Here is a 131,016-nt window from a genome sequence, read left to right on the forward strand (position 1 = left end):
GTGACTTATCTATAGAACTTCCAGTGTACACAGAGTTGTGCCAAGAGATTGACATGGACCATAGGCTACGTCATACTTGCAGCATCCGCCTACTCAATTCGTTGATGAATCACTTATAAGGGTACTCTAGAATATTCATTTTAAGTAAAATCATTTTTTTCAGAGTTATATTACCATGCTTTACCTGAATCTTTATATTGATTATGCTAACATCATTTTCTGTATGTGCAGGTTACCTTCGATGATATTTGAAGAGTAGGATGAGTTGAGAGATGAGCGATGAGGAGTTGTAGGAGATATTCACGCGTATGTCTCCCGATTAGATGGCCCGATTTAGAGATATGGCGGACCAGGAGCTGTCTTGGACACCATCGGGCCATTTCGTTAGATCTACTTCAACATGCTCTGATGCTTCGATTTCTAATAGACGAGGTCGATGCTCCAGACTGGGCCCAGATGGAGGGAGTAGTTCTGGGGGGTGCTGCAAAGATGTGGACGCTATGAGAGTTATGGCAGATGGAGAGCAAGAGCCAAGAGAGTAAGAGACTCAAAAGTGGAAACTCCAACAACCACAATGTGTGGCCGGGCCTTCCTTTATTCAAACTGTCACTAAAAGAATAAATAATAAGTGACTGTGACAGGCGTCCGCCACCTGCAATGTGCAGTGGTGGATACTATCAGTGTAGTAATACACAGGCAGCTAGGCAAAGACGCCTTTATCTCCAACAACCTCCCACTTAAAGGAAAACTTGCCCCAGTGAGAGAGAAAAAAGAAAAGACAGTACAACATGTATACATGTACAATAGGATGAGGAAAAAGACGTAATCTCATCCAATGCCCATCAATCTCCTGAGGAAGGCAAAGCACTCGATAGTGAGGCTCTTCGTGAGCAAGTCTGTAGGATTTTGCTCAATTGAAATCTTGGCAAGGTCAACAGACCTATCCTCAACGACCTCGTGAATGAAGTAATACCTCACCTCAATATGTTTTGTCATTGCATGGAAGACCGGATTCTTGGCTAATTGAATGGCACTCATAGAATTCGAATGCAGTGTAGGCATAGCATCTGTCATACCAAGGTCAGTAATCAAACGCCTAACCACGCCTAACCAGATAGCCTCCTTGCAAGCCTCTGTGGCTGCAATATACTCGGCCTTTGTAGTAGAAAGGGCCATACACTTCTGCGCCCTAGACATCCAGGAGATAGCCCCTCCAGCATAAGTGAACACATAGCCAGAAGTGGACTTCCTACTATTTGCATGTCCTGCATAATCAGAGTCAGTGTACCCCACGACTCCTGTATCGTAGCTGCCATGACAAAGACACATATCTACTGTGCCCTTCAGGTACCTCATGATACCCTTCACGGCATCCCAATGTTTCTTGCTAGGTGTAGCCATATAACGTGCCACAACCCCAACTACAAAAGCAATATCTGGATGGGTGGCTATTATGGCATACATAAGACTGCCCACGACTGATGCATAGGGAATCTTGGCCATCTCGGCCCTCTGCTCATCTGTGTGCGAACAATCGGCCTGTGAAACCTTCACATGAGAAGGTAATGGACAGCCAATAGGCTTAACATCTTGCATGCGGAAGCACTCAAGGACTTTATGAATGTACTTCCTCTATGACAGATAGAGTAGTCCATGAGATCTATCATGCGTAATGTGCATACCAAGTATATGAGAGGCCTATCCTAGATCTTTCATCTCAAAGCTCTTCTTGAGCTGAGCCTTAAGAGCATCTAGCTCCTCATGATCTATCCTTGCTAAAAGCATGTCATCCACATAGAGTACCAAAATCAATAAAGAACCGTCACGGGCTTTCTTCGTGTACAAGCATGGATCCATAGCACTGCAACTATAACCCTGTGACTGCATGAATGCATCAAAATTATGGTACCATTCCCTAGGTGCCTGCTTCAAGCCATAGAGACTCTTCTTTAGCTTGCACACTAGGTGTTCCCTGCCAGGGTCTGCAAAGCCCTTAGGCTACTCCATGTAAATCTCATCATGCAAGTCTCCATGTAGAAAAGTTGTCTTGACATCCATCTGGTACAAGTCAAGGTCAAGCTATGCAACCAAGGCCAAGACTAAGCGTAGGGTGGCCATCTTGACCACAGGAGAAAAGACTTCATCAAAATCAACACCATACTCCTGCTTAAAACCCTTAGCAACCAATCGAGCCTTGTATGCCGGCTTGGGGTTTCCACCCAGGGGTGCTTTTCAACTTGTACACCCACTTGCATGGCAAAGCCTTCTTACCCCAAGGCAAGGAAACCAAATCCCAAGTTTGATTCTTATGCAATGAGTCAAGTTCAAGCTACGTAGCTCTCTCCCAAGAGTGACAATCACCCCTGCACATAGCCTCATCATAAGTGAGAGGCTCTCCTGTATTTGCAACCAGTACATAATCCATAGAGGGCACAAAATAGTCAGGAGGTCATCTATCTCTAGTAGAATGCCTCAACCCAAGCTCTACTGCCTGATTGACATCCTGTCTAACATCAACATATCTAGCTTCTGGGCCATGAGCATCAGGTGATGTTGCATGCTGTCTAGCTAGCTGTGTAGCAAGTTGAACAGGAGTAGGTGGCTCCTCTTGAAAGATGACTCTGCGTACCTCAACTACTTTCTCAAGCTGCATATGCATTTTGTCCTCATGAAAGATGACATCATGGCTGCGGATCACTTTCTGCACCTGCGGATCCCATAGACGGTAACCCATCTCTCCTCCATCTCCATAGCCAATAAAAATGCATTTGACACTTTTAAGATCCAGATTGCATTTGTCCTTGGGCACATGGCAAAATGCCTCACATCCAAAGACACGCAAATGATCATAAGAGGGGGGCTTGCTTGCCCATACCTCCTCTGCAACCTGAAAGTCAATGCCACTGCTAGGCGACCTATTAATGAGATGCACTGCAGTAGTAACTGCCTTAGCCCAAAAGTGTTGTGGTAAGCCAGCCTGGCTAAGCATGCTATGTACCCTTTCCTGAATGATTCTATTCATGCGTTCAGCCATACCATTCTGGGGTGGGGTGTAAGGGGTGGTCAACTGATGCTTAATACCTCGCTCATCACAAAACTGCTCAAAAGCATGTGATACATAATCACCCCCATTATCTGACCTTAGGCATTTGAGCCTTTTCCCAGACTGGTTCTCTACCAATGCAAGCCAATGTTGAAATGTGTCTAAGACATCGAATTTTCTCTTTATGAGATTAGCCCAAACCTTACGCGAGTAATCATCTATGAGAGTAACAAAGTAGTTTGCCCCACTAATAAGTGACTGACAGAGCATGGGCCCACATACATCTAAGTGCACAAGAGCTAAGGGCTCACCCATGCGTTTCTTACCAGGCTTTTTATGCGTATTTCTAGTCTGCCTGCCATACAAACAATGATCATAAGAATCAAAATGTGAAGAGTCAAAAGGCAGAAGATACTACAAAGCATGGAGCATTTTTATTCCTTTAAGAGACATATGCCCCAAACGAGCATGCCAAAGGGATACATGGAGAATAGAACCCACAGACAAATCCCATGCACTCTGATTCTCGTCTTCAACAACATTATGACGGACCTCTTCTGAGAGTGATAAAATAATGGTAGACTTGCATAGCTCATCAACTTCCATCCAAACATCATCATCCATATCCTCAGATTTAACACCTTTGAAATGTAAGGGTTTAATCTGCAACTTCTACACCAAAACCTACCATATTTGGGACTTTCAATACCCATAGTTGGTACCATCCAACTTGGCAATGTTAAAGAGAGCTGTATCTTTCAGATGACCAGCCATACTGTCCCAAATCAAAGCAAAAAATACAAAATTATAGGTTGCTGTAATTAGCAGAAAATACACTAAAACCACTACTAAAACTAACTAAAAGGGTGGATTTCACTAAGAGAAGCACATGTCCATCAAATATGACCAAGATAACATCAAATAGTAAGCATTATCCTCATAGAAGTGCTCAAAATCTGCAGATTTCAGCTTGCTGTAATAAATGACAGCAGCATGTAAAACTATCCCAAAATGAAGCAATCACTGATACATGTCACTGCAACTGCTAAGTAGCAAGATACATCCAACTGTGAGTTTCCAGGGGCAAGAAGGTACAAAGATTTTTCAAACCAATCACTTGTCAGGCAAGAGACATATCATAGGTCTAGAAGTCATGCATGTAATGGGTCTTGGGGTAAGAGAAGAGACCAAGCACAAGCACAACTGATAGAGCAAGAAGCTCGATACATAACCATCCAAGATGCATAGAAAACTGACAAACCTATGTCAAAGATAGGTGCATGTCCCAATAGGCATATCAAATCAGGCCACTATAGACAAACTACAGACATAAAGCTCTCAAGAGAGCAAATGCATATAATTGTCCCACAACCTCAAGCTCATCTGTAAATAAGACTATGTGTACATTCAAATATACCAAGAGGCTCCCACTGGAAGTGAAGTTAGATGCAAAGAGAGCAAGCAACACTCTAATACATCAAATACATATCATCAAACATGCCAAATCCCAGTAGGGTACAACCAGAGCATAAATCCCAAGCGATCTCAGACCCGTAAAGCATAAGCTTGAAAGCATTCAAAGAGCATGTAACTGACAACCAAATGTAATGCCCAATAGATCTAAAATGCTCAAATATATCTAAAGATGAAGCTCCAAGTCACTGTCAAGCATGGGTAAACCAAGTGGCATCCATATCTGACCAAAGCATAAATGCAAGAGGCCTAAATGTCAAGCAGTGACAATAGGCATAAACCGGTCCAAAGCATGCCAATTGAAGCCAAATGCTAGTGACAATGACCAAGGCGGAGCCCATTCCAAACTCAAAAGCATTTCGAAACCAAGAAGAAGCATTTGACAACCTCCAAAAACATCAATATGATCATTCAAACCTTTAGTAAGCACCTCGTATCCATGAACCAATGCATACACCAAGTAAATGAGCTTCAGCCGACTGTATTATAGAAAGCAATTTACTATTAAATGAAGCTCAAACGGTACTCAAATATGCTCCAAATCAGTCCCAAAGCTTAGACATAGCATCCCATAATATCCGAGTATCACCGGGCATCAATAGGCATCAAACGGACAATGCCAGGAAGCATCAAACAGTAAATCTCAAGTGCTGCCCTGTTTTGACAATCCTGGGACTGTGTATATATCAAAGGGCTGAAGGGGAAAGCACTTAAATCGTTCACCGGGAGTTGAGCAATGCTCGGGAAGGTTGCCAAGAGTGTCGGGAAGCCGAGGAGAAGCAGGAAAATGCCAGGAGCAAGTCAGCCCAGCCCTCTAAAAATGCACCGAAAATCGCACTGGTTGTTCTTGGGGGCTGGGGGGTCTTCAATAGGCCTTGGGGGCACTTGGCAATGTCGAGGGGGCTCCAATGTAGCCCAGGAAGAAGCTGATGAAGGTTCGGAAGCTTGGGGAGGAGGCGGGAGATCAAAACATACCTGCAAATGAAGGTGCCATGGCTGCCATTGAAGCTCTTCAAATCCGGGCTGAAGAGAATGCCAAGCAAGCTCCAATGCCTTTGCTCTGACACCAGCTGAAAGGGAAGTAGACCAGGAGGAAGAAGCTTGACGGTGAGAGCTATGTCGGATGGAGAGCAAGAGCCAAGAGAGTGAGAGACTCAAAAGTGGGAACTCGAACAACCACAATATGTGGTTGGGCCTTCCTTTATTCAAAGTGTCACTAAAAGAATAAAGAATAAGTGATTATGACAGGCGCCCGCCACCTGCAGTGTGCAGTGGCGGGTATTGTCACTGTAGTAATACACGGGCGGCTAGGCAAAGGCATCTTTACCCCCAACAATGAGCCCACAGTCGACTCGGGATAGGGATGCTACTCCTTGCTCTCATATAGATTCTAGAGAGGGTAGCTCAGATAGGTGTTATGGAGGCACTAAAGTAGTGTCTCCATCTCATCATTCTAGTGGAGGCGTGTCACATGTAGGATTGGTCGTACCTATAGGGACATCTACTCCAATGACTCTAGCTTTTACTCAGTCGTTCGTAGATGGCACCCTTATGGGTGCTACTCTGAGAGATACTACCCCCTGGATACACGAGTTGTACAGGGGTCTCTTGGTCATGCCCAGGAGTGTGGTCATAAGTGGGAGAGGACATACCTTAGATATACCCTAGAGGAGTATGGATACCTCGTAGATGACAGGATATGTGTTGTGATCATGAATGATGAGGGGAGGAGGGTGATGTCTCGCATGAGAGAGTTGTGTCAACAAGTTTTTCAGCACAATGTCTTGGACCATTGGAAGAACATACCCGAGGGGAGCAAGGACTATATAGTAGCATCCTTGCACGAGGAGTTTCCGGTACCTATACTGCGACATAGAGGTTTTCCACTGGGTGCATGATGGAGTGTGTGTGCGTACATATCACATAGATGATCGAATGCACGCAAGGCACTCAAGAGTGGCGCCTCAAAGCCCGAGTGGCTAGACATAGATGACTGGTAGACTTAGGGAGAAGGCTACATATTCTCTAGGATGTTGGCAACACTAACGAGAGGCAGCGAGTGCACAATTGGAAGTAAGGTTCGTGCATAATCTGGGGAGTGGTGGCCACAGGACTTATCTGGAGGACTTTGTAAATTTTTTCTTTGTTCTTCTCGCTTTCTTATTTGCAATATCACTTGTACTGACAATCGTATTTCTAACAGTTGTATTCTATTTTATTTGCAACACTCCATTACAAACAGCGATCCCACCGGCCTAGAGACTCGATATATAGAGAGACACAGTCTCACTGTATTGATCGATAGACTGTATGCACGTGGCAACCCAGTAAGTCAATCATCTTTCTTGTCCGTAGTTACCATTTTTTAAAAAATGCATTCTATATGGTGGATTGATGTGTAGTTGTTCATTTTGCAGAGTCTGTTTGATGCTCCTTTGCGTCTGGGATGAGCTTTCAGATGGTGAGGATCTATAGCTCACACTTGGGTTCATAGAGTGCACATCCTCTTCTTTTTTTGTCCTGTGATTTATGTAGGCATCTTCTATGTACTATGCACTTATCATCCTTTGTATCTTGCCATAATTCCATGAGTCTTCATCATCGATCTTGTACTTATTCTATGTATCAGTCTTGTGGATTCAAGTACATTTTGTGCTCATCTTGATGACCATTGTATACCTAACATGTAATTCATTTGTAGAATATAAACAAAGCACATGGTGTGTTGACCTGCCACAAATTTTTTTTCTTTGTAACCGTCGCTATTTGTATTGCAAATCAACAAAATTGTAATGCAAATAGCGATGGTTTTACAGAGACGCTGATACCGACGCAGTTAGCGATGACAAGGGCAATTTTTTTTTAATGAACATTTGCATCGCTTTAAACGTCGATATAAGGCCTGTATCTTGTAGTGTCATTTTACTTGAATAATTAGTTAAGAAAATGATGGCTAAGAGTAGTGTAATTAACTGCAAAATGTTGTGTCATATGTCAAAGTTTCCTTACCTAGACCATGGTCATATGCTATCATAATAAGCTAGATAGAACAAACACACTACTATGCTTCATAGACTAAGGTTATTTAAAGTTTGCTTGATTTGAAGCCTCTTGGGATCCAATTAGGTGTACCTAGAGTTAAGTTGGCCACCCCAATGAAGCAATTCAATGTCTACATCAATTGGTTTATGCCCCTATCATGATGCCTTCACTAAGTGATCATTATGCTAGATATACTTTCAAGAATGGCCAAATGAAAATCTTAAATTGATGGACTTGCTTTTGATTTCCATGCCATCTAATTCAACTACATTTCTTCACTTTCACCATTGAAAATTGTATCGGTCTTCTTAAGAACAACAATTTCACTAACATAAAAAGATGAAGAGTAGACAATACAACATGAAACATCAAGTTGTGCAATGATAGATATCAATACATTCTACATTGGGAAATAATAATTATTGGTGTGTAGTTTCGAAGTTAATACTATGCATGAAGAGTTTGACTCTTATGGTCCGTAATAGGATTTCATAATATAATTTCCTAAAAACCTTGAAGTGAATTGCACAAGTGACAGTGGAGACAAGTTTAATATTTGCTACATTGGTATTTGTGATTTGTGTTCTTTGCAAGTGTATAAAACTATCCAATTAAACTCATACAACATGAAATTTTGTCACTATTAGTGGTACCATGTGCTCATAACGAATTGTTGCAATTGGAAGCAAGTACTCTTCCAAATTTATTAGGATTTTCTAGTCGCTTGATGCCACTCTAAGTCGAGTCCCTTTTGCCTACTCTAAGTTGTCTACCAAAAAATGAATGTGATTATATGTGTCATCATCCCTAGAAGAAAAGTCTTCAAAAAATAATTGTGGTTTAATGAGAGTAGACTTAACATTTTTTCAATATATACAAGGAAGATTCTTACTCCAGGAGACCACTCATATATCCTTGAAAGTGTTAGATCTCATAGCAAGCCATCAAAGACTCATTGAACACCATCCTAGATGTGCATGACCAAAAACTTATCACATCTACTAAAAGTCTAGAAAAGTATCAGCATTTCATTGTATCCATAATCAATAATTACTATTAAAACTAAATGTAAGCCTTGATACAATTTATGGTGTTCACCAACAATGCATAGCCTTATCAACCTCTATAAGAGATCATTTTTAAAAACTATCTAACCTAATATGTGGCCATTATGTATGGGTGTATAAAGAAATAGCTTGTTTAAGAAGTATATGACTCTAGACTACTTCTTCTTAAGTGTCATAGAGCTTGATTGCAACTTTTGCAAAATATTCCATTTTTCTTCTTATCAACCATCCTAATTTTCTCAAACATCATTCAAATCTAATCTTGATCCTTTAAATTTCAAATCTAGTCTTGATCCTTTTAAATTTTACTTCTAGAGCCTAAAGCTTATATTTTTCATTAACATCCACTACTTCTTAAATCATTACCACATGGAAAGACAATATGAAATCTTACATGTATGCTATTATTTTATTAATTCATTAGTAGATCAAACAAACATGATATCAAATGTTAGGCAAATCACAACCTTAAACTAATGCACACATTTATAAGATATATTGTTAGTCCATATACATTGTAAGAAAAACTTAAAGAAACAAAATTGTATTTATTGAAGGAGTCAAATGCTTCCACAACTTAAACATAGCAAGATTATTCTCCTTCCAATCATTGCATTTCCCACATCATCTCTACAAGTTTGGTTATTAAAGTATTGCATCATCCATTACTAATTAACAATGCATTATATTAAGGAATAAGAAACAATAATGGCACATAGTTTTACTTATGCTACTTGCGTTCTTGCCATGTTATTTATGAAGATATTTACATCTTGCTAGAGCCATTTGCCATTTATATAAGATTGTAGCAACTAATAATACATATAGATGATAAGTAGCCTTTTGCTACAGTGAAAATAATGACTTAGAAGGGCATTGCTAGCTCTATCACTTCACGTGTTTCTCAAGTTCAAAATAAAGAAATTGAACACGTTCTCAATCTCTTTATGATCATCATAGAAATCATGATCATAGCCAGCAAGAGGGAAGCAACAACAACAAATATGCACGCGTGCACATCATTCTACTTGTCATGCATTGAAATTACAAGATCTCACTTTGCAACACTTGAACTTTAGGCATGAGTCCTAGAAGCCATTGATGTTGTGTGATATCCCTTCCTTACTGATAGTACATCCCAATTGACAACAACAAACAAAAATTAATTATAGCTCTATTAGATAAGTCAAGCATTCCATTGCTCACCTTAGTAGCACATGTGCTGTTGGAACTTGAAAATAGGAAATGTGAAATGAATTTTTCCACTTCATCATTATCATCCCAATGCTCTTGATCATATATTCTCAAATTAACTTTGATAATCACCAGCAGCACATGTGCTGTTGGAACTTGAAAATAGGAAATGTGAAATGAATTTTTCCACTTCATCATTATCATCACAATGCTCTTGATCATATATTCTCAAATGAACTTTGATAATGACCAACATAAATTCACTCTACCTTCATACTACATTAGGGCATTCTACCATTTGAAAGAGTTTCTTACATACACATCACAATACAAGCTATCTAAAGAGGACTTAGAAATGGTTAGCTAGGGAGGAGGATTGAACAAGTAGGATTAGAGCACATTTATCGGCCACTCCTTGTTGGCACATACATGTTTCAAACCACTTTTTTGTCAAAATTTTAGAGGACCTTATATGCCAACTTTAGGTCTAGGAGGATTTTTCTCATCTCATGCTTAGTAGCTCATAGGAGTTTAATAGTTGGGCAAGGCCCTTGTGGCATTTGCAAGATGTGGTATCTTAGGGGAGACATTGAGACATTGTTTATGGGACTATCCTAGAGCTTAAGATGTGTGGAGGAGAGCTTGTAAGGTGGTCTTTCATGGCATAATAGAGACCTTGGCTGTGACTTGGGGGGAAACAACCCAAGTAATAGATATAGGCCCATTATGTGGATATGAGTATTCTCATGGGAGCCACTCATTTCTCATCATTGGCCATCATTTGTGTAGGATCCCCACTCCAAATTCTTGCGAGTACAATAGACTCAAGGACACTATTATACATGGGAGTTGATTGCTAGTATCATTGTCAGTACATTTGGACTGTGAGGTTTAGCCATAATCGATGTTTTCACTACACAAACTCTTTTGACAATTTGGATAGAGATCATCCATAGTCTTCGTTATAGGATATGTGAGAGTTTGTAGGGTAGATTTGAGAGGATGAGGAGAAGGAAAGATGCTTTCATGTAGTCATGGGATTTCAACACTTTCTTTTAGTGAGCTACTTATAAGGTTTGGAACTATAGCCCACTTGATTGGTGATTCGCACAATCATGGTATTTATGATGTATTCAATTGCTCTTTACAAGGCCGCCTTTTTGTAATCATTGTCAAGAAACGAGAGAGAGAGACACACACACACACACAGAGAGAGAGAGAGAGAGAGAGAGAGAGAGAGAGATCCTTATTGGAGGCAAAGACACATCGTATGTATGGAAAAGACAGCGAGGTAGAGCAAGCCAAAGAGATATTCAATTGATAACACACTATGTAATAGCCATTTGATGAAAGATAAATAGACACTATACTTTACATGTGAAAAGACTAGTGAGGTAGAGCAAGTTAGAGATGCATGCTAGTGAGAACACACCTTGCAATAACCATTTAATGACAGTTTTGGTTCAATTGTGGTACTAGTGGAGCTTAGAAGCATTATCCTAAGACCTCTTCCTAAACAATTAAAGCTAGTGGTGCTACTTGCAACCAAGGATGGTGCTCGATGATGCATGGTAGTGAGAACCTTGCATTCAAAAAACAAAAACAAAACTGAATTTTAAAATTTGAAGACCTTGGCTTCAAAAAATGGAAGTGTTTTTGTTTTTAAATTTCACAGGAAACCTGAGTTCGTGTAAACACTGCATGGTATGGCCCTAAGACCTAGCTAGCCTGCCACCCAGAGAGAGAGAGTGTGTGTGTGTGTGACTTGTTTGCCAACTTTGGTGGGTGGTGTGGATAACAAAACTCTCGATAAGGACACACGAGAGAGAGAGAGAGAGAGAGAGAGAGAGAGCGAGAGCGAGAGCGAGCAAGCGAGCTCCCATGGCTCTCCTCACACACAATGGAGTAAGCGTAAGCTCTGTTTCGTTCCTTTCCTCGCTCGCTGGTGCTGGCCAGGACTCTGCCGCCGCTGCTTCTCCTTGCGCCTCCTCTTCCTCACCTACATGCAGCCACCGTCCCCTCCCGGTACTCTCTCTCTCTCCCTCGCGATTGCCATAACGCTTTGCATCACAACTAATTCCACTAAATCTTGTTTCCTGAGTGGCTATGCAGGTCCTTGAGGCGCGTTGCCAGGATGGAGTCGATCGCAGAGAGCTTCTCTTTGGAGCAAGTGCGTTAGCAGCCACCGTAAAAATCTATCCCTAATAACTCACCCTCTCAACAGCCTAGAAGTTAATCAAATGCTAATTTCCTCCATTCTACTCAAATGTTAATTCCTTCATTCTAATCAAATGTTAATCCCTTCATTCTAGTCAATTGTCAATCCTTCAATGCAGGCGTCTGTCTGGAGCCCCTTGCTGGCTCCTAAACCCGCACATGCTGCAGATTTGACCCAACGAATTCAGCGAGGCAAATTTTTGGGTATACACTCTTCATTTCCAGCTTCTATCACTAATGGCTCTTTTGCTACATGTGGTTTTTGCACTAGCATAATGGATGGAGATAATAACATATTGGCGGCAATTATAATGCTCAAGACAAACAAAAGAATCGTATGGGCATAATCGATGATGCTTTTAGTTATGTAGAAACCTTGATAATGAGGGTTCCAAATGAAATCCTCTCGTGTTTGAGGACACGAAGGTGATTTCTTACCTGAGGTCACATCAGTTGCCTCTTGGCAAGATAATGGACGGGCAAAACTTTTGACTGCATGTCACTTCTACATTGCAGTTTCAAGGGAGGTCAGGTGAAGGATATCAGTTCTCCACTTTATACTTGTAAAGGGCTCAGCCTGTTAATTTGTTGTTACTCCAGCTTGGAGCAGAGTAAACATTAACTGCCCTGTCTACGGTCAAAACAGCCTTCCCTGTCCATTGTTGTAACAGCCACTGGGATCCAGCCAAACCTGCTTTTTCAGGCCTATGTGCTAGGATACAGCACGAGAGTATCAGCTTGTTGCTTATTAGAGGATAACATGGACCTTGTCAGAAGAAAGCATGGCTCAGAAGTCCATCATCTGGGCCTAAAAAAGATCTGGATCCATGCTTGCATACGTGTCAATTTGAGCTCAACAATTACAAACCTTGGACGAGCCCAAATTGAGATCTATGCATCATCCAAGATTAGGGCTTTTAGTTGGCAGTTGCAAAAATCACTAATCTTGCCCAAGCTAGAAAGTTCAGGCATTGTTGTTATTTGAAAAATAACACACACTGAATAGTATTCAGCATGTATTGTATGAATGCATCTGCATGAATGCACAATGTAGCGGAGAGTTTCTTCTTCAGCGTCTTAATGGTCCCATGGTGCAAGGAGACTCTCTATTGTACAACTCTCTGCAGTATTTATGGCTTTTATTAAGGACCAATCTATGGATACCACATGCTCAAGTCCTTGTGTGTGAAAATGTTTGGTACTCATCTGATACATCCCTCATAGAAAGGTGTCCTAATTAAACCCTTAGTGACAAGATTACATTGTTCATAATCTTAACCTTCAAAAGATAATTCATGGATTAATTTCTCAACATTTTGTGCATGGGTAGGGGATGAAGTCAATCATATTGAAACAACTAGGTAAATGATCACATAGCTCTAAATGAGTCTCTCACTATCCATTTGCAGTGTGATTGTAAACCTAATCTATGGAAAGAAAGAATACGCCCTTGGTTGAGACATGCAAGATATTCCATAACAAACTTGAAATGATATAGTGTCTCATAGATTGAAGGAAAAAGAGTGCAACTGACATGTCACTTGAATCAAATTTGAAGGCATATGTTGAGGACCAAGACTTTAGCAAGTGGCCAGCGAGGATCAAATGGAGATGCCCTAGTGTCATGCACCAAACATTGCTTCACATTCAGCAGGCCATCGAGAAGACAGGTGCAGCTGACCAAGAAGGAAGTGGTTCGTGAAAAAACCCAGCTCAAAGAGACAGAAAAAGAGAGCTAGTTTGTGAAGCTTTTCAAGAGAAATTATAGCCCCTTCACAATTCTGGACAGATTACTGAGGTATGTGCCAGGCTAGAATTACATGAGTTACATGAACAATGGAGGATTTATAATGCCTTCATGAGAGCTGGTTAAATCCCTTCCATGAACTCTGTGAAGCACTCTAGTGTGGAATCTCGTGCCTTTGTAGGGCATTGTTGTCTTTCTTCAGCCTGAGCAGATCTTTTCCCATGGAAGAAAAGTCACAGGAAGTCATGTGAATCATGATATGAAATGTTTGCTGAAGCTCAAGAGGTCTAGGGTTGTGCAAGACTTGCCCATAGAATATAGAATTTTGACTTGTACATATAATATTGGAATTAAAAAAGAAATGGAAGTATACCAATGGTTGTATTAAGCTCCCTACTGCAAAGGGAAGTCTTTGTGCATTATGAAAAGCCTTGCAAGAATTTCTCTTGCAATGAGAAGATTGAACAGCCAGTAGTGCTTTTGTAGAGACAAGAAATTGACGAGACAGTAACATTGCCTAGCTGGCACCTTCCTTGTGTGTCTGCTGCATAGTAACAAAGACAAGAACAAGAAAATTCCATGAACCAGCAATCTTCTTAATTTTCCAAAACTGCAAATCAGATGTATTTGCCTAGTACGAAGTAAATTGCAGTGGTGAGAAATGAGTTTGGCTGTACAGTTAAGATACTAAAGGGTGTACTTTTCTCTGTTTTGTGTGTCAAGGGCTATTCATTTGTCTCTTTGTTAGTTTCAAGTTCAATGTGCCCCGTAGTATTGGTATGTAGCGTGGCTTAATGGTTTGTCTTGGACCAAAAAAGCAGTTTGCGTTTAGGGTTTGCAGCCCCAAAAAGGGGCGCCACCCTAGACTGACTGTGCCTATTTATAGGCCACTCTCTCATTCATTCCTTACGGTTGATCCTTCAGTCCGTTACTCCCACTCTCTCTCCATCAGTCTTCTGACACTCTCTCCTTCCATCACCTTCACCTCCTACCATTAGGCGCCAGCCTCCACCATCTTTGGAGTTGCGTTTTGGTGGCTGCCCTTTTCCTCTTCCAGCTAGCGCTCCTCCTCCAGTGTTGGCGATAGCTCCTTTGAGCCCTTGCTCCCTATGTTTGGTGCTCTCTCCACTTGGCGTCAGTTATCACACTCCTGGCGTCATCTCCTCTCTTCTTGATCTCACTTCCACAGTTTGGCGTCAGCTTCTCCTCATCTCGGCGGCTCCACTTGTCATGAGGACATGTATTTTTGAAACCTCACTTAACATGTGGATTAATTTCTAATCATATGATTAAGTAAAGGTTGTATAGTGAGACGTAGCTGGGGTTAGAGTAAATTTACAAGCTCGGGACCCGAAGAAATCACGGGATGTCAAAGGCTAAAGTTGTTATAAGTTATACCGCATAGGTACTTGGTGGTATCTGGTGCCAGTTGTTTGCCTAGGTCATCCATTTGGCCATAAGTGTTAGTTGGTGACACTAGAGAAGTGGCGTTTAATGGTACCTAACGCCAATCTAATGGTCAAAGATGGCGCAGAGACACTCGTGAATGGAAGTTGCCTAGCCAATTTAATTACTGGCCAGTTAAATTATTTTTCAGGGCACCGAAATAATTATTAGATTAATTTTCAGTATTTAAAGACTAAAAATTAATATTTTATTATAAAAAATGTTGAAAAAACCATTTGGAAAGGCTGCCACTTGTCAAAAATGCCCATGCAAGATTGAAAAACGTCTTTAGAGGCTGGAGAGAAGCATATTTATAAATTCAACCTGAAAGAGAGAGAGAGAGAGAGGAGAGGCTGCTAGTCTCATTTGCAGCCATTGGATGACCTTCTGAGGTTGCCAAGGGCAGGGAAAGACCAATCAACAGCAGGAGGCAGCATCTATAGGCTGTTGAGATAGGGCAGCAGCTATAAGTGATTGATTCTCTTCAGTTTTTTACATCTACAAGTTGGTGTGGCAGAACAGTAGCTGCATTTGACTGATTTTCGGTCATTCTTCGCGACAAAACTTTGAATTTTCTCTCTCTACAGCTTTCCCTCTCATCTCCCAGCCATTTCATAGCCTTGCTCTGAAGATCTCAGCATTTGGTCCCTTGGAGACTGAGAAATTTCAGATTTCTCTGTTGTAAATCCTGAAATGCAGCAGAGATTAGGGTTTAGCAGCAGCCTTGGGAAGCGTGCCAAAAATTGGAAGCTCCAAGACTTGGATTCAACAAGGTTGAATGTGAATTTCAGCTGAATTCAGGTAGGGACTAGCCAGCCATTGAATTTGGGGTATTTCCATTGTCTATGAGTGGGTGAAGGCCAATTGAGTGCCCGAATCAAGGGGCAAAATAGATTGAAGACTTGGGGGTCACTTTGGATAACAAGGGGAGTTGAAATACCGAAAGGGATTGGGAGAATCCCATTGTAAATCAACTTTTTCTTCAATAAAGCTAAAGAAATACCGGAAGGGGTGTCAATTTTTGGGCCAATCGGGTGCGCATTGTCCAAGATCAATAGGTAAATTTGTATTTTCAGATTTGCATTTATTGTTTGCTGCTGTAATGAAGTTGTAATCAGGGATTTACCACCCTATCTGAGGAGGAAGGTTGGTTACACCACCACCTTGCGTTTTGGTTCTTGGTTGCTCTACCACCTGGTGTCACTCCCAACAGTCTGCGTTTGCTCTTCAGGCTTGCGTTTGCAGATGGAGGCTTCATTGGCTGTCTCCATGCTCATAGATACCACTCTTCATCCCTGTGTTTGCAAATTCAGAGGCTCCTCACCCTTCGACGGCAGTCTCCCTGCTCCAGGCGACACCTCCTCATCCTGTGTTTGCATACTTTGAGGCTTCTTCGGTAGTCTTGCACTCCAGGGCTTCCTTTGTGCTACAGCACCCTTGTATCAGATTCACTTCATCAACACGATTCATCTTTCATTCTTTTTGAGTTTCTTCTCTCTTAGTGTTTACTGTACACACTGTGTTTTCCCCCGCAAACCCTACTGTCTCTCTGGTCACTCTGTCATTTTGACACGAAGCTGTGCATGCACACCTATTTCTGTTTTTAAAACAGGTCATTTCAGAAGCTTTAGCTGTTGGTTGTGGCTATGCAAAGGACCCTTGTCTCAATTGCGTGAACTTTAGCTTTGTTGGCAGAGATAAGCTTATGAATCACCTGGGAAACTGCTAATTGGCACATCTGTGCAGCAGGGCCCTGCAAATAGTTGATTGTAGGCTACTCCTATGCAAAGAACAATTATCTCCATCCATCAACTTTAGCTGTGTTGACTGAGATATGCTTGTGAATCACCCATAAGACCACTCTGGCTGATACTTGGCACTTCTGTGCAGCATGTTCCTTGAAATAATTGATTGTTGGTGGATCAGTGTTGCATGCCTGAACATTTCTGGCTGTCTAACTACATCTCTTACAATTTCCAATGATATTAAGTTGGACACATTTCAAATGTTATTTGATATGATGGTGTTGCATGGTAGATGCTTAACATTGTGGCAAGGTCCACTGTACTGATTGTGTCAGCTGGGTTCACTTTTCAGATGTTATAAAGGAAAAGTTGAGGGTTGCTGTAAAGGTATGGATTCTTTCTCCAGGTGACATTCTTTGTAATTTAAATTCTCCTTCTCAAGGAAACCTATCCTGTTATCATTTTTGTTTTTGGGCCTGGCTGTTCCATGCTTTTCAAAAGTAAGAAGCTGTTATGTGTTCTGCAACACAGGACAATCCCGACCTGGTTCCAGCATTACTGCGGCTGGCTTTGAATGATGCTGCTACTTATGACAAGGTGTGCAACTGTTAGATTTCAGAAATATTCTCGTGCATCCATTTTGTCTCAGAGCCTCAGCCCATTGGGTTTCTTTTCAGCCTTCAAAATCAGGTGGACCCAATGGGTCAATCCATTTCAGGTAGCGTAAGCTATATTCCTCCATGCTTTGCATATGACATTCTCATTTGGTGCTCACAAGCTTTAACATTTTTCTTTCTTCAATCTGTAGCTCAGAATTGAATCGACCAGAAAACAAGGATTTGGCAGCAGCAGTACAGCTGTTGGAGACAGTGAAGAAAGATGTTGATGCTATATCACAGGGAGGTCCAATCTCCTGGGCAGATCTTATCCAACTATCGGGTATGGGTTCCAACATATTTGAGCTTTTTGAAATCAGAACTAGTGCCAAAACACATTAGAAATTCAGATAACTTCTTTTATACAGGACAATCTGCACTGAAGAGGACTTTTATAAGTGCTGCTATAAGAAAATGTGGAGGCAATGTAGAGAAAGGTGAAAATCTGTACACTGCGTATGGATCCAATGGTCAGGTTTGTTTCTGACTAATGGATTAAAACTGGTTGAGTGATTGTTGATTGTCGATAAAAACTGGCTAAGTAATTGTTGATTGTGAACCACTCAATCCTGAAGCTGCTTTTTGGACCTGGCAGTGGGGACAGTTTGATAAGCAACTTGGCCGTTCAGATGCATCAGAGCCTGATCCAGAAGGCAGGGTGCTGGTATGGGATTTGGCATCTGTTACTGATATAAAAGCTAGGTTTGATCAGTTGGGTCTTAAAGCCCGACAGGTAGGCTTTGTTTTAAAACATTCATATATTTATTTTTGTTTATGGAAGTCTCTGCAGCAGCAGCTTGTGCAACTGATTTCTGTCTAACTTGAGGCTTCATTTGATGCTCTCCTGATGCCAATGTGAAGATATGGTAGGGTTTGCATTGAGGAAACATAGAATGTACAACCACGACTGAAACACAAGGACTTAAACAATGATGCGCAAAACTCAAACCCTAAACGCAGAACACACACACACACACACACAATCCGTAGTGCTGTAATTATAGTTGGAGATGTCAAAGTGCAAGACATTGCAAAATGCTGATCACCAAGGTAGTAGGAGATCCAGGCGATAGTAGAGGAAGTGGAGGATGATGCAGGTGGTCACACAAGCTGCAATAACACAGATAGATGCAGTTACTAGGTGGATATTAGCCTGTTCCCAAGTTTGGAGCTGAAAAACAAGCTGATTTGGGTGTCAATGATGGGAAATTGCAAGTGACAAGTGGCATCTGAAAATGCAGAAGTATGAGACCTTCATGTAGCAAGGCGACAATAGGGATGGAGATGCAAGGTGCTGGAGAGGATGGTGATGATGTGGCAGCAATCACGTGGACAGGCACGACAACCACTAAGTTAAAGGCTGATGGTTGAGTCTGGTTGTCTATTTATAGATGCAGAAGGATCCTCCCAAATTATAGATGGCTGATGGTTGAGTCTGGTTGTCTATTTATAGATGCAGAAGGATCCTCCCAAATTATAGATGCATGTATAAATAGACAAGCTACCCACCAAATTATCAATGATGGGGCTAGATGGTGGGTAGCTTGTCTATTTATAGATGCAGAAGGATCCTCTCCCAAATTAGGGTTTTGCATGTGGGATATGAAAACTCTCTAGAACTGCTCCTTGTTTAATGAAACTTTTTGTAATTTACAAAACTAGAACCAGAAAGGCATTATAAAAGAAGCTCAATGCCAGTTTTACCCCAAGGTGTCCCACCCCAAAGCAGCCAAGGCATTAGACAAAGGGTGCACATCGGTTGTCTAGTGGCCTACCAAGACTATAAAGGTGATGGTTATCTTACCAAGGGAGTCTAAATGATCACCCCAGAGAGGCCAAGGCATCGGACAAATAGTGCTCGTAGGTTACCTTATGGCCTACCATGACTTGCAAAAGGCGGATGGAACCACATTGAACTTTGAAAAACAAGTTTGTTTTTAAAAAAAAGAAAATAGAGATGGTTCGCGGCCTTTTAAGTAAGTGTGCCATGTGGGGAGAATGGAAAGGGATGGTTAGATCTAACATATCACAAAACTAACAAGCTAACTCAACCTCTCGAGGGTGTCGATGACAAGGAAAAGGGTAATGAAGGATAGTGAGGTGGTGAAGAACCGTTGGTGGGGATAACTCAAGATCCGTTGAGGGATGCTTTGCACAATGAGATGCATTGTAGTGTGCTACATGATGAGAATGTGCATGGTACAAGTGCTACTTGAACGGTTTTCCTTATGGAAAAATTATTCACTTGCCCAAGCACACTTGTACAAAGATAATGATGATCATGTAATGCAAAGGGAAGGTACAATAGGAAATAAAGGCCATGCCAAAACGTGTGGAATATTATGAAAGGGTGGGAGCCTCCTCTCAACCCTAGGTATTGATGTCGAAGGAGGAAGAGGAGTCTCATATGAGTTTTCATGTGGTGCCGAGAACCATAATGATAAAGATGAAGATGAGGATGAAGCCTTGACTGGAAGAGCAAGGTAGAAGTCACCGCCATGATTGTATTAAGAGAGATGTTGCACGATCTACCTTGAGAGAGGAAGCCTCCATGTTGGTAAAAGATCAAATCTCCTAGGAAGATGAAACCACGAAAGGAACGGTGTGCATCCCATGTCTCCAACCCACGAAGAATCAATGTAAACATGTATGTTAGCTCCACATTGAAATGCAAAACCTTGCAAGAGAGATTAGAATTTGCAAAATAGAGGTTAGTATTGAGATGCTTCAAAGCAAAACAGACTTGAAAAGTAAAGCTAAATGAGAAACAATGCAATGAGTGTGTATGTATGAGTGTATGCAATGGAAGACCAATAAAGGAAAGACTAAGGATGTAGCCACTGTCGCGGATATCCATCAACGAGTCACTGCTAGTGAAACACCTGATGAGATGGAGAGATGGTTGTAGATGGAGGTGTAGAAGATAACCTATAAATGGATGCGCAGAGTGCGACAGGTGAGGAGCTAGTAGACCAATTAGCTAATCCTTCAGGATTACTAAAAGATATAGGTTGTTAAGGTTATCTACGTGTCACTTGTCCAGCAGTGATTGGGACAAGAGCAGATGGGGCAGTAGCGGTTATCATTAATTAAGAGTATTTTGGGGCTGTTTAAAAATGCTAATCAATTACAATGCATGTTTTAGCTCAACACCTCCTCTCAAGCCCAAAACTGAGCCTAAAAGGAAAGGTCTGCAATGTTTACCCAAAGGTATCCTACCCCAAAGGAGTCAAGGCATTGGATAAAGGGTGCATATCAGATGCTTAGTAGCCTACCAAGGCTACAAAGGCGATGGTTATCTTACCAAGGGAGTCCAAGTAGTCACCCTAGAGAGGATAGAGCATCGGACAAAGGGTGCTCGTAAGTTGCCTAGTAGGAATTTGATGACTAGTTTAAGAATCGGATGAAGACAGGAGCAAATCTCTTTGTTGAATTAGCAAAGGATTCTTAATTCACCTGATTTTTGAATACTCCGAAAAAGGATATCAAGGGTAAGAAGAAGAAGTCATCTTCTACACCTTTGGGACAGCAAGGTGCATTGAAGAAAATGCCAAAGCTTTCACTTGAAGCTCCCAAAGTTGTTAATGAAGCAAAGCAATTGATACTTACGGGGCAAGGAATGCAAATGCAAGGCTATCATGGAAGTGCCAATCTAATGGATTTTGGACAGTTGGGCATACATGCTATGATGGGGCAACCAAGATACTTTGGTGGAAGCACGACTTTTGATGCTATGGTTCAACAAGGACTATATGTGGAAAATGTGTAAAACCCTATGTATGGCAGCATTGGCTTGATGCTTGGGACACAAAGTAGCATGTTTGGTAATGCATTTGCACCCCCGAATGCTTATGGGGCTCAAGGAATGGATGTTGGTCATGCAAATGTTTCGTTTGTGTTGGTTTTAATGTAAATTCAGTGAATGCACCCTTTTTGCAGCAGTCAGTGTATGACAACTTGACACCCAAAGGGGCAGTAAAAGACTATGATGAGGACGGAAAAGCAGTGAAGTTTGAGTCCTTCAGTGATGACTTTCATTTAGCAGTTTGATGTAGTTTATTTAGGGGAAAACTTCATTGAGTCTTTGAAGATTTGAAAGGCAACCACTTTCTTAAAGTGGAGTGCATTGCAATGGTGGTTCACTCTTTTGATGCAAGATAAAGCACCGTCAACATGGGTACAATTCAAGCAAATGTTTTGCATTGAATTGGTTGGCAAGTACCTTTGAGGTGGACATCATGATAGCTTGTTATAACTTGTTCTTGGAATGTAAGAATTTGGAGCAATACAATAAGAAGTTTTGGGATGCATTGTTGCCCGTCACTTCTTATTGCTCCATACCCCTTCATGAGCAAGTGGAAAAATATGTGGAATCAGGGATTTTTGTATTAAGTCCATTGTCTCTAGCATGTTTCAGCTCTTAGAGACTGCTGCTACATTAGATGCTTTGTTGCGTGGGAAGGATTCGGGCTTCCTAGAGAGTGGGGAGAGGCCGAATAAAAAGTTGTTAAGGCTGAGAAAATGGGAAAATCTGAACATCAGTTTGAAAAGAGACCAAAGTATCAAAGAAAGGGCTCAAAAACATTGGCATAACATAGGGAATTGATGGCTGCAAATAAATGTTTTATTTGTGAACAAGAAGGTTACATTGCAAGGGATTGTCCCAATAGGTAGTAAGCTGAAAAACTTGAAAATCAAGGAGATTCTAAAGGAAAGCAACCCAAAACATTAGTGGGGTTGGTGCCCGATGTTGTTAATGGTCAGCCCAATGATGATGCTATTGAGTTGTGACTGAAATGCTTCCTGATTGTTATTACAGCAAGGGGCTTTTGCAAGAAGAGCAAAGGAGATTGTGGAATTTCAGCTTGTACTCATTCCATTAGCAATCAAAGTTAAAGAAATACTGAAAAGGGCACCAATTTTGGGTCTAACAGGGTGTTTAATATCCAAGAATTGTTAAGGTAAATTGTGCATTTCAGATAATAATCCATTTTTGCCATAGCAGGATTCAGACCCCTATCCTATCAATACTCTTATTCTAGGGTCAATTACACATTTAACACATTAAAATAACCAGGTTTGTCAGTTTGATACATTTCCTTTACTCAGGTTTGTGTCAGTCAGTTCTCAACTTCACCAGCGTGGGGTCTTAGAATTCAATCTGTTTTTCCTCCATTAACATCATGTTCATCTTCTAGTTGGTGTCCACTCCACTGGAAACACCTTGCACCATGGTAAAAATATTGATGAAGTACCTCCAAATGTGCCAAAGATAGGAAGGATCTGCTGAGGAGTTGTACCAAAGTAACTACCAAGTGTCTTTGATTTGTTTTCAGCAGAGAAAAGTCATAATGGTTTGTGTTTGGTTGATAATCCGAAATATCTAGAGAGAGCTGAAAGACCATGACTGCATGTTAGAATATGAGACACTCACAATATCACAAAAGCTTTTGCTATGCACAAGCACCAAACAATGGGCCAAATCATCATTTCACCAAGCAATAAACCCTTTGAGGGCTTGAGTGCTCGAGGTTCATGTGGCAGTGCCTTTTCTTGCATGTAGATCATTACGTGAGCTACCTGTCATCTCAACTGTGTTGCCTGTATTCTGTTGATGATACTGATAAACGTTAGAAGTTTCTGTTCAAAAGAGAGTGAGTACACGACAGGTCGAAGTGCTCAGATTTTGTGAGGAATTCCTAGCTGAATGAGTTACTTGATGCTGATATTTATTGCATGGTTTTTCTGCTTTTTAAAAAAATTTTGGGCACATATTCCAGTTGGCTGTAATGTCAGCCTTTTTGGGTCCAGACCAATTGGCCATTGAAGCTAAGCTAGCCACCGACCCAGAGATAGCTCCTTGGGTGCAGAAATACCAACGTAGTAGGGAGACGGTCTCAGAAACGGACTATGAGGTGAGTTTGTGCTTTTTGTAGTCATATGATTTGATATGTGAAGCAAAATCAGTCGGTTCATGTCTAAGGATGCTTCGTGTGTATGCGTTTGTTCAGGTTGATCTAATCACGGCCTTCACCAGATTGAGTACTTTGGGGCAGACCATCAACTATGAGGCTTACACATACGCTCCTCCTCCCATCAAGTTCAAACTCTGAACTCTCTCTCTCTCTCTCTCTCTCTCTCAGCCATTCGAATTTGAGGTTAAAGTTCTGTGATTGACTGTAGTTACCTGGTGGACCAGTCATGGCCATCAAGCTACTTGCCTAAGTTTCACTCGATCTCTCGCATATCCCGCACCTGAACATTGTCAGTGTCCTCCATGCGTCCCCTTATTCAAGTAAACATGTAACATGACAACTACCAAGAAACTGTCAACAAATTTTGTTCAACCCACCTCAGTACTTTCAACCATGGTGCAACGTCTGACTGTACCCATTCAAGATAATGGCAGGTGTATGGAGATTCCCCTCTCTCTCTCTCTCTCTCTCTCTCTCTCTCTCTCTCTCTCTCAGTCTGCCTACTGTCAATGTCTGGACTCTGGATCATCTGTAGCTCGGATGTGACAGAGAGTTTGTACAAGAAGGGTGTGCCAGCACAAGGGCAATCACCGATGACAATGGATGATTACGACGACTTAGTACAGCACGATAAAAGATGACATACACTAGCTTGTCTAATGAAACCGTTCCCACTTCATCAAATGGGATATACTTTGATTGGTCAATGAATGGTCCCTTTTTTGTAACTATACGTAGCTGATTCGAAAGGCGCATTTTGGGCCCAAAAATGGGATAGACACGTCTGAGATGGGCTAGCAAATTTTGGCAAGTAACGAGCATGTGAACACCACTTTTTGCCTTATTATATCATGAGGTCTTGATAGGGTTTGCATTAACAAAATAGGTCCTTGGCTTGCTCTCATATTTCTCTATTGTGCTTGATCCCATTCTAGCTTGCTTGAATGTTGATTGTAGATGCATCCCATGCTACAGGTTGAAACTTTCAATGCCTAGATAATCTTGTTGCTAGTGGTTTTGAAGCAACAAATGCCATCTTGTGTTCAAGGATATATTATGTCCGGTGCTTCAATTTCGAGGAATTGAAAGACCCTCTTATAATTGTTGTCACGTCCAGTTGGGTCCTCCATCTATTATAAATCACATCTACTATATTCGTTTTATATTTGAGTTACTTCTAATAAGAAGTTATTTCAAAATTTATGAAGAATTTTTATATTTGTCAACCATTAATTAGCGTTGCATGGTTATCCTCAATGGTATTGCTTGTTTAGCTATGCACTCATTGGGTCTATAGATAAAGGATAGAGTGGGTGGGATTTGGGGCTTTATTCTAATATAGGAATGATTCTAGAGGAGTTAGGTTGACACGTAATGATGCCGATCATGGTTTTACCTCTCCAAATTAGTCCAAACTAAACAATCAAATTCAAACATACTAAATAATTGCAAGCAATTTTTGGTCATGTATATTGATATGTATTGTGTTATGATACTTAATTTTCTCAACCATTACATTGTTGCAATGTCAACCATTCTTGCTCAAATATGTTGCAATTGGTGTTGCCACAAATAAAATATTATGAGTTATTAGATCCTTGTGAAAGAATATGGAATGAAAAAGTTGGATGTGCAATGCACATAGCTATGCGAGTGCCATATAACATGTATAGTAGAAAGGTGGCACAATTTTCTTTACACACACACACACAAAGCTAGGGGCCATGCCCTTTTCTATTCATCAAAGTATTATTTTTCCTAACATGTGTGTAGTAAGTCTAATTAGTAAATTGCAAACTCACTCTTTTTGCTTGTTGGATGCTTCCTCCTCTTGCTTGGATTTAACCAGGGTCCTAGTGGTTGATATTTCTAGTTGGAAGGAGAATGTTTGTATGAATAAACACTTAAGACAACGTTCTTTCAAAGTGAAGTTGATCATAGATGTATAATGAATCTAGATTTTGGACACCAAATAATCAAAGGCCTTGACTTTGAGATAGGTTCTTCCTATCATGACTAGGATATAATCACATGACACTTTTAGCTTGCATGCTTTTGGGAAATTGTACTAGACTAAGGAATTGCATGTATGTAAGTTTATTGAGAGATTCTCCCTTGTGTACACATTCTCTTGAAATGCAAAAGATATTGAAGCCTAAGTAGACTATACATAACGTCCTGGTGGATGCATTCATGAGAGTAGTGAGAGATTCTCCCTTGTATACCCATTCTCTTGAAATGCAAAAGATATTGAAGCTTAAGTAGACTATACATAACGTCCTGGTGGATGCATTCATGAGAGGTCAAAGAAATAGGTGGTTTGTTGACTTCAAGGAAATGTTTATAAGCCAATTTAGAATTGGAGTATTTCTTGTGATTGAAGAGTCTTCAAAATCTCTTCTTTGAATTTACTAGCATTACCAACCAATGAAGGATTTAGTAGAACAATTCATTTGAAGTGCACCATCAAGAATACTCTGGTAACATATATTAAGACTACATTAAGAGTGCTTTGGTAACATGCTAAGATATTTAGGTTTCTTCATCAAACATACCAACATTACCAAAAAGTATCATATTCAATTTATGTTTGGTAGCAAATGCCTTGGAGCACTTTCTCAATATGTTATATAGAGGTTTGGCCTCCTTATATCCCTTGAAAAGATGAAGCACTCACTTCGTTAATATTATGCAAAGCAAAGAGGAGATATTGACATGATTTTTAAAACTCTTTCTCTTGTAGGCAATTTGGTCATGAAAGAAGACTTTACGTTTGCCACAAAGCCTTATTTTTCATAGATATCAAATTACCAAGTTGATCCTTGTATATGATAATGTTGTGGGCCATTTGTTCGTTTTATTTGTCATGATAGCATCATACTATTCTTGCTCATTTGCATCCAAGCCTTGATGTCTCTTAAGTCTATCCTCATCTAAGAAAAACAACATAGTATGATGCCATATAACAACCCACCTTCTAATTAAATGATTAATAGTGGTTTTAGATAACCTTGGCTTGATTTTTAAACAAGCAAGAATCTTCAAAGAATGCAATAAAGAAAGTTTGAATGACACTAGCTAAAGAGAAATTACATGTCCTATTAGTTGAATACATGAGAAAGTCCAAATAATATGAGCTACAAAAGAGTCACCTCTACTATCAACGACATTCTTGCATTTAGATTGAGAAAGCAAGGTTCCCAAGCATTTATCATAGTTCAAGTTCCTTTAGAGTCACCAAATTTTAATGAAAAAATTGTAAATTGACTTGAAATTGCGAAGACCATGAATTGGCAACCTTGGTGGGCCTTCATGGAACAAATAAATACTAGCTCAAATCATGCATCTAAATCCTTCCCTTGCAATTGACCTTAGCACTGCCTTTCACTAACCCCAAAATTTGGCTACTCTACTTGTAATTTAAAGTTGTATATTTGCCAAAAAAATTCAAATAATATGAGCTATAGAGAAATCACCTCTCCTATCTATGACATCCTTCCATTTTTTTTGACAAAGCAAGGATTTTCAAGTGTTTACTATAGTTTAACGTTAGACTGACTAATTTCAACCGAAAAATCTTTGCACAAGGTGTAATAAAGTAATTTTACCCCTAGCCTTTGTATTAGATCTAGGATTTAGAGTTTAATATAAAAGATAAGAGTGTGCCATTATACATATCTTTTGTCATTCATTTGTAAATCTCCATTGTAAAGTTCTTGAGGATTCTCCTCCCACCATTCATGAGGGTGTATACTCATGGCCACCATTCATAGGTGACTTTCATGCAACCCTTTTTTTAAAACACATCTTCTTGATCTTGGCTATGGCTATGTTGTGCCATGAGTAGCATGTTAATATGAAATATGGCTATGACTTTTGGAGCATTTTTTGTATTTTTTTGGTTTAAGCATTAAGTTTCTTTTAGTTAGGGCTTCCTCTAGTGCTACTTTCAATAAAATTCCATACATCAAAGGAGGTACCTAGCCCAATGACTTTGACGTATGGAATTTTATTGAAAGTAGCACTAGTTAGGGCTTCCTCTATTTCATTTGGTATCATAGCTTTGTCTTTGATTCATACCTAGTGCTACTTTCAATAAAATTCCATACATCAAAGGAGGTACATGTGGTCTAGACCTATGGATGGAACTGTTCTATCTTTGGTAGAGCTTCTACACTTAGCTGTAACTAAGTTTGGCACCATTTAAGTCAGATTAGGGAAAGAATGGCAAAGGATTGTTGTATTTGGTAGATCGTCACCATTTTCAAGCAGTTTGAAGGACATTTTAGACAAAGTGAGGGCTATAGCTCTTCTATCTTTTGGAGACAAGCTCTTTCCCTTCTTCCAAGCTTTCATTGAAGCTACAAGCTCTTTAAGCCTATTTGCACCTTCATTCAGCATAAAAAAGCATCAAGGAATCACTTAGCCTTCTCTTATATATCATTTTAAAAAGATCGATAACCAATATGCATCCATAAGTGTGAAAGTACTAACATTTAAATCACTCAACACAATTTTTCCAACATTAACAGGATAAATGGAGTTATTGACACATGTCACAGTAGTGTCCTTAGGGGCAAGCTCAAGAGAAGTGAATAGATTGTATAAAGAAATAATATGCTTCATGGCACCATTGTCAAAGTGCCATACATCGGAATCCACAACAGACATGTAGGAATCATGTAAATAAGGGTCATAACTACATCGTGCACTAAATGCCTACCGTATATCTTACACAACATTTACAAATTCTAACTTAGAAGGAGAAGCATAAGCAATAGCCATACTAGCCTCTTTTGTAAGCCAATTTAGGATAATTCTTAATGACATGATCTTTTGCCTTATAAACTACAGTACTTGCAAAACACGTGACTTTCTTTTTTCTTCTTATCCTTGTCAACCTTCTCTTTTTGAACAACATTTCATATTTCTACCTACTAGCAAAAAACAAAGCTTTTCCTTTACCTTTTTGACTAGCCATAAAAGCTTGATCTACAACACGCATAATGGAGTTGTTTTTCATTGATTGTTCTTCTTACAACAAAACAAAAATCAACTCATCAAATAACAAAGCATTTGGATTGTCTGTCATCATTAAATGAAGAGTAGATGCAAAACTCTAATAAGAATTACGAAGACCATCAATAATAGTTTGCAAGTGAATTATCTGGGGAAAATCTCATTTGCAACAATGAACTACTCCTTAAGGTCATTGTCAAAAAACTATCCATGAATTATCTTCATCCATATGTTCACTCTCTAGCTTTTTACTTAGGTATGCAACATGCGCCTCATTTCTTCCTTGATACAAACGTGTAAGTATATCCCAAGCATCCTTGCTTGTCTTAACATGAGTGAATATGTGGGATCATGGTATGTTTAACAAACAATGCAATCAAAGAATGAGACTTTGCATCTCTCCATCCCCACAAATCTACTTAGGAGTAGGTGTGGTGGTGCTCTAGCATTAACTGGAGTAAAATCACATCCTCAACAACATCTATTTTTGTTGTTTCTTCTGCACTTGCAACTTCTGAAATAGTAACATGATGTTTTACAATTCCATATACAATGTTTCAAAGCCCCTTTGTAACCAATACATGATGGAGCATATAAGCCCACTACTTTACGAATAGTCAGTTCCATCCACCTTGTTCTCAATAGCCAATATACGAAATATGTCACTGTTGCTAGTGATGGCCATTGACTTTACTTGATATGAAAGTTGTTTGTACTTCATGTAAAAGTTGTTCGTATAAAGAAAATTGTGCACAAAACCAATATACAATACATAACACAATATGAAGGAGATTGTGAGGGCTCTTATTTGCAAAATTGGCTGATATCTAAAATTTTGCACAAAATATGAAATAGCTCACATATTAGTGGTAGTAGTATAAATAGAGACAAAAGCAAACTTGAATAAAAAATCTAACAATATCAAGCCCTAAAGGCTCTCCCACAGTATATGTAGATTTGAGAATGCTCATCAAATCTCATTGCAATTTGAAAAAATTAAGTAGAGAGTGTTGATGAATCTACCCAAGAGGTTGAGGCTCGCTCTAACACTAATTGTTGGATTGGGCATTGCATTCATAAGCTACCATAATGTTAAAGTGCACACTTTTAATGGGTGGGTTTTCCCATGCCTCAAGCATTGATTGATTAACAATACTAATTCCCATACTCATGTCTATAATGCCTCTCCTAGGTGAGTCATCCAAGGTCTCCACCGAAAGGATGATGTGTTTCTTGGATCCTTCCTAGAATGTGTTGACTTTGAGTGCCTTGGAGATGGAATCGGTGCCCCAATATTAGTTATATCCTTGTACACTATGCTATGTGGGAACTTGTGTGGTTCCATTCCTTCCTCTATCCATAGTTTCAACACCTTCTTAAGGTCATGTCTATTTATAGTAATATCCCTAATCTAATCAACACAATGCTTGAAGTCAAGGTGGCGATGAGGCTAGCTTCTAGATCATAGAATTGGAATCTATCAATTTTTGGACTAATTTCTTATCACATGATTATAGGAATGCAAGTATACGTAACTATGAGAAGAGGAAGCTTGAGAGAGCACTCAAGAGTCTTTTCACACACATCAGTACCAAAATATGGTAAGAAAAATGAATTCAAATGGATTGATTTTGGAGCCAAATCTTTATCTAATAATGCATAAAACAAGTATTTATCCAATGCCAAATTGAGGAATATGAATTCAAAGGAATCGTGTTTAAATTGTGGAGAAAATCGGTCTCCCAATAACAAGGATAAGTGTAAGGCAATGAATGCTAAAGTGACAATGGTCAATGTGCATAAACCGAATGAAAACTCACATGAGAGGAGCCTACTTCAAGTTGAAACCATTCGTACTTGTGATGAGCCACATCAATATGAAGAGGACTCCCATGATGAGTTTTATGACCTTGTCGATGCATCTCCTTTTAACTCGGATGGGTTCCATATAGATGATTCTTTGGAAGATATTTGTTCTTCTATTATATGCTCCATCTGTCATGATGTGTGGATAGGTTGCAAAGGAGAAAATACGCCAAGGCTCAAAGAGACTATTAATGGAAGAGTTGCTCATATTCTCATTTGATACGTGCAATACACATAGCTTTGTAAATACAAAGTCTCTTGATGGGCTGAAGCTAAACTCCTCAAGAAATGGAATTTCATTGAGAGTACAAGTGGTTAACAAGGCACATGAGATTAGCAAGGAAGTATGTCCACATATTCCTATTGTCTTATTGCTAATATCCACCATTACAATGGATCTTATCACTCTAGAGATGGATTTCATTGACATAGTACTTGGTTGGCTAAAATAAAGTTTTCCCTCGACTTAGAGAACATGCAAATGGGGCTGACTTGGAAAGGATAATATGTAATTCTTCATGGCATTGAGAGGAAACAAATGGAACTAATTAGCTTAAAGAAGCTCAAGAAGAAAGTCAATGCTATGTCTTGTATATTTACTCTTTTTCTTGTCAAGGTGGATGAAAATCAACAATTTTCTCCTTCTAAAGACATGAATTGATACTTATACAAGCTATTGGAAGAGTACAAATATTTATTTCAACCTCTTACTTATTTACCATCGATGAGAAGTGGATCATTTGATAGATTTGGTGCCCAAGGCCAAGCCTATTAACAAGACACCTTATAGATTGCCAAAATATGAGAGAGAAGAGGTGGAGAAACAAGTCAAAGGGTTGCTAGAAATGGGTTTTTTTCAACCAAGTCAATCACCTTTCACTTCTATCATGCTTTTGGTCAAGAAGAAGGATATATCATTTTTGGATACAAATCAACTATATAGACCTCAACAAGAGCACTATAAAAATAGGTATCCAATCACGTATTGATGACCTTTTGGATGAGAGAAAGGATGCCAAGTTATTCACAAACTCCGATCAAATAGGGATGAAAGAATATGATGAGTATAAAGTAGTGTTCTAGATTGAAAGGGGTCTCTATTATTTCTTGGTGATTCCGTTTGGGCTATTAGCCTTCCAAGTTGTGGTGAAAAACATAGACTAGAGGATAAGTAGATGAGAAGACATTGTGCACAATGAGAGAGAGAGAGAGAGAGAGAGAGAGAGAGAGAGAGAGAGAGAGAGAGAGAGAGAGAGAGAGAGAGAGAGAGAGAGAGAGAGAGAGAGAGAGAGAGAGAGAGAGAGAGAGAGAGAGAGAGAGAGAGAGAGATTTGTAGTTGCTAATTTCATTACTAGCAACTATATATATACATGGTACATTCAATGAGGTAGGTGAGCTTCTATTCTCAATATCTAGGATATTTACAATAAGGATCACTATGGGATCCTTTTGTCCACATGTTGCATATCCTTATCTTATCTAGACTTTATCCTAACATCCCCTCTCAAAAGATTTCCATGGAAAATATAATTGAATACATCTGAATACAATTGGAAAAAAAGGAATATCAATGAAGATCTGATTTACATCTGTGAAGTCATGATTTAGATCCATCTATGAAGTCATATAATGCCGCCCCCCCCCCCCCCCCCCCAAAGATATGCAAAGGATTTGCATTGCAATTTTGCACTTTAAGTGTAAAATTGATTTGGTGAGGACGTCAAGAGCATTGTCACAACAAGAGGAACAAGAGGATGCATAATCAAGGGTGATACAAGAGTTCTCCATTAACTCTCTTACAAAACGATATCTCATGTCAATGTGGCAGAGTTTAAGACTTAATTTGGGGCCTTGAACCATAGAGATACATGCTTTATTGTCGGCAAACATGGGGATTTTCTGAGGGTGGTACATAAATATTATGATATGTATTCAATTGTCTAAATTGATGGTATACTAAGTGAGTATGAATGCGAGTGTACCATTGCTTTGGTGCTTGTTTCAAGCCATATAGAACTTTATATAAAAGACAAACATGGTTAGGAAATTTGGCATCTACAAAATTAGAAGGTTGGGACAGATAAATTTCTTCATCTAAGTGACCATGCAAGAAAGCAGTTTTGACATTGATATGATGCAAAAGTAATTTGAAATGAGCATCCATGGAAACTAATACCCATGAGGAAGTCATGGAAAGCACTAGAGAGAATGTACTTCCATAGTGGAGGCCTTCTATCTCTTCGAAACCGTGAGCTACCAAGTGAGCTTTATACTTGTCAATATGGTACCATCTGGTTTGAGCTCTTTTTGAATCACCCATTTGTAGTTGATTGCTGATTGCCCAAGAGGAAAAGGGACCAAAGTCCAAGTGTGGTTTTGAAGAAGAGCCTTGTACTCTTCATCATGGTAGCTTGCCAGTACATAACTTCGGAGTGATTGAGTGACAAATGGACAATTTGGTGGCTCTGGAATGCTATCGTGAAGTGGATTTCTTGCTTGGCCAACTACAATATTTGTTTGGACATAGATGTTATCCCCAAGCTCTTGTAGAATGGAATGGGTAAGGACATGACTTCATCTTCCTCATAGTTAGAGGAGATGAAGAGAGTAATGGGCTTGGAGGAGATTGGAGATAGAGGATGAAGACCGGTAACAATGAGAGGGCAAGAGGGGGTGAAATGCTATTGGTGGAAAACATTATAGCTATCCTTGCTAACCTACAAAGACCTTTGACAGAGTTAGAGGTGTCATTTCTTTTTTGAATCCCTATTGTTGTTTGACTGAGTTGCGTAGGAGTGGAAGAAGACAGATGAGTATGCTTGGGAGCTAAAGATAGTGAGGATGGGTGAGTAGATTAGGTTTCGATTACTATTTGTTGTCTATGGGATGTTAATACATTTGCATTTTGATGATCAATGTTGAGTTGGAAGGGAGGTAAGTTTGAGTGTTCAGCTAATGAGTTGGTGTTGTAGTGATTATGGGAGGCACCATATTTGTGGATGACTGGAGTTGGTTTGGATTCCCTATAACTTGTGATTGGCTTGGTTTAGGTTGGAAATGATGGAAAGGTAGCATGTTGCATTGAGATAGTGATGATGAGGATTAGGTGTGGATTGGAGAGGAGAAGAAGGCTCTGAAATAAGGCCGCAAGCAGCAAGTGTGGAAGTTGGAGTGAAGATTTATGTTATTTCAGACTTTGCTAAACCTTGGAGATACTAAATTTCCTTGCACATGTGGAAGGGGTTTGTCCCATGTATGTGTATTGGAGGTCTTACGGGAAGAGAGTTGGGAAGATAATATGTGGAACTTGATGTTTGATGTGTGATGAGCAAGGGATGAACTAGAGGATGTTGATTCAAAGGATGCAGTTGGATAGAGAGTAAGAGATTGAGAATTTATGTGGTTGAGAAGGCTAGGAAGATATTAAGTTCATTAAAGATAGCACTCCTACCATAGATAAAGACTTTATTCTCTCTGCGTCATATAATCATAGGCTTTGTGGCCATAAGGCTCACCATATCTAGTGAAGACAAGCTGTGTGGTGGCCCTTGGTGAGAATTTTGATTTGTGGTTTATGTTGATTAGAAAGGCAATGCATCCAAAGATCTTCCAATGTGATAAGTCAGGAGGATGGCCAAACCATAATTCATAAGGAGTGTGATTGTGAAGGAGGCATAATACAACCTATTTTGGAGAGAAGTTACTATAGCAATTGCTTCTTTCCAATATTCTTTGTCAAGATAGGCCACTGATAGCATAGCTCTTGCAGCATTTAGCAAAGCGCAGTTCTTTTGTTCAACAACTCCATTTTTTTGTGGATGATAAAGTATGGTAAACTCGTGATGAATTCCAAAGGCTTTGTAGTAGTCTTTGAACTCATTGAATGTGTACTATCCTCCATTATCCGTTCGTAGAATGTTGATTCTTATCTCATTTTTATTTTCCACCGCTTCTTTGTACTCTTGAAACTTTGAAAATACTTGTGACTTCCTTATGAGAAAATATACAATAGTATGTCTAGAGTAATCATTGATTAGTAAAGTGATACAGGATTGATAGGACCACAAATGTTGGAATGTACTAGTTGAAGGGGTTGAGTTGTAATCAAATAAGATTTAGAGTAGGGAAGGTGTGTGGCTTTGCTTAGACCACAATCTTGACAAAATGGAAGTTGAGAGAGAGAGAGGGGGGGGGGGTGGGATGCCAAGGACAAGTTTCTTGTGGGTAAGTTGTTGGAGAACATGTAAAGAGGCATGACCAAGTCAAAAGTGCCATAGGAGAGAGTCTTGAGGTGAGCTAGAGAGTCAGGTGGAATTAGCAAAAGCATTGGTAGGAGGTTTAAGAAATGAGTAACCAAGTGTGGAAAGCATACCTAATTTTAGACAAGTGAGTTTGAGAGAAGGTGAAAGTAGCTACAAGGTACAGTCGTCCTTGAAGAAGTGAGCAGTGAGAGAGGCTTGAGAAGTGATCTCATTGATGCTTAGAAGATTTGTCTTGAGATTTGGAACATAATATACTTTGTGTACCTTGATGATGTGGTTGGATAGAAGCTCCACTTGAATGGTACCATAGCCTTTCAATTGCTAGATGTTGTTATCCCCCATGGCTAACATCTCTTTAGAATTTGCCAACCATTCTTTGTGGAAGGTCATATGATGAGTGACTCTAGAGTCCAGGAACCAGGTTTTGGAGTCTTTATGAGGTATGCAAGCACTTGTAGCTAAATTGATGATGGTGTTCGATTGATCTTATGTGTAATAGTTTCCAATGTTAACAAAATGAGCTTGCCCTCTTGAGTGATTTTTTAAAAATCTATATTTTTGCCAACAATGCTTTTCTATATGACCTTGTCTTTTACAAACATTGCATATGACATGGTAGTGAGGATTTCAAGAAATGGATAAGGATTGAAATGACTGATGAAATTTGGGTTTGTGATGAGGATTGCCAAGGATTCCTTTGAAGTTGGATGGAGGAGAAAACTTAGGCTTTGGGTAAGCTCTTTTGTGAAGATGTTTTGGGTTGTAGGCAGTTATTTATAACTAGGGTTTTCGTCTCTTGAGTAGAAGAAGTGAAAAGAGTATACCTCATAACTTGTTCTTGGTTGATTCTATTGATGAGAGGTTAAAGCTTGAGTTTATCAATGGAGTATTGAGTGGTGATAAAGGCTCTCCAAGATAGAGGCAAAGAGGAGAGAAGAAACATAGCTTGTAGTTCTCCAAAGATGGCTAATCCAGATATTATGGTTTCATCTAGTAGGGACTGCCACAGCTTTAAGAACTTAGTGATAGATTGATCTTCATGCATAGTGGCAGTGGCTAACTTTCTAAACATGGTCATTTGATATACAATATCTATGTGCTCATAGGTATTGTTGAAGAAATGCCAAATACCTTTTGCAGTGGGTATTGTACTTACTAGTTGCACTTGTCAATTTGGACAATGGATAAGAATCTCCATCCTTGCAGCTGCATCTCTTTGCATCCAATCTTCCTTGTTTGCTCTTTCTTGTTCAAGGCATTCTTCCTTGCCATTGATGATGTTCCAGAGGTTAGCTTGGGTATCCTCAGCTTTCAAACTTGATAGTTTGCTGCCATTGAGTTTGTCGATCTTGATGTGGGGGTTGTAAGAGACAATGGCATTGACGAGAGCTATTAGAGTAGTGAGAGTAAGGGAAAATAAGTGATTTGTGATTTTGAAGATCGTAGAGAATATACGATAGGCTAGAGAACTAGAACCTAGGGCTCTGATAGCATGTGGTGAAAAACATATACTAGGTGATAAGTAGATGAGAAGACACTGTGCGCACAATGAGAGAGAGAGAGAGAGAGAGAGAGAGAGAGAGAGAGAGAGAGAGGGTATGGAAAGTAGAGTGAACTATAGTTGCTTATTTCATTGCTAGCAGTTGTATATATACATGGTACAAAGATGTGTGTGTGTGTGTGTGTGTGTGTGTGTGTGTGTGTGTGTGTGTGTGTGTGTGTGTGTGTGTGTGTGTGTGTGTGTGTGTGTGTGTGTGTGTGTAAAGACAGTATAGAAAGTAGAGTGAGCTGTAGTTGCTTATTTCTTTGCTAGCAGTTGTATACATACATGGTACATTAAATGAGGTAGGTGAGCTCCTATTCTCAATATCTAGGATATTTACAATGAGGATCACTATGGGATCCTTTTGTCCACATGTTGCATATCCTTATCTTGTCCAGACTTTATCCTAACACAAGCTTTAATGAATAGAATACTACGGTCTTTCTCTTGTTCAAAACAATCCTAGTCTTGTTTAAGAATATACTTATCTATAGCAAGAATACTGAAGACCATTTTCATGTTAAAGAAGTTTTTGACACATTGTGAGAATACAAGTTCTTTGCCAAAGAAAGTAAGTGTACTTTTATAACAAATAAAGTGGAGTCCTTGGGTCACATAATGGGAAAAAAGGAGATCACTTTAGATCCAATGAAGGTCCAATGTGTTAAAGATTGAGCTATTCCAACCAACTCAACTTCTTTGAGAGGGTCTCTTAGTCTTTTCTCATTCTACCAGTGCTTGATAAAGAATTATGCACATAAAGTGCTCCTCTCACTGATTAATTGAAGGGAAAAGCCTTCTTTTGGGATGCTATAATTGCAAAAAGCTTTAATGAGCTGAAATCTCTACTTATCTCAACACCTATTCTTATGTGTTTAGAATTTTCCAAGGAGTTTGCCATTTGTGCAAATGTTAGTGGATGTGGTATTGGGACTATTTTGTACCAAGATCATGGTATGATTGCTTATGAGAGTAGGAAGCGTGATGCTAAGGAAAGAGGACTTCATGCCTACGAACAAAAGATGCTTGCTATACTTCACACCATTAAGAAGTGGCATCTTTAGCTTCATGCTAGTTGTTTCAAGGTCAAGAGTGATAATAAAACCTTGAAGTAATATCTTTTATAGCCCAACATGACTTTGAAGCAAAGATGATGGTTTGCCACTCTTCAAAGTTATGAATGTGGGCATGCTCTATATCTATCATATTTACCTTTAATAAAGATTCGACACATGACATCCAAGAGTACTTGATGGATGAACATGCAACCATGATTATGCAAAAATTATAGTGAGGTGACAAATAGGATTTTTTCAACTTCAAGTGTGGCATAATGGTCTTCTTTGGTTAAGGGTAGAGTTTCTTTGACACATGACATCCAAGAGTACTTGATGGATGAACATGCAACCATGATTATGCAAAAATTACAATGAGGTGACAAATAGGATTTTTTCAACTTCAAGTGTGGCATAATGGTCTTCTTTGGTTCAAGGGTAGAGTTTACTTGACACCTCAAATCATTTTCAAGTAGAAAATTCTTCAAGAATTCCTAATTGTAAATGGACCAACATTAATATCGATTCTATTAGTTGGTTTTCTACCACCAAGCAAGGATGGAATAGTATCTTTGTTGTTTTTTATTAGATAACCAAATAAGCCCAACCAAAGTCCAATATTTTGTCCAATGAAACATAGCAAGGATAATATTTGCAAGGCAAAGAGATTATGAAAATGAAATCATATGGTGATGGAGTAAAGAAAGAACTTAGAATTTAATAAGGGAGATTGGGTCTTCTCGAAGGTTTCCAAATCTTAATATGCTTCTCTCAAGGGTGGATACAACAAACTAGCCCACAAATTTTATGGTCCATACCAAATCATAAGGAGAGTTTGTGATCTTGCCTATTGACTCAAATTTCCTCCTTCCACTTGCATTTGTGATGCATTTTATGTTCCTCAACTCAAGAAGTATGTGGGTCTTGAAATCCAAGGTCTTTAAGATTTACCTCCCATTGATGAAGATAGTTTAACTGTGTAGGAAGTTGAGACAATCATTGCTAAGTGTGAAAAGGTCTTAAGGAACTATTCTATGATGGGATACCTCATCAAATGGCAGGGTTTACCTATACGGGAGTCTACTTGGTAGCTAGCTTCATATTTAGACTACTTTTCCTTGGCTTGTGCAAGAATATTCTTGGGTTGTAGAGCACGGATAGCTAGGTTCTATTAAATTCTTATTGTAAAATTAAATGTGCTAACTTCATCAAAGTTTGACTTTTATGTGTTGCATAGATACCTTATGGATCTGCTAGATTTTTAGATCTCATTTGCTTCAATTACATGTCTCTTTCAAAAGTTATGGGCTTTTGACTACAACAACGCTATTTATGATTAGACTCATAGTATTGAGTTTATGATGGTGCTTACTTCCCTTGGAAGATTCTTTCTTGTTTTCTAGAGCATATTAAAAAATGGTTCTTCATGCTATTGGTTCTTCTAACACTAATTGTCATTATATTCTTGTAATCTTAAGTTTTGATAGCAAAACTTCTTAGGGCAAGGATGGTCTCTGTAATAAAGTAATTTTACCACTAGCCTTTGTATTAGACCTAAGAATCAAGGTTTGATATAAAGGCAATAATGTGCCATTGTACACATCTTTTGTCATTCATTTGTAAAGGAGTTCTTGAGGATTTTACTCCCACCATTCATGAGGTGAGTTTCATGTAACCTTTCTTTTATGAGGATTCTTCTTGATATTGGCTATGGCCATGTTGTGCCATGAGTAGCATGTTAGTTGAGATATGACTATGGTATGGCTATGCCATTTGGAACATTTCTTGTATTTTCTTGGTTTGAGCATTAAGTTTCTTTTAGTTAGAGTTTCCTCCATTTCTCTTATGCGACATTTTCGTTTGCTTTACAAAGAGATGATGCCCATAAAAACTATGACACAAGGCTTTCATTCTAGTAAATTGACATATGCCCCACTTGTGCCATAAAGAAACAAATGGTTGTTCAATGATAGCTATGACATCATCTTTAACACCACAAACATGCAAAGGAACAATGCACTAGATTTCAGCCCTGTGGCCATAACAAGAGATTCCTTGCAAATGTTCCACACATGATTACCAAAGATCACGCTATAATCACAATCTTCAAGCTATCCTATGCCAACAATGCTACATGCATCACTATTTCCAAGACAAATGCATCCTCTCTTTCTAGCATCATACGCAGAGAGAAACACTCCCTATGTGGAGTAACATGAAATGATGCTCCAAAATTCATTATCCAGTTTTGAGGCATGCCATTATTTATGGCAACAAAAAATGCATTACCAAAAGAGAATACAAACACAATATCACCATCATTATAGTCACATGCATTAACTTTCTCAATCTTTGTCTTGCTTTTCTCTTTGCCATCATCCTCATTTGCCTTGTTTCCTTTTTGTTTGTTCTTCTATTTATAGAAAGCAATCCTTTTTTTAGTATCCCTTCTTGTTATAGAAATAGCATTCTACATCATTTTTGCTATGTGACTTGCTACATCAACTTGACGTAGTTCTCTCATGAGAGTTCCCCTTGGCATTCGACCTTCCTCTCCCATAAGTGCATTGGAGTTCTTTGACCCTGCATTCTTCTTTTTGTTCAATTCCTCATTGAGAAAATTGGTCTCAACATTAGCACTCATAAGACTGCCTTATGAGTGCAGAGTTACTAATGGCAGTCTTAAAAGTATCCCACCTCTCAGACTTGCTACTTGATGTAGCTCTCTCATGAGAGTTACCCTTGGCATACAACCTTCCTCTCACATAAGTGCACTGGAGTTCTTTGACCTTACATTCTTCTTTTTGTTCAACTCCTCATTGAGAAAATTGCTCTCAACATTAGCACTCATAAGACTACCTTATGAGTGCAGAGTTACTAATGGCAGTCTTAAAAGTATCCCAACTCTCAGGCGCAAGGTGAATAACAAGAGATGTTAGTTGGTTGAAAATAGTCTTGAACTCATTAAGGTGATTAGATATCAAATCCCCCTCCTCCATGCATATATCAATAAGTTTTTTAATCCAATAAACCTATAAGGTTATACTCTCTTTTTCATATAGGTCACCAAACTTTTTCCATATACCATATACACCTATCATGCCTTTCGCATTAAAATACATGGACTATGAGAGTGTCAAGATAATAGCAAAGTGTACCAACTCATCCAATTCCTTCCATACATCTACATCTATGTCCTCAAGCTTAATTACACTACATTTGATTGACTTTACCTACTTTTTCTAGATCAACACATTGTATATTTGCTCTTTCTAATATAAAAAGTTCATTGTAATGAATGAAGCCAAGAGGAGAGAGGAGAATGAGCTGAAGAGAGATAAAGAGAGAAGGAAGAAGAGAAAGAAGACTAGAAGAGGAGAGAGAAATACAAAAAAGAAAGGAGAAAGGAGGGGGAAGCCATTGGAGCTGAAGATGAAGGTGGAGGGTGTGTTCTTGATAATGACTAGATGCCCTAAACTAGGTCTCTTACACCTTATATACCCTAGTCATAGTGTGATTGGGTATCTAACCCCTAGTTCCCGTGTATCCTGGTCATTACAATCCATTCCCACTCTGAAAGTTTTTGCCTTTTTTATAAAAAAAAGAAAAATGGAGGGGATTGGTAGATGGGATTAAGAAGTGGGATGCAGAGTACCACTCTACATCCACATTACAATGAAAATGGGTGGGTGAAGACTAGGGACAACATGTTGTTTATTATAGGCATGTTGAGGTAAAATTTCCATAACCTTTGATAGGTTGCTCCAAGTGGGGCATGCCACATGTTGAAACTAAGCTTATGATGTGTACTTTTAGCTATGTAGGAAGCATATTGCTGAGATTTGGGCAAGTACACAACTATTCCAAAATAGTGTATAGTCTATAAGCAAGGTGCGGTCAAAAGGGAACATAACTTGCTAGTCTTCAGCCCATTGGGCATCTTGGAGAGGTGAGGAAATTCATTGACAATAAGCGGTGTGCTGGGAGGCTTCTTCCAAGGGTAGGCCTTGCCATTTGACACGAAGTGCTCCTTGATGGATCGAGATCTTAAGTGTTTATCTCATTGCCCAATGATTGCCTCAGGGATATACTGAATGATACCTTCTTCATCTATGGAAGGAAGTTCTTTCACATAATCCATTGAGGTGCCATGAAGGGCTTCAACGGGGTGACATAAAACACATTGTGAATCTTAATGGTAGGGGAAAGCTCTAATCTGTAGGCCAAAACACCAACTCTCTTAGGGATCCGATATGGGCCATAGAAATAGTGGGCTAGCTTGTTACTATTTCCCCCTTTGAGAGTGGAGTAATGGGACTTAGGCACTTTCAAGAGGACCAGCTCCCCCTTTTGGAATCCCAAATGCCTTCTTTTCTCATCAACATAGAGTTTCATATGAGTTTGTGCCTAAGGGTTGATCTTATCATTGAATAAGACCGTAGGAAGGGGAACCTTATACTCGTATAATGCCTCAAAAGGGGAAACTCTAATGCTAGAGTGGGTGAAGTTGTTATATGAAAATTTAGTCAAGTGAAGCCATATATCCTTTCTCTATTGTACATCATGGAAAAGGGCCATAAGTACGTCGTCTCAAGCCATTTATTTACTCTTTCAGTCTGGCCATCTATCGGGGGATGGTATGTAGTGAGTTGAGAGAGTCCATAGCAAATTTTCCTAATTGTTTCAGCCAATCACAACCCAAGAAAACATCAATGGGACCCATGTCTAACGCAATTAGGTCAACCAATGCGAGATAATTCTTAGCCAAGCATAGGGGGACTGCAGGACATACATGTGTGCTGATTTCTTCCTTACCATTTGCTATTTGAACTTTCAAGGGGTGCTATAATTCATAGGGGTGCATTTCAACAGGCCAATAGCTGATTTATTGACAAAACTGTCAATACTACCACTATCCATAAGGATGGATACATGCTTTCCATGAATAGTGTCTTGAATGTGCAGGGTGTTGGGGCTCCTAGAACCCCTACAAGCATCCAAGGAGATGGAGCAAAGGGAGGTGGTAGTCAGATGGGATGTCAAATCAAGTGCATGGGATAGGCAACCGCTTGGGTCAAAGGAGAACCCATCCTCTGGGTCATAGAACCACTCGTGGTACACATCCTCAGCATGCTTCTCATTGTCAAGAGGCAAATCATCCTCATCATTGTGCCAGTTTTCCATTACATATATGCTATGAACTTTGGCCTTGGTTGTCTTGTAAGAGCACTTGGAGGCATGGTTGAAAGTGTACTTATCCCCACATTTAAAACATAGGCATTTTTCCTTCCATTCCTTCACAACATCTGGGGAAATGAACCTTTGGCCACTTGAGCCATTAGAGAGTGATGCAGTGGAGTTTCTATTTTCAACATCTTTACTCTCAGCATTAGAGCCAAGTGCTATAACAAAAGTGTCCTATTTTCTTTCAGCATGAGAAGGGGGGGCAAGTGGGTATTTTGGTGTGAGGTGCCTCCTCCAACAGACCCAGAGGAGTCCTCTTAGTAGTCGACCGAGATTCATATACATGCACATCACCATCCTGTCTTCCCATGGGAAACCTCAGACTTAGTTAAACATGGGAATCTCAATTCTATTTCGCAGGGGAAGCGTGGACAAGTCACCCCTAACAGCAATCTAACGCCCACCTAAGAAAGACCACTTTGTAATCAATCAAAGGTAGGAGTGAGGTTAATACCGCACTTGGTTCAAAGAGAGTGAGAGATGGGGGAGAGTGTAACTCGATCCCCCTACCCATAAGGTAAAATCTCAGCTCCGATCCCCTAAAATGTTAAATCTAGTAACTAATCCTACCGATATTAGGAGGGTCATGATTTAATCAACTCTATCTGGTGTTGGAAAGTTACCCAACTTATCGGGTCCACCCAGCCATAGGCGTTCGATCATCAGGATGGAAGCCTCTTACTTTCATCGATTGGGTTTGCTTTAGTTTTCTAATTAGCAAAGCATACTACCATGCTATTTGGACATATAAAAATAGCTTCCTTTTATTACTCCATTAAAATGGGTTCATTAAACTCAATCTTTAGCACATAACAAACAATTCGAAAATCAGATACTTTATTTCATAATAACAAGTAGAACCACCACTCCGTAGAGTGGTACAAAACCGTCTTTCTGCAGAAAGACACCGTCCAGCCTAGGATAGGACCTTCCAATCCCTCGGGATTGGGTTGTATGTTCCTTCTCCTTTACCACCTTCAACTTGCTCCAACATGCCTTCTCAACCTCCTCCCTTCTAACCCATCTCCCCACCCTCGTCCTCCCCTTCAACCTGCCTCCTCAACCTCATCCTCTCCTTCTCCCGCCTCTTTCACCTCACTCCTCCCCGCTTGCACACAAAGCCATATAGAGGTGGCTATGGAGTTCAAAGAGGAGAGAGTAACTTCTATGAGCTATAGAAGTGGAGCACACCATAGGTAATATTGTTGGAAGAGGAGATGGTAGCTTCAAAAATAGAGGGAATCAATTTAGACAAGGGGTGTAGATCAAAGAACTTTGGAAAGGAGAAGGTTGTACATGGCTGACCTTATGTTTCGCATCCCCATGGGAGAAGCTGCTGGTGGACAAGGCATTGTGGATGAATTGCCCGACATGCATCTATTCCGCTTATCCAACGAAAAAGATTTGTTTAGAGCCGATAGGATGCCGTATTGGGCAAATGACATAGTCCAAGTACTTGAGCACAGACTACCTGAACGACCAATAGAAAAGGCGTAAGCTCTAGCATGCCTCTTACCTCGATAAGTTAGCCTACTTCGAGTGGGGGTGTCATCCCACTGATACAGACCCCTGTAGAATATGGCCATCATTATGGCACAATCCATTGCAACACCTATAGAAACACTAGATTTACTAGCCTTAGTTTTCCTCTACCCATTTTTAATGGGTTAATAGAGGAAGATGCAGAGCTCCACATCAGTGAGCTCCAAAAATTAAATTTCAATTGCTGAATCCAGGATGAACTACATCTCATGATGTTTTTCAACATGACTCTGAAAGGAAGATATATAATATGGTATCATGGCTTGGAAGCTAGAACCATAACCACGATAGACCTATTTTATGTGGCCTTCTGAAGAGAGTTTGCTCCTAAGAGAGGTGGTCAATATTGGCTACATGTTTTGAATGTAATATATCAACAGCCTCATGAGAATGCTCGAGATTATGCCAAGAAATTGAAGGAGGTGTTTCATAAATCACAAACCTCTATTCCTATTCCACCTAATACCCAACTACAATACTTTTTACATGGATTAGACTTCAATATCCAAGTGGAGTTGGGTAGTGTTGCTCTTGTTGATATAAACACTGCTATAACAATCCAATTGTCAAGTTGATACATCCATTGGTGGTCTGATTTTGGCAAATCTGCCAAACATGTAATAGTGGATGCTTATCCTGAATCTCCTCAAAGTGATATTCAACAAAATTAGATGCATTGGAGGATACTTTTGGCAGTGAGACTTCATCAAGCGATGAATCAAGAGAGGGATCCACTACAAAAGATGTCTACCAGGTGGCTCTAAATGAGTCGATAGAAGCTCAAGATAGAATCAAATATGCGCATGTGATTGAGCTAGATATCCTATGTTGGATGAGCCACGACTGATTAAATTAGGATCTATGCTTTGTCTGGAAGAGAGGAAGAACTACATGTCCTTGATCCAAGAATTTCATGATATTTTTGCCTAGAGCTATGATGAGTTGAGAGATATTCCTCCTAGTCTGGATGTGCATACTATTCCCCTTAAGGAGGGTAGCCATCCTATTCGACAAAAAGTGAGGTGTATGCCTTTTGAGTTAAGAGACAAACTATTTGAGTTACAAATATTGCATAAGGTTGGCATGATATTTTCTGTACAACACACAAAGTGGTGTTCACTAATAGTTATCAAGAAAAAGAAAAACAATCCAAAACAACTTTGCATAGATTTTAAGGAGCTCAATAAACGGTCAAAGATTACTATTTGCTGCCATTATTGATCAGATTATTCTAGATCAATTAGTGAGTAGGGATATCTATTCATTTATGGACTACTTTGTTGGTTATGAGCAAATGGCAATCACAAAGGAAGATAAGCTTTAAATGATATTTATCATTGTATTTGACATCTTTGCATATCATGTTATGGCTTTTCGCCTATGCAATGCACTAGGTTCTTGGCAACATACGATTGATCAAACTTTTGGTGATATTTCCCCAGAGAAGCTAAAAGTCTTTATTGATGACCTGGGGGTAGCCACCACAAGGAAGAGACATGTTATTATTTATTATTTAGAGAAAATGTTTCGAGCATTGCATGCAGCTCTGAATTGCTCTCAATCCAAGGAAATGCATCTTTGGAGTGCCCTATGGATTGATGTTGGGCCATGTGGTTAGCTTAGCTAGTATTGTGACTGATCTTGAAAAGATAAATGTTATCATTGCTATGACTCTTGCATGCACTCCTAAAGAAGTGCATAGCTTTCTATCATCATTCGGGTATTGTTGATGATTTATTGATACATTGGCTGAGAGGACGTTGCCATTGACGCATCTATTATCCTTTAATTGTTCATTTATGTGGAGTGACCCATGTCGAGTATCTTTTGAGGATGTGAAGCAAGAATTGGCAAAAGTGTCAGTCCCAAAAACACCTAAAAGGGGTGAGATATTTTACATATTTTCAGTAGCTACGATGTATACTATCGGTTGTTGTTTATCCCAGATTTGGGAGGAGAAGTGGTACCATCCTATTTTATTTGCCAGCTTGCAAATTGGGGATGTTCAAGATTAATTATATCTACATGGAGAAATTGTGCCTTGGGATGGTCTTTGCAATGAAGAAATTTAGGCACTACATCATGTATGAAAAGGTAGTATTTTAGACAAAGGCAAACGGGCTCATGCTATTGTTGAATAAGTTGTAGCTATCTGATCACCTAGCGAAGTGGTTGATCACATTGCAAGAGTTTGACTATGAAATTAGAAGTAAGCCATCGAAGTTGCAGGGCATCGTTGAATGTCTTGTGGATTTCGGAGAGCCGAAGGAAGTCTTAGCTAAAGGTAGTGACCTCGAGGAACTATTCAAAATCGATATGGTCTCTATTCCATCCTGGTATACTATCATAACACACTATCTATCCATAACGCAGACTATTGCCGCTTTGTTGAAGGCTAAAAAGAGAAAAATTAGGCAGTAAGCCTTGAAAATTGCCTTGATTGCATGAACACTATATCGGCAAACGGGTTAATGATATTTATCGCAGATGTGTCATGCTTAATGAGATTTTGTTTATCTTAGAAGAGTGTCATGACTTGGCTTGTGGGGGGCACTTTGTTGGACTATCTGCAACACAGAAAGCCTTGAGAGCCAGATATTGTTGGCCATCCATTTTCCAGGATGCATTTGCCTATGTCAAGAGATGTGATACATGTCAGAGACATGACGATAGGGAGAATAGGAAGTGCCCACTAACTCCTATCATGGCTATACTATCATTTGAGACCATGGTGCAAGACCCTTATCCTTTCGGTTGATTTGGTATTGCTTTTATGAGGCTGACATTAGCTTCCTTATGAAACTCCCCCCTCCTAAATAGTGATTGATGAAGTTGGTGAAGTCCCTACCCCAATCCTCCCAAAATATATTGAACACATGAGTTGGAATACCATCTAGGACTAGAGCCTTTCCATCCTCCATCTTCGAAGAGCATAATGCAAGTCATCTTTGGAGAAGGGCCTACCCAAAATGTCATCCTCCTCCTTTACAATAACTCCATAATTGCCCTAAAATATTTAGTGCACCTTTTGTTGATCAAATAGTAATTCTCCTAAAGCAAGGAGCAATTGGGCCATGCTCTTTAAACTTAGTTAGAGCTCTAAGGAACTTGAGCCATCTTTCATTAGGGGGAAACTTTCATTTTCTAGACTTCTTCCACACGTGTCCAACCTTCATGACAAAGATCTCACCTTTACTCTAAAGGAAGGTAAGCACCCTAGGAAATCATCCTTGCCAAAATAGCTTGCATTCTTCAAAGTTTGTCCACATAATCCAGTTGGAATTGAACTAAATTTGAGTTATCATTCGTGAAGAACTGGGTCGTGAATTTCTTACCCCTTGGTAGCTCCAAGCTCTTTTATGTGCATTTTTGAACTAGCTTGTCAAGCCTATTGAATAGTGGGAAAGTGGCAATGGCAAAAGGCAATGGAGCCATTGAACAATCTTGCCTAGCAAAACATCTAACAACAAAGGATTAGGATAAAGAGCCATTAAAATAAATTTGTCCTTCAATATTAGTAAAAAGCATCTTCACCATTTAGATAGATTTAGGTCCAAAAACTAATGCTTCTATAATAGTAACGATGAATTCCCATGACACTTTCCACTTCTCAATGTCCATCCACAGGAGAATTGATTTTTGACCACTAGCCATTGCAGGGTCAATAGCCATAATTAGATTTAGGATTACATCCTATATTCTTCTCTTGAAAACAAAACCATATTGATGTGGATGGGATTTCTTTAGATAGCAAAACCTTGATCCTAAGAGCCAATGCCTTAGTTGCTAACTTATAAGACCCTTATAAGTGGCCTTTAGTGGTGCGAGACCCTTATCCTTTCGATTGATTTTGGTATTGCTTTGATGAGGCCAAACTTAGCTTCCTTAGGAAACTCCCCCCTCTAAAATAGTGATTGACAAAGTTGGTGAAGTCCCTACCCCAATCCTCCCGAAATTAAAAACCTTGATTGGAATACCATCTAGCCCTAGAGCCTTTCCATCCTTCATCTTCAAAGGGCATAGTGCATCTCATCTTTGGAGAAGGGCCTACCCAAAATGTCATATTGCTTCTTTCCAATAATTGTGGTACAACCCCAAAAAAAAATCGTATATCTTTTGTTTTCGATAATTCTCTTTTTGATACTCAATGTCCGCAATAGCTGGCATGTGGTCATACAACACCCTTGTAAACTTTTTTATTGTTTGTATGTAGTAAATATTATCCATTCTCTCTGGAGCTTTTTACTCTCCCTACCTTCTCTTCTTTCAATGCATTAATCTAAAAGGTGGATGGGCGTCTCCTTCAACATCCCATCTAGCCTTGCTTGTACTTTAGCAAACTCTTCTCTCTCCAAGTAATTTGCACACTGTTGTAAAAGATGAATGAGAGTAGAATCATTATTAGAAGCACGAGTAACAAGAAGCAGATTATTTCTAATTCTGGTAGCACTACAAATGATAGTTCTCCTCAAGTAACTAGTAGTTTGGCCATGCTCTTTAATGAACTTAGTTAGAGCTCTAAGGCACTTGAGCCATCTTTCATTCGAGGGAGAATTTCTAGCCTTCTTCCACACATGTCTAGCCTTCATGACAAATATATGTTCTTTACCTATTACCTTTAATCCAAAGGAAGATAACGACCCTAGGGAATCATCTTGACCAAAATAGTTGATGTTCTTCGAAGAGTTTGTCCACTTGATTGATTGGGCCTAAACTAAATTTGAGTTATCATTCGTGAAGAATTGACCTATGCATTTCTTAACCCCAGGCAATTATAAGCTCTTCAATTTTCCTTTTTGAACTAACTAGTCGTGCCTTTTGAATAGCAAATCAGTGACAATGGCAAAAAGCAATGGAGCCATTGGACAACCTTGCCTAACAAAAGACCTAACAGCAAAGGATTTGGGTAAATTAACATAGATTTGCACTTTAATATTAGTAAAAAGCATCTTCACCGTTTTGATAGATTGAGGTCCAAAATCTAATGCTTCCATAATAGTAATGATGAATTTCCATGACACTTTGTCATGCCCCTTCTCACAAAGTCCATCCTCATGAGAATTGACTTTTGACCACTAGCCATCATTGAGTCAATAGTCATTGTTAAATTCAAGATTACATCTTGTATTATTCTCCTGAAAATAAAGCCATATTAATGTGGGGGGAATTGCTTTAGATAGCAAAACCTTGACCCTTAGAGCTTGTGCCTTAGTTGCTAATGTATAAGACATGTTTGACATAGTAAGTGGCCTTTAGTATGAGACCCTTGTCCTTTTAGTTGATTTTGATATTGCTTTAATGAGGCCGGAACTCCTACTTTTGAAGATACTCTTTCTTGTGAGCCATATTTATAGCAATCTCTATTGGACCCTAGTATAGCTCTCAAAGATAAAGATTATTAAGTTTGTGTCCTTTGGAGTAAGCCAAGATACCACAAAGTTGGCTCTTACTACGAAGATGGAGCATGCACTAGAGAATGTTGAGGAGGACGATTGTACTTTGGAAGAGGAAATAATGAATGCATTGAGGAAGCAATACCAAAGATAGGAAGAGCACTCTTCGACTTTAGATGCAACTTCTTATGTTAAAAGAATGCATGTTGTTATGGAAGGTGTCCCTAAGCATATTGCATGTACTCAGGGACAGTTATAACCCTAAACAATATGAGAAGGAGCCTCTATTTGATCATGTTTCCTTTACTTTCGATTTTGATGCTGATTATCCATGTGAGCTATGGAAGAAACATGGAATATGGGATGTAGACACTTATTTTGTGGAGTATGATGCACTTATTGTGAAGCTTGCACTAAACTTTCTTAAGACCCTGGTTGGAATACTATCTAGCCCCAAAGCCTTTCCATCCTTCATCTCCAAAGGGCACAATGAAACTTATCTTTGGAGAAAGGCCTACCCAAAATGCCATCCTTTACCTTTCCAATTTTTGCATTATAGCCTTTTTAAAAATTGTCTATCTTTTGTTGATAATTCTATTCTTTTAATACTCCACGCCCACAATAGTTGGCATGTGGTCATACGACACACTTGTGATTTTTTTATTGTGTGTACATACTAAACCTTGTCCGTCCTTTATGGAGATTACTACTTCTCTTACCTTCTTTTCTTTCAATGCATTAAAGTAGAAGGAGGATGGGTGCCTCCTTTAGCATCCCATCTAGCTTTGCTCGTACTTTAGCAAGCCCTTGTCTCTCCAAATGATATTCACACTTTTGCAAAAGATGAATGAGAGTAGGATCATTGTTAGAAACACTGGTAGTAAGAAGTAGATTATTTCTAACTTTAGTAGTGTTGCAAAGAACAAGAGTTCTCCTCGAGCAAGCAACACTTGGGGCGATGCTCTTTGGTGAACTTAGTTAGAGCTCTAAGGCACTCAAGCCATCTTTCATTAGGGGGAAAATCTCATTTTCTAGCCTTCTTCCACACGTCTAGTGTTCATGACAAAGAGTGGATAGTCTAAAAAGGAAGTATTGAATTATGGGAGGCTGGTCATTAGATATTGCACATGTGACAATTTTGAAGGTACATTGAAATGGGTAATGATATGACACGGTGATCTCTCCAGCAAAACTAATTTTGCAATCCAAGGCTATCCATGATTGAATAGATTCTACACTACATGTAAGACTTTACCATTGGATGCTCTTACAAGTAAAGGTCTCGTCTTCTTATTAATATTTTATGTTTTACTTCACATTTTAAAAGGTTCATATTGCTTATCTATGTACACATTTAGCTACTCATCATTTTTTACTTATCTTTTTTCTCATTTTTTCTAGTTTTTGGGACATTTTCAATCTTAACTATGGCATTTGATGAACGTTACACTTATAGCATTTAGCTTTTATCTTATGTTTAAAATAAAAGCCTTCAAGTTACCTTTTATGTTTTTAAAGTGTTCGTCCTTCATAAGCCTTCACCTACTTTCGTAACCCTCGCCTTCATAGCCTTCGCCATGGTGAGTGGTGAGTGGTGAGTGGCACCTTCGTGAGGCCTTCACCTTCTTTACACCATTTGGGTTGCATGTGGCCTTTGCCTTCCTTGCATCGTTTGCTCATTGGCTTCGTGTGACATTCAATCCAAGCCGTTTGATCCATTCCTATTGGCTTGTTGGCTTCGTGTGATATTCAATCCAAGCTGTTTGATGTGTCCTAAGGCATCAGTTCGATCCATCAGTTTAGCATTAGTCTCTTATAGTCATTGAGGTTAGTCAATCGTTAATTGTGGTTAATTTTAATTCTTAATTATTAGTTAGCTAGAAACGATTGAAAACATATTAATTAGTTTAATTGTTAGTTAGTTAGGAACAAAACATATTAATTAGTTAGTAGTTAGGATTTGATTAGATTCGTAGCTAGTTAGAAACAATTAAAAACGTACTAATCAATTAGTAGTTAGGATTATTAATTATTAGAATGACTTTAAATGTTAGTTACTTAGAAACATTTGTATTTTACTTATCTTTTTTCTCGTTTTTAAAATAAAATTTTGGGACATTTTCAATCTTAACTGTGGAGTTTAATGTTTCGTTGCTACATTTTTAGCTTTCAGCTTTTAGCCTTTTTACAAAATGCTAAAAAGATAATAACATAAATAAAAGAGAGAGAGAGAGAGAGAGAGAGAGAGAGAGAGAGAGAGAGAGAGAGAGAGAGAGAGAGAGAGAGAGAGAGAGAGAGAGAGAGAGAGAGAGAGAGAGAGAGAGAGAGAGAGAGAGAGAGAGCCCATGATCAACACATCGCTTTGCAACAAGAGATGTGCGAGAGAGACCCAACAATCAAGACATTGACGTGCAAACAAGAGACATATGTACGTTGTGACTTTCCCTTCTCATGCTTACGCTCAATACATCGTTCTTCTCACACTTTCAATTAATACATCCTGATTAATGATTAATTAATCATGGCATAGATTAGTTGTGTTGTCGTGGTACATTTATTGGTTGTGATTAATATCATTGCATCGACTAGTTTATATTTATTAATTTATTACGTTTCAGGCAATTAGTTAAAAAGTAAAACATTTATTAAATTCATTAATTTATTAGTTTATATTTAAGTAGTGGTAGTTAATTAATTAGACTTATTAGTAGTATTAGTTAGTTAGAATTATTAGTAATATTAGTAGTTGTAGTATTATTAGTTTATTAGTTAGACTTATGTAGTATTTGTAGCGGTTAATAGTCAATTATTAGTTACAGTATTAGTATTTAGACTTATGTTAGTTAGACTTATGTAGTATTAGTAGTAGTTAATAGTTAATCATTAGTTGTAGTATTAGCAATTAGACTTATGTTAGTTAGACTTATTAGTAGTATTAGTAATTGTAGTATTATTAGTTAATTAGTAGTGAAATGAAAGGAAAAGAAAACAATATTTTGAATGTATGAAAAAAATGAAAGTGTAACGATCTTTCAAACACACTAAAAAAACGAAACCGCATTTCTTTTGAACAAACAGCATAGTTTGAATGGACGAGGGAATGACACCTTTCCCCATAATTATTTAAATACGAAGAGACCTGTGCTAACTCTTCAATAGCCTCTATAGCACATTTTTTATTTTATTTATTTTTAAAAGTATTATTAATATTTATTTAATTTATTATTTATTGATTTTATTTATTTATTTAAATTACTATTAAGCAAAAAATGTTTAAAATCATCATTCTCGCACATAAAAGAGATAAACTAGCTTATATATATATATAAAATTGCGAAGTATAGCATGTTATTTTCATGAACAAGTGTAGTGTGGTTGAATGATAAAAATGTATTTTTCTCATCAGCATCAATGGATTACGCAAAAACAAAGTCGTAGGGCATCTTTCATGACTTCTAAAAAAAGAAAAAATATAGCTTGTAGAAAAACATCATTAAAACTCTTTGTTGTAACTTGGTATGACATAGACAAAATCGAATCATCTTGGGAAATAAAATGTGAAAGCATCATTGGAACAATACCAATATGTGCATCCTGTAGTATAGTCACAATGCAACATCATGTTGTTATCTTGCAAAAAAACGATGCATCTACAAAAGAACTACAATTAACAATGGCTTTGTCAAGCACTTTTCTCATCCTTACATGCTAACAACACGAAGTCAACATGGTGATAACGAAAAGCCGACTACGTCTTGCAAACAAAGACATGAACAAATATGTAGTCTCACTGTTACCAAACTACACAAAATGAATTCTCAATACAAAGTTGTTACAACTTCAACTCTTGAGCATCATTGATACATCCATCTTGATCTCCAAAACTGCAATAATGATTACAAATGGAACCTTGGACCGTTGATCAATTCTCAACAATCCTCTAGTCTCTTAGAATGAAGCATCGCTTTCGCAACCATCTACTAGATTTGACTTGACTACATCTGATATTGCACATGTGTTCACTTTTAATATGCTACATAATCCACTGATCGAGAAGTACATGGCTATAGCAAAACATCCACATTCAAAAATAGGGCTTTGTATCCTCAGCAACAAGCAATCCATCGAAAGGATTCTAGAGCTCCATTGAGAAAGCTCTCCATTTGGCCCAATGCTCCAAGTTGAACACGAGAATGAAAGAGGTTATAGGTTGCTCGACAATATAGTCGAGCCAAGTCGACGCAACTGGCATTCCAAAGAGCCGATCAACACGATTTGCATGCATCATATTACGAAATAATAACCATCTCATAGAAAGAACATCAGTGTTTAGGACGGATAGATTGCCTGCAAGAAGCTTGCTCTGCCTAGATATCACCTTGGAAAATGCAATGTTTCCATTCCTATTCCCACTTAGCCATGGTGCCTACGATGGCAACATCTATCTTAGTGAATACATTAAGATGCAGGAATCAACCGTGTTCTCTACGTACACCTTATACAAGCCTTGCATCCTAATTCTATACCAGCTAAAATAGGTTGTCTTGATCGTGAATAGCACAAGCATAACTTACCTACAAAGGGACAACGACAACTATAAGCATGCAAACAAGAACATTCCAATGAGAAGGTCGCTAGGCACATCCTTTGCTACAATGTTCCTGGTTCAATACCTAGGATCCCCATCTTGGCACCAAGTGTAACTTGAAGGACCTTATCACAATGGTTGATGTATGGGGCAAAGGAGTTTAATCCTAAATTCTCATGGAAAGATTGTCCCATCAAGTGCACCATCCTCTTCCATTCCAAGTTCCACCTTTTCTTCAACTAGTACATTTTTGGCAGAGCTACTTGCGTTGGGTGCATCCTAGCACCACGTCATTAGGTATGAGATCCAACATAAGGGCTCCTTACATGTAGTTACATGAGGCAAACATTCTAAAGATGACAATCGAGATATGCACATACATTCCATCCAACGATGATCAGTGCAGTTCCACAATAAAATAAGAGCCCTCGTCATGGAAAAGCAAATTCATAGGTATCGTCGTGCCTGCTACATAAGCAAAAGTAACTGCCACGGTAAATGCAAGTATGGATTTTCGTATGTCTCACATGACGATCCCGAATCAACAATAGACCTTGAAACTCAACAATACATCTACTTCCGTCCTAGAGATGAGCACCAAAATGTTGTGCCATATCACCCAAGGTTACTGCTCCTCTGGGGAGCACACATGAATATTTAATGAGTAATAAACTCTTCTATCTCTTACTACCTGCTCAAGTACGCAATGAAGGCGGAATCGATCGAAAAGTTAAACATCCAGACAGAAGATGCCAAGAGACTAGGATTGCAAGACTCGAACTCAAACACAATGTTCATCACGGACTATATGCAAACTAACTTGCTTGCTTTGGACCAAACCCACTAACTAATGAACATGATCGTTCAAAATATCCCTTTCATCAAAGACAACACAATGACATTCACATTACCTCTAGAAGCTTATGAATTCAAAAGTAGCATTGCATCAACATTGATAAAGATGTTACAACTCATGAAAGAGTTTCGAACAATTCCTAATAGTACTCTAACAATAGAACAACAAGCAATCTACAACCACCTCATCGATGTGACATACGGCCTACACATCGTTAGCGGCACACTAGGCAGTGGAAAGAGCTTCATCATACATCACTACAGTTACAACCTCATTGCCAAGAATAAGAGCGTACTCCTGATAGCAAGCACATGAGCAACTACAACTAGACTATGTAGCCTATCCACCATGGTCCACTACTAGTTTTAGATACTAGTACGTGCACATCAATATCTAGTACAACTGCAAGAGACCGACGAACACTACATTGTAATAAGAGAAGTTGACGCAATCATCATTGATGAGATGTCCATATTAATAAGGACAATGTTCAATATAAAAGTGCACCAGATAGTGAGTGTCTGCCAAGGCGTGTTGCTCAGTCCATTCAACAAGAAGCTTGTGATACTACTTGGCAATCTGACACAGTTATTGCCTATCTGCAACCATCAAATCGAGTTTTGTGAACAATGTCACATCACCTTCTCATCATATTGGGCACATGGAAAGTAACACACTCTCTAAACCTCAATTCAACATGCACGTGACTTGCCATTCCTATAGTTTCTACAAGTGATCAAGCATCATTGTCCAACAAAGCGAGAGATATTTGAATGTTTACATCAATGCATGATCGATGAGAAGGATGTCCTAGATTTTGTTGACCAAAAAACAACGATCATATGCACACGTAGGGAAGATGTTCACAACTACAACAAGATGATTCTACATAGCTGAACAGATCCACACCATCAAAGTTCAGACGAATGCAAACAACGAGCCAACATTGCAGACCTGGCTACATGACAAGCACTTCCACGAGATAAAGGAGATAGCAGTTTGGGGTGACTGCAATGATAACTGAGAATATTGACCTCACCATAGGTGCAGCAAATGGTGCAATGTGTAAGATTAATCGTATTGACACATCAAACAACAAAATGATATCAAGAATCTAGGTCATGATCTAATCAACGAACCAACATCTCACCCTGTGGCACAACAACAAGCACCAACGAAATGCATTGAATAGCAAGTGGTACCATAAATCCATATTCTCATTAACACTCACATACGTGATTACCAACTACAAATCGCAAGGAGCCACAGTTAACCAAAAAGCACTTCTACACATAAGAAGCATGTTTCTGCTCGGACTAGTCTACGTAATGCTCTCCTGCATAACCGAAAGAAGAAATTTGGGTATCGTCGGTGGCCTTCCAAATCCATTTGTCTTTGCTCCCCGACACCTTTCTTGACACCATGACTCAAGTAGAGAAACAACATAGCTCAACAAAAAACAAACAAAGATTAAACATAACACATTCCATTACACAACAATCTCGTACGCTTCTTGTAGCAAGTAATAAAGCAATATTCTAAACCTTCTTTTAAACATTGTTTGTTAATATACTAACGTGTTTTCCTAATTTTCTTCTCCTACTAATAATTTTATTAATATACTAATGTGCTTTTCTCATTTTTTCCTTTATAGATATACATTACCCGTTAAGGCAAAGATGGCTTCGGATGAGGTATACATAGTCCAAACAACACCTAGTATGTATAAAAATACAAATATATTACCTTACCTAATCACGTTGACCTATGCATGCAGATGTTCCAGCTATACATTCAAAGCTACATGAATACCCTCAAAGGCATAGTCGACAAACTCAAACTTGAGTACGAAGACTCAATTGACAATCCACTACGAATAAGCATGGCCTAAGCACTTTTTGATCTCAAACATTAAAAAAGGCAAAAATAAAACTGACAATATCAACTTTTATTGCAAAAATGCAGACATAAGCAAACCAAGAAGAAACCAAACTTTTGCCAATGCCAAACTTGTAGCCTCAACCTGCAAGTCCTGCCACCAGCTCAAGTACCACCAAAAGCCACGAGCCAATCCAGAAGCGCCAACACAAAGACAAAAGCAAGTACTTCATTTATAGCATAAGATGTTGGAAAAATGGCAAGGAGTACATAGGACAGATGCCCAACATCGAGAAAAGAATCCAACAACATTGAAGAAATCCCGTCAAGAAAATGAGGAAAGACATAGAAACATTCCAACTGTTCGAGGATAACTTTGAGGTTAACATAGAAGCAACAATCGATAGCATAGACAAGGCTAGGAATTTTGAGCAAGGCACCATCCGTAAGAAAAATGCAATTGGACAGGTTACAACTTATATCGACATCCATCAAGATGTAAAAAGTATTATTTTTTGAAGAGAAGAAACCTCATTTAATATAACGAAAAAAAAGTGAATATTCAAACTCACAATCATTGACTCGAACTAAAGAAGTATACATATTCTCCTTTTGAGATTCCCCATGTATTTAAACAACGCTAAATCTTATCTACAAACATACTTCACTTTAAAACACGTCACATGTCTAAACATTGTTAGTAAAACTACTACATAACAGACATGCAAGAATTGCATATGGAACTTCATACTCCTTTATTTAGTTGAATGTGTCAACCTAGTTGATATTCTCTATTCTTTATTTCTCTCTATATATGTGACAAGACCATAGCCAAGTAGAACTCGTGAAAAATATTTTCAATGCAAATATAAAAGCCATTGATCTTGACTATTTGTAAAGCTTTTCTTAAAATTTGCAAAATTTTTGATTTGATTGTATTAAAATAATCATAAATTCTATAATAATAATAATAATAATAATATTAACATTATTATTCTTCAAATTTAACTATGCACTTGGCACGAAACCCCGTTTTACGTAAACACTCCGACCCCAAACCAATTCTCGGCTCTTGTATCAGGTCGAATTTGACGTAGGCTCGGGCTTGGATTTGTGGGAGAGGAACGACGACGTTGTAATGGCGGAGGCTATTCCTCGCGCCTGACACCAGACAGAGAGAGAGAGAGAGAGAGAGAGAGAGAGAGAGAGAGAGAGAGAGAATGCGTGCAGCTGGAGACGATCAAGTGGGTTACTTTGATGTCTACGGTCCAGAGGTACGTGAGAGCAAGCAAGGACTTACTCCTCAGTGTTTCCTCTTCGAGAAACTCTTTTCGATGTTTTTTGTGCGGCATTGCAGGCCCGGGCAGAAGTTTCCTTCCCAGCCGATGCAGACCTCGGGACAGCCTTAAGTTTAGAGGTAAGTCTTGTCGTACACAGATCAGGCCCTCCCTGGCAATCCTTAATGACCAAAGGCTGTATATTCTCCTCTGTTATTTCGACCAATGTTCATGAAAAACTGAGTTTTACTGTCAAGAGAATCGCAAAAACTGGAAAATAATCCTTAAAACTTTTGGAAAGGAGGTTGTGAAAGTGATAGAGATGCGTGCATTTTAGTTATATCTTTACCAACTACCATTCAAGACTTGGAAAAACATATGAAAATTTTAGTTGAAGATTTTTGTATCAGTTCTCAGAAACGTCTATTGCAAACACTGATTAGGACGTCCAAGGGCTGGTCAGATGGGTCCTCGCAGATGGGACCATGCCAAGCTGGGTGTTTATCAAGGTAAACCTATTACTGTTATTATCATCAAGCAATGACCATGTTGCCAAACGAGCATTCACCTTCTGAGTTTCGTATGGCACCATACATGCAGAACAAGCCTCTTGTCTCGAAGCTCGTTGTGCTGTATCTCCCGTGCCTTGATGCAGCAGTTTACATGTCTCAGTCCAAGCTGTTGAGCAGTTTGTCACAGTTGTGCGGGAAGCCAAGGGCACTAGTTGCCTTGAGGTTGGATTTCTCCTTAATGTGTTAAAAGTAGGTTGACTTGAGTTAGTTAGATGTTCAGCTTGGCGGATAATCTGATGAAAGCCTTGGTGTTGGATTCTGAACATTTTAGCCAACTAAAGGCTTGAACTAGTTAGATATTAAGCTTGGCAACGAAAGTTTAGAGCTTTGCTGTCCTTGAGGTTGCAGTTTAAACTATATGTTTTGTCTCACTACATGTGTTTAAGTCAAATGATAATCTGCACACTTGTATGTTCATTGCAATCTGCAACATTTTCAATTTGCAGTCCAACATCTGATTCAACACAAACTGTCAATGCCTTTTTCACTATAAAGTGCAAGAGATCGGCTGATAAGGTGATTGATTTTTTGCAGATATCCAGCTTCAAATATTTACTTTTGTTCTTCTCCATTTTACAAAGTTAACTTTGGCAAACTTTATCTGGTGCAGAAGCTCCTCTCATCTCAAAAGACAATGGAGATTAAGGAAACAGCCAACTTTGCTGCTTGCAGAAAATCAGCAAAACTGGGGAAAAATGATACCCCAAGGAGAGAGTTGAATGAAGATGATGCATCACTTGACCACACCACTGTTAATGCGGAGGTTGGTGAATCAAAAGGAGGTGGTATGGTTTTTTCACTATGGGAATGTTCTTACATAAGTTGATGCTGTGCCCTTTTTACTTTAAAGAAGGTTTTTTATTAAGGGATTCACCTCTGCATGGTTTATCCATTATTTTTTTCAGTTTTGATTGTTTACTCACTACTGCTGCTATATTCAATTTTCATGAAGCATGACTCATTTTTGGTTGTAGACATGATGTCCTAGGACGTCGTTTTCACTTAGATAAGGTATTGTACTAAGGGATTCACTTATTCATGGTTTATCCATTGTTTTCTTTCGCTCAATTGTTGACTGACTTCTACTGCTGTATGCTATATTTTTATGAAACATCAGTAATTCTTGGCTCTAGGAATGATACCCTAGAAAAAGATTCAAAAGATAGTAGAAATACGCATAAGAGGGTTGCATTGTATCCTTAATGCAAGTGCAATCTATACGTTTTATCATCATCTAGTGAAATCCCTCAAGGCTTGCAAAATTTGGGGGGGGGGATTGTTGAGCCACTAAAATTAGGGTTAGTGGAATAATCCCTATTTTATTCTCCTTAAAACAGCATAAACATCGATTACTAAATATAAATGGCTTTATTTTTGAGCAGTATGACATATGCATAAAAATCCTCTACAAATAGAGTCAATTGCGGGCATCTAGTTATCCCCACATTGATCATTCATCCTTATTTTCAGCCTATAGCTACCCGTCCTCATCCTGTTGCACATACCCCATATTGTAGTTGTTGCCACACAACTGGAAGATATTGTTAAGTTGGAGGAACTTTTAGTTGTCGTGCAGCCTGCCATGTCATCAGCTTTTGGAGAGCTTTCTGCTGTGTTTTAAGGCTGCTACTGCTGCATTTTGTGCCAGACACCCTATGACCTGCTGTGTGATCTTTTGCATGCGTGGATTGCTGTGTTTTTAGTCCTACTACTTGTGTTTTGCTGATCCATTGCTTGTTTGATATCTATCACATTGAAATTCTCATCATCCTTCCATTCGTAGACACATGGTCAGTCTAAGGAAGCAAATTTCATAGTATCAGATCTTTTGAGGTGCTATGTTTTAGACAACATGACAAAATGGAAGCAATATTTGCCCTCGGTTGAGTTTGCTTACAATAACACAGTGCATATTTCCACGGGCAAAGCTCCATTTGAGGTGGTTGAGGGTGGCAAGAAGGTACCACCTATTTTGTAAACTAAGGGTAAGATCTTTGAGGCTGACAGTTATGTGAAAAACTTGGATGCAGTCTATGCAAAGATAAAGTATGCACTCAGAGATCACAGGAGAAGCAAAAGAGAGCAATTGATCATCACAGACGTACTTTGCAGTTGGGTCATACTAGGGACTAGCATTAGTTAATTAATTAATGTCAGTCTAAGGGTCAATAGAGGTTGGGAACCACTCTAGGTTGCAAATGGCCTAGCCAATTTAATTATGGATGGGCACATTTAATTTTGGGCAAGGTCAGAAGGATTGAAATTAATTTTCAGGATTATTTAATTTTGAAAATTAATTAAATGGCTAGATAATGTTGAAAAATGGGTTTAGAAGGCTGCCACTTGGCAAAAATGCCCATGCAAATTAGGAAAACGTTTTTGGTGGTTGGGTCTTAGCCATTCAATTAGTTTACAACTTGGGAGAGGGAGAGGGAGAGAGAGAGAGAGCTGCTTATCCATTTTTTGATCAGAGAACAAGGATTTGTTGTAGAAGATAGCCATTTGGGGGCTTCAACAGGCAGGGGATAGTAGGGAGTCACCTTCCAGGGGCCGGCAACAACATTGCTGATTAGGTGACATCATTGGAGGTGCTTGGTAGTAGGTGATTGCATTAAATGCAGGTTGGAGCAGGCAATAGGTAGAAATTAGGATTTTCTCATGAAGAAAATCAGATTTCTCTCTCATCTTGGCTTTCTCTCCTTCTCCAACCCATTCTTAGGAGATCTTAGCATTTCTCGACCATTTTGTGTACATCTCAGCCAAATTTGGTGGGCAATAGAGAGATCTTTGCTGTAAACCTTAAATTTTTGCAGAAATTAGGGTTTGACAGCCACCTCGGGACCCATGTCAATTGGTGAAGGCATCGTACACTGAATATAGCACCTAAAATTTGTGTAATTGCTAGGGAATTTAGATGCTAGTGCATTCATTGTAATTTCGGGTAATATTTGGCCAGTTGGTGGTTCCATTTGTGTAAGTCTTGGGTGAAAAGTCAAGGGGCAATTGGCCCGAATCGGTTGCTAGCTGTTGCTACAGCAAAAAGGGCTTTTGGATCAGTAAGAGAGATTGTGAATCTGAGCTTGTACTCATTCCATTAGCAATCAAGTTAAAGAAATACCGAAAAGGGCGCCAGTTTTGGGACCAATAGGGTGCCCAATGTCTGCTATTATCAAGGTAATTTGTGCATTTTAAGTTATATTCATTTGTTGATTGCTGTAATTTAGTGCTTAATTAAGGAATTACCACCCTTTCCAAGGAGGGCTGGTTTCATGGTTCCATTGCTAGGACACCACTCAATCCCTTGATTTGGTGGGCCTGAAGCACTTGATTGCAAGCCAAAGCTTTGTGCTAGTGCTGATTTTTTCTCTCAGCTGAGTGAGTTTCATGACCCTATATCTATTTTGCTTTATGAGAGTCTATGCTCGAGGGAGAAGGAAGATAGCTAACATATGGGCTGATAGTATCAAGAAGGGGTCGGTGGTATCTTCCAACAAGAAGGTAGGTTATTGCTACACTCATGGAAAGTGGGGTAACATTTACAAAGAATGTCTAAAGATGGCCAGCCAATCCAAAGAGAAGGGCAATGAGAACAACTTGCCATCTCACTTTGCCTTTGATTCACAAAGAACCAATTGTCAGAAGTGGAGCAGCGGTGGAAGCATAAACATGTGCTGAAATAAACTGCTGAAACACAAGACAAAAAGAGAAAGTAAGAACACGATACAGATGAGAACTCAGATGTATGCACGGGAAATGGAATCCATATATCTGAACACGAGACAGTCGCATACAACAGTGAGTCACTGGCTGCGTGGGCACTGGCACTGGCTCTGGCTTTGGCTCCTCTCTCCACAGAGTCTGCAAATGGTGAAGATGATGATACTGACTGAGGAGGAGCACTGAGTATAAATAGGTTGAAAAAGTGGGGAGCAATAATGCTGGTCGGACAGCATTAATGCTGGCCGACTGGTGCATAAAAATGCTCCACTGGCATAAAATGCCACACCAGAAAAAAGCCTAAAATACCTAAAAAAAATGCCCAGCCCAGATCAAGCTCAGACTTACACATGAGCTGACAAATACTCTGCTAACACCCTCTCTCAGATCATGGGTGATCTGATACAATACAATAGTACAATGAAAAGGGATCAGAAACTATACAACATAGAACCACCAAGTAGAACCATGGATACCCAAGCAGTGGGTGATCAAGCCACCACCAAGGTGCATCGGAGAGAACCTGATGTCGATGTCGATCGTACCAAACACCTAAAAATAGAGAAGATCGTAGCATGTCTCTGTGTCCATCACCAATGTCTCGCAGTAGCATACAAGACCAGCCTGTCAAAAATGCCCCTGAACATAGGTGACCATGGATTCCCCGCCTTTGGCCAGACCGCCAAAATGTCCCCTCATGTGAGCTCCATACGAAAGCCTCCCGCTCTCTGTCAGATAACCAGCTCAGCACGAACCTGGATGTCAATCCCAGCTCCAGGATTTGATTCCGCCAGACTGAAGTCGATGCGTCAGGGACGTCCCTCTCTGGAACCTGTGCACCTGTATAAAAGTATAGATGAGGCGCGGCTGCCCCATCTTAACACTCGCTCACACTCCCTCTCTGGCACAAGAGAGTCGTGAGGGATGACCTCATCACCACCACTAGAAAGCAGCCGAGGAAGGGGCCACCAAGCCCTTCCCACGATCCGAAGAAGAGGATCCCTTCCGCGCCTTGGACTTCACCTTGGTCGGAGGATTGGAGTCGGAATTTGATGGAGGAGAGGACTCATCGGTAGAGTCAACATCCCGCTTCGGCTTCTGCTCCTTCTTTCTGGAAGCTGTTACCTTCTTGCAGTCCTTCCGCAAATGTCCCTTCTTGCCACAGTGGTAACACTGGGCCTTCGACTTCTTCTTCCCGTCACCCCTCTCTGAAGCTACATAAGCCTCGCCTCCATAATGTGCCGGAAGCCGCCCCTGTAATCTCAAGGATGTCTCATGCTCAAGAAGCATCGAGGTCATATGTGTAAAACTGACAGGAGTCGATGATGTCTGCGCCCGCAAAGCATTGGCCACTCCATCAAACTCCGGGGGGAGCTTGTAGAGGACCGTCCCGACGAGATGCGCCTCGGGAAGAGCAGATTGCATGTGCCGAAGCTGGTCCTGGACCTGCGTAACACGAAGAAGAAAAGACTGAATAGTATCTTTCGGCGCAAACTTCATCTGCTGGAGCTGGCCATAAAGTGTGACTGGCCGCATGGTGGAAGGTGCCTCGTACATCTGCTGCAACTCCTGCCATACTTCAGGAGATGTCCTACAGGAGGTAACCGCCGGTAAGACCGCTTTAGAAATACACCGAAGCAACGCCGAGTAAGCACGGGCATCGTCCGAGTCCCGTGTGAGCACCGCTTCCTCATGGTTGTCCTCATCAAAGTCTTCAGGAAGAGGAAAAGGATGGAGAGGTCGAGGAATAGCGCCACAGACGATGTGCCATAACTGCTTCTGCACAAACCAAGCTTTCATGACAGCACTCCATGTGAGATAATCAGGTCCATGTAACTTATCATCAGTGGAAGTGCACGGAGGAGCCATATGGAGAGGATAAGAAGAGAAGTAGAGAAGAGATGGAATTGAGAGAGGAAACACAGCCAAAACACAAGCACAGACTGCAGAAAATGAGAGTTCACATGCAATATAACCCAAAATCTGATCAATACAAGACAAAATCTGCGGCAGTAAGTTAAAAAATCAGTCAAAAACTGCCAAAAACAGCAAAAACGGCCTGAATTAACAGTCATCCAGCCACGAGAGATGCGGAATCAGCAAAATGCAGGCTGTAAACTGGAGAAAAACAGGTAGAAAACTGTCGCCAGCAGCTGCAGATGAAAAACGCAGGCAGTAGAGGGTGCGTAGGCAGCAGGCGATGGCAAAACTGCAAAAAACACAGGCTGTGCGTAGGTAGCAGGCGATGGCAAAACTGCAAAAAACGCAGGCTGAAAACAGCCCCAAAACAGGTCGCCTGGCTGCGACAGCAGTCGTCTGATCAGCAGGGGTACAAAACAGTCCTGAAATCAGCAATAAAACACAGCAGAAACACACATCCTGAAAACTGATACCATGTCAGAAGTGGAGCAACGGTGGAAGCATAAACATGTGCTGAAATAAACTGCTGAAACACAAGACAAAAAGAGAAAGAAAGAACACGATACAGATGAGAACTCAGATGTATGCACGGGAAATGGAATCCATATATCTGAACACGAGACAGTCGCATACAAGAGTGAGTCACTGGCTGCGTGGGCACTGGCACTGGCTCTGGCTCTGGCTCCTCTCTCCACAGAGTCTGCAAATGGTGAAGATGATGATACTGACTGAGGAGGAGCACTGAGTATAAATAGGCTGAAAAAGTGGGGAGTAATAATGCTGGTCGGACAGCATTAATGCTGGCCGACTGGTGCATAAAAATGCTCCACTGGCATAAAATGCCACACCAGAAAAAAGCCTAAAATACCTAAAAAAAATGCCCAGCCCAGATCAAGCTCAAACTCACACATGAGCTGACAAATACTCTGCTAACACCAATCCATCCACAATGGGTCATGAAGATTGTTTCTAGTGTTGATGCACACCCTCACATGCTCCTAGCCAGTGAGGGGCAAGTGCAAGAATAAAGAGAGGGTATATTAATACTCTTTCATGTTCTGGTTGACTTGATATTTATTGTCTAGTTTGCACGTTCTAGCACAACAATTCATGAACCAAAAACCTTGGGTTGTATGCACATTCACAAATCAAAAGCTAGGACAAGACTACAAGCATTTCTAGCTCCAAGTTATGATTGGATGCTGATAAAGTGTTCATGTGATCTAACATTACAGGATCCACTTTAGTAGATGCATCTACTTGTCGGAACAAGCTATCCATGGAGCTTGTGTCACTACAATTGATGCATCAATGACTACTTTGTTAGTCAAACTTTAAAAAAGGATTGTGGCATTAAAGGGCTTCTTCTGTAGGGCACACCGATGGGTATGAAGTCCTAACAATACTCACATGGTGAATCTTAGGTGTTCTTGTTCCTTGCTTCCTCATCTATGCTTTAAGAGAGGATGTTGAAAGTTGACCAACCACCCACCTACTTTATGGCCAGTCTCTTTTTATTTATTTGTTGATCATTCGTCCCTTTTGCCAACAAACCACATTCATACAACTACACATGCATATTCACACGGAAAGAGGGAGTTTGTCAAGTGTGAGAGTTGGCATTTTATTGTTGAACTCTTGATTCTAATACATGATTCCCATCCTAGTGTGCTCTAGGTCTTATACCTATGTTTGTGTGTTTTTATCTCTTTCAGTTTTCAACTGAATATTGCACTTTCAACAAATGCTTTCTTCCAATCCTTTGGGCACATATGCATACCAAACTATGAAGAAATGGTATGGCAAACATTGAGTAATGCAAGATGTACAACAACAAGAACAAGATCTGTAGAATGTCAAATAAAAACGATTAAATGAGGTTATGAACAATGCAATGAGAAGGTCCTCAAGCCTCCCTTCTCAAGGACTAGGCAAAGGTGAATGAGACTAATGTCCGAGTGTGTTGTACTTGTGATGGATCCTAAAACATATTAACAACAATCATCCAGGTTGATGATGATGTGAGCAGTAGCTGAGGGAGTAGAACGTGTAGATCTAAAATAAGCATTACATGCTGAATTAGCCTCGTAAAAGCCCCAAAAATGCTTAATTAATGAAAAATCTAAATCGGGGAGCAGTTTGAGAGAGTATAAATCAAGGAGATGTTGGAGGTCCCGAAACTTTCTATAAAAAGGCAGGATGCCCTCCATTCAGCCCAATCTCGTTTTTGCAGGTTTCATGCCCTCTAGCTTCATTACCCACACCCTGTTTGGAGATGACATCTCAGCCAAGGCTGCCCGACCTTTTCTACACCCATCCGGGGCCTGTTTCCAGCCTTCATCGCATAGTCCACACCTTCTACAGCTGTTGTTCAGCCCTAATTGTTGCTGCTGTCCATACACTTGCTGTCGCCGACTGCCACATGGCACTCTACTATTGTGTTTGTACCTGCTCGCTACCGCCCTACTGAGTCGACTGCAGAATTTCCTGCATTTGCTGCAGCAGGCTGCCACATCATCATCCTGATCTGCACTGCAGGCTGCTGTACAGGCTGCCACATCATCAGATATCGCTGTGTTGACTGTTTTTCTCTCTCCCCCATGTCTCATTGATCTAGCACATCATCTGCTGTGTTTGCTGCTGTCCAACATCTTTGAGGCTGCCTTGCTGCGTTTCAGGATCTCTCAAGAGTATATCACTCTCTAGCTCATTACCTCTGTGCCTCGGTCTCCAAGACACGAGAGTTAAGGGTACAGTTTTCATTCAGTGCATGTTTTGTTTGTTGCATGAGCATTGAATATTCAATATTCATCCATTCATTCAGATCTTCATTGTGTTCATTGTCTCTAAGTCACCCTAACCCTAATTGTGTTTTGTTGAGTTTATGCTTTGTTGTAGTTTTCATTTATGTTTCTACCTTAGGGTATTTCTTCACATGGTATCAGAGTAAGGTTCTCTTCCATGAAACCTTGGCCTTTGATCTAAAAGCCCTTCGAATGAAGCAAGAACAATAGGAGGGCAAGACGAATTCAAACACATCTTCACCACATCATCATGATGCTCCCGAGCCTAGCACATCAAGACATGAAACGGAGTTGGCTTCATAGCTTGCTTCTCCAACTTCCAACATGGTTGAAGAGTCTTCGGACTATGGAGTCCATAGACCATAAGAGATCTCACGAGCCGAATACGATCTCATCCTCATGTATCGAGCTCAACAACAAATTGAAAGTAAATTTGAGCCTAGCACATCAAGACATGAAACGGAGTTGGCTTCATAGCTTGCTTCTCCAACTTTCAACATGGTCGAAGAGTCTTCGGACTACCATGGAGTCCATAGACCATAAGAGATCTCACGAGCCGAATACGATCTCATCCTCATGTATCGAGCTCAACAACAAATTGAAAGTAAATTTGAGTTTTTCCCTTAAGATTCAATGCACCGGTCTAACGATTTTGCAAGAAGGACAGAAGCTCCACAAAGAATTGGCCATCTTGATGTGGAAATTGGCATGGAGTACAAACCATTTTCCTCTCTAGTACCATTATCTCCATTTCCATCTCTACCTTTTTCATCTTTTCCATATATATCTACTTCCACCCATCCCAACCATTGGTTCCGCTGCACCCTCCTTTCTGTTAGCAGTCACGTTTGTCATGCCTTGTCATCTCCTGCCTGTGAGCCTCAGTCCGAGTCAGATGAGGACTTTAGGAGCTCTGACGTGTCTATCACTTGTTTTGACGGAGGAGGTAGCTCATTCTAGAGCACTCAGTTTATTGCATTTCAGTGCATTTTCTCCTCCAGTCGAGATTTTATGTGCATTTCCCGGGGCTGTTTCTGCATTCTTCAGCCTGCCTCACCTGCCGGACATTGTCCACCCTTTCCGGATTTTTCTGAGCATTCTTGGCATTTTTACCAGCATTAAATGCTGGTCGGACATATTTATGGCCTCAAATTTCAGGTCGGCCAGTTTTTGGGTTTTTTGGCTATTTATAGCCATTTCCCACTTGGCAGTCAGTTGTATTATCATCTTCCCTCCTTCCTTGGCAGGTGCACACTCCGACTCCGTCATCTTCCTCCGTCTTCGGTGCTGCCATCATCATCAGCCTGATCTGGTGCCCTCACTGACGCTTCGGGCTGCGTGAAGGGACTGATCAGTCCACAGTTTTGTATTCAGCATTCATTACAGTCAGTGCAGATTTTCTTCCTTCATTTTCTGCTGTCTCTCTCTCCTCCTCTGTGTTCGTGTTCTTCTTCCGTTGCGCACTCTCACATGGTATCATCGCCTGATTGAGAGCACGGAGGACATACCTTCTGGAGAGATATACCTTACTGCTGCTGCCATCTGATCAACAACTGCCCAGGCGACTTCTTCTGGAGGCTTTTCAGCCTACGTTTTCTGTCCACGCTGTCTACAGAGGCTGCCACGTCATCCAGCGACCCAACAACCCTGCGTTTTCCACCAGGCTGTCCCTCCTGCTGGGCGACTCATCTACAGCCTGCGTTTTGCTGTTCTGCTGGTCGCTTCCACTCCAGGCGGCACATTTCCTGCTGGCGACTCCTTTCCTGGCTGTTTCCTGGTGCTGGTGGTCTCTTTTCTGGTGATCGTCATCAGTTATCTTTGCGTTTTGCAGATCTAGGTGTTTGTAGGCTTTCTCAGCCTACGTCTTGGTGGTTGGTGACCAAACTGCTGGTCATACTTCGACATCGGCACAATTTTCTTTGGTATTTTGCAGATTGGAAGATGTCTTCTCATCAGTTTACAGGCTTTGATGACTCAGATGACGAGCTTTTGTCTCAACACTCATCTGAACGGAGGCGTGATTTCTATCACGAGGACCGTCGTCCGGAGTCTATTCCTCTTTCCCATTCCCCTTCTATTCATGTATCTCGGCGATCCCCTTCTAGTGGGCCGAAGATGCAGCCTTTGGTACCCCCTATACAGGTACCCGTACTTCCTCAGCTGCCCAAAGAGGACCGGTTGGATGGCTCCAACTTTTCTCTATGGTCCTACAAGGTGGAGTGTATCTTGGACTCCTTCGATCTTTGGGAGCTTGTTTCTGTTCCTATTCCCCGGCCTCAGGTGGATCCCGCAGATGGGACATCTATGGATCGTGCAGTCTTATGGGATCGGCTTAATTCTAGAGCCATATCCTTCCTCTTTCTGAGTTTGCAGGATTCTGTCCTTATTCATGTTCACAGGTTGAAGACTGCAGCAGACGTGTGGAGAAAGCTTGTGTCTCTCTATCAACAGAAGATGTTTGCCCACCGGATATCTCTCGAAAAGAAGTTGCGGATGCTCGCTATTGATGATAGTCCTTCCATGAAGGACCACATCAACAGATTACAGGATATGAGGGATGAGCTTGCATCCCTCGGTCGGACGATATCTTCTGAAGACATGGCTATGATTCTTTTGACTCAGCTGCCATCGCCTCGGTTTGATGTCTTCTACACCAGCCTTCTTACATCGAGGACCCGTGAGAAGCTTCTATGGAAGGAGCTATCCCCGCTTGTCTTGGAGCATGACGAGCGACTCAGAGAGGTCAGTGCTAGTGGATCCGACTCCACTAGAGCCTTTGTTGCAGGTTCGGGAGGACAGAAGAAGAAGGAGACGAAGTCAAAGGCTAAGAAGAAGGACAGTTCTTCAGGCTCTGACTCAGATTCAGAGAGACCGAAGTGCCCACATTGTGGGAAAGGGACACATCTAGAGGAGAAATGTTGGAAGAAGTACCCTCACCTTCGTCCGGGAGCGAAGGGTGGATCTACATCGGAGCCTTCTTCTACCTCTACACCAGCTGTTACCCATGAGTCAGTGTTCCTTCATATCCATGCTTTGGAGGAGGATCCTTCTTCCGTGGCTGCAGTGTCTTCTGCGCAGCCTTGGTTAGTGGACAGTGGTGCTTCGAGTCATATGACTCCCCGAGGTGATTTGTTACAGGATCTCCGTCCATCAGAGGGTTCAGTCACTGTTGGTGATATTTTATCGGTGCCTATTAGTGGTGTTGGCACATTGCCTTTGTTTACCGACCAACCTTCGAGCTCCTTTTCACAGGCCCTACATGTTCCGGATTTGGGCCTTCCCCTCCTCTCAGTTTATGGCCTTACGAGGCTTGGCACACGAGTGATCTTCACCGAGCATGCCGTTGTTATTGAGGATTCTCTTACAGGAGCTGTCTTATCTACAGGTTGGCAGGAGAGCGGGCTTTACAGGTTCCATTCCCCTTCTTTGATGCAGGGTCCTCCGAGGCAGTCTATTGCTACACCCGTTCCCGCTTGTGTACCTTCTATTCCACAGGTTCCTTCCCATCCCCCACCCTCTCCTCCGGTGGTTCCCTCGTACCCCCCATCCCTTTCAAAGGGGGACGATCTCGGTGATGCGGCTGTGGATTCCCTGGCCCCTAGTGTTTTAGAGGGGGATTCCCAGGATCGTGAGGAGCTCCTTCAGCAGCAGTCTACATCGACAGACTTCATCGACCTTGGCATTCCTCTTGCCACCCCAGGATCTGTTTCTCCCTTGGCCTTCAGCCACATCCAGGATCTGAGAGGGGGTGTTAGCAGTCATGTTTGTCATGCCTTGTCATCTCCTGCCTGTGAGCCTCAGTCCGAGTCAGATGAGGACTTTAGGAGCTCTGACGTGTCTATCACTTGTTTTGACGGAGGAGGTAGCTCATTCTAGAGCACTCAGTTTATTGCATTTCAGTGCATTTTCTCCTCCAGTCGGGATTTTATGTGCATTTCCCGGGGCAGTTTTTGCATTCTTCAGCCTGTCTCACCTGCCGGACATTGTCCACCCTTTTCGGATTTTTCTGAGCATTCCTGGCATTTTTACCAGCATTAAATGCTGGTCGGATCAGCATTAGATGCTGGTCGGACATATTTATGGCCTCAAATTTCAGGTCGGCCAGTTTTTGGGTTTTTTGGCTATTTATAGCCATTTCCCACTTGGCAGTCAGTTGTATTATCATCTTCCCTCCTTCCTTGGCAGGTGCACACTCCGACTCCGTCATCTTCCTCCGTCTTCGGTGCTGCCATCATCATCAGCCTGATCTGGTGCCCTCACTGACGCTTCGGGTTGCGTGAAGGGACTGATTAGTCCACAGTTTTGTATTCAGCATTCATTACAGTCAGTGCAGATTTTCTTCCTTCATTTTCTGCTGTCTCTCTCTCCTCCTCTGTGTTCGTGTTCTTCTTCCGTTGCGCACTCTCACACTTTCAACCTCCATTAAGCGCACCTTTCATGTCTTCACACATCACACCAAGAGGTCCTTCATCCTTAGGCACAACCTTTAGGATCTTGTCTTTTCCTCAGTTGAGTAGTATCTCCATGATGGAGATTCATCCTCTTGTACACACACTTTCGGGTTTTTTACGGCTTGAGAATGCTACCCAACCATCACCAAGTGTGGATCAATTGATACCACAATTTGCCTCCATGGCATTACCTAGTGGGCCTCCACCTCCACTAGTACTTTATGGAAAAATTCATGTTCTAATGCCTCCGTATCAATCGGCATCCATTGGACATTTTCAAGCTATTTCTATCTACCCGTTTGCTCCACCTCCTTCTTATCTCCCTTCACCACCTCCTTATCCATCTAATTGCACTTATTCAACACCTCATGGTTCTTCCTCCTAATCAACCAAACATGCCTTCAATGATAAGACTCATTTTTAACGGGTCAAACTTGACTACTTGGTCAAATCTGATGCGACATGTCCTTGACTCACATAACCTAAGGGATCTTGTGCAAGGGTTGGAATCCCAAATCCGTACTTGTTCCATACAAGGTCCTCTACTCATGGAAGGCTAGAAATGCCTCCACTATTGTCGAGCTGATCAAGGGTCTATTACTTGAAGTTCATTCACAGCTTCAACATTTTGTCTTAGCATCTGAGCGGTGGGCACATTTGACTGACCACTATGCAGCTTGTGATAGGATCCATCCCATCAATTTGAATCATGAGCTTGAAATCTTTAAAATCATTGGTTGGGATGACTTGAAAGAAAGTCAAGTTGGTTGAGTATCGACGCCTTCTCACCCTACCATGGGGGCTCCCAGATCCTCATACGATCAAGTCACATTGTTTCTAAACAAGTTGCCAAGGAAATACTTTCATTTTGTGCAACAAGTGATCCATCCCATCAATTTGAATCATGAGCTTGAAATCTTTAAAATCATTGGTTGGGATGACTTGAAAGAAAGTCAAGTTGGTTGAGTATCGGCGCCTTCTCACCCTACCATGGGGGCTCCCAGATCCTCATACGATCAAGTCACATTGTTTCTAAACAAGTTGCCAAGGAAATACTTTCATTTTGTGCAACAAGTGATCTCACAGTCCACTATGCCCACATTCTATAAATTTGAGTGTTAGCTACTATGTTATGCTTAGTTATTTGATCAATTTCATAATTTGACCTATACAAAGGGAGCTCTTGTTGCTTCTCAGAAGGACAGCAAGGGAAGGGTAAACGAAATAAAAATTCTAATCAAAATCAAAAGGGTGAACAAAATCAAAATTCCAAGCAAAATCAAGCTAGCAAGACCCTAGGAAACTCCCGGTATATCTAAAACCGGGGTGGTAGAATATACTGAAGAAAAATCAGTAGTATCAACATTGTCAAAAGGCTGGCCACTTTGACGGTAGTATCGATCAAAGGCAAGAGGCACAACACCAAAAGCTAAGACTCAACCCTTGCCCCTCAGTTGGGCAACCCCCAATAAGGGAAGTAGGGTGGTAGTAATTCTTAACACGGGGAATGGCGAGGCCAGACCCACACTGCCGCTAGTAGCTATCACAGTCAATAACGTTCTCAACACCAAGGGCTTGTTTGATTGGTCTGTAGATGCCCACATTGTCTCCATAGAGACATTTAATGATGCGAGTCTCGTCCATATGTATGAGTTGCCTTTTGACGAGGTGACTACAAAGGCCCACTCGTCACAACCAAGTACTTCGGCCACTCCTTGGATTGTGGACATTGGAGCTACTCATCATATGCCCCCATCAAGGACGTTTTCATTTCTTGAGCCTTTGCCGTTAGGCAAGTCTGAGTTGGGAATAACTCCTCGGTCAAGATTTAGGTTGATGGTAACGTTACGTCGTCAGTGTCGCCAAGCCTAGATCGTGCTACATTGGATGATGTATACTATGTCCCCCAACTTGGGGTGAACTTGTTATCTGTTTAGTAGCTTTGTCGCTTGGGTTAAGCAGTCTTCTTCATAATGAGTGCAATCGAGGTCCTTGACTCTTAAATTCACTCAGTGATTGCTCACAGTGAGACACAGCCTAGTGGGGTGTACCACATGACAGTTTCTTTTCGAGCCGACAATCAAGGGCTCTCACTTCCACCACTTCCAAGCATTAACCATTGCACGGGAGCCTACGAGCATTGAGCTTCTTTTGCATTTTCACTTAGAAAATCTTGGACACGACTCTCTTTATGAGTTGTCACGTTGACAAATGATTGATGGCCTTCCACGCCTGAAGGTAACACGGGACATCTGTAAAGCTTGTCAACTCGGGAACCAACATCGTGCCCCATTCGCTCAACAGACTTTACATAGAGTTGAGGCAGCTCTTAGATTGATTCATGTTGATCTTTGTGGACCGACATCCACCGCCGCCTTTAACGACACACTGTATTTCTTTTTTAGCATTTCTTACCAGCTTATCTCTACCAACTCCCCTTCACAGAATGGAGTTGTAGAGCGTAGGAAACGGACCATCATAAACATGGCACACTCTATGCTTTTCACATTAGAGCTCCCTGAGCACCTTTGGATCGAGGCTTTTAACACTTCGATGTACATCCTCAACCTGTGCTCGACTGGAGATGTTTCTTAAAGGACTTTGTATGAGGCAATTTTTAGCTCTTAGCCTGTAGTTTTCCACTTTAGAGTCTTTGGGAGTGGTGCTTACATGCACACCCCTAATGATAAGATAGGCAAGCTAACTTCCTGAGCTAATCTCTTGATTTTTGTAGAATACTCTTTCAAAGCAAAAGCGTAGATTCTCAGACAAACAAGGTGATCATTAAGAGAGATGTAGTGTTTAATAAAAGGGACATTGTGTAGTTTTTTGCACCAAACTTAGAGCCCTTTCCTCACATTATTCCCTTAGAGATAGTGCCTTTTGAGCTAAGTCTATTGCCTGCTCTGGTAGCAGGATTGTTAGTTCATGTGTGAATCTTTGCATGCTAGATAGACTAGGCATTTTAGTTAGTATTTTAGGCATTATTTTAGTGATTTTTGTGTGGCATTTTAGGCTAGTCAACCAGCATTAAATGTTGACCGACCAGCAGCCTTATTTGGCATATTTTGGGCCTATTTATTCAATGGCTCCTCCCATTCAGTCATCATCATTCTTGAGGTGGTCTTCCTGTTGGAGAACGGATGCAGTACTGGTGCCCACACAGCCAATGACTCACTGTTGTATGTGTTGTTCTCGTGTTTGGTATATGGATTCCATTTCTTGAGCACATCTCTAAGTTCTCTTGTTTTGTAGTGTTCTTCTGTTTTCTCTCTTTTGTCTTGTGTTCAGCAGTTTATTTTAGAACTTGTCTATGCTTCCATTGTTGCACTACTTCTGACATGGTATCTGATTGTAGGATCTAGGTTCTTGCTGTGATTTTTCTACTGATTACAGGTCTTTCTTTCCCCTGCTGATCAGGCCTGTGTTTTTTAGACTAGCAATCTGTGTTTTCAGCATGTGCTTAGATTCCAATCCGCAACCATCGGTTGCTGCATTAAATGCTCCATCAGCATGTGTTTTTCATTTTCTACCCCTAATTGTGCTTGAGCAATTATTTATACATGCTGTTTTTGGTGTTTTTGGTAGTTTTTACTGTTTTTTTCTTCATTTTGCAGCAGTGGCCTTTGTTTTTTATTAGATTTTTGGTTACATTGCATGTAAACTCTCATTGTCTGAAGTCTTAGCTGTTGGTTTGGCTGTATTCCCTCTCCGTATAGCTTCTACTTTCTATCTTCTCTTCTTATCCTCTCTCTATGTCTCCTTCGTGCACTTCTACAGATAATAAGTTACATGGACCTAACTATCTTACATGGAATTCTGTGATGAAAGCTTGGTTTGTGTAGAAGCAGATTTGGTACATTGTCAATGGAGCTATTTCTTGGCCTCAACGTTCTTTTGCTTTTCTCGATGATTTTGATAAGGACAGCCATGAGAAAGTTGTGCTTACATGGGATTCAAACGATGCGTGTGCGTATTTTGCACTGTTTCGGTGTATTTCTAAAGATCTACAGGCGGTTACCTCTTGCAAGACATTACCATCAATATGGTGTTGTACGAGGCACTTTCCCCATGTATGCTATGACCCTTTATGGAGAGCTTTAGTAGATGAAGTTTGAGTCGAAGGATACCATTCAATCATTTTTGCTTTGTGCTACATAGATATAGAACCAACTTCGACTCATGCAGTCTACCTTTTACGAGGCATATCTAGTGGGAACGGTACTCCACAAGCTCCCCTCGGAGTTTGGAGTGGCGAATGCTTTGAGAACACAGACATCATCTACACGTGTGAGCTTTATATATATGTCCTTGATTTTGCTTGAGCATGAGGCATCTTTGCATTAATAGAGGAGACTTTCGTCTCATTATGGAGGTTCTAGTGAGACCTTTACCGCTTCGGCGAAGAGGTGACCGGAAGAAGAAGTCAAAGGCCCAGTGTTATCTCTATGTTAAAAAGGGACATTTACAGAAAGACTGCAAGGAGTTAGAAGCCTCACAGTAGAAGAAGGAGAAGAAGAAGAAGTGGGATGCAGACTCCTTCGACAAGTCATGCTCTTCCTCAAACTTTGACTCCGATTCCTTTGACTAAGGGGAAGTCCAAGGCGCGGTAGGGATCCACTTCTTCAGACCAAGGGAAGGGCTTGATTGCCCCTTCCTCAGTTGCTTTCTAGTCCAAGTGATGTGGTCATCCCTCGCAACTCTCTAGTGCTAGAGAGGGAGTGTGAGAGGGTGGTGAGATGGGGCAGTTGAGCCTCATCAATATGGGTATACAAGTTTATAGATTTCAGAGAGGGACGTTTTTGACGCATCGATCAAAGTCTAGCAGGTTCAAATCCTGGAGTTGGGATTGACATCTAGACTCACGATGAGCTATTTATTTGACAGAGAGCGGGATTGGCTCCTAGTCCGAGCGCACATGAAGGGACACTTTGGTGGTCTTGGACAAAGGCGGGGAATCCATGGTCACGTATGTTCAGAGGCATTTTTGGCAGGTTGGTCTTGTATGCTGTTGGGAGACATTGTTGACGGACACAAAGATTTGTTATGAATCTTCTCTATTTTTAAGAATTGGTACAATCAACATCGACATCAGGTTCTCTCCAAGGCACCTTGGTGGCGGCTTGATTAACTGTTGTTCGGGTATCCATGGTTCTATTTTGGTGATTGTATGCTGTATGGATCGATGAGTCATTATCATTGTATCATTGTATTGTATCAAATCACCCATTATCTAAAGAGAGGGTGTTAGCAAGATTGTTAGCTTATATGTGAGTCTATGCATGTCAGATGGGCTGGGAATTTCAGTTCGCATTTTAGGCATTATTTGAGGGATTTTTGTGTGGCATTTGTGGCATTTTATGCAAGTCAGCCAGCAGTAAATGCTGGTTGACCTCTTGGACCAATTGCCATATTTGGCATATTTTGGGTCTATTTATTCAATGGCTCCTCCTCTTTTCATTCAGTCATCATCATTCTTCGAGTGGTCTTTCTGTTGGGGAGAGGAGTCAATGCCCTGCGCCCACGCAGCCAGTGACTCATTGTTGTATGTGTCATTCTCATGTTTGGTGTATGGATTTCATTTTCCGAGTACATCTTTGAGTTCTCTTCTTTTGTAGTGTTTGTTTATTTTTTTTCTCTTCTGTCTTGTGTTCAATAGTTTATTTCAGCTGTCACAGGGGCGTGAAATTTTAAGATGCTTTAATCTTGGCGATACTATTTGATTAAGACATTAATCAAATGTGGAAGGTTGTTTAGCACATGTGATGCATATGTTAGTTATTTCATGCTAACAGGTCAAGGACCTTGAGGATGCAGTGGGTGCCAAAGGCAAGAGTTGTAATAAGTTATGTTTGACATGTATTATGTGGTACCCAGTGTCAAATTTGGACCAAGAACAATTTATTGGCCACTAATGTCAGTGGTGACATTAGAGACTAGGCATTAATTAATTAATTAATGTCGGTCTAGGGGCCAATAGCTGCTTAGGGATACTTGAAAGACAAATAAGCTTAGCCAATTTAATTATTGGCTGGTGAAATTAATTTTTTGAACAACAGAAATTAGGGCTTTGACAACCACCTCGAGATGCATGCTCAGAATTCAAGGCCTAGGATTTCAATTTCAACAACTGAAATTGAGGAATTTTAGGGAGATTTGAGAGGCCAGTCAACCAATATTAAATTTGGGGTTGAATTTGTCTTTCATAGAGCAAGGTGAAGACCAATACCCAAGAAAACCAAGGGGCAAATTGGTTTGGAGGCTTGCTAGTTAGTTTTGATAGCGAGAGGCACTTGGATTAGCAGAGGAGATCAAAGGATTTTAGTTGTACTCCTTCCATTTGCAATAAAAGTTGAAGAAATACTGAAAGAGTCACCAATTTTGGGGCCAATAGGGTGTCTAATGTCCAAGTCTAAAGTGGTAAAGTGTGCATTTTTAATTTTGCAAATTTGTGAATTGTTGTAACTAAGTGCTTAGTTAGGTTATTTACCACCCTATCCAAGAAGGAAGGTTGGTTTTATCAGCACTTGTCTATGCTTTCATTGTTGCACCACTTCTGACACACTTCTAATCCACCAACAGATTCTTCAACTCCCAAGCCGTCTTTGCGAGATCCGTTACCTCGCTAGTACTAAGAAACCATGCGGGATTTGGGAATCCTTCCATGGGATTCCACTCCGGAGAACCCTAGAAATTTGTCTGGATTGCACCTCATGCATCATTTGCGTCGCTGTCTATAATTGATTAATAGTGCGTTTTGAGCCGGATAGTTGGCAAGAGGCTCTTCAGTACCCCCAATGGTGTGAGGCCACGGAAAGGGAGCTAGAGAGTATTGACTAAAATGAGACTTGGACCTTGGTGGATTGCCTAAGCCATAGGAAAGTCATCGGCATAAAGTGGACTTTTAGTACTAAGCTAAAGGTTGATGGTACTCTAGACAAGCACAAGGCTCGCCTTATGGTACAAGAGTTTCGGTAAAACCAAGGCATTGGCTATGAAGTAACCTTTATCTCTACTGCGTGTTTGATATCATTTCATCTGTTGGTTACGCTCGTTGCTTACTACGGTTGGTCAATGTATCAAATTGGCATGAAGAGTGCCTTTCTTAACAGTTATCTAGAGGAGGAAGTCTATGTGGAGTAACCACCCGGATTTTCCTCTATTGACCGAAAAGATAAGGTCTTTCACTTGTGAAAAGCTCTTTATGGGTTAAAGCAAGCACCACATCTTGCCCAACAACAACATTTTCAGCTTGTTGTCCATGGTTTGAGCCTTGTCCAAGATCAAGTATTGCATTTCTTTCATTCCATGTGAATGTTCAAACTGAGAGACATCATCATTGCTTGATTGCATCTCACTCTATGAAGACATATTGCTGTAAGAATTGAAACCCACTTGATGGCCTTGGCTACTATTGTATACTTTGAAGAAAGCTTTGTGAGGTCCAAAGTAGATGATGAAGAAGAGGTATGTGTTATCTCAAATGGAGGCTATTGATCATTAAACTTGGATGAGGTAGAAATGATTGTATGAAATCTCCAAAATTAGCATGAGATTATACATTGACTATGAGGAGTCAAAGTTGTAATGAAAGATTGTGACTCATAAAGCTCTTGCAACTTGTCCAAACGCCCCACTGTTGTTTGTAAGCTCCAAGATTTGAATTGTAGGGTAGATAATTGGTGGAAGAGCGCACATTAAAGCCACTAAGGCTGTAGCATCCCTTGCTTCACATTGAACTAGCTTTTGTTGAAAGCCATTCTTATCCTTGTTTGTCCACTTTGATGGATGCTCTAGCTTGGGCTTGAAACTAAACTCACAACTCCTCACTTGCTCTTGAGTTTATTATCATTGCTACTACATGGATAGGCCATATAGAATGTGTTGGCATAGTTATCTTGGGTGGAGAGCTATAGAGGGAGTGTTATTGTTTGCAAAAATTGCAAGCACAAATAATTGGCAACACATAGATATGAGAAGTACAATATGCACATGCACTGTGGTATGTGAAGAATGGCAGCAAGAAAAGAGCATAACAGATGAGAATGTTGGAAACAGAAGATTGTTTTAAACAAATAGAAGCAAAAAGATCCTCCAATGGTAAATGTAGATTAGCCAACAATGTGTGCAATTGAACACATTCCAATATCATTGTGAAGGCTGCCCTGTACTCAACCTTACAAGACAAGGTAGCCGTTGTAGATTGTTTCTTGTTTAGCCATGAAATCCATGAATGGCCTAGAAAGATACAGTATCCACTAGTAGATTACCTAGTGTCTGCATCACCAGCCCAATCTGATCACTATAAGTGTGTAAGTGCAAGTCTTCCCCCCGCCCCGGAGAAATAATAATGCATGTGACTGAGTACCTTGTAAATATCTGAAGATCTGATTAATACTTGCCAATGTAGGGTTGGTGGGCTATGCATATATGTGCTCACTTGAGATACCGCATACTAAATGTCAGGATGTGAGTTGCAAAGGTAAATAAGGCAGCCAACAACCTTGCTGTAAATTGCAACATCATGCATCTTTTCACCATTATGCATAGATAGCTTTAAGCGTGGCTCTATAGTAGTGCACATAGGTTTTCAATCTTGCCTATTAAACCTATGTAGTAGCTTATCCACATAGTGTGATTGTGACATGATGATACCATGTTGATTTTGGGTGAACTGAATCCGCAAATAATAGTATAGACAGTCCATATCTAACATAGCAAATGCATGTTTTAATTCAGGCTTCAGCCTTAAAATTTGCAAAATTTCCCTTTGTAGGTCCAATGAAACTAGCCTTCCTTCTTGGATGGGGTGGTAAATAATCTAATTAAGCACTTAATTACAACAATTTACAAATTCACAAAACTTAAAATGCACACTTCACCACTTTAGTCTTGAACATTGGACACTTGACCCCAAAATTGGTGACCTTTTTGGTATTTCTTTAACTTTTATTACAAATGGAAGGAGTACAACTAAAATCCTTTGATCTCCTCTGCTAATTCAAGTGCCTCTTGTTGTTAAAACTAACTAGCAAGCCTCCAAACCAATTTGCCCCTTGGTTTGCTTGGGGATTGTCTTCACCTTGCTCTTTGAAAGACAATTTCAGCCCCAAATTTGATATTGGCTGGTTGGTTGGCCTATTGAATCTCCTTAAAATTCCTCAATTTCAGTTGTTGAAATTGAAATCCTAGGCCTTGAATTCTGAGCATGCATCTCAAGGTGGTTGTCAAAAGCCTAATTTCTATTGTAAATTAGGGTTTACAGCAAAGATTGATTGAAATCTCTTCCTTTGATGGCTCAAACTGCTGAGAAATGTTGAGATAAACTAGAGAGATGGTTGGGGGATGAGAGAGAATGCTATAGAGAGAGAAATTTCAGAGTTTCATTGCAAGAAGTGCTGAAAAACTAATGCTGCTCTGCTCAAACAGCCATGGAAGTTGTCATCTACAGCTTAGGACCACCAGAAAGACTGCTGCCCCCTCTTGTATGCTGTCACCTACACCAGAAGGACCTTGGGCTGCTGTCACTTGCTCTAGAGGGCTCCAAACTGTTGTCACATGCTACAGGATTGTTCCATGGTGGCTGCAAATCACATCAACAGCCTCTCTTTGCTCTCTTAACAACCTCTTTCTCTCTCACAATGGTTGGAATAGGCTTCCACTAGCCCCTCAAAGTGTTTTTCCCACTTGCATGGGCAAGTTTTGCCAAATAGTAGTTTTCTAATATCATTTTTTAGCATTTTTCAGCTTGTTAAATCACTTTTCAAAATATTAATTTTGAAAATTAATTTAATAATTATTCCAATGATAAAAAAAATTAATTTCACTAACCAATAATTAAATTGGCTAGGCTAATTTGTCTTCCAAGTATTCCCGATCAATTATTGACCAGACCGGCATTAATTTATTAATTAATGCATAGTCTTTAATGTCACCACTGACATTAGTGGACAATAAATTAATCTAGGCCCGAATCTGACACCGGGTACTATCTAGTACCTATCAAGCTAACTTATTATAACTTTTGTCTTTGGTACCAACTTATATCTCGGGACCTTGGGTTCCACATTGTGAAATAATTTACTTGCATCTCACATGTGCAAGTCATATTAGCACATTTGATTAACTTTTAATCAAATGCTAAGCAAAGCAATTAAATTTCATGTCCTCCAGATATTCGGTGAGTAGTATATCATCCACATAAAGAATGAGAATCAGTAAGTCCCCCCCTTTATTCTTAAAGTATAGAGTAGGGGCAGAAAGACTATTTTTGAACCCTTTGTTGACCAAATATGTATCAATTTTTGAGTACCATGTACGAGGAGCCTGTTTAAGACCATAAAGAGCTTTGTGTAGCATGTATACCATATGCTCTTTCCCGTTAATTACAAGCCTCGGAGGTTATGACATATAAACATCCTCATGCAAATCCCCATTCAAGAATGCTATCTTAATGTCAACTAATGTACTTTCCAACCATAATTTGCAGTCATAGCAATCCCACATCTCACCATACTCATATGGGATGTAGGAGTAAAGGTTTCCTAACAATCTACGCCCTTCTTTGGCACATAGCCTTTTGCTACCAATTGTGCTTTGTACATGTCAATTGTACCATCAGCCTTATGCTTAAGTTTAGAAACCCATTTTGTACCAATGGCCTTCTTGCCAAGTGGGAAATCCACAAGATCCCATGTAGAGCTAGTGGCAACGGAGTCTAACTCCTCTTGCATGGCTTGTACCCAATGTACATCTTGGTGAGCTTCGTCCAAGGAAGTAGGCTCATCATTGTTGAACAGTGAGCTCATGAATACATGCGCATCTATTTCCATAATATTATCCAAATGTGTCCCCCCTCCATCATGTATTGCATGTTTGGGAGCCCGTCTAGTGTGCTGAGGTAAGGAGCATCCATTTTACTCTTTTGGAGAGTTTGTAACAGCCATCTCAGGACTATTTTGGCTACATTTACAACAACCCTTTCATGCTGTACTACCGCCTCCATTGCATTTGGCAAACCATCATCAATACCTTGTGGTTTAGGAGCATATGGTGCAGCAACAACTTGTTGGAATAAGTCTATCTTACCATTTACAATAGGCACAAACTCCGAAGAAAGTGGCAAAGGCCCTCAAAGACATCACCAATGTCATGGGTGGTTGGCATTTGAAACTAGTCGTGTGAAAATTCAATATTTTCAGCAAATATGACATTCGTACTGACAAAAACCTTTTTTGTGCATGGGTCATACATGTGATAACCCTTGCTTTCTGAATTGTAGCCTATAAAAATGCATTTTACAGCATTGTCATCAAGCTTCCCATGAAGCTCTTTTGGAACATGCGCATAGGCTATGCAACCAAACACTTGAAAGTAGTCAACTTTGGATTTCTTGCCATGCCAACCTTCAAACGGTGTGATCATCTTCAAAGCCTTAGTGGATGCACGATTCAATAGTTGATTTGCACACTGAAGGCCTTCTAAACCAAATTTATGAAGTTGCCCCTTGCTTTTCAACATACAACGAGTCATTTCCATGAGAGTGCAATTCTCTCTTTCAGCAACCCCATTTTGTTGAGGGGTCATTCTAACGGTGGCTTGACGTGTCATGCTATGATCAAGCAAATATGTCTCAAATACAAAGCATAGTTGTTTTTAGATGTGTCTGATTTGAAAAACACATTTCAGACTTGATGTTTTTTTTTTCATAAAAGATTTGGAAAAGTTCAAAATAAGCACCAATTTTAGGTCACTTCGCTTGTTTAGTGGTTCTAAGTGCACGCAGTCTGGAAATCGTCTTTCTTGACTGAAAACGATTGAAAATTTGTGCATGAAGTCCACGAAATGTAGGAAACACAGCTGCCTGGAAACACTGCTACCCCTAACTTTGTGACCCCTTGGTAAGATCTCTCTCTCTCTCTCTCAGCCTTTGAGCAATGCAATGTATGCAGCTTGAACTATCATGGTTCACAGCCTGAAGGCTGAAAGCTGAAGTCTGAGCTCTGAAGTTTGAACATTGAAGAGAAGACCTTCTTTGTTTATCTCTTCCTCTCTCTCTCTCTCTCTCTCATACGTTCAAGTATGTCCAATGTTGATTTTGAGGACTTGCAAGACCGAATGCGTGGAATAATGGCCCTTTTTATTGATAATGCGATCAAAGAAAGTGCTTGAGTATCCTTCGAATCCCATTTCCTCTAATCCTCTGTAGGAGAGGGAGGAGGGGCAGCAATAGCAATAGCAATATCAACAACCTGTCCTCGAGTGTGACGTTGAGGTGTTTCAGGTGTGAAACCTCTCGGTAGGTGCAAGCCACCTATAACATAGCCCCACAAGTCCTTTCCAACAAGAAGGTTGCGGACCATAAAACTTCACAATGGGTAGTTTGAGTCATCAAGTTTATCTTGAGTGAGGACACCAAGAATGCTGCTTTGATCATTATTTTCCAAACATGCCATCTTGTCAGTAATGAATAAAAATCTACAGCTAAATACTTCGGTGTTGAAGCATAGAGTGTATACTCAGAGGAGCAAAAATCCCACAAGATTATGAAACAAGTGCGAAATTGTCACACAAATGCCAAAGTGTACACAATGTCACCCAAACTTGGACTTAGCTAAGAAATAACAACAATGCACTGTTGTACACTGCTGTACCACACCTGCCTTGTAATGCATGCCCACAAAAGTGCAAATTACAACAACTTAATGTTGTTTTTTTCCAAAAAATTTGAACTTTTTCGAATTTTTTTGCTCAATTTGATTGTCGTAGAATTTAAACGTTGTTGCACAGCTTGTTTCTTGCCTTGGAGTGTGTGCAAGGCAAAAGCCCCAAATTTCTTTTGGAAATTTCAAAGAAATTAAAGAAATTTATGCCTTATAGCTTGAATTTTTGTTGAGAGTGAACAACAGTTGGAACTTGCCTTAGGATGCATACCAGAGTCTCTAGATAGGAAGCCCCAAATTTCTTGTGCAAATCGAGGTGAAATTGTGCAATATCGTGCTGTTGGGTGTTGATCCGCATGTTGGAAGTTGAATCGACGAGAAGCCAATCTTCGATAGCTTGGGAAGTGTGTATGGCTTCCAGAACATTGCGGCAGCTTAGTGGGCATTGAGGGAGGCAGTGCAACAGGTGGTGGTGTTTGTGTTGGTTGTAGATGTGGTGGCAGAGTGGTGTGAGGAGGTGGCGGGTGGCAAGTGTGTGGAACTGAGGTGGCATGTAGAGCAGCACTGTAGAGGTGACGCTGACGACAATGGTAGCGGTGGTGCTTTTTAAACACAGGTGGCGACTATAGGGTGCTAGGGAGGCGGCGGCTAGACAGGCGCTGTTGGCACTAGATGGGCACATTGCACAGGCAGGTAGCAAATGCAGGCGGCATCTGCAGTAACACTTGTTTCCTTCCTTGGAGTGTGTGCAAGGCAAAAGCCCCATTTTTTTTTTTTTTGGGAAAATTTCAAAGAAATTGAAGAAATTTATGCCCTATAACTCCATTTTTTGCTAAATGCTGCCTTGAGGTGCGCACCAACAATGAGTAGTAGTTGGAATTTGCCTTAGGATGCATGTCAGAACCTCTAGATCGGAAAGCCCCAAATTTCTTGTGCAAATCGAGGTGAAATTGTGCAATGTCGTGTTGTTGGGTGTCGATCCACACATTGGAAGTTAAATTGATGAGAAGCCAATCTTCAATAGCTTGGAAAGTGTGTATGGCTTCTGGAACATTGCGACGGCTTAGTGGGCGTTGGAGGAGGAGGTAGTGCAGCAGGTGTTTGTGGTGGTTGTAGACATGGTGTGGCAGAGTGGCATGAGGAGGTGGCGGGTGGCAAGCGTGTTGAGCTAAGGTGGCACGCATAGCAGCATTGTAGCTGGTGGCTCCAAACGGGCGCATGCAAGTAGCAAACGTAGGCGGCACCTATAGCAACAGTGGTGGGTGTTGGGCAGAGTGGTGCAATTGGAGGGGGAGCTAGTGATAGTGGCCGTGGTGTCTAGTTGGTGGGCGTTGGACAAGAGCTGGCAGAGAGTGGAGGTGGCAGCCACAGGGCGGCGTAGTTAGTTACACATTGGTGGACAAAAGGTAGATTGAGCACACAGTAGGCGGCTCTTCCAAGCGGGGGGGGGGGGCTCGATGGCGAATAGAGCATTGTAGGACAACCTGGGAGCTATTCTCTTCCTCATGTGAGCCAATGAGTGGAGAACTTGATCACAACTAATGAGCAACGCAGTTGGCTGCACATTGGTGGACAAAAGGCAGATTAAGCGCTCAGTAGGCGGCTCTTTCAAGCGGGGCGGGCGGTTCGATGGCGGACAGAGCATTGTAGGACAATCGTGGCAGCTGTTCTCTTCCTCATGTGAGCCAAGGAGTGGAGAACTTGATCACAACTAATGAGCACCAAGAAATTGTCTCTGTAAATAGGGAGTGTAGGCTGATATTACTTGTCTAATCAAGTATGCTACAAAGAAGCATTGAGTTGCTTGAATAATGAGAGCCTTGGATAGAGTGCTACCTTGGCTAACTGTGGGGGTGGGGGGGCAGCTTGATGGCGGTTAGAGCATTGTAGGACAACTTGGCAGCTATTCTCTTCCTCATGTGAGCCAAGGAGTGGAGAACTTGATCACAACTAATGAGCAACGCAGTTGGCTGCACGCTGGTGGACAAAAGGCAGATTGAGCGCACAGTAGGCGGCCCTTCCAAGCGGGGCGGGCGGCTCGATGGCGGACAGAGCATTGTAGGACAATCGTGGCAGCTGTTCTCTTCCTCATGTGAGCCAAGGAGTGGAGAACTTGATCACAACTAATGAGCACCAAGAAATTGTCTCTGTAAATAGGGAGTATAGGCTGATATTGCTTGTCTAGTCAAGTATGCTACGATTGTCACAAAGAAGCATTGAGTTGCTTGAATAATGAGCGCCTTGGATAGAGTGCTACCTTGGCTAACTGCCCGCAAAAATGTTATACATAGGAGAAAAGACTGTGCACTTACGTTTGAAATTGTCCGTCCATCATGCATGCAATGTATGAAATGGGTTGCTTGTTGTAGAAGAGCCACGTGGACTATGTGGACAAGTTTGAGATAGAATTGACAAGGCCAAGGATTGCTTTGTGTGGGGTTGGGAAACCTTGATGAACATTGCTGTCACATGAAAAGGACTGACAAACAAGCTGTGTGTGAGAGCTCCAAATCTCTTGGCTAGACTCTAGCTAATACAAACACATGGAATAAGCACATGAAGCGCTGCATACAAACAATGTTGTGAAGTTTGTTCTTGAGCTGAGAGTGAAGGTGCAGAGAGTTGAGAGCAGTAGAGTGAGAGAGTGGGCATAACACTTGATGTTCGGTACAAAGACTAGTGTACCACATTTTAGGTTCTGAATATATATAAAGTACAACAAGTGAAAGGGTGTGTTCACACCCGAACACGGTAAAAGACATGGTGATCCTTTATTCCCAATAACCTCCCACCTAAAGGCAACGTGCCTGAAGGTAGAGGAAAGAATCAGCTAAGTCTATGTATGTACAAAGCTGAAAGACACATATATTATCCAACCCCCATCATTTGGCGGCAATGAGCAAACCGCTCGGCTAGAAGACCCTTCGTAAGGTCTGCAGGATTATCATCTCTATGTACCTTGACAAGCTCAATGGCTTTGCTGTCAAGTACATTCCTGATAAAGTGATACTTTACCTGTATGTGCTTTGTCTTTGCGTGAAAAACAGGATTCCGTGCTAGCATGAAAGCACCTTGACTGTTACAGTGGAGGATAGGAACCTTTGTAATCCCAAGCTCTCTCACTAGGCGTGAAAGCCATAAAGCTTCTTTGCATGCCTCTGTGGCAGCCACATATTTTGCCTCTGTACTAGACAATGCAACACACTTTTGCAGCCTAGATATCCAAGAAACTGCTCCTCTTGTGAACATGAATACACATCCTAAAGTAGACTTCTTGTAGTTAGGATGGCCAGCATAGTCTGCATTCGTGAAACCGAGAATAGATGACTTCTGCTTACCAAAGCAGATACACAAATCCTTTGTGCCCTTAAGGTATCTCATGATACCCTTCATTGCGTTCCAATGCTTTTTGTCAGGATATGCCATGTATCTGCTAACCACTCCCACCGCAAATGCAATGTCAGGATGTGTAGCAACCATAGCATACATCAAGCTGCCAACAGTTGAAGCATAGGGTATCTTGGCCATTTTAGCCTTTCCATCATCTGATGTAGGGTTGTCATTTGCACTAAGTTTCACATATGGAGGCAATGGTACACTCATAGCTTCCCCCCCTCCATGTTGAAACGTTGTAGAACTTTCGTAATATACTCCTACTGTGAAAGATAAAGAAGACCCTTTGATTTGTCTCTGAGTATACGCATGCCAAGAATGTGATTTGCCTCACCAAGATCTTTCATATCAAAGCTATTGTATAGACTCTGCTTCAAGTAAGGCATGAACATCCTTGAGTGCAATTAGCATGTCTTCAACATATAGAACTAAGAGAGGAAGGTTTCTATCTGCTGCCTTCTTGGTATATAAGCAATGATTAACTTGAGAATGATGAAATCCTTGAATTTGCATGAATTTATCAAATTTGTGATACCATTCTTGTAGTGCTTGCTTCAGCCCATATAGACTTTTGTTGAGTTTACATACCATGTGCTCTTTTCCCTTTGCAACAAAACTGTTAGGCTGTTGCATATAGATTTCCTCATCAGATCACCATGTAAGAATGCGGTTTTTACATCCATCTGTATGAGTTCCATGTCCTCAGATGCAACCAAGCTCAAGATGGTTCGTAGAGTAGTCATTTTGACTATAGGAGAAACGATTTCATCAAAATTAATTCCTGCTTGTATCCTTTAGCAATGAAGCGTGCCTTGTACTTTGGCAAAGAACCAAAAGTGACTTTCATTTTGTAAACCCATTTGTAGGGTAGCACTTTTTGTCCTTATGGTAAATGTACCAAATCCCAAGTGCCATTCTTCGTGAGAGATTCCATTTCTGATAGCATTGCTTTTTGCCATTTTTTACTATCTTGTTTGTCCATTGCTTCTTGGAAGCATGACGGTTCACCACAATTTGTTAACATGACATAGTTAGCCACATACTTTACTCCAGGAACAAATCTATTTGGCTGTTTTTGCACTTTGGTCGACCTACAGACCCAATGGTCAAAATTTGCTGGCTGTTCAGCCTGCATATTTGCATCAACAGCTTGCTGTTCTGCAGGTTCAGCATGTTGTAGCTTCTCGAAGCCAATGACGAGCGTCTGGCCGCGTGACAGGTGAATAGGAGCTTCAAGAACCAATCATCAATGTTCAACAGGTGCAGGAGAGGCAGATGGACCAGCAAGTGTAGCGAGCAAGGAACAGACTGCACAACAAACAGCCGATCGGTTGACGCAGGCCAAATGGGACCTGCATGCGACCAGCCAGTGCAAACGTGACCAGGCTCAGCGTAACGCGACCAAGCCCAGGCGACACAGCGACAAGTTCAGCGAGGACGAGCAGCACGAACAAGACGGGCTCAACGGCACTCCGACGAGACAAGCAGTGATTTGTTCAACAGGTCACCCATGACCAGGTGGGTCACGAATCATACTTGACAGTCAACGTGGTCATTTTTTGAAAAATTCATTTCAATTTTATTCCCCTCCACAACTGGGTGTTTGCGCAGACATGCACAGTGTTCAAGCCTGACTTGAAAAATTGGGGCTTTTCCCGGATTTGGGGACTGTAACGCAAAAGTGGACAATTTGACTCAGAAATTGCCAAATCAGTACACATTTGCCCGTGAAATTTTGGGGCTTTTCACATTTCTGTGAAATTTCTTCAATTTCAGTGAAATTTGTGCACACCGGACCCGAGAAATTTGGGGCTTTTGCAGAATTTCATCAATTTGTGCAAGAATTACTTGGTATATGCACTTGGTTACTTGAATTGATGCAATCTGAATGGATTATCCTCTAAAAATTTGGACCTTTTGATTCAAATAGTCAAATTTGTGCTCAAGAATGCCTTTGAAGCAGAAATCGCAGTGAAATTTTGGGGATTTCACATGTAATTGGTGGCTTGGTCTCTAATTGTGTCAGAAATTGCTTGAGTGCAGCAAACGCCATTTTTTTTCAATTCTGAAAATTCATTTGCAGATCTGAAATTTCTGCAATCTTGGGATTGTCATTGCTGGTTGGTACTCTTGTGCACTGTGGTCACTTGTGTCACATTTTGGGCTTGCCTTTGGTGACTAGCTAGTCAATTTGGGACTACAAATTATGGCTGGAAATAGCGTTAGCAGTAATCTTTTGCACATTAAGAAGCTTGAGGGTGCCCATAATTTTGCAATTTGGCAAAAACAATGCTCTAATGTCTTGGTGCAGAAGAAACATGTAAAGCCCATCAAAACAAAGGGAATCAAACCAGCAGTCATGGAACAAGACGAGTGGGATGACTTTGGACGAGCTTGCTCGCTCTACCATTGAGCTCTCAGTGTTAGACAACTTGCTCTGAAAAAAATAGACTTTCACATGAAAGAGGGTACAGCCATGTCTGTACATTTGAATGAGATTAACTCAATTTTCAGTCAGCTAATTGCTTGGGATTTTCATATTGATGAAGAGTTCAAAGCTACCTTCTTGCTATGCACTCTACCTGAAAGTTAGGATACTTTCAAGATAGCTTTGAATAATTCGAATGTTCAGTTGTTATACTTTGATGTGGAGAGTTCTTTGTTGATCGAAGAACTCAATAGGCAGAATAACTCAACAAACAAGTCTTCAAATGCATTACACACTAGAGGCAAACTTCAGTATAAGAGCAGTTTTTGAAAACAGAGCACGCAGTAAATCTCGTGGAAAGAATGTGGAGTGCCATCATTGTGGCAAAAAAGGGCACTATAAAAGGGATTGCTTTCAACTCAAGAAAGAGAAGGGCAAAAACAAAAACAATGAAGCCAACATGGCTGAAAACAAGGACAACCAGCTTGCCAAAAAGAGCAATGTGAAAATAGAAGAGGTTAATGTAATCACTCATGATAATGACAGTGATGCTGATGTATTTCTTGCTTCTTCGTTGGATGCACATGCATTGATTGCAGATTCTGTAGATGATATTCACACTTAGATACTTGATCAGGTGTGTCCTTTCATGTCACACAACATCATGAGTGGTTCTCTAACTACAATGGTGTTGTACGTGGTATTGTCCACTTGGGGGATAACTATGCATGTAAAATTGTAGGCATTGGCAATGTGAAACTAGAATTTCAACATGGCTCCGTGTTTGTTTTGCATAATGTGAGACATGTACCTCAACTCAAGAAGAGTTTGATAAGCACAGGGCAACTAGATGATGAAGGCTATCACACCACCTTTGGGAATAGCAAATGGAAAATATGTAAGGGCTCCCGCATTGTTGCCAAGGGGTCCAAAAGTCATACTTGTATCCTTTGCATGTATCTAGTGTGCGTAACCATGTTGTCGCTATAACTAAGCAGCCAAGTGTTTCTTTGAGGCATAGCCGGTTGGGACACATGAGCCAATTTGGAATGAAAGTGCTCTCTCGATTGGGTTATTTACCGTCTTTGAGGTATGCTGATTTTGAACAATGTGATCATTGTATTTATGGTAAACATGCTCACACGTTACACAAAAAATCTCTTTCTGCACAACCTGTGTGCTCTGATACCAGTTTGTTGTGAAGTTTGTTCTTGAGCTGAGAGTAAAGGTGCAAAGAGTTGAGAGTAGTAGAGTGAGAGAGTGAGCACGACACTTGATGTTCAATAGAAAGACTGGTGTACCACATTTTAGTACAACAAGTGAAAGGGTGCATTCAAACCCGAACACGGTAAAAGGCACGGTGAGCCTTTATTCCCAACAAACAAGTCGTTAGAATTTAAAAAAAAGAGCTATGATCGCAAATGCAAGGATTAAAATCCCATGTTATGTGATACACATGTAAAGAAATGCATAAATAGAGATAGAGGACTCAAAGAGTATGATAAACACAATGAAAGCAATAGAATCGAAGAAGAAGAGAACTTACTGTGATGAATGAATAAATGAACGGTCAAATTGTATGTTGGAATGACACAATGGGATTCAAACCTTTGTGTCTTGGGTGGACAAGGGATGAGGTGTTATGCCCGTGGACATCTGGATGGCCGCTAGTAGCATTGGTCACAATGGTTACGAAGTGACTTAGCGCGAAAGCACTAAGGACACTTTGGGGTTAGGGCAACGAGTCCTATAATAGGACTCAAGGCCCTATTGTGTACATTGACTGTGTGATCGCCACTCTTGGACTCTGGGCCCATTGGCCGATGCATCCATACATTGAGATGGTGTGGTTTGGTGGTATAGGATGCAGACCCTTGGAATGTGGTCGTGGCCCGAAGTGTTGCTAGCTCTAAGGCTCAAGTGTGAGTTTGTTTGGCTCTACTGTCGGGAGGTGAGTTTGATGTCTAGTCCCTTTTGTGTTGAGTTTGGGTTGCATTGTGCCTTGTGTGTAGGTTGGTTCCTAGGGGGATGTGTCATTGGTATGAGAACATGAACGTATCAACTCCCAAGTAGCCTCCACCACAAGGCGGTTTTTCCACTTGTCTAAATACTCTAGATAAACGGTCTAACGGGATTGTTTAGTTCTAAGGTCAAGAATGAATTTGGATTTGAGTGGAATATAATGAGCAGTATATTCAACTTGTGGGACTTCCTCAAGCGGAACAATATGCTCACCTTGTCCGAGTCATTCTTTCAAATGACTTACGTGGAACACAACGTGAACTTGGATTCCCAAAGGTAAGTCTAACTCATAGGATATACTACTTATCTTCTTGGTAATTTGGAAAGGACCGCAATACCTCAAAGATAATTTATAGCACTTGCCGGTAGTCATTGAATTAGGGTGGTTTTCGTTACTTCGTTCTTGAGGATATTGGTGAGGACAACAATCATTCATAAGGGGGGAAATGTTTATGTCCTTGGACATCCAGATGGGTGCTAGTAGCATTGGTCATGGTGGTTATGAAGTGACTTAGTGCGAATGCACTAAGGGCACTTCGGGTTTAGGGCAACTGATTCTTATAAATAAGACTCAAGGCCCTATTATGCACATTGTTGTGTGATCACCACTTTTGGACTCTTGGATTGTTGGCCGACACATCTATACTGGGATGGTGTGGGCTGGTGGTATGGGATGCCAACCCTTGGGATGTGGTTGTGGCTTGGAGTGTTGCTAGCTCCTAGGCTTGGGGGTGAGCTCGTTTGGCTCTACGGCTGGCAGGCGAGTCTGATGTCCAGTCCCTTTTGTGTTGAGTTTGGCTTGTGTCGTGTCTCGTGCAAAGGTTGGTTCCCAAGGGGACATTTTATGAGGTGAGTTGGAAGAGGAGTCAGAGACATCGATGACCTCTCTGAGTGAGTGTTGTACCTTGGATGGATCCCAAAATGCTGTAGATGGCCTTTGCTAATGTTGTAAGATGGCAGCATGGAGAGTCAACCCAGGCTGCTGAAAATGCATGTCCAGCTGAAAAGAAGGTGATGCGAATTGATTGAATTAGTAGTTGGAGATTGGCTGACAGCAAGGTTGTCTGCCTGGCAGCAAAATACAAAAGTGCAGCAGCCCAAAATCAACCCCTGAACTTAAAATGCAGCTGTTTACTGATGGGCGACTCTTGTAGGAGCGCCATGGATTGTTGTGCAGCCTAGAACAGTTGAAAATGCAGCTGAAACTGATGGTGACAGCTCCTAGATGGTCCCGGACAGGTGGCAGCAGATCAGATGGTGAAAATCTAGCCTGTAGAGGGTGCTGAAACAGGTTGCCTGGCTGGGAATAGGTGTGGGACAACTGGGTGATGAGTATCTGATGGAGAAGACATAATGGAAGCTCCCGAAATCAGGTCGCTTTGCTAGAAGACTGCATGGACAGCTGAGGAAGCACTCAAAGAAGCACCATGAATTGAGTTATCTACCAGCAGAGGGGTGTACACGGCAACTGGCGTGGAGAGGGCTGATGGTAGCTTGTTGGAATAATGAATGTGGGATAGGGATGCATTCACACATTCTCCTATTGTAAAGAAATACTCGAAAAAAGATAAACACAAAATGTATGACAGCAACACTGATAAATAATAGACTTAATGTGAAGAGTGACTCAAAGATAATGTAAATGAATGGTAAAACACACTATGCTAAGTGAATACAATGAGCTCAAACCTCCATGCCTTGGTGTGGCAAAGGCAGAGATGAATTGAAGAGTGTGTTGTACTTTGGATGGATCCCAAAATGCAGTAGGCAGCCTCTAGAAGTGATCAGCTGCTGGAAACACAGATTAGAGTATGCAATCTGTCTGGAACGGCGGGCTGAAGAATGATGATGACAGTAGGGTGGCTTGCACAGAGTGAAAACACAGAGGGCAGTTTTTCAGAAAAGCAGATCTGGCTGGAAATGCAGTTGTGGCTGAGCAATGATTGCTTTTGGAGATGGCTGGTGTGCTGGGTGGCAGCAGGAGAGAGGAAACACAGCTTCTGACTGGCTGAAACAGGCGGCAGTCAGCTCCAGTCTGTTAGGGCACTGTTGTACAGCAAAACACAGATGTTGGTAAAAGATAACAGCTTCAAGATGGTGACTAGATTATGGGCGACGGTTGCCAATAGGGTGCCACAGCTCAGTGATCAAGAGATCATCAATACATAGAAGAATGTAGCTAATTCCCTATGAAGTGGTTTTGATATACAAGTTAGAGTCTAAGTGGTAGAATGGTGTACAACATGGGATTTGAGAACCCATCCATTCTATGGAACTAGGAATGCAGTGCTCGCTTCAGCCATAAAGGCTTTATTGCAATTAAAAGACCTTATTTGTGGTCTAGAAGAGTAAACCCAGGAAACTATCCCGCATAGACTTCCTCCTCCAAATAACCATTTAGACAAACAAATTGACGTCCATCTGATAGATAGGCCAGCCATGATGGAAGGCTAAGGCAACTAACAAATGGAATGACATCAATTGCGTCGTAGGTGCAAAGAGTTTTTCATTGTCCATGCCTTATTTTTGTCGAAACCCTTGTACCACAAGGCAAGTTTTGTATTTATCCAAAGTTCTATAAGCTTTTAGTTTAGTGTGAAAAATATATTTTGTGCCAATGACCTTCTTGTGGATTGGAGGATCCACCAAGGTCTAGGTTCCGTTTTGGTCAATGCTCTTAAGCTCTTTTTCCATTGCTTCTCACCATTGGGGATGCTTTAGAGTTTCTTGCCAACTATTTAGCTTAGAGTGCGCTGTATAATTTGTCATAGGCATGAGCCTAGTAGATCTTCTAGGTTCCTTTGGAGTTTGGGATTGTATTTGGTGGAAGGATCGTTGAATTCCACATGGTCTGTTGGTACTAGTGAGGTAAAGGGTCCCTAAGAGGTTGACATGAGATTTGAAGTCTCTATGGGCAGTTAGGAATGGAAAGAAGACCAAGCTCAAATGGCACAATTAGGCTCAAATACCTAGTGTGCCTTCGCTTCTAAAGAGTAGCCTACAAAAATCGAGAGTATTGCTTTGGGTACAAGCTTATTGGTCTTGTCATTAGGAGTATGCATGTAAGCATGACTCCCAAAGACGTGAAAGTGAGAAATGGTAGAGTGAATGCCATGGAATGCCTCAAATGGAGTTTTTGAAGGACCATTGCAGTCGGGCATCGGTTGAGGATGTACAGAAGTGTAAATAGTCTCAAATCATAAGCACTTAGGCTTTTGTAAAAAACTTGGAGAATCGGTGGGAGACACTTTGTCCATCATTGTCACTCCTGAATATCCCAATATGGACACTCATTTGATTTTGCATGCCCACGAGTAGAGAAATATGGGAAGGCTTCAGATTTAGCCTTGATAAAGTACACTTGTAACTTGAATAATAGAAAGAAGTATAATGTGTAATTTAAGGCTGCTGTGGATGCTGGCCTACTAAGGTGAATGTGAATTAATTGAAGGGGCATCTCAACTCTGTGTGTCTGAGGGTATGGTGTGCGATGTTGTTTCATTTCATCAACTAGCATGCCTTACAGATGTTCTTGGACAGTTTTAAGTGAAGGCCTTCAACCATCTCAAGGCGAGACAACTCATAAAGAGAGTCGTATCCAATGTGTTCTACATGAAAGTGCTAGAGAAGCTCCTCAATGCCATGAAGTCTATGGAATTTGAAGCCCTTAATTATTGGTTGGGATAGAAATTGTGACATCAGAGAGAGGCCATTGGGCTCTATCTCTTGGAGCTCGTTGTCAAAATGTATACGATGGGTCCTATTTTGAGCCACATAGTGGTTAGTTAAGTGTTTCCATCACTCAAATGCTAGGTGAAGATGTTGCAACTGTGAGTGAGATTTAGGTCAAAGACCCTCATGGGGTTGTTCACTTGCCCAAATGCCCTTTTACAAGTATGATCATCAAGGCACATACAAATAATGGTACAAGTATGTATGAAAATGAAGGAGTGAAACCCAAAATCTTGCAAGCACCAAGAGAAGTAGTTGCTTGTCTCACCATTGGATGGTGGAAGGGAGAGCTATGGGGATTCTCTCTCCCCATCATGTGGATGTCAAAGGGGAGGGAGTACCAATACACCTCCTAGGAAGGAGGTACTAGAAGATTGGCTTGGTCAAGAAGATGTCGGTGAAATTGTTAGATGATAGCATAAGCTCTAGGCAAATGGTACCATTTAGAATTGTATTTTATTGTAGAATGCCATGTTGTACCTTTCGTACCTGACAACTATGATTGGGGTTTCTCATCAAGCGGTCGAAATAGAGTCGTTCAAAGTGAATTGAACAAATGTGAAAAGGACTCTTACACACCTTGTTGGATGTGAGCATGACACTTGAGTACATTGAATGCCTGCTGGCTGTAGTATCTCCATGGGTGAAAGCATGTTAAAACTGTTACTCTTTTGGCGTTTATTAGCTATAATATTTGAAATAATGGGCATTTGGTAATGTTTGCAAATCAAGGCATAACTTCTTGGAGATTCTACATCAAGATTCTTTGATTCAAGAGCTTTCCAACAATATATATCAGAATAGGAGAATTCACATTGTGGACAACCTTTAGTTCTAGTTAGCATATGCCAAATTTGTGCTAATTAGCACTGTCCATGGACATGCTATTTTATAATAGGTTAACATGCTTTCACCCTCATCCAATCATTGTCTTGGATGAACACTAGGAAAAAGTAGTACCAAGATTGTTAAACAAAGTGCATTAAAATGTGAATGAAACTTCGTGTCCCTATCTATTTCTATGGCTTTTGACAATCCGCACACAAGGTCCAATGCCTGTAAAGAAGTCTGTGACATCTTTTGTGCTCTTGCAGCAGAATTTACTGAATGTGTTCATCATCATAAGGCACTTTGTAGTGAATTTGAGTGTGGGGTTTTTCTCTATCCTGAGAAACTGACCATATCTGAATAATGTTTGTATTGAAGCTGCTAGAGAATGATCAGTGCTTATGCTTAACATATTAATGGGTCGAGGTTTTAATGTGAGATGGTTGGGAATCTCTAAGATTATTATACACGTATGCACATGGAGTGATAGAGCTTACTTTTTTCTCCCCTTGTTGTCTTGTTGGTTTTTTTACTGGGTTTGAAACCTGCCTTCACACTCACAAAGGGCAGTGATTAACTTGCAAAAGCCCTCAATTAAACCACAATTTCAGCGAGAAATCACTTAACACAAGGGGAGCTAGAATGCTCCTACTCAGAGACAAAAGATGCAGATTGGCCCCAAAGCTCAGTGCCCCTTGCGGTATTTCTTTAAGATCACCAGAGCCATTCAATCTGAGTACAAAGTAGCTGATTCTACTCTAGAAACCTAAGGTTTAGCCACTTGATGTCTTTAACCAGTAGCTGTGTGTTGGGAATAAAGGGTCACCGTGCCTTTTATGGTGTTCGGGTGTGCACACACCCTTACGCATGTACTATATATATATTATCAAATACCTAAAGTGGTATCCGGAGATTGTACCCACATTGAGTCTTGTGCTCTCTCTCTCTCACTCTCTACTCTGCACTCACTCTCTCTCACTGTGGAAACCATAGCATTGCATGTCTCGATCCTTGTGCACTCCGTTGCCAAACTGGTATCAGAGCTTAGGTTGTTGGAGTTGCATCAGGACTGTGTTAGATAATCTGTCAGACTGTGTTAGTCCATCAGGCTGCATCAAGCAGTCTGTCAGGCTGTGTCAGACAGTCTGTCAGACTGCATCAGCCGTCAGACAGCTCAGACTACAGGTGGCAGTCCGAGCAAGGTAATGGGACAGATTTTTCATTATTTTCCAGATTTTCAAAGGTTTTTTGAATTAAACCTTTGGCCCACCGATGGGCGTTCACATGCGTAAGCAGAATGTGAAATTTTGAGCCAAAAAACTGGGGCTTTTCCCAGATTTGGGGATTTTGATGCAAAACATGACAATTTTATTCAGAAATTGCAAATTTGGTGCACATTTCCTTGGGAAGTTTGGGGCTTTTCACATTTTAGTGAAATTTTGTCAATTTCATTGAAATTTGTGCACACCAGACCCGAGAAAATTGAGGCCTTTGCAGAATTTCATCAATTTGTGCAAGAATTGCCTAGTACATGCACTTGGGTACATGTATTGATGCAATTTGGGCGGATTTGCCTTGGAAAATTTGGGGCTTTTGATCCCAATTGTCAAATTTGTGCTCGAGAATGCATTTGAAACAGAAATTGCAGCAGAATTTTGGGGATGTCACATGCAATTGGTGCATTGGCCTATAAATTTGATTGTAATTGATTGTGGAGTGCAGCAACAGACATTCTCCAATTTTGGAAATCAATTTGCAGATCTGAAATTTCTGCAATTTCTTGATTTTCACTGCTGGTTGGTACTTGCGGCGTATCTGGTCATTTGTGTGACATTTGGGCTTGCAATTGTTGACGTTTGAGTCAATTTAGTGTTGCAAATTATGGCTAGAAACAGTGACGACAACAACCTTTTGCACATCAAGAAGCTTGTGGGTGCACATAATTTTGCAATATGGCAAAAACAGTGCTACAATGTCTTGGTGCAAAAGAAATAGGTGAAGCCCATCAAAGGGAAGGAAATAAGGTACTTGCAGTGTATCGTGGTCATTTATGTGACATTTGGGCTTGCATTTGTTGACGTTTGAGTCAATTTAGTGTTGCAAATCATGTCTAGAAATAGTGACGACAACAATCTTTTGCACATCAAGAAGCTTAAGGTTGCACACAATTTTGCAATATGGCAAAAATAGTGCTACAATGTCTTGGTGCAGAAGAAACAAGTGAAGCCCATCAAAGGGAAGGGGATAAGGTACTTGCAGCATATCGTGGTCATTTATGTGACATTTGGGCTTGCATTTGTTGACGTTTGAGTTAATTTAGTGCTGCAAATCATGGTTAGAAACAGTGAGGCAACAACCTTTTGCACATCAAGAAGCTTGAGGGTGCACAAAATTTTGCAGTATGGCAAAAACAGTGATACAATGTCTTGGTGCAGAAGAAATAGATGAAGCCCATCAAAGGGAAGGGAATAAGACCAACAGGTATGGAACAAGAAGAGTGGGATGATTTGGATGAGCTTGCACGCTCCATAGAGCTCTCAGTGTCAGACAACTTGCTCTTTAACATTGAGAAGTTGAATTCTGCATATGAAATATAGCGAAGACTTGAGAAATTGCATGCTTAGAATAGTGCAGCTAGCAAGGCTTATTGGCTGAAAAAGTTGATGGACTTTCGCATGAAGGAAGGCACAGCCATGTCTGTACATTTGAATGAGTTCAACTCAATTTTCAGTCAGCTGATTGCTTTGGATTTCCACATTGATGATGAGTTTAAGGCTACTTTCTTGCTATGCACTTTGCTTGAAAGTTGGGATACTTTCAGGACAGCTTTGAGTAACTCAAATGCTTAGCTATTATATTCTAATGTGGAGAGTTCTTTGCTGATGGAAGAACTCAACAACCAAAATAATTCAGCGAACAAATCTTCTAATGCATTGCACATTAGGGGTAGGTTTCAACAAAAGGGCAGTTTTGAAAAGAGAGCACCCAATAAGTCTCGTGGCAAAAATGTGGAGTGTTATCATTGTGGCAAGAAAGGGCACTACAAACGGGACTGTTTTGACTTGACGAATGAGAAAGGAAAAAGCAAAAACACTGAAGACAATAAGGTTGAGAAAAAGGATAGCCAACTTGCAAAGAAAAGCAGTGTGAAGATAGAGGAGGTATATGTAGTCACTCATGAGAATGAGAGTGACGGTGATGTACTCCTTACTTCTTCTTTCAGTGCACATGCATTGATTGCAGATTTTGATGATGACATGCACACTTGGGTACTTGACTCATGTGCTTCTTTTCATGACACACCACATCATGAGTGGTTTACTGACTACAATGGTGGTGCACGTGGTGTTGTCCACTTGAGGGATAACTATGTATGTCAAATTGCCGGTATTGGCAGTGTGAAATTGGAATTTCAGCATGGCTCCGTGTTTGTTTTGCATAACGTGAGGCATATATCTCAACTCAAGAAGAGCTCAATAAGCACATGGCAGTTAGATGATGAAGGCTATTATACCCTCTTTGGGGATAGCAAATGGAAAATTTGTAAGACTCTCGCATTGTTGCCAAGGGCTCTAAAAGTGATACTCTGTATCCCTTGTATGCATCTAGCGTGTGTGACCATGTAGTCACCATAACTGAGTAGTCAAGTGTTTCTTTGTGGCATAGCCGTTTGGGGCATATGAGTCAAACTAGAATGAAAGTGCTTTCTCGTTTGGGTTATTTGCCGTATTTGAGGTATGCTGATTTTGAACAATGTGATCATCGTATTTATGGTAAGCATGCCCAAACATCACATAAAAAATTGCTTTTTCTAAAGTCTTCACCCTTAGAGTTGGTACATTCAAATGTATGTGAGATGTCGAGGTTATCTCTATGGGGAAAGAAGTATTTCATTACTTTTGTTGATGATGCCACACACAAAGTATGGGTTTATCCAATCTGTTGCAAAGACGAGGCTTGTAATAAATTTGAAAAATTCATGGCACGTGTTGAAAATCAGACCAGCAAGACATTAAAGTGTCTTTACTTTGACAATGGTGGGGAATATGCATCTAAAGCCTTTTAGGACTTTTGTGACAGCAAAGGGATTAAAAGAGAGCTCATTGCTCCTCACAATCCATCCCAAAATGGTGTTGTAGAGTATATGAATAGGACCATTCAAGACAGGGTCCATACAGTGCTGTCATATGTTGCTTTACCTTATGGATTTTGGGCAGAGGCTATTATGACAGCTATACACTTGATTAATTAATCAATAAAAAGGTCTTTGGGGGAGGGGGGGAGTCTTGCAAGAAGTGTGGTCAGGCAAGCCACCTTCGTATGCTCACTTGAGAGTGTTTGGCTGCAAGGGAGTTGTGCACATTCGCAAGGAAGAATGCAATAAACTTGAGCCAAAGTCCCGCAACTGTATCTTTTTAGGATATGGTGATGAGGGTGAAATGGGATATAGGTTATGGGATCCCAAAAAAAGGAAAATTGTATGGAGCAATGATGTTATCTTCCGAGAAGATCGCATGCACAAATAGCTTGAAAAGATTGAGGAAGTCAAAAGGGTTGTATTCCAGGAAGATGTACCGATAGGACAACAAAGAATGCCCGTTGGAGAGTAGCAAATACCTGTTGTAAATGGCCCTGAAAATGCACGGAATGATGCTGAAAATGATCAGCAAGATATTGCCCATGATGTACCACAATTTTAGTAAGAACAGATGCCTTTGGAACAACCAGCTTGTAGAATAGCAAGGTGTTAATGCAGATTTGCAAGTTGACCAGCCAACAAATCGTGATCATTGGGTTCGTAGGTCGACCAAAATGCAAAGACAGCCGGATAACTTTGTTCGTGGTGTCAATTATATGGCTGATTATGTCATGTTGACAGATTGTGGTGGTCATGCTTCCAGGAAGCAATGGACAAAAAAGATAGCAAGAAATGGCGTAAGGCTATGATATCAGAGATGGAATCTCTCATGAAAAATGACACTTATGATTTGATGCATTTGCCTAAAGGGCAGAAATTGCTACCATGCAAATGGGTTAACAATTGAAAGTCACTTCTGGTTCTTTGCCAAGGTACAAAGCACGACTGGTTGCTAAAGGCTACAAGTAGGAACATGGAATTGGTTTTGATGAAACTTTTTTTCCTGTAGTCAAAATGACTACGTCGCCAATCATTTTGGGCTTGGTTGCATATAAAGATATGGAATTCATATAGATGGATGTAAGAACAAATTTCTTACATGGTGATCTGAATGAGGAGATCTATATGCAGCAACCTGAGGGTATATGGTATGTAAACTCAACAAGAGTTTGTATGGGCTGAAACACACACCACGAGAATGGTATCATAAATTTGATACATTTATGCAATGTGAGGATTCCATAGATCTCAAGTTGATCATTGCTTATACACCAAGAAGGTAGTAGATGGTAGCCTTATTCTCTTGGTTTTGTATGTGGATGACATGTCGATTGAAAGTAGGGATGTTCATGCTGTGGACTCCTTGAAACAAAGCCTACATAGTAGCTTTGATACTAAGGATCTTGGTGAGACCAATCATATTCTCGGCACGTGTATACTTAGGGACAGATTGCAGGGTCTTCTCTATCTATCACAGCAGGAGTATGTTACGAAGGTTTTGCAACGTTTCAACATGGAAGGGGGGGGGAGCCATCGGTGTACCGTTGCCTCCATATGTGAAACTTAGTGTAGATGACAACCCTACATCTGATGATGAAAAGGCTGAGATGGCAAAGATTCCTTATGCTTCAGCTATTGGTAGCTCTATGTATGCTGTGGTTGCTACATGTCTTGACAATGCATTTGCGGTGGGAGTGGTTAGCAAGTACATGGCATATCCTGGCAAAAAGCATTGGGAAGCAGTGAAAGGTATCATGCGATACCTTAAGGGCACAAAGGACTTGTGCATTTGCTTTGCGAAGCAGAAGTCATCTGTTGTTGGCTTCATGGATGCAGACTATGTTGGTCATCCTGATTGCAGGAAGTCTACTTTAGGATATGTGTTCACGTTCACAGGGGGACCAATCTCTTGGATATCCAGGCTCCAGAAGTGTGTTGCATTGTCTACTTCAGGATATGTGTTCACGTTCATAGGAGATCAGTCTCTTGGATATCCAGGTTGCAAAAGTGTGTTGCATTGTCTACTACAGAGGCAGAGTATGTGGCTGCCACTGAGGCATGCAAGGAGACTTTATGGCTTTCACGTCTGATGAGAGAGCTTGGTATTATAGAGGTTCCTATCCTCCACTGTGATAGTCAAGAGTATATACCAATGATAACCTTGAAGACCTTCTAACAAAGGGTCTTCCAGCAGAGCGGTTTGCTCATTGCCACTAGATGATGGGGGTTGGATAGTATATGTGTATTTCAGCTTTGTACATCATAGACTTAGCTGATTCTTTCCTCTATCGTCAGGCACGTTGCTTTTAGGTGGGAGGTTGTTGGGAATAAAGGGTCACCGTGCCTTTTACAATGTTCGGGTGTGCATGCACTCTTAGACATGTACTATATATATTATCAAGAACCCAAAGTGGTACTTGGAGATTGTACCCACATCGAGTCTTGTGCGCTCTCTCTCTCTTTCACACTCTCTACTCTGCACTCACTCTCCCTCTTTGTGTGAACCATAGCATTGCATGTCTCGATCCTCACGCATTCCGCTAACACTGTACTGGCTCTTCGCGAATCAGTCCATACTTGCATGCTCATTAAATCACAAGCTGCTCTTATTAACTAGGATTAATAGTCTATAGAACTAACTACATCTTTCATGAAACCTTCAATATATCACTCTCTCTTCTAGAAGCACTTGCATACAGATCAAGTTTGCTGCCTGCAAACTTTGTGCCCTCTGGAGAGAGAAAGTTGTGCACACATGCAACCCTAGTCAACAAGTTTAAGCTAAATAAAGAAGCTTCAAGCTATTACTAGTGTCAAACATTGCAACTCCGCCTTGCATAATGCTGTCCAAGCCTGCCCTTTGCATACAAAAGAGAGAGTACAGCCAGTCCTTTGAGATAAAACTGCATGAAATTGGAAAGAGCACATGTGCGTAGTCTAAGACAAGTGCTAATAGCAATGGTGGTGGTGAGAGAGAGAGAGAGAGAGAGAGAGAGAGAGAGAGAGAGAGAGAGAGAGCCTTCTTGAGTGGCAGCTTGATCTTATTCAGCACGCCAATACTGTCTGCAGAGGATTTAGTACCTTGGTGACGGGCGGTCTCCTCAGTGAACTTGCCTTGATTTTGTACTCCTTGCTGTTTCTTTCACTTGTTGTTTGTAAAAGAGAGCGAGTTTATGCACGATGGCCTAGAGTGCATCTTCCAATCATGTAATCTTGTATTTTTTTCCATGGTTGATACGACTATCTATTTCGAAAAAAGAAAAAGAGAGAGAGAGAGTGCTTGCATATGGTTTGGATGCCATCCTAGATGGCAAGTCTATGTTGTTCAAAGCAGTATAACATGACCTCTTTTAGCCGTGTAACACCCTCTTGTCTTGCCTTGAACACCCTTTGAGGAGTTGAGAAAACAACTCGCCTTTGTATGCATGATTGTGGGGATGAGACAAAGAATTGCTACTATGCTGTAAGATCAATGTATCGAGGTCATGAAATTTTGATACTTTACTCAGTACATGAAATTTTGATACTTTTCTTAGCTTTTGATTAAGTGTTAATCAAATGTGCAAATATGATGGTGCACTTGTGATGTTGAAGTTAGTTATTTCACAATGACAGGCAAAGGACCATGAGAAGTTAGTGCATGTCAAAGGAAAAGGTTGTAATAAGTTATACTTGACAGGTATTAGGTGATTTATGGTGACACATTTTGACTTAGATCATTTTATTAGCCATTAGTGGTAGTGGTGACATTAGGAACTAGGCATTAATTAATTAATTGATACTAGTTCAAGAGCTAACAAATGCTCAGGATTGCTCAATGTATTCGGGTGTGAGAAGTGGAATGAAAATCCCAATATATAGCAATGCCGGCATGATGTTGGGGCACAAAGTGGATTTTGGCAATGCATATATGCCCAATATATCTGGGACTTGTGGTATTAATGCTGGTTATGCAAATGCTTTGTATAGTGTTGGTCATGAGGGAAAGGCAACCAATGTATCCTTTTTGGTAACAATGTGAAAGTTCTAACGATCTATGTGATCTTGAGAAACAAAGGCCTAGAACCTATTGGAAATTTTTAGTCAAGTAAAGTTAGAGATAAAATTTTCTTGTGCTTCTTGGTGAAATTTTACTATTGTTTCACCTATGCAAGGATGCAAATGGATGGAGGAGAGTGACTTAGTAGATCATCCTCAATGTTACACTTTATCTTGACGTGTTTTAGTTAGACGTGACTTTGGATTGGGCTCTTTTAGGTTTAGCAAAGCATAGAAAGTTGAGAGCATTGCTTGATGCGTAAGGGGGAGGTTGCACCTCCACTTTCCTAGTGACGGACATGTCAATTTATGTAGTGGATCTCAGATGTACTTGGTTTACACTTAAGTAACGTACATTTAGATGTGATGTATGTTTGCAAGGCATGTATGGGATACATGGATGATATGCAATGTACATTTGTAGGTCATGCAAGAGAAGTATAATTGCATAAGTTATATGTGGTCTGCCTCTGATCTATACTTTTTGTATGAGTGTTATGTGTTACATCATTGCTATGAGACACTATTTATGCTCAATTAATGCATTAGAATGCCTTGGTGGTAAGAGGAGTGTTGGGTTTTGACATGTAGATGCATCCTTTATGGTTCTAATAGTGGTTATGATTCATGTGGGTGGATCATAAGTAGTTTAAGTGGCTAGAATTTTAGACATATAAAGGGCACAAGCATGGTCAAGCAATGGATACACATGTTGTTTGATTATGATATAAGCATGTATTTCCAATTGTGGCTATAGATGCTTTTGACAAATTTCAGTGTAGTTAGGGCGATTGTAAGGATTTCAAGGGAGGCATTTGTCACGAGGATGTGAAATTTTAATGCTTTGCTTAGCTTTGATCAAATGTTCAAATGTGAGGGTGCATATATGATGTTCAAGCTAGTTATTTCACTATGACGGGCCAATGACCGTGAGTACTCAGTGCGGGTCAAAAGTAAAAAGTTGTAATAGTTATACTTGATAGGTATTAGGTGGTACCTAGTGATAGATTTTGGCCTAGATCATTTTATTAGCCATTAGTGTCATTGGTGACATTAGAAACTAGGCATTAATTAATTAATGCCAGCTCAACGGCTAATAAATGCTCAAGATTGCTTGGATAATAAATTGGCCTAGGGAATTTAATTGTTGGCTAGAGGAGTTGTTTTTTTGAGCAAGAATTAATAATTAAATTTAGAAATTAATTTAATTGGGCTGAAAATTGCATTTAGGAGGTTGTGACTTGGCAAAACTTGTCAATGCAAGTGACGGAAAGGCTATTAGAGGCTATTGAAGCCTCATTCTAGCATGGTGGAGGTTCGAAGAGGAAGAAAGAGAGGTTGCAATTTTCCAGCCATTGGTGATTAGCCTAGCCATTGGAGGCTGTCAAAGAGCTGCCCCATGTGATTAGGAGGCCATTGGAGATAGGTGATTGCCCTTGTAGGTTGTCTACAGGCAGTGACATCGATTTTGGGGCTGGGCAGGTGACTGCATGTGGGGCTTTTGTTGATGGTGGGCTGCAAATAGTTAGCCATTCATTGCAAGGCATCATTAAATTTCAGGCAATTTTGGTTATGAAACTTTGAAATTTCTCTCTTCAGCTTCCTCTCCATCTTCTTAGTTAATTCATAGCGTTGTCACGTCCGATGGAGTCCGATTAGTAGAGTATAATATTAGTATAGTAATAATTGGACTAATAAATTACATCCAAGAACATATACATCCAATATGTCTTCAATCCACAAGTAGAGAATCACTAAAGCAAATGGCTAACATCCAAATGCATCCAACAGAGCTCAAAATCCAATCTTTGAAGGTCACCATAAACATATCCGAGCATATACATCAATACCATGTATCAACATAAGTATATGAAAGACCCGAATAGCATATAGGCATTCCACACATAAAGCTCCACTATTATATCCTTGCTGTCCAGACCTTAGTATAACAATAATCTCTACTAAAACTCATATAAATTAAAGTCTATACTCAATGTTCGGACTTAAAACATAAAATTAAAGATTCAAGTCAAAAGTAAGTGTAAAAGAGAGTTAAAACAAGACTCAAGACCCAAGAGTATAGTACGAGTCATGACTTATGATTCGTGAATAATGAAACCGATAACTTTATTATGAGCCAAATTTGCAATCTCATACAATAAGTTATACAAAAATGAATTGAGATAAAAGCCATATCTTAATCTGAATCAAGATACATAATCAAATGACAAATCCCTAGGCTCTAAGTGCTTATATTAGTCTTGGCATAAGAGGTAGAAGCATCCTAGTTGCCGCTTTTGGAGCCATCACCCTCACTAATGACACTACTCTCCCCATCATACTTGGACTCTCTAAGCTCTATGTGAGAGGTAGTGATAGGTATATCCTCATTGGCCGAATTAGGAGCGCTTCTCAAGTTACTCCCATGCTGTAGCATCTAGGGGCCTCATGAGCATCAGGGTCAGCTGATGTGGATACTGAAGTAGAAGCTCCATCACTAGTGGCGCGAGGGCAAAAAACATAGGCTCAGTATGCAGAAGTGTGAGAGACCTGCCAGCCTATCTCCTCAAGCTCCAAATAAAGCTTCCTAAATATGTGTTTCTCCTCCAAGTCCCTCTCACGAGTTATACTTTTAAGTGTGTTAGCGGAGAGCTTCAGCGCATCCACATTCTTTTATATATTTAAAGGATGAAAAACTTAGATTAAATAAATAAAACATCTCTAAATATATTACTTAACTATGAATAAAGTTATGAACTAAAAAGTATAAAAGTATGGTATTTCTGTCTTGCCATAGGCATCTCATGTATATTACGTAGCATGCATAAATTTGAGTGACAATAATTTAATCAATTCAATTGTTGGTGCTAAGCTTATTACGAATTTTGGTGTGCATGAGGAAATAGGCGGATCAATTCCTTTCACATGCACTCGATGAATAATCATAAACCATGTGAAGAGAAAATAAGTTTAAACTTTAAGCTTGCAAGCTGTAATTAAAATTAAATGGGAAAAAAGAAGAGATTTTCAAACTTGTGCATGAATGCGTAAGCCCACTCTTTGTAGATAGGGCAATTGGTAGTCAAACGACTTCTATCAAAAAAGAGGCTTCACCAACAATTCCCACTTCTAGCAGATGGTGGATGTGAAAGCTGTGCCCTTTAATCACTATAATCTATGAGCTCTTGGAGAAAGGCACCATGGTGCTCTTCCACCAAAGCCTTTGGAAGAAAGGCATCGTAGTCGGCAAGGACATTGACATCTATGAAGAGAGAGGGTTTCTTGAAGGCGGGATGCAAGAGTGCCATGAATTTTATCCACTCCCATCTCTTCTTCGTCAAAAAGAGAATATCATTTCTTTTGGGGTGGTATCCAAGATGTTACTACATAGGTGTGAGAGGATAGAGATTTAGAGGTGAAAAAAAAGAGAGTGAGACAATGATCGAGAGAGACCGTCTCCTCACTCACCTTGAAGGACCTTTGCACCACTTCAATGGGAAGTATTTCCGATGACAATCTTCATAGACATTGTTGGGAATATTGGGGCATGGTGTAGCCTTTCCTTCTAATTTGCAAAGGTAGATGAGAAGGCAAGTGACAGATGAGATTTGGAGCTTAGGGAAATACTTGCATTGCCACTTGCAAGGGTTGGATTTCTCCTTCACTTGCTCGACGTAGGCACAATGCAAGCGAAAGGCCTCATGAAGAGGGGGTGCCATTGATGATGTATGGAGATAGGTTCACAGGTGAAGGGTGAGATGATTGAAGAAGGGAGTGGAAAGGGTAGAGAGGTTGAAGGACCAGAGAACTTGAGGGGTTAGAGAGGGGCTAGAGCTTAATAGAGGAGGAACTTGGAAGGGTTGAGAAGTTAGGAGACGGACGGTATGAGATTGTGGTTAGTTGAGTTGTCCCATCTGTTGGACGTGGACAACCCTGTACCTTGGGAAGAGTGCTAAAAAATTGGGGCTAGTTCTTGAAATTCAGCAGTTGAAATATGGAGGTTTCAAAGAATTTCAAGTGGCCATTCAAGCAACATTAAGTTTGGGGCAGAATTTGTCATCCGAGGAGCAAATCCAAGGCCAATCCCCAAACAAGTCAAGGGGCAAATTGGTTTGAAGGCTTGTTGATTTCTGTGGATAGCAAGATGTATTGAAGATTGAAGGAGATTAGGTTGGATCTCTGTGTAGTTCAACTTTTACTAGTATAAGTTAAAGAAATACCACAAGGGGTGCCAATTTTGGGGCCATTGCGGTGTCCAATGTCCAAGATTAAGTGGTGACATTTGCATTTTTAGTTTATGTAAATTCTATGCTTGTTGTAAATTGTACCTAATCAGGTTATTTATCACTCTATCCGAGAAGGAAGGTTGGTTTCAAACAACCACAGACCCTCCCTTACATGCCATGACTGCTTCAGAAATTGGCTCCATCTACCCAAGATTGGCACACAAACTCGAGTCATGTTTTTTCGGCTTATTCCTTGATGTTTCTCATAAAAAACATCTTTTACTCCAAAAATAGTAAATTCAACTGTTGAGACCGAAACCTTGGCCCCACTACCCAAATTTCATAGTGTAACTGAAACTTTGGCAGTAACATTCAAAAAGCCTCAATTGCTCAAATCATAGCTCTTGAATCTCAACTATTGAACCCTTGCTATTGGGCCTGCCAATGTTATGCATAACTTATGCAATGTCTTGCTTGCGGAAAGATCTAGGAGTTAATCACATGTTAATCTTGAGCTTGGAAAAACACATCTTGTGTTATGAGTATAGTGTTAAGAGAATCATCAGACGTTTTTGATGGCTGCAGAACAATCAGGAAAGTCTCGAGCAATGCAATTTCCAGTATCATACTATACTCTTACAGAATCTCAGATGCAAGAACATGGATACCCATTGGTGGCTTGTGATGGTAAAGTGGTCCTTCGCTAGTGCATTGCTCGCTATCTTATCTATATTAGAATCATTGCGTGTGGTTTGAGCAAAGTTATATTCTGTTTCATGTCTTTGTTGAATCCAGGCTATGTTCAAACTCAGCCATCTGCTTCAGATTCATCTTTTCAAGATATGGTAGCCCTTGATTGTGAAATGGTAAGTATGAAGATCGAATTAGCTGCTTTTCAGTTTACCAGATAGCAAAAATACTATACAGCAGTGTTAATGTAATTACTATTGAAACGATCAACATTGCCTTGATGTTAAACAGATTGATTTTGAGAGTAGTATGGGTTTTTAAAAATGGAGGGAAGAAGTTGATGCTCATTGGTGAGAAAGAGATTTTGTCTGGCTGCATAGACACATGTACACTACGAGGAGGCAGAATTGGGAAACATATGGGCTTATTGTTTTCCTGCTTACTGTGTTCACTATCCACATTGACCCCCTGAAGGTCAGTTTCATGGCCCTCATACCCAGATGCTAGATTGGCATGAGAGGACAGGTATAATGAAGACAGCCAATCATTGAATGTGCAGGAAAAGTGCTTTGGGCAAAGCAGGCTATAATTGTGCACTGCCAGTATATGTGTGCTGGATAGGTAGTTGGAGTGTATTTAACCCTAGACTTGTTGAAAGTTCCATGCATGTAGGGAAAGGAATGGTGATGTAGGACATTGTGACCAGCACATGAAGTGTTCTAAAGCCTTTATCCTTGTGAGTCTAAATGTAGTTGTTGGTAAATGAGGGTGTCAATCAAAGTTTTTAGTCAGAAATTGCAAACAAACAGTGAATTCACTTTCTGTACAGATTGCACTGATATTGAGAAATCATGAGTGCTGGTAGGTGTATGAAGTGTCCTCCTTTGGGAGAAATGTCACAGCCTAACAAGAAATGCTTTTCTCTGTTATCTGTCATAGTCAGTTCATCTTAGAAAAATTCGAAAGGTTAAAGAGTTGAAAATAACAGAAACAAAAGGAATTGGGTGATGGATATAATGTTTCACTAAGCTGTCTATTGAAAATATGGACAATGTTGGATGCAAAGTGATATCTTGTAATGCTGCAAGATTCCCCGAGGCATATGTATTTTTGGCTTCATATGTGATGAGGCTTCCCCTGATCTTATGATTTCCTCCTAGTGACTAGGCAGGTCTAGGATTTATGTCCTGAGTGTGGACTTCCATGACATATCAATGCGGACAATGGAGATATGCTAGGGTTTGCAAAAGAAACACGGAGTGTATAACCATGACTGAAAGATGGAGAACTCAAACATACACAAAAACACAAAACGTAAAATACAAAATACAGAAGCACAAACATAGTAGAAAGATAACTCTGAAGTGAATGAATGAATGTAGTAAATGAAGGAAAGAATGCACAAGATGCTCAAGGGTGTTAGAATAACAAGTATGCACTAATACCATGTCAGAATATGCGATGATGCAAAAGATAGTAGGGTTTGTGGGGAGAAACATAGTGTGTACGAAAAACATTGAGAGAGGAGAAACTCAGAAACACAAGAGAACAAGAATCAAGATGATGAAGCATGGATCATGCTATGTGAAGAAAAGTTGATATAGCGGTGTTGAAGCTCAGAAGATGATTGCAGTGTCTTGTCTGAATCACGTGACAGCATCTGTGTGAATCTGCACAGTGTGAAGGGAGCGAAACGCAGTCCTCTGGGTAGTGGGCTATTGAAGTAATCACTGGAAGGTGAAGGACAACTGTCGAGGGAGTGAACTGTAGTCCTCTGATGTCGTCAAGGAGGAAGAAGATGATCACCGCCTATCGAGGGAGCGAAGTGCAGTCCTTATGTGAAGGGAGCGAAACGCAGTCCTCTGGGTAGTGGGCTATTGAAGTAATCACTGGAAGGTGAAGGACAACTGTCGAGGGAGTAAACTGTAGTCCTCTGATGTCGTCAAGGAGGAAGAAGATGATCACCGCCTATCAAGGGAGCGAAGTGCAGTCCTTAGATGCCAGGAGATGGGTCTTGGGCTGCAAATGCAGATCCTTGAAGGTGGTGAGCTGCAAAACACAAGGTATAAGAGCTCTGAAAGCCGATGCCTGTGTGAAGGAAGGTGGCTAGAGTGAAGCATAAGCTTGAGAGTGGGAAATGCAAAGTGGGAAGCCTCTTGACAGCCAAACGCAAGGGTCAAGGGCTGAAAATCCTAATGCCAGATGCCTGTGGGTGATGCCAAGAAGAGGAAAGCTAATGCCAAGCTGGTATAGATGATGTCAGATGTGGAGGAGGTCTTGAGATAGCCAAACACAACTATAGATGGTGCTTGAAGGGTGAGGAAGTTGATGCTTGGGATGGAGATGATGATGCCTAGTTGGGGAAGCTCCAAATGCAAAGGGTGATGGTGCTTGAAGCAGAGGGAGAAGATGGTGATGAAGAAGAGCCACAAGCCATGAAATGCAATGTCCTCTTGAAGGGGTGTGAGGGCAATAGAAGGGCTAGAGAGAGGAAAAGTGACCAAGAGATTGTGTCGAATGAATGAGAAGGGATGTCTCGAATGTATGGAGAAGTGGCCTATTTGTAGGCCTCAGTTGTCTAGGAAGGCACACCATTGAGTGGGTGCCCACTGATAAATTGCCCAGAATGAGGGTGCCAGCCCTTTTTGGGGCTGTCAATGCGAAACCCTGACTGAGGTGGATACATGGAAGAAGTGGTTTTCCAACAAAGGGGATAGCTGTCCAACAATTGATGACTTTGGTGGGAGCGGGCTGAGGGAAATGTTGATGTGTGTCATTCATTGGAGATGGATCTTGAGTACAATAACTACTAGTTAGAGCAGAGGCTGATGAAGAAAAATGCTGAAAATGCAAAAATAACCTGCTGTAGATGATGATGGCATTAGTAAGTTGGGGCAAAATGCAACTTGTAGGAGTTGCCAAGACTAAGGTTGATAGGTGGAGATGACCATGACAATAGGTTGAATGAGGCACTTGATGGATGGAGGCTGGGAAGAACTAGGGCAACCTGCAGAACAAGGCATGAAACAAGTTACTGGGCAGCCTCCTCTTTATAGATGTGGATCCTTCCAAAGTTTGGGTGTTTGCTTATGGATGTACCTGATGATGGCGTCAGCGAGCTGGGGCACAACACAGCTTGTAGGATCTGCCAGGCCAAAGGCCGATAGCCGGAGATGACCACGATAGTAGGCTGAATGAGGTGTGCTTGATGGATGGAGGTTGGGAAGGATTGGAGTAACTTGCAAACCAAGGGGTGAAGCAAGTGTCTAGGCAGCTTCCTATTTATAGATGTGGATCCTCTCAAAGTTTGGGTCTTTGCTTATTAGACATAGAAAATTGGGTAATTTTTGAGTTTTGGGGCTATTTTGATGAGCTAATGAAGATTTAATGTATAATGCATCTTTTTTAGTTCAACGCATATCAGCCAGTTTGTAGCTAGAACATCGTTGTCTCCACTCGATTGTTGGTGTTGGAGTGGCCTTTGACATATCTAGAGATTTGGAGAACATGAAATACTTACATATTTGATCTGGCCATAGGCATCCATAATCATATTGGTTGATGGGAGGAGGTTTTTGTGGCAAGTGGGTTGTGTGATTTTTGTTGTGCTTCAAGAGGTCCTTGCTCCATGGCATGGGATTATGCATTTCATTCCACCTATGCTTTATTCATGATTTTTGTTCTACCAATAGCCATGTGGCATCTTGGATAAATTGAACCTTAATGCAATAGGTTAGAGACTTGATGGAATTTCCAAGTAAGATTTTGGGAATAATGTTTCAATACCAAGAGGTTTTAGTTTTATTTATTGCAGCTAACATTTTCAGTTAAATATACTGCTAATGCGATTACATTAAAGAATGTTCAAATAGTGTTAATGAGAACATACTGACTTGCCAAAAATGAGAGTATTTTTCCTTTTAGGTTTTTTAGGGCTTTTACAGTTTGATATTGCAGAATAACTTTTCACATTGCTAAAAACCCCTAAAATGTGATGCCATGCAAGAGACACAACATGCTGAGAAAAACTATTTGATGCAAGTGTTGTAATAAAGAAAAAGTGATATAATGCAACTACTACCTAGATCCAGTTGGTCCTCAAAAGGGTCCTGCAATGTGAGGCATGCCAGCCATCAATGTATGCTTGGTAGTTCGTTTTCCTTGACAACATGCCATGCCTAAAAGTTATGTTCTAACCATCTTGTCCACAGATATAATCCCTTTGAGAGAGTAATTTGGTACCTAAATATGGACCTACTGATCCCTTGTGTCCACCATGCTTTTCACAAAGGAGTTTCTACATCCTACAGCTGATATGAGAGTCCTTTATCTAGTGGTCTCTTGAATTTGCAGCACTAAGGTCAGACCTTTGAAGGATTATCTTAGGTACTGTAGTTTATGAAAAAGTATTTGGAAATTACAGGATTAGTCTTCCATGGGTTAGATTTTGACCAGCCTCGTGGAACATTCATCCTCATTTTTTAAAGGTTGAAATTCAGATTCGAGGGGGAGCTAGAGCTACAGATTCCAAACATTGAATTAGAAACTAAATTTACTTGATCTCTAGTTTGCAGCAGATCAAACCTAGAGTCAAACAGAACTAACCAGTTGTGTATGCACATTGGCAGTGTTACACCAAGCATGGACTGGAGTTGGCCCGGACTAGTTTGGTGGACAAGTCTGGCAAGGTTAGATATGAATAAAAGTTTCAGCTATTTTATAGAATGATTCTTGCATGAACTGAGCTTGTGGTTTCATTGCATGCATGCAGGTCCTCTTTGATTCATTGGTGAAGCCTGCTAATAAGATAACAGATTTTAATACCAAGTATGCCTTCTGAGAATCTTTTAATTTCATTTTGGGAAAAGGCCAGCATGCTATTGTAATAAACTTGGCAAAAGAAAATCAAACTTTATGAGCTGCACTATGGTTTTGAGGAACTATCAAAGTTCTTAATAGCCAATACAGTCCAACGAGCATCTGCTGTACACAACTCGTCAATATAGTTTACGTAGCTGATCTAATCTTCTAAATGTGAAGCACGCACTTCTGGACAACAAAGTGTCTTCTCACATGGCCTACCATGATTGGATACAGAATGTCCATGACAGAGGGGGCTCAGGCACCATTGGTTAGAATTCTTCTATGCTTGTTCGAGGTGTACTATGTAGGCACAATTCCACTTGTTCTTGACAGGCAGGATTCATTAGTCAAAGACTTGGGATTCAATCTTCTATCCATACATTTTCTCACATTGATGGAGGCTTGCATGGTCTTCATCTAGGAGGTGGTTATTGTGAAGGATATTGCATCATGAGTTGATCAATGGTCCACACATAGGAGGGTGGGATCTACAAGCTTTCAACCCTTTCCACTCTCTCTTGTTAGGCACTTGGACTCTTATGGCATACCCATTATGTGCACCTTAATTTCGACTTGATCAGACATGTTTTCGAAAGGGATTGGTCGAGGGTTTGCTAGGCTTCCCTCCCAAACTTTCTTCTCTATGCCATAGCTTTTGAGGGGCAAATGTCAGGTGCCTATGCCCAAGGCATCTACTCCTCTGGAGTTGACACATACAGATTCATGTGGTCCTATGTGCATGGTTTCTCTAGGGAAAACCAAATACCTCATGCTCTTGGTTCATGGCTTCTCTGCATGTGTTTGGGCCTATTTTTTCGAGGCAAAATCAAAAGCAATATGTCTTCATGGTTTGAAAAGTTTTGAGCTCATGATCCCAATTTCGGCAAAGTGGTGGTTACACTTATCTTTTCTTTAGACACTTGAAAACTTGAAAACCCAACACACCCCCCACACCCCACATCACACCCACCCCTTCCAAACCACAACCCACCCACCACAAAAAAAAAAAAAGAGCTGCATTGGTAGGTGGATCATCAGTGACTTCCCTTCCTTGCAAGTTATCCCTTAGCAGTCCTTCTTTTTGGCATCATCCCTTGCCTCACTCACCCTTTGAGTCACCTAGCCTACAAAGGTGCAGTTCCCTTCCCATGATAAGGAGGTGGTGATTTTAGATATAGGTCCATCGTTGGTATTGGAGGCTCCTCATCCTCCCTCATAGGATTAGCGACCATATGCTATATTGTAGTGATTTCAACATTTTATGCCAGAGTTTGGGGTTACTTCTTCCCCAGAAATATCAGAGAGACCCTATAGATCAACCAAGCGTACAATGGAGAATCAGGTATTCACTATGTGTGGATTGTGCTGATGGCCAAGTTATTGGAGGACTGTGAGCTTGCCACTCTTGAGGAGGCTCTTACATAGAAGACTTGGAGTCATGCTAGCTTGATTCCATCGAATGGAATGAGATAAGGCATTTTAGTTCCGCATCCCTTGAGGTGGAATATCATTGGTGTGAAATGGGTCTACAAGACCAAATACTTGGCAAATGGCACCTTGGACAAGCATAAGGGAAGCCTTGTTGCCAAGTATTTTGTGCAAAAGGCAAGATTTGGCTGCTCGGAGACTTTTTCTTTCATTGCTATAATGTCTACTATTTGGATCATGTTAGCTCTTGAAGCCCATGATCATCGGTCTTTATATGAGACAGATGTGAATTCCACACTCTTGAATGATGTCCTTGAGGAGGAGATTTATAGCAATCAGCCTCTAAGTTTCAGTGTACTTTGGCAAGGAGGATTATGTGTATCATGTGTCTAGGCGTTTGTATGGCCCAAAGGAAGTGCCAATAGCTAGCCTCTAGGTATTGGCGGATTGACCACTTGTTCCTCGAGCATAGTTTCAGGAGATCGGATCATGACCCCAACCGTTACTATTGGTTGGTGGTCATGATTGTGTGCTTATCATCCTCTATGTGAATGATTGGATCTTGACAAGTGGCCACTTAGGGTGGTCCTCTGTTTTCCCTTATATATCACACTTTAACTTTCGCAGAGCTGAAGTTGTGATATGTGTTTTTTTAGCACTTAAGACAAGCATGCATGCTTTAGTAGCCCATGCTTAATGTCCTTTTGTCCATGTTTATAGGTCATTTGTGACTCATTCTGCTTCCTTGTGAACTGTAGCTTCTACAGGCTACATCTCAACTGTCTTGCTAGGCTTAAAAGATGGTGGATTTGACATTTCATAGCTGTGCAGGCAGGCATGCTGTTCCTTACAGTATGATCATTGTTGGTTCTCATTTTTGTGTTTTGGTGTTTTGTACAGTTATAGTGGTATTACACAAGAAATGATGGAGGGAGTGACTATTGAACTAAGAGATGTACAGGCAAGCTATATTTTCCAGACAAATCTTGTCACTGGATGATGGTGTTCACTGTTTTCTTTTCGAGAGATGATGTTTTCTTCATAATTTGGCAGGAGGCATTCCTGAAGATAGTTTCTGCAGACACCATACTGATTGGCCATTCCTTGGAAAATGATCTTACTGCTTTAAAAGTTGTACATAAAAAGATTGTTGATACTGCACTGCTGTACCGTCATCCACGAGGGATGCTATTTAAGCCTGCCTTAAGGATCCTTTCCTTGCAGTTTCTTCATCGAAGAATTCAACATGGCCATGCTGGTCATGATAGCATTGAAGATGCGCGGGCTGCAATGGATCTTGCATTACTTAAAATTGCGAATGGTAGGTTTGTCTGCTGTGGACAACTGTATGTGTGTTCAGTGACTTTTGAGTTCTTTTCACATTCAATGTTTAGGCTTTCAAAGCTGGCTTGGTGTGTCTTGCAAGAAATTAAATAACTGGCTTGTGGTATTCTGAATTGCAACATGCTGATCCTGAATGCTCTACCAAGCTCTCAGGCTGAATGCGCACATCTGATCTGTTCTTCAATTGGATGGACAGGTCCTAATTTTGGGAATCGGGGAAGGTACTACAAGGAAAACCTACTCTCTGTCCTGAACAAGCATGGTCACCAGTGTTGCCTGGTTGATAGGATGTCTGTGCTTCAACGGTATGCCATTGGTCCTTGCCATGCTATACCATGTACATCAGATAATGAGGCACTTTTGAAGGCCAAAAAAGAGGTAAGTAGTATGAAATACTTTGACATGTGCAGGCTGATATTCATTTTGGGTACTGAACAGTTAAAAATTGCATTTTTTAAAGGTGCAAAAAAAGCATAGGAATTTCATATGGGTGCAGTTCACAGATCTTCAAACATTCTATGAAGAACAAGCAAAAAATCTGGACACATTGACGACACATGCAGCTCACATGGCAGCACTTATGACCTGCAGTGGAACTGTGGAGAAAATAAATGTAAAAAGAAAGGTATCTACAGGGTTGAAAGAAGTGCTGGCTCAACTTGATGATCGTGTCAAGGAGCTGTACACGGCACTCACGAGCAACACCATGCTTCTTGTAGCCACTGGCCAGGGAGACACAGCGACTGTGAGAAGGTACAAGTGTATGATGCATGCCCACATCCTTTTCCTTCAGTTTGTATGGATTGAATGCTTTATTACTGAGATGCCTTTTGAGCAGGCTGCGTCAGCTTACAAGAGACAAACTGTTGGATAAAGAGGAAGGAACACAGAAAACATGGGCATCCATACTTGAAGATATTCAGGCTCAAGCAGAGACAGCACTTGCTTTTGTATGCGTGAAGCATTGATTGTTGCTTGCTATATCTGAACTGTAACTATAGGCCATTAATTTTTCTGGTGAGCATATGTTGATTTGCCATATTGAAGAGGATCTGCCCCATGAAAATGAGAGTAAGTAAACTGAAAAATGAACTGGGACTTTGTCCGAAGGACACAAAGCTCTCAGCCAGAAAGGCTTCTGTAGTCCAATGTAATAATGCCTGGGAGCTTTGCTAGGGAACAGTTTTCTAATGACAATTGTTACTCATGAACCATCTAAAAGAATTTGTGCACAAATGTTTAAGGACGTCAATGTATGCCAGCTGAGGAGAGGTGCCATACAGACTCAATAGAATAATCACTGAGGTGCTGCTTCAGAAACCATGCTAGTGTTTGAAGCATAGGGGTACATGTCAATCTTTTGTGCATGCTTGAAGAAGTGAAATGTGTAGATATCGTTGGGTTAATAATCAATAAAAAATCTGCTCTCTTCTTTCAAGCTTTAGCTTTACTATGCTGCTTCACCCTCTGGAGTGTTGGTTTTGCTCAAGGTTTGCACAATAAGCCTCTCATTGCATTTTGGCTGCTACTAAACCAAACTAGGCACACCGGACTGTTCGAGTAATCTTATTGAAAAATGTAGGTTATCAATGTCAATGGTAATATTTGAAATGCTTTACAAGGTTTTTATAGTTTTTAATAAGAGGGTTTTGAAAAATGAAAGTCACAAACTTATCTATAGCACAATTAAAATAGGGATATAAATAATATAAATATGTAAAACTTAGCACTTGGACTAGTTAGAGACTTTTTTTTTAGCTTGGACAAGTTGATATGTGTGAACACGAAAAATTGTAATTGCCTTTCCTTAGAGACTGATAGAAGATATGATATGTACTCTTACAAATGATTTTGTGATTTAGTATTTTCTTATCCAATTGATGTCACATGTTAATGAAGAGAAAGACATCGATATGTGTAGTGCATATAGTAAATTATGTGTAGTGCATATAGTAAATTAAGGATACATCATTCTAGTAGGGGGTAGTTCTATTTGATGAAAACATTCATTCAAGGATCAAATTAGGAGTCACGTTCTTTTTTGAAGCGAAGAACCAATTGTTGAATGCTTTCATGAGATGTGTAACTAATGGCTCTATTAATTGAGAATTTACAATGTAACGCTGGAAAAAAAGGGAGTACTAAATTTGATGGGGAGTAGTAAACTATGATCATTATACCTAGATTCACATGAAGCACATTGCTTAATATCCATGCTTCTTAATGTTCAGGATATGGGCATCTCTCCCAAATCCCATATCTTGAAGAGATTGTAAAATGAAATCCCATTCCAACTTGTCATAGGCTTTATACAAACTCTATCTTGAAAAGCACAATATCTTGAATCCGTTTCTGAGCATATTCTATCCCTTCCCACAGTGCAATAATAGAATCCAAGATGTATCTTCCTTTAATAAAGCCTTTTTGTTCCTTTCTTATAAATGCATGAACAACCTCTTGGCTAGGGGTTTGGCAAATATCTTGTAAGTTGCATTCAAGCATGTTACAGGTCTTCACTAATGGTTTCTTTGCTATCTAGATTGGCACTTGGTGATAGGCCTTCTCTTGTTTAGTCCAGGAGACTCTTGTGGACTTGTCATCCTTGCTTTTGTTTCTCTTTCTCAACCGGATAACCATGTTGACTTCCATGTGATGTATGCAAGAATAACAAATTTGGTCATAGGTAGATTTGAAGATTGTATGAGTGATTATGCTTATTACACAATCATTAGAGTATTGGACAATACCACCACTTGAAGTACAAAGAGATTAAAAGTGTTGGACATTAAAAATGCAACATTGTAGAAGTTCGTTGGAGTCTTATGGCATGAGCATAAGGTTCAAAGTCTTCTAGAAATGGAGGAGGCTTAGCTTTTCCCTTTATGGTTTAGGATCCTTGTAATAACTTGTTCTTTTTGCAGATATTCTTCTAAACAATCGAAATATTTTCATATTCTTTTTGTTTGGGAATGGGGTACTTGTGTACATGAATTCTCCTCTCATGTTCTATGTAGTTTGAAGATTGAGTTGTTTGCCTTGAGTATGCGCCAAGTGCTGCAGCATCCATGTTAGTTTTGTTAGCTTTTCTGTACATGCATGCATGATTCATGTAGATGTCCCATTCATTCAGGACTTGTAATGCTCAATAGTTTTGTTAGCTTTTCTATACATGCATACGTGATTCATGTAGATGTCCCATTCATTTAGCACTTGTAACACTGAATATTATAGAGAAGTACATTTTATAAGATCATTTTATTGTTTATAGTCAACAAAGGAATCTAGTTGTGGTTGTACATTAGTTTATGCTTCATTGCAAGATGCAATTGAACTAGTTCTTGTACTATTGCACAATAAAGAGGATAATAATGAAATTAGATGCTGAAGTACTGCACAAGAATATCTAGGCACTAACATTTGATCTTTCCATCAAAGGTGACATAGATAGTGATAGTATAGAGATTCAAATAAGCATAATTAAAGCTCAATTTTACTAGCTTTATCACCATAACATATGTGTTCAACACTCCTGAATATTAATTCGATCCATTAGGAACTAGCCAAATTGCTCCAATAATTTAAATGGCTATAGCAATCTTTCCATTCTATTAGTCAAATAATTGATTATAAACTCTCATTAACCATAAGTCATAGGAACTGAGCTATACTTATTTTAACATAATTTGCATAGGTTCACAAGATAGAAAATGATAAACTCTCGTTAACATGCATATAGTGCAAAAGATCTTCACTTTATGCCTTCTTGCAAAAATAAATTTCACCTACTTATAGGACTAAAATATTTTTATTTATGTTTTTAATTTGCTCAATAAAGTTTTATACTTTTTGTGGAAACTTTGTAAAGATGAGTTTCCATCAATAAGTATGGAATGGAAACGAGTTATAAGTATATTTATTGTTATGCATGTTCAAATTGGCAACCTTATTTACCTTGACAATTCTCCATCCTTCTTTATATAAAAGAGTTGTTCTTTTACTTTGAAATATATATTGTTCTAGTAAATACACATGTTTGGAATGTTGGAAGAGCTCTTGGAGCCTAATCTCAATTCACCATCGCTAGTGATACACTCAATAAGCACCCATCCCTTCAAGTTTGAAGATGGTTGAAAATACTCAAAGCTCAATGAATATTGGCAAAATCTTAAAATATTTATATTGTTTGGTTCATCCCAACTCATGTGTTTAGATATTCTTTTCAAGGTTTATCTTTGAATAGGACAAAAATAATGTGGTTGGATTAAAAAAATATCCAACCCATTGGATAGACTCTAGGGACGTAAAAGGAAACAAATGGAGAAAACACACAAGGATGATACATTTTGTGCATAGCTTCCAAAGTTTTCATCATGCTCTTATATGTTATTCTGATGTCCTATATTTCTTGGCAATATAGAAGATGGAATATGATAAAAAGTCCATAGGTGTCATTGGACTCTTAAGGAAAGTGATGACCACTTTGAAGTGAATATCCATCTGGATCATAAGGACCTCAATAGTTGCCATTCAAAAGGAAATAGATATCGACAGATGTAATGTAAGTACCTCTAATTTTTGTACAACTATAGATAATTTCTATTAAAATATTTTCAAATCTTCTATGATATAAATTTGGAACCTATGTATTTGTGATAGAAGAGACACTAAAGCATGATAGAGAGAAACATGTGAGCACATAAGGTCAAACCTAGCCTTGAGGTGTTTGGGTGGTAAGAGTTCTTCATACCTCTTTGTCTTATTATTTACATTTCTAAAGTGGCTTTGATATTCAAGGAAGAAGAAGAGAGTATTGCATCCATGGGGTGTGGTCCTTTAGATCATCTCAATAATGTTGACATGCTTATAATGATAGAACCATAATCTAAAGCTTGGTTCAACATGTACCATGTTTTCTATTGCAATATGAGAGGAAGCGATGGTGGGATGTGAAGTCGGAGAGAGAGAGAGAGAGAGAGAGAGAGAGAGAGAGAGAGAGAGAGAGAGAGAGAGAGAGAGAGAGAGAGAGAGGGGGGGGGGGAGGGAGAGGGAGAGGGAGAGAGGGTTTTGTGGGTACTCAATCTATCCTTATTCTTTATCATCATTATGATATATGACTATACAATGTGCACTAATACAAGGGTTGTTCACCTAACCTTTGGCCATTTTACTTTACCTCAATAAGCTTCCACTTGTTGATGGGGACTAAGAGAGCCTTCTATTAGCACCATTGATTCCAAAGTGGCACTTTGAATAATTATCTAGTAGCATTCTATATATGAGATTTTTTTGAGATCTTATTGGCCGTGGTTTAATAGGAAATAGCTTCACATCCCATTGGAATGTATGTTTTGTGTTATACCTTACCATTCCCTTTTGGATGGTTTTTTTGGGTTTTAAGTAGCCAAAGATATAAGTGGTTTGTATTTTCCTCAAGTTTAGAAAAGTAAAATTTGCATTTATTTTGTGTTTAGAACACTTTTTGGTATCACTTTCTCAATTTTCAAGCTCCATATTTACTATCCTATTAAATAATTTCTTGTATCTATAGTTTTTATTAAAAAAAACCCTATTTAAGAAAACAAAAGCTTACTCTAAAAGGTGGATTTCATATCCAACATTGTATGAAGCAAGCATGAATCCATTAATAACCTCTACAACGCTAGGGCTAGATTTATCCATAAGTAATAAGCTGTGTTTCCTTGCAAACTATTCATCCATGAAGAAAGCTATGTTATCACTATCCAATAGCACCTCAAGCCCCAATTGGTCCTTTTTTGTATATATGATGCCATAGTGAAACTAGATGTGGGATTAACAAGCAAGAATAGGCCTTGTTTGTTTCATACTCAATCCTTATTGAGACTTTTCTTATTTTGTACTCAGTCCTTTATTGAGGCTAGATATCCATGTTTCTCAATCTTGATGGGCTTGAAATGATTTATGGCTTGATATTTTCTTTACTAGGGAAGATTTGGACATGTAAACCCACACAACGACATAAAAATAATAAGTTCTTACTTGCTTGCTCTTCTCACCTTGCCTCTAAACCATAGATATGAAAGTATCCCACTTGATCATATCTAGTTGCACACGCACGCACGCACACACACACGCACGCGCACGCGCACGCGCACGCGCACGCGCACGCGCACCCACACACACACACACACACACACACACACACACACACACACAGACACAGACACGCACACGCACACGCACACGCACACGCACCCACCCACCCCCCCCCCCCCCCCCCCCCCCCCACACACACACACACGCACACACACACACACACACACACACACACACACACACACACACACACACACACACACACACACACACACACACACACACACACACACACACACACACACACACACGCACGCACGCACGCACGCACGCACGCACGCACGCATACGCCCATGCACGCACACACATATCAATAATGAGAAAAAGCCTTTCTCATTATAACATCCTTGCTTCTCTCCTACAAATCCAAGCCCGTGCTTATGTCCAGTTTGAGTGGGAAAAAGACTATAATTACAAGTTGTTAACTAACCTAAGAGAGCAAATAGTGTTGCATGCTTTCTTTTTCTCCACTCATCTATTAATGTGATAATATTTTAAAGTGAGGGCATTGTTCATGAGCCATGACTTGGCGATATATTAATCCTTTGAGATGGTTTTAACTTTGGGTGACTACTCTCAAATACTTCATGCTTTCCAGGGAACTACAAGGGGATAGGAAGAGTGTTTATTTAAGCTTTGATAACATGAAAATTTCCACTTAAAGATCTGATGTAAGCTAAGTTGAAACACATATCTTATAATAGGGCTCTCTCTTGAATTTTATTTGAAGCTTCCTATGTGAAGCATAAGAGATATCTTGCAATCAAAACATAAGGGCATGGATGAGCCACTATACGTTATCTCTTATTGTAAGATATGTTATACATATAAGAGATATCTTAAAATAAGAGATAAAACATAAGAGATATGTGTAAGAGATATCTTATATGATACCATGCCTCTTTTTACCATGATAAGATATCACCATGCCCCTATGTTTTGATTGCAAGATATCTCTTATGCTTCACATAGGAAGCTTCAAATAAAATTCAAGAGAGAGCCCTATTATAAGATATGTGTTTCAACTTAGCTTACATAAGATATCTTACAATAAAATAAAAGGGGCATAATGAACCTTAATATCATGTGTTGGGGTAAAGGCTAATGGAAAAAGGTTGAGCAAACACCCCTTGTACTAGTACACACTATATAGTCAGACATAAGTGAAGATAATGAATAGTAAGGGTAGAGTGAGTACCCAAAAAAACTTCTTGTGTGCTTCCTCCATCTCTCTGATACTCTTGCTCCCTCATTCCTTTGATTTTTAATCCCACAATCCATTCCTTTCAACCAGTACAATGGAGCACCATTTATGGGACCTCATGGTTGGAGCAAGAATCACAAGCAATCAAGCTTTGTCATGAGTTTGAGGATTTAAGATACATTGCGACGTCCGTGCTTGCTCTAAAGATTGGAAAGTAATAAAATCCTTTATTGAGAGCCTTGTTTAGATTTATAGGTAAATGATTTGATTCATGTACTTGATATACGCAAGCATGGGGGCTTCTTAAGCAAGAGACAACTTAAAGAGGGGGACCTGCTTGTGCCCAAATGCATCATGCATTTAAAGCCGAGGGCCTACTTAAGCACGAGGTTTGCTTTGCCTTGACGACAGAGAAAAGAGAAGACTAAGAATATGGCCAGTTTTGGGTTGTAAGAGAACCTTCAAGGTTTGGGTATTTGATGCCTTATACCTAAGGATGTGTTCATCAAATTTGAGCATGACGAGAACATGGATTCATCTTGGTGTGATCAAGTGGGGTGAAAAGTGACCTCCGCTCTTCTTACAAAGCTAAGGCTAGCTATAATAGTCTTAATACTAAGGCTAAATTAACCCCTTTTCACATTGACTCCTTGGTGAATTCGTTCACAAACATGGAACCTCATTTCACACTTGATGCAATTAATTGGTTGAATTGAAGATTGAAACTTGTTTCAAGCTAGGGAGTCCTGATTTAATTACTTTGACTTGCAGTTTAGACTACATAATCAAAATGGTTAGATCTAAACCACTTGGTCACATTGGCAAGGACATGTACAAGTGAGATTGAAGCCACCCAGAGGAAAAATTATTTTCACACTATGCTTTGGGTTGAGCTGGTTATTTTTCGCTTGGCTCAACAACTCTATGTTCACACTAGAGTAAGAAGCACTACTTATTTTGGAGGCAAAAAAGACAATTTTAATGCAATTTTTGGGCACTATTTTATCCTTGAAAAATATTCCAAAAATACCAAAAACTTTGTAAAACATTAGTCTATGTATTGAGGAGTTCCCGGATATCATTTTGGCATCAAATTTGGGTTATTTTGGCTTTGCATTAGCCATTCTTTGGCCATCAGGGTGTGGCACTCAAATTGCAACTATATTTTCCTTCTTATTTGTACACTTGACACAATCTTAGTTGCTTTTTGTGTTACACACATTGTAGTTGTTATGACTTCATCATCTTCTTTAGAAAATGCATTATTTATATTGAGAAGTTCGATTACAACCTTCTCGTATTGGAAAGGACAAGCGTACAATGTCTTAGTGCAAAAGAGGCAAATTAAACATATCAAATGCAAAGGGGGAAAAACCTGAAGACATCGAAAGAGATGTATGGGATGAGATGGATGAGGTTACATGCTCTACCATTATGTTGGCTCTCTCTTATTTTGCTTACTTTAATGTAAAGCATACAGATTGTGGTGCATTTGGAGTTTGGAAGAAGTTATGCAACCTCTATGAGAAGTAAAGTGTTACATCATAGTATTATTGGATAGAGAAACTCATAAACCTTTGTATGGAGGAGGGGATATCCATATTTGACCATTTAAATGATTTTAGCACTATCTTCAATCAATTGTCTCTATAGAAAAGATTACCTTTAAGGATTCAATCAAGGCTATGTTTTTTCTTGTGAGTTTGCCTAAAACTTGGGATACTTTTAGAATTGCAATCAATTACTCTATTATGGATTAACTAGTGCTAATGTGGAAATTTTCTTGCTTATAGAAGAGTTGGATAGAAAGATTAATGCAAGCACTAAGGGCTCCAATGCACTTATAGTTAGAGGGAGGATAAATGGAAGGGGGAAATCTCGTGATAGAGGGAACTCAAGAAGCAAGTCTTGAATAAGGAAAGATGTGGAATGCTTTTATTGCAACAATAAGGGTCACATTAAGAAGCATTGCTACAAGTAGTAGAGCAAGAACAAAGGCAAGGAAATGAGTGGTGAAGATGGCAAGAAAGAGGAAAGACCAAAGATAAAGATTGAAGAGGTAAACACCATATGTAGTAATAGTGATGATGATGGTGATGTATTACATATCTAGGATCTTGCGGATGCATTCCTTGCTGCTATGGATGGCGGCCTATCTCAAGATTGGATTTGTGATTTAGGGGTATCATTTTATGTTACTCCTCATAGGGAGTGGAATGTTACATATGTTGTAGGTAGAAAGGGATATATCTGATTGGGAAATGACTTTGTGTGTAGCATGTTGGAGTGAGAGAGGTACATTTGTCACTTTCCAATGGTTACTATTGTATGCTTGAGAATCTCCATCATGTATCGGACTTAAAGAAGAGCCTTATTAGCATTGGATAGTGAGATAATTGTGGTTTCCATATTGTATTTGATAGTCACTCTTGGAGATTTGTAAAGGGCCACTTCTTGTTATGAGAGGGCCAAAGTCTCTTGGCACTTTGTACTCTTGGAAGATATTGTATTTGATATTCACTCTTGGAAGATATGTAAAGGGTCACTTCTTTTTACTAGAGGGCCAAGCCTTTGGCACTTTGCACTCTTTGCATGTATCTAGTGCGAAGGATCACGTTGTAGTTGTTGTTGAACAGCCATTTGTATTTCTTTGGCATTAGCAGCTTCTGGACCATATGTCAATTGTGATTGAAATGAAAATTCTTCATTCGAAGTATATTCCATCTTTCAAATTTTTTGACTTTGAAATGTGTGAGCACTACATGTATGGAAAACCAAAGTAAAATTTCACATAAGAAGAGGCTTGGTATGAGGAGATTTGAACCATTGGGCTTAGTGCATAGTGATGTGTGTGGACCAATGCCTACACTTTAATTGGGAGGAGTATCTTATTGTATCACATTCATTGACGATGCTACTAGAAAAGAATGGGCTTATCGCATTTGTAAGAAGAGAAATATATTTAATGCATTTCAAAAGTTCTTGGCTTACACAGAAAATTAGTTAGGTAGGAACCTTTGAATGCTTAAGGGTTAATAATAGTGGGAAGTATACTTCTATGCATTCCAAAACTCTTGTGAGATGCATAGTATCAAGAGAGAGTTCACTTTTCTTGAAATTGAAATGGGGTAGTTGAAAAGATGAATAGGACCATACAAAGAGTTTGGAGTATGATGTCTAATGCATGTCTCACTTTTGGTTTTTGAGTTGGAGCTATTAATATATTTATTTACTTGATTAATTAATCACCTAACAAGCCATCGAATGGTAAGATTCCTAAAGAGGTGTGGTCTAGCAAGAAACTGTCTTATGCCTCATTAGGAGACACATCTTATTTCATCGCGTTTATTGATGATGCTACTAGAAAAGTATATTCTTTATGCATCTTTCCTCCTTTACAATACTAGAGAGGATGGCAAGTTGTGTAGTTGCTAGGTTGGTTATCTTCTTGCCCATTTTCAGTTGGAAACTCTTCCCCACCCACTTTACAAACTAATGGACAAGGGTGCACTTTTTATATGTACAACCAATCAAAGAGCTTATATGTTTATTATTTTCACTTCTTGCCAAAGTGTCTCTTTTTAGTGCATCAAGGTGTTTATACCCATGTTCATACCCACTTTTAAAAGTACATGCCCACACTCTAGGCAAGGGTTGAGCATTTGTCATTAAAAGTGTAACTAGCTTGGCTAAATGTTCAAAGTGCCAAAATGTTTACCGCATCTAAATAAGTTTGCATTCATTTTCCCTCTCTAGAATGCTCCATTCTCGCTCCTTCATTATCAGGTCCTAGCTGGCAAATCATATTTCATTCACTGGTTTGTTGTTGATAGTCAATCTATGAATTAGATTCATGGTCTTTATAAAAAATCTCATGTGAAGACCTGCAAACAACTTGTTACCCTTGCAGTCATGTGACATTGAGTTTTTTAAAAAAGGCACATAACTCAGAATAAAGCAAAAAGAAAAAAAACATGAAAGCTACATTTTAAATTGGCATTACGTAAACCCAGAACATTTACGTTTCAAATTTAACATGGTTTACCATGTTTTACGTATAATTCAAACAAAGTAATGTGTCTATATGGCATTTCTCCTTTAATTTGAGTGGTTACATGATTATATTTGGACCTTGCACATGAAACTTATGACAAGTTTGAAAAGGTACTTCAAGTACTTGGGTTAGCACAATTTACATCAAGTTATACTAGATCATATACATTTTATCCATATTAGGGATAGTTCCTCCAATGTTTTTGGGGAATGAGAAATAGATGATATGATATCATTCACATTAGTTGAAGAAATAGGTAAAGTAAGAGGAGTAGGAAACTTCAACTAGGGGTTTTTGATGTCCTTATTATAAAACAGGCACTTTAGGGGGGTTAGTGCTTTGGTAAGCACCCCATATTCTTCACTCTTCAATGTCAAACAACTCTTTAGCTAAAGGGGAGGAATTTGGTAGTACAATACAAACTTGGGAGGAATCCTTTGTATTTGTTTAGGAGGAATCACATTTGGCAATCACAAGATCAAAGCTTTGGATTGTTAATTCACCACTCATGGAGGTTGTGCTTCTAGAAATTGTGGAGAGTTTGACATGTCTCACACTGCCTCATAAGAGGTATTATAGAAGGCTAGCCGAGATCATATGCAATAGGGAAAAACAAGAGCACAAGAAACAATGATAAAGCATGGAGAAGCAAGATGGAGCTCACAATTCTAGTTTCAAAGATACTAAAGTAGAACAAGAATGAACAATGAGCACACAACCTTAAAAGAATAAGATTAGGGTTTTGGCATTAAAAACCACACTCAACTAGAGTCGTGAATGTTGATGTGTTCTCACCTTTGGAGCTTGAAGTGGCTAGAGTAGGCTATTATTTGCTTGGCCAAGACATACATGAAGCATTGAGGGAATAATAAATTCATTAGTGGACACTCTAGTGTCATAACAACCTACTTAGCTAGAATCACAAAAAGCATGTAGTTTTGAATGTGCTACAAGGTGGATAGGATAAAGTGTAATCTTGTGTCTCCTATTAGTTGTGAAAAATCTACTTATAGCTTGCCCATGCTTTGACCTTAGCTATGCACAAATTTTCTTAGATGGTACATTGCAAATTGCACATCTAACCTAGAGTGACATGTGTAAAGAAAATACCCAACAAGTTGCTAATACAATATATCTAATAGATCATTGGATCTTGAAGTTATAAGTTGTAGAGTAGACGACATTTACATTTATGGAATTTCTCACCACATAAGCTAGCTTATAGTCAATAAATCACTTTTACCTCCAGCTTCTTTCCTACATGACATGCTTATGTTTATTCATCCTAGCCACATTTCCATCATTCATCTAATTAGATCATCCGAGAAATAATTTGGATCCATTAAGTAAATGAAGAAATTGTTGAGATTGTAGAACTAAATGAGGAAAGTGAAAAGCACAAAAGGTGATTGTCCTTTTGTAATGTGTGAATAGGTCCACTTGAAGTTCCATAAAAAATACTAAAGAGCTTTGGTCCTTGGACAAGCTGCCTCATAGTTGGTAGCTAATCAATTGAGTCTTGTCAACTACCACTACAAATTGTGTGGTGTGAACTACAACTTGGAGTCACCTTATATCATGGGATCCCATTGTTTCCATAATTTAGACACAAGCAAGAATAGTGTTTAATAGCAACCTATGACCTATGATAAGCTAGAAATAATATCAGTGCATAGTTAATAATGGACATCTATGGAGGAAATTGCTTTATTAGATGGAGTCCAATTGTTCGCTTGTTCATGGCTGGGCTAGAAGTTGGTCCCTTCTTCAACAATTCATAAAAGGGTTTCCTCAAGGCCTCAAATAGATTGCATCCAAGATTTTTTTATACATTCTCAAGAATGGTAATTGGCTATCTTCCATCTCAATTTTTGAAATCCTTGTCACCCATGTAGACTCAATCATATTTCTTGCATATGTAGGCATGCTTAAGCATATGTGGGATGGTTGTTTATTCCAATTTCTCTCACCTTTTCTTTGCAAGTTTCAGTACCCTAATTTACTTTTAACATAATTTTCTCACCACCATTACATTTCTAAGATCCATCAAAGTATCATATCTTAGTGCCTAGTTATAATGTTCATCATGCTTTTCTAAATCAACCAAAGTACCATATGTCATTACCTACTTGTAGTGCTCTTCATACTTGTCTTTTAATTTCTCTAAGGATTCCTTATGTTGAAATTGATTGAGAAAGTAAGGGTAGTTAGACCTATATTACGTTAAGGATTTGATTTC

At 40.2% G+C, this 131,016-nt stretch overlaps 2 protein-coding genes across 3 annotated transcripts; both read left to right on the forward strand.

Moving 5' to 3' along the window:
- The first annotated feature begins 11,638 nt into the window (after positions 1–11,638).
- On the forward strand, positions 11,639–23,996 carry TL29 (ascorbate peroxidase 4). Its single transcript, XM_087683894.1, has 11 exons — positions 11,639–11,844; positions 11,932–12,006; positions 12,156–12,240; positions 17,327–17,361; positions 17,506–17,571; positions 17,652–17,692; positions 17,783–17,913; positions 17,999–18,105; positions 18,226–18,363; positions 23,411–23,545; positions 23,642–23,996. The coding sequence occupies exons 1-11, from the start codon at positions 11,701–11,703 to the stop codon at positions 23,741–23,743; spliced, it is 1,059 nt and encodes a 352-aa protein (XP_087540020.1). The 5' UTR covers positions 11,639–11,700; the 3' UTR covers positions 23,744–23,996.
- Positions 23,997–57,884: 33,888 nt separating this feature from the next.
- LOC148041897 (Polynucleotidyl transferase, ribonuclease H-like superfamily protein) lies at positions 57,885–118,785 on the forward strand. Of its 2 annotated transcripts, none has more exons than XM_087683906.1 (15): positions 57,885–58,125; positions 58,209–58,268; positions 58,539–58,637; positions 58,729–58,862; positions 59,147–59,216; positions 59,311–59,485; positions 109,645–109,746; positions 109,855–109,925; positions 114,378–114,437; positions 114,521–114,576; positions 116,941–117,001; positions 117,094–117,361; positions 117,581–117,762; positions 117,845–118,137; positions 118,223–118,785. In XM_087683906.1, exons 3-15 carry the CDS (start codon positions 58,614–58,616, stop codon positions 118,350–118,352), a joined length of 1,626 nt encoding a protein of 541 aa, XP_087540032.1. In that variant the 5' UTR covers positions 57,885–58,125; positions 58,209–58,268; positions 58,539–58,613; the 3' UTR covers positions 118,353–118,785. The 2 variants fall into 2 exon arrangements, with proteins under 2 accessions (XP_087540032.1, XP_087540028.1); XM_087683902.1 differs by having other exon boundaries at positions 58,572–58,637.
- Positions 118,786–131,016: the final 12,231 nt, after the last annotated feature.

The sequence above is a fragment of the Lygodium microphyllum genome, chromosome 1, assembly GCF_053477565.2.
Source record: "Lygodium microphyllum isolate KBCC chromosome 1, Lygodium_microphyllum_v1.1.10, whole genome shotgun sequence".
In the NCBI taxonomy this organism is placed as follows: Eukaryota; Viridiplantae; Streptophyta; class Polypodiopsida; order Schizaeales; family Lygodiaceae; genus Lygodium; species Lygodium microphyllum.

Excerpts from the sequence above, each read along its gene's own strand:
- TL29 (XM_087683894.1), top strand. The coding sequence starts at position 11,701 with ATGGCTCTCCTCACACACAATGGAGTAAGCGTAAGCTCTGTTTCGTTC. Across the intron at positions 17,362-17,505 it reads AGTTGAGGGTTGCTGTAAAG|GACAATCCCGACCTGGTTCC; the intron begins GTATGGATTCTT and ends TCTGCAACACAG. Across the intron at positions 18,364-23,410 it reads TGGGTCTTAAAGCCCGACAG|TTGGCTGTAATGTCAGCCTT; the intron begins GTAGGCTTTGTT and ends CACATATTCCAG.
- LOC148041897 (XM_087683902.1), top strand. The coding sequence starts at position 58,072 with ATGCGTGCAGCTGGAGACGATCAAGTGGGTTACTTTGATGTCTACGGT. Across the intron at positions 114,438-114,520 it reads TGGTGGACAAGTCTGGCAAG|GTCCTCTTTGATTCATTGGT; the intron begins GTTAGATATGAA and ends GCATGCATGCAG. Across the intron at positions 117,763-117,844 it reads TTTTGAAGGCCAAAAAAGAG|GTGCAAAAAAAGCATAGGAA; the intron begins GTAAGTAGTATG and ends CATTTTTTAAAG.